The 121896-nt window shown below is 48.1% G+C and overlaps 1 protein-coding gene across 2 annotated transcripts; it reads left to right on the top strand.

The window, feature by feature from the left end:
• Positions 1-13335: 13335 nt before the first annotated feature.
• LOC147717808 (transmembrane protein 268-like) lies at positions 13336-121299 on the top strand. Of its 2 annotated transcripts, XR_015296098.1 has the most exons (10): positions 13336-13454; positions 48800-48994; positions 64804-64913; positions 74436-74543; positions 82690-82851; positions 84173-84283; positions 113237-113326; positions 114694-114900; positions 116952-119356; positions 119418-121299. XR_015296098.1 is itself a non-coding variant. In XM_086924597.1 (9 exons), exons 2-9 carry the CDS (start codon positions 48895-48897, stop codon positions 117114-117116), a joined length of 1053 nt encoding a protein of 350 aa, XP_086780723.1. In that variant the 5' UTR covers positions 13336-13454; positions 48800-48894; the 3' UTR covers positions 117117-121299. The 2 variants fall into 2 exon arrangements, 1 of the variants encoding a protein (XP_086780723.1); XM_086924597.1 differs by having other exon boundaries at positions 116952-121299.
• The last annotated feature ends 597 nt before the right edge of the window (positions 121300-121896 follow it).

Genomic DNA, 121896 nt, shown 5'->3' on the forward strand with positions numbered 1-121896 from the left:
CACAAGGAAGCGCTGTCCCCGAGTGCTGCTGCCCGACCTTCCTGCAACGCCTCGCGGCCCCCGCTTCGCGGGTGCCGCTCGTAGGCGAGACTTCCTTGGGAGAATCACTTTTCTCAAACTCTACTTGTGCATTGTGCACCAACGCGCCCTGTGGACTCTAACAGCCTGCTGACAAGGGTAGAGGCGGGACTGCGAGGACCAGCGTTCCGAGCGGCGGGGATCGGCCGCAGCTGGTCCTCTTCCCGCCCCCTCCTCCTCCCTTCAAAATCTCTGTGGAGCGAGTGTGCCCTGTGAGCCCTCACACAAGGAAGCGCTGTCCCCGAGTGCTGCTGCCCGACCTTCCTGCAACGCCTCGCGGCCCCCGCTTCGCGGGGGCCGCTCGTAGGCGAGACTTCCTTGGGAGAATCACTTTTCTCAAACTCTACTTGTGCATTGTGCACCAACGCGCCCTGTGGACTCTAACAGCCTGCTGACAAGGGTAGAGGTGGGACTGCGAGGACCAGCGTTCCGAGCGGCGGGGATCGGCCGCAGCTGGTCCTCTTCCCGCCCCCTCCTCCTCCCTTCAAAATCTCTGTGGAGCGAGTGTGCCCTGTGAGCCCTCACACAAGGAAGCGCTGTCCCCGAGTGCTGCTGCCCGACCTTCCTGCAACGCCTCGCGGCCCCCGCTTCGCGGGGGCCGCTCGTAGGCGAGACTTCCTTGGGAGAATCACTTTTCTCAAACTCTACTTGTGCATTGTGCACCAACGCGCCCTGTGGACTCTAACAGCCTGCTGACAAGGGTAGAGGCGGGACTGCGAGGACCAGCGTTCCGAGCGGCGGGGATCGGCCGCAGCTGGTCCTCTTCCCGCCCCCTCCTCCTCCCTTCAAAATCTCTGTGGAGCGAGTGTGCCCTGTGAGCCCTCACACAAGGAAGCGCTGTCCCCGAGTGCTGCTGCCCGACCTTCCTGCAACGCCTCGCGGCCCCCGCTTCGCGGGGGCCGCTCGTAGGCGAGACTTCCTTGGGAGAATCACTTTTCTCAAACTCTACTTGTGCATTGTGCACCAACGCGCCCTGTGGACTCTAACAGCCTGCTGACAAGGGTAGAGGCGGGACTGCGAGGACCAGCGTTCCGAGCGGCGGGGATCGGCCGCAGCTGGTCCTCTTCCCGCCCCCTCCTCCTCCCTTCAAAATCTCTGTGGAGCGAGTGTGCCCTGTGAGCCCTCACACAAGGAAGCGCTGTCCCCGAGTGCTGCTGCCCGACCTTCCTGCAACGCCTCGCGGCCCCCGCTTCGCGGGGCCCGCTCGTAGGCGAGACTTCCTTGGGAGAATCACTTTTCTCAAACTCTACTTGTGCATTGTGCACCAACGCTCCCTGTGGACTCTAACAGCCTGCTGACAAGGGTAGAGGCGGGACTGCGAGGACCAGCGTTCCGAGCGGCGGGGATCGGCCGCAGCTGGTCCTCTTCCCGCCCCCTTCTCCTGCCCTGCCTTCATAACTTGCGTGGGTAACGCGCACGCGGGACCCGCGCGGGGCAACGGCCGGGGCGAAGACCGGGCAAAGAGCGGGCCGTTTAAGGCCGTTCAAGGACGGCAGAGGACGGCCCAGGCCCTGAAACCCTGTCTCATCGCCCTGAAACCACCATCCAGGTAGGCCGATTGCCGCTTAGCCCTTCGAGGCCATAGCCTCTCAACACCTGGTTTAGCACTTTTCATCGCCAACGCCAAGCATGCGGCACAAAACAAGAAGCTGTACCAAAAAAGCTACGGAGGTAGCACAAGTGACTGGTCCTATTGACCTTTTCATCTCACGAGTAAATGAGACAATTGATAAGAGCATTGTACTCCTAGAGAAAAGAGTCTCCTTGGACCTTATGAACGCTAAGCGCTCCTCCCTGGGCTCCCTTGCAAATGCAAATTCACCCTCTCAGCAAGCTTCGAATAATTGCTCTTTGCCCTTGCCCTTGACCACTATAGGCACTGTTACAGTACCGAGTGCTGTTGACTTGTCGGTTACCTGTTCGGAGTCGGACCCGTCCTTTGTGGATCTGGAGGCGACCCCAGACCTAGAAGCCTGTCGGACACCCAGAGAGACGGAGCCGGGCCTGGATGGGCTAACTGCCAAGTCGACTCCTCATGTGCCTAGTGATTCCAGGGGAAAGGTCACTTTTATTCCAACAAAAGCAGTGACCAAACCCAAAACTAAGGAGTCTAAACCTAAGGAGAAGATTAAAGCTAAAGTTAGTAACCACAATCTGATAACACCTACTCCACACACAGCGCCTGGTATTCCATGTTGGGTCGAAAACATGGTCACTGATCTCAAGCATGATCTTGAAGCCACAATAGCGGCCCAAATTAAACCCTTGATTTCTAAACTTGATAGGCTAACATCGCTCATTAATACTAAATGGTCCACCAAGTCTAATGAGCCTGGGCCTGTCCAGCAACAAGGGCACGGGGAATTACTGTCCAACCCCCAACCGCCAGCCAAGGTCATCAAGCCTATAACTGGTAAAACGAACCTTTTGTCATCTTCCAAGGACCAAGCTGCATTACATTCTCCCCATTCAGGGAACAACCTAGCTCAGCCGCCACATATCCCCAATACAAAAGCGGTGAGCAATCCTTCATCTGTGCAGCAAACAGCCGTTGGTACCAAATCCAATACCTCCCAAACTACGGGTCCCAAAGGGAAACCTACGAATATCCTAGCCTCTCACTCTACTAGTAACTCTGAAACCCCTAAGCCAAGGCAGACTCGCTACAAGTCTATTAGTCTGCCACCAGAAGTTTCTCCTTTTGTGATTGTGTTGACTGCTGTCCCCCCACTGAAGGAAGGAGTTAAAGAGACCTATGTAGAGTTAAGAAATAAATGTGCACAGTGGCTCCAAATACACAAACCACTACCTAGTAGCATGAGTGGGGAAATTCTCACTGTACGTAGAGGGGATTGGGTGGGTAGGGGCAAGAAAACAATACCAGGGGATGTAATTACTGTTAATTTCAGGGATGTGGGGGCTGCGACTTTTATTTGTAATGCACCTAACAGCGGTCCTGCCACCCAGATCAAACCACTTCCCTTGTCCTACTTCCTCCCCAACTCGACAAGACCCAACTTCCACCGGCCAATCATTCCAAGCAATCAAGAGCCTCTACGTCCCCCCCGATATGCCCCTAACCACTGGCAGCAGTTGCCCTACTTTCCACCTTTTGTCCCGCACCATGTGGGCCCCCAGTGGCAACAACCTTTCCACCCCTTACCACCTTTTTTCCAACCTACCCAGCAGTGGCAACAACCGCCTCAGCCACCACCTACTGCCAATCATCATCAATGGCAACAGCCACGGCAGGATCCATTTTCATCTCTGTCCCTTAACCCCTCCTATACACAGTTTGCCCACCCAAATAGATACTGTGTACTCGATGAGGTTGATTGACTTTCTTCTAAGGGAGGCTCAGACACTGACCTCCCTCATGCTAATATCGTCATGAAGGACGCAGTGCTGGATACATCTCTCCCTACAATCTTAGAGGTGTCATCACCTACACCAACCAGGGATAGTGTAGTTTCATTCAACCGCCATTGTACTGTGATTCCAGACGGAGACTCAGCACATGGCGAGTTGAAAATTCTTAGTTGGAACCTTGCTGGGATCTCAAGGAAACTAGGCCTCCCAGAGTGGAACGCTCGGGTTGATGCCCACAAAATCTGTATATTTCAAGAGACATGGGCCACTGAACCACTGCACCGGGTGGGGTTTGTCACCTTTTTCACACCAGCAATAAAATCTAAGGCAGGGAAGGGGCGGCCATCGGGGGGGCTAATTATTTGGATAAGTACCCTGCTTAATTGCAGGATAACCACCAAGAAGGCAGGAACTCCGGATATCCTTGGTGTCTCCCTACTGGGCCTACGGGGAAGTATAGCTGTTGACCTTTACAATGTTTACATCAGGGGAACAAAAAATGGGAGCATTTCACCCACAATGATGGAGCTTGAGGCTCAGCTGGGAGAGCAGAGTGGATATGGTCATATCCTAGTAGCTGGGGATTTTAATTGTACATATGAACCGCTCCCCCTAGAAGGAATACCAGACCTAGGAGAAGAGGATAGTAGATGGGGTATCCCTACCCTCTCTATCCCACCCATTAAGCGCAGGACTCGCAGTGCAATCCATCTAAATGCACTCACACTGGAGTTTGGATTAAGAGCTGCTAATGGTCGCACTCGATCTGACCCCCTGGGTGCTCCCACATTCAACAGAGTTGGCCAATGCACACGGATTGACTATATTCTGCTGGCTAGGGGCCTCTGGAGCCATGTTAACGACATGGTTATTACCAATACCATAGAGAGCGACCATAACCCACTCTCCTTATCCCTAAAAAATCCTTGGCACATTGAAGTACTGCCAGCCTTTCTAAGCCGCCCACAGGGGATTACTGTTGCCACTTGTGGCAGGCGTCTAAAGTGGAGTAAGTTTATGTGTAACACCGACAAACTATCCACAATAGACGAAGTGGTTAAGGGCACGCAGGCTGAAATTAGCTCTATTGATCTTACCATAGCAGCAGACAAGGCTACCGCTATTTTTGAAGCTGCTGTAAAAACTATTGGGGACCTCTTTTGGGTACAACTGCCATCAGGGAAACAGAAACCTAAACCCAAAGGCAAATATGATTGGTATTCGGCAACATGCAGGAAGGCCAAATCATGCCTAATAGAGGCAGTCAAAGGGAAGTCGCCCCTAACAATCCAAATTGCCAGAAGAGACCATAAAAAGGCCCTACAGGTAGCTAAAAGAGAGTGGGAGGATGCCTACTGGCTAATCCTTAAGGAAGCCAGTATGAAAAAAGACTCTAAATCCTTCTGGGAAACCATTAGGGCACGAAATAGGCCGGATAGCGCCCTTATAACCTGCTGTATTTTGAGCGAGGTATGGGAGGCTCATTTTTCCAAACTTTATTCCTGCCATAATGATCTGAATGGAAGAGGGTCTCTCCATTCCTCTCCCTTCACTAATTATATTAATCTCCCTGGTGACCCTGATTTTACCTTGAAGGAAGTAGAATATGCCATTAACTCCATCATTCCACAAAAAGCTGCAGGACCAGATGGCATCCCCGGGGACCTGCTAAAATCTGATGGTGTTAATTGGGGCAAATTAATACACTCCCTCCTTCTTGCCATCTGCAGGGGTGCCCCAATTCCCGTGTCTTGGAAGGGGGCAGAGGTGGTTCCCATCCACAAGAAAGGCCCTAGGGATGACCCGTCCAACTATAGGCCAATTAGCTTACTAGATGTAAGCCAAAACGTTGTCGGTAAAGTTATTCTACTCAGGATACTCAACTGGGTAGATGAAAACAAAATACTTACCGACTTCCAGGCCGGTTTTAGAGTAGGCACCGGAACGATAGAGCAGGCCTTTAGGCTTATGATGATTTACTGGAAGGTGGTAGTCATAGGCAAGGGCAGTCTTTATCTCGCATTTATCGACTTAAAGACTGCCTTTGACCTTGTCCCCAGGGATTTGTTGTGGAAGGTGTTGGCCAACATGGGGCTTCCAGAGTATCTTTTATCCCTACTGGTCAGGCTCCATCAGGACAGTTTTGCCCAAATTAGGTGGGGCTCTGGAGGGGAGAAAACGGGCTGTATTCCGGTCGAGAGAGGGGTACGCCAGGGATGTGTTCTGGCTCCCACCCTTTTCTCCTTGTACATCAATGGGGTGGTTGAGCACCTACTTAAATCACCATCCGACGAACCATCCCTGGCGGGGGTACGTATACCGACCCTCCTCTTCGCGGACGACACGCTCCTAATCTCCAAGACCCCAATGGGACTGCAGAAACTCTTGGATAACTTCCAAACCTTTTGTACTGACCGGGGCTTGGTTATAAATACCAATAAAACAAAATACCTCGTCCTTAATCCCCCTAAACAACAAGTGCGTCCCCCTATCCTAAATAAGGAGTTCTTGGAAAGGGTTAAAGCATTTGATTATTTAGGGATACGTATCTCAGACAAAATGGATTGGACCCTCCATCTAGATAAGATGCTGCTGAACCATAAAAGGATCACAGGTGCCCTATTGAGGGAGCAACGTTCCAGTTCGTTCAAACCAATAGGAACAGTCCTAGAGATCTACGCTGCCAAGGGTGTCAGCTCTGCACTATATGGAGCTGAACTTTGGGGCTTTGCATCTTCCCAAGCTTTACAAAAATCTGAGAACAATTTCTGCAGACAAATAATGTCCCTCCCTCAAAGTACCCCACTTCTACCCTTATTTATGGACCTTGGCTGCACCCAGATTGGTGAAATTGCGAAATTCCGACCTCTCTTATTATGGGCTCGTATTTGGCGGGTAGAGGAACTCAATGCCTACGCCAGAGGCCTGGAAGAAATAATGGCGTCACCTCACTGGGCCAGAGTCAAATGGTTAGTAGACATGAAAATCTTATTGTCGAACTTGGACCTATTGGACTTCTGGTCAAGCAGAACCTCTCCTCCTAAACAAGTACTCAAAAACCTTTACCGGGATTGGATTCGCTCCCAAAGGCACTCTAGCACATCCATTGGTAGGCTCACAGAGGATTTTTTAATGTTTAAAGACTGTCCCAGACGAGAACCCTACCTAGATATAATCGGGAAACCGTTTGCCCGCTCTTTGTATTTCAAATTTAGAACGGGCACCTTGCCATTGAATACTTTTACCAAATCATGGAAATCCTGCACAGATAAAACTGATTTGTGCCCATCATGTTTAGCCCACCCAGAGACATTAGCCCACTTCTTATTTGTCTGCAAGGAATATGCCAATCCAAGAAGGGCGTGGCTGAAGAACTTGTGCCGGCAATTGGGAACCAGGAGCCATGATGTGGCAATTAGGATTCTTGTTTCGGACAGCTATGTACCCTACGCCTGTGCCCTAGCAAAATTTTTATCTTGGGCTTGGGCTATTCGAGCCAGAAAGCTTAAATACTCTGTTTAATCTCTTTTTAACAATATTAATTCTTGTAAAATGTCATACTTTTTTGCTATTAACTGGAAATGTGCTGCCAAATTTATTATTAACTACAAATTTTTTTTAACAAAAACTTGCTTTTATGATAATGGAATTTTATCGAAATAAAGCTTTTTTGACTTTTGACTTTTGGATTAGAAAATTCGAGCAGTAAATGCGCGCCACGGATGTAACAGAGGCCTAATAAATGGATCTGTTTCTAAATCTGATAGGCGATGAAGTAGACGACCTACTAGTAACATTACCAGCAGAAGACATGTCGACATACAAAGGGCTAATAAAGTGTCTCTCAAGCAAATTCGATCCACAAAGAAACATTGACTTTGAGAGATACACTTTCACAATAGCATTTTAGCACGCGGATGAATCGCTCGATGATTTCGCAACACGGCTGCGCAAGCTGGTGACACACTGTGAATTCGACAAGTTTGACAATGAACAAGTGATTCGCCTGCGCATCATTGAAGGATGTCGTGACACGGAATTCCGCGCGTGGATTCTGAAGGAACCAACCTCCCTGGAGAAAATCTTGTCGTTGGCAAGGGCTGAGGCAAGGGCAACGGTGCAAGCGAAGCAGATGGAGAGGGTCACGGAACGGGGAATAGAACAAGCACACTGCATGGCGGAGACCAACCGCACAAACACCTGGAAGAAAGGGTACAATGAACAGACGGCAAGGAAGCAACCACAAATGACTTGCTACAGATAGGGACTTGAATTCCCACACAAAAGCGCGTGCCCGGCAATGGGCCAGACATGCAGAAAATGCAACAGGAGCAATCACTTTGCCAGTGCATGTCTGGGACTCAGGTAAAGAAGTGAGAGAGGAAGACCGGGAAGACCGCGGATGACGACGAGCTGGCATACCAGGCACATGGAAACGACAAACAGAAGCTCATCGGCTGAATCAGGGGAAGAAGAGGAAGAAGAAAAGGTAGAATGCCTATACCTCATGTCCAATGCTGCTGCCGTGTCCACCGAAGAAGACACGAGTCAAGAAAGCATCTACCTGATGAAAAAATGAAGTAAAGAAAACAGAGACCGTGACCATAGACGTGGGGCCACACAAAACACAGTTCGTGCTAGACAGCAGAGCAACATGCAACATCATGTGTGTATCCGAATATGAGAAGATGGAAGTAAAGCCAGTGTTGATGCCATCCAGAGTTGATGTATTCACGTGGGGATCAAGAAAACCAGTGATGAACATGGAAAAGTTTACAGACAACTTGACGTATAAAGGCCAAACCATCAAGGAAGACATACACGCACTGAAGGGTGACATTCCGGCACCGTGCCTATTGAGCAATGTCACGGCGCAGGTGATGGGCCTCCTCAAAATGACATACCACATGTCAGAGAAGAAAAGCATCCTGCGAGAGTATCCCGGACTCCTACAGGGACTAGGGAAGCTAAAAGGACAACAAATAACACTTCACATCAATGAAGCAGTAAAACCGGTGGCTCAACATCACAGGCGAGTACCGATACACCTACAACCACAAGTAGAGTAAGAAATTGAAGCGCTGCTAAGTCAGGACATCATAGAGCCAGCGGAGGGACCGACGCCATGGGTGTCGCCAATAGTGGCAGTGCCCAAGAAGAACACATCCAAAATTTGCATCTGTGTTGACATGAGAATACCGAACACAGCAACTGGACGCGAAAGACACCCTGGACCGCACCTCGACAACATGATCAGCTGCCTGACAGGTACACAACGCTTCTCAAAGTTGGACGTGTGCAAAGGATATCATCTGCTAGAACTTGACCCTCAGTCCAGATACATCACAACATTCTCCACGCACATGGGTCTTTTTTGATACAAGCGTTTGAGTTTTGGAATCTCATCGGCTGCTGAAATATTCCAAGAGACAATACGGCAAGTATAAAAAACAGTCTGAACTACAGTTACGATATTCTGGTGTTCGGCAAATCAGATGATGAACATGACAAAGCACTGCAGGATGTATACTCCCAGCTAGAACAAGCAGGGCTGATGCTAAACGAGGACAAGTGCGAAATTGGGCGAGACGAATTGGTGTTCTTTGGACACATTTTCTCCCAAAAAGGGATGCGACCAGATCACAGCAAAGTGGACACACTAGAAAAAGCAAAACATCCAAGCGACGTTGCAGAGGTCAGGTCATTCCTCGGGCTTGCTAGCTACTGTGCAAGATACATAAAAGACTTTGCCACAGTGAGCACGCCACTGAGAGAACTGACCAAACAAGGCCAGACTTTCATGTGGACAGAAGACTGCAACAAACCATTTGAAGCAATCAGACAAGCAGTGATAGCAGTAGACCACCTTGCATACTTTGATCCCTTGCTATGCACAGAATTGAAGGTAGACGCCAGCCCGGTGGGGTTGGGAGCGATACTGGCACAACACAGGCCAGGCAAAGACTCACCAAGGTGCATAGTAGCATACGGGAGCAAGAGCCTGTCCGACATCGAGAGGGCATTCTCTCAGCCGGAGAAAGAGAGTCTGGCAGTAGTATGGGCATGTGAGCACTATCACATATATGCGAAACCATTCACCATCATATCGGATCACCAGGCACTGGTAGCGATCTATGGAAACCCTAATACGAAAATACCGCCCTGAATAGAGAGGTGGGGAATAAGACTCATGGACTACAACTTCAAGATCATACACAAACCAGGAAAAGAGCACAACCTGGCAGACTACATGTCAAGGCACCCTCTACCGCTCGCACCTGAGGCAGCATCAGTGGCGGAGGAGTACCTGAACTATGTACAAAAACATAATTCTCCGGCATCGATCAAGATGGAAGAATTGGAAAAAGAAACAGAGCGGGATCCAACAATGCAAGCAATCAAACCGGTGACAAGACAGCAGAGGTGGAGGCATGTCAACAACAACAGCATCATGGAAAAAGGCGTGATCAAAGAAGAAATGTTGGCATTCAAAAAGATCAATGAAGAGCTCTCCGAGACCAACAATGGAATAATGACGAGAGGAACGAGAATAGTAATGCCAGGAGCGCTGAGGAGTCAGACGGTGGACTTAGCACACGAATCACATAGAGGCATGGTAGCAACAAAGAAAATGTTACTGGAAAAGGTGTGGTTCCCAGGATTAGACAACATGGTAGAAGCCGCAGTCGCACACTGCCATCTCTGTCAAGTGACAGGACAGCAGACAAAACCGGAACCACTACAGATGTCAGAGCTCCCGAAGGCAGTTTGGACCGAGTTGGCAGCCGATTTCTATTGGCCCCTGGAAACAGGAAACTACCTGCTTGTGATAATTGATGAATTCTCCAGATTTCCCATTGTGCGGCAAGTGGCGTCAACATCAGCAAGCGCGACGCTGCCGGCTATGGACAACGTTTTTTCGCGGCACGGGGCTCCCCAGAAACGCTAACGACTGACAATGGTCCACCCTTCTCAGGGGAGTAGTTCGGAAAATTCATGGACTACCTAGGAATCCGCCACCGGAAAATAACGCTGTTGTGGCCACAGGTAAATGGCATGGCAGAAAGGTTAATGGGAACGATAAAGAAGGCTGTACAACGAGCTAAGCTGACACAAATATCGATAGGGCCAAATACTAAGGGACTATAGAAACACTCCTCACAGCTCCACAGGACGGTGCCCCGCTGAGCTAGTGCTAGGCCGTTTGAGCAAGACGAGGATACCACAGATGGAGGCGGTAGCAAAGCAAGAGCGAGGCAGCATTGCCACCAAGGATCAAGAAGCAAAAGCAAAAATGAAGACATACGCAGACGCGAGGAGGCATGCCACTCTGGTGCAACTAAAGCAAGGAGACAAAGTGGTAGTGCGGCAAAGACAGCTGAGGAAGTCAGACAGCCCGTTCTCGAAGGAGCTGTTGACGGTGACTGAAGTGAAAGGGCCCATGATAACAGCATCAGCAGGGCGCTACCACACCACAAGAAATAGCTCACACTTCAAGGAATTGAAGGTCGAGGAAGAAGACAGACAGGCAACTACTCTGGGGGATACCAGACAGGATGAAGGCGCGCAGTTGGACAAAGGAGAGACATGGCAGAGAAGAGAATGCAAAAGGCCAAAGAGACTGATTAAAGAGATGTGATGTGAAGAGGTTCATCTCTCTCTCTCTCTCTCTCTCTCTCTCTCTCTCTCTCTCTCTCTCTCTATCTCTCTCTCTCTCTCAGTGACAACAGGTAGTGTCACAACTATGTTTGTTTTGCAACAAGGGTGGAGATGTTGTGCCCTGGACATAGGGCACTAGGACCCTGAACTACGAGTGGCGGGAGGGGGCAGGAAACCAGACACCAGTTCCGGTCACGACGCACACACACACACAGACACACCGGAACTGACCAAGGAGCAGGACGTGAATGAGCGAGCTACATAGAAGCAAAATAAAGATACCTGATTGCAATCCTTGGTCTCTGTCGTGATTGGGGCGTGCAGACACGACAACCAGCTTTGTTTCATTTGAAGTGGCAGCTTGTTCTAAATCCTGTGTACCTCTACCCCCTCCTGAGATCTTGAGTTTGTGTTTAGTTATGTTTTTGGCACGTTTACTTTCAGGCAGTGCTTCAAGTGGAATGAAAAAGGTGTGGGGTCTCGAGAAGGGTCTGCTCGCTCTGCGAGGCATGCTGTATTAGGGTATGCAGTGGAAGCCCTGCCCACTCTGCACCCATATTTGTCATTGGCTTGTGTCAGTGTCCTCCCTAAATACTGGTTTCTGATTTAAATATTGGCGTATTAGTCCCGCCTTGTTACTGCCTTGTCTCAGTTCGTTACCACCCACAAGGACTGTACCTTTTACTTGGCTTGTTACACAGTTTGCATTTTTTTTGTTGGTTTTGTCGACTACCCTCTATCGGTATGCCTGTTCCATGAATAATATATGGGTTCCGGAGTAGCGTGCTACTCGCCAGAAAAGCGATTCAACACCCATCAAGGGTAACAGGTGATATATGAATGCAAACCTTTCTTCCCTTTCGATCCCTCCGCTATCCTTCTCACTCCAAATAACTGACTAATATCCACCACTCAAATTACTCTTATATTTCACCATACTAATTCACCACTAATCCTTTATGGGTTTCCGGAGTAGCATGCTTTAACACCCCATCAGGGGTAACACCCGCTATATAAATACAAACCTTTTTTCCTCTTCTATCCGTCAGCTATCCTTCCGAATCCAAATAACTGACTAACCTATCATTATCCACCACTTAAAATGTACTTGCATGTTTCACTATTCTAATTCAACACTAATCCTCTATGGGTCGCGAGTAGCGTGCTACTCGCCGAAAAAGCGCTTAGACGCCTCATCAGGGGTAGTAAGCGCTATACAAACGCAATTACAATACAATAAAAGGGTGAGCACTATTTTGTTTATTGAAAGTGATGGGGACAATGGCGAGCGATTTTCTCATACAGCGCTATGTGCTCTAAATTGTATGATGAGCTCTGCGTCCGCTTTAGCAACACCCACGCTCATTTTACATTTCTTTTTATTAAACTTTGATGAGCGCGATGCCTGCTTCAGAGCCTGCTTCAGAGCCACTGCGCTCTGTTTATTTTTTATTTTGTAAAACTTTAATACTTAGCTCAGCACCTGCGTCAGGGACACCGCTCTTGGTTTCTTTTGGTTTTTTCCTCCTTAAAACAAGCATTTGCAATGCAATAGGTGTCACATTTATGCGAGTCTAACCCCTTAGCTGCGGCGCGATTTTCATAGCTGTGTGAATTTTGCCGAGGAGAGGGGTGCCCGTGGCGCGCGGTGCTCATGACGGCTCCCGGCTGTCAGGAGTCACAGTAGGCATGTGCTCATGACAGCCGGGAACCGTCCGAACCCCGCCCACTAATTAATTTGCCCGCACAGGTAGGGAATTAATCGCGCGTGAGCGGAGCGGCAACGTTCGGATTGCTCCCGGCCGTCATGAGCACACGCCTACCGTGACTCATGACGGCTGGGAGCTGTCATGAGCACGGAACGAGTTAAGCTATTGGCATTGCAAATGACAATGCCTTCTATTTATGTTTAAAAACCTAAACATAAATAAAAGGCCTTGTTATTTACAATGCCAATAGCGCAAACTCACGAAAATGCGAGACCTAGTGCATTGCAAATGCTTGTTTTAGTTTGCCCGGGCCGATTTCTAATCCCAATCCAACCCTGGCCCAGGAGCCTCGAGGGCATCTCGGTGCCATGCCCAGGAGAACCTGTAATATCCCGGTGCTGTGCCAACACTACATCTGCCGGAAAAGTCGGGAAATTCCGGTCTGCGTGCAGGGACAGGGAGCCAGTGACAGCGCAGCCCTGGGCAGCCTCCCAGGCTGGCCTCCACAGCAGGTGACAGCGCTCCAGTGCGCATGCTCCAGGTCTGGGAGCGCAGCCAGGGACATCATGTGATGCGCCTCGGCTTCAGCAGCAGGAAGGAGGGGGTGCAGTGACAGCCGAGGGGTCCGTGCTCTGACAGGTAAGAGACAGGTGAGGGGAGGGTGCGTCCCGTGCAAGGGAGGAGGGGGAGAGAAGGCGAAGACGCGAGGGGAGGGTGGAGAATGGGACGAAGAGACAGGTCTGAAGAAGGGGAGAGGGTTCCAAGAAGAGAACCGGAGAGGGGGTGAGGGCAGACAGCAGAAATAAAAGTTACAGGGGGGCAAGAGGGGGGACACGAGCTACATGGAGAGAGCTGCAAGGGGAGCGAGAAAAAGTAATATGGAAACAGAAGGAGGGAGAAGATAACGGAGGTGGGGCAGGATTATCAAGAACAGCCCCCGGGAGAGGCTGCAGTGCAGAGGGAGAGAGTGAAACAGGAGCGAGACACCTGACAGAGACCTAGTCCTGCGGGGGAAAGAAAGTGAAAGTAAGGGACACATTGACAGCTTCTTTGAAGGACAAGGCACCAGGCCCTCTTAGACTCCGTTCATGGACGAAAATAGGTCTGTGCATAGATGCCCCGGCTGCAGTGATCTTGCATTCAAACCACACTTCTCGTCTTCTGGACTATCGCTCAGGAGATTACTGCACATATACTGGTATGTGTAACCTGTTGGTCACGGGCTCAGATCCTGTTTGATAGCTTTTTGTTTGTATTTTGTTTGCAGTTTTATATAGCGGGAGCTCGATCCGAAGGTATAGGAGCAGCAGTTACGTCACACAAGGATACGTTCATTTTTTTGGGTAGGCACGGGGAGATTGATTTGCCCAGAACCAGAGGATGTTTAGCCGACACCGAGAGTCGACCTGGTTGGCTAGCTAGAAGGTCTGTAGCTCTAACCGTTACGCCACATCCCCTCACATAGTGCGAGTCATTATTGCATGCAGCAGTGATGTGTGATTTGTATAGCACACTAATCACCCGAGAGGGTATACAGGCGCTTCGGCATGGTGTGACTCCCCGGAGGTCGCAGGTTTGAATCTCGAAGGAGGCAATTCATTGTCTTGTCTCTTAGAGTACTGAGGAATAAAACATACCTTGATCTCGAATGACGTCACGTTAGGGTTGCAATGCCTTGAAAGTCTTTCGTCAGTTGGTGCCGAAGCATTATTAACTTCCCAATAATGAAACTAGGCGTACACTTGGGTGTGGCGGACGCCATAGGAACCGCTGCTATACCTAGAACATTTTAAATTGCTCATGATTATATCTTTATTATTGCAATTTCAAGTGTGTTTGAAGTCAATGATTAACCTGCAGTTTCTTGCACGGAGCACTGGTGCCATCTGGTGGTGTCAATCATTAGGGCACTTAGAAAGTTGCAGACGTCCAGGACCCCTGGCTATTTCCAGGTCTCAAAACAGCCACTGGCTCAGTACAGCAGCGAGTCAGTGGCATTATGGTATTTGTTGCTATAATTAATATATTAGTACATCAAAGCGCAAAAAATGATCAATCCGAAGGATGCACAAAATCCTACAACATTAATAGACACAAACCTGGACTCTGTTTGCAAAGTTACTTAAAGGGCTGGCTGCAAATGCAAGTATGGTGGCCTGCGAAGGACAGCAGCTCTCCATCCCATAATTCACACTCATTTCATTTCATGAAGCTTTATTCGGTACATATTATACAAATGACCATAAAAGCATACAGGCAAAAAAAAAACAATTACATAATAATATACAGGTAAAAAAGAACGGAATTAAAACATCATACTTTTCCGATAATATGTCCGGCGAGTTCACATTGTAAATCAATTTTATGGCCTCATCAACGCTGTAGATTCCATATTTTATAAAAATTGGTTTAAGATAGACCAATCTGAGGTTCAAGAATAAGGTACAAATTAACATAAAGTGCAGTGTGCTTTGTTTTGAATGCCCGTCACATGGGCAGGGGCCAACAGGATGTTTCTTGGGTTGAGAAAAGGCCACCAAAACGTGAGCCAGTCCAAATCTAAGTCTTGTAAGAACAAACCTGTGGGCCGGTCTAGAAACCTGGCTTTGGTACGACTGCGAACCTTCGCAGTCAATGTATTTATTATAAAGATTGACAGAAGTCAGGTGGCCATAATTGACTAGGCGCCTCTCCGCTTGATATGACATCAATTTATTTTTTAATTCCTGTTTAGGGATATCTCCTGCAGCACATAGATTCTCTATTATGTCCAGACCATAGATAGCCTGAAAAATATCTACGGTATATTTTAACCAAGGAATCTTGTTATAGTTAACTAGATTAAGAGAATCCCTAATGACATGTTGATTAAAAAGTGTCTCTTCCTTGTGCCAAATGGCACGCCAGATCATTAAGGGCCTAAATGAAACAAGATCACACAAATAGTCGACCCCCAGTTTCCTATGGATCAGATCAGTTGGGGCCGAGGCGGGTAAGCAGAGGAGTTTTTTGAGGAAGATATTTTCTTCCATTTGTAGACTGCCGAAATTGGAATAACCCCACATCCCTGCCCCGTATAAAGCAGTCAAGACACTTCTTGCCTAATAAATCTGCATCATGTCATTAGTTCGTCTGTCGCCAATTTTAGAGGCAAATTTGAATATTCCATAGGCACTTTTTGACATTTTGGACCTTATGCTAGCAAGCTCTTTGGACCAACTACCATCACTAGAGAAGGTCACACCCAGGTAACAAAACTTTTCAACTTGCTGCACTTTCACCCCTTCTATATAAAATGTATGTTTTTTATTGGTCCTAGCACCGCAAGTCATTGTATGGGTTTTGCTTTTATTAATTAATAGTTTCCTTTCATTAATAAAAGCAGAAAATCTATCCATCAAGCTCTGGAGTCCTATGGGGGTCCGTGACAGAAGCACAGCGTCATCTGCATAAAGCAGTACTGGCACTCCAGACCCATTTACCTGAGGTGCGTCAGCTTTAACTGTTTTTAAAATCTTGTCAACAGCATTTATAAAGAGTGTGAATAGCAGGGGGGCGAGAACACAACCTTGTCTTATTCCTCACTTGACATTAAAATTAGGGGTGCACTCCCCGCTTACCCCATATCGCACACAGGCTTGCATCTTTCCATATAAGCGAGCTAAAAAGAAAATAATTCCTTCTGGTGCACCAAGGCCTAACAAGACGGGCCATAGAATGGAATGGTCAACCAGATCGAATGCGCTGCTCAAATCAGCGAAGCAAAGATACAGGGTGCTGCGCTTGGCCTTGGTGTATTTGCCAATTAATAATTCTAGATTTAAGCATTGATCCAATGTACCACGGCCTTTCTAAAACCATACTGGGAGGTAAATGTGTTTGTATTTATATAGCGCCTTCTACCCAGAGGTCTCGTACCACTGTATTCATACCGCTGTGGAACCCTTCCTGGCTTTCCTGTGAGATGTCCACTCCTAGGCACCCCCAAGGTGAAACCAGGCATCCAAGCACTGCTGGGGCCATTTTGGAGATTAAGCAAGCTATTGCCCAGAGTCACAGAGTGGGACCCATGATTAGACTAGGCATCAAGGCGAGAATTATCAGGTTCGGGGAGATTGAGTCCAAGAGCCGCCGAGGCGGGAATTGAACCTTGGTCCCGGGCCAGACCTCTGCATCAGGGTCTGCCGCTCTAACCATTGAGCCACGCTTCTCCACTATCCCCTTCACCAGTATCCCCTCTTCGTTAGCCCACTCTTCCAACCTGGTCAGCAGCACTCTGCTCATAATTTTCACAGATGAGTCGAGTAAGCTGATTGGGCGATAGTTGCATGCTGCAGGCTTGTCCCCCTTCTTATAGATTGGGAAAATAATAGAGCCACCCCATGTTGGCGGAATCATGGTAGTTACAGCGGCATTAAGAACCAAAGTAAGTATAGGGCCCCATAGCAATGGGAGAGTCCTATAAACATCAATGGGAACCCCGTCCGGTCCCTGGGCCTTACCTCCCTTGCTGGCCCCAATACTGCTTTCTACCTCAGCTAAGGTGATGTCCAAAGGGACTATAGGCCAAGATGTTAGATTTTCGCTGTTTTGGCCAACTGCCTGAAATATATTTGAGAAGTGAGTAACCCAAGCCTCACTACTGACATTGGACGCAAGATGGAGGGGCTTTATCATCCCTAAGAAAGGGGGAGTTGACTGTAGCCCCGAATAGGCAGCAATCGGAAGTATCCGCTGCCTGCACTAGATTGTCACAGGCTTCCAGCTGCAACTCTCTCTTCCTTTTGGAGAGAACCGTTTTGTACTCGTGTCTCAGTAATATTACCCTATCCGTATCTCTGGGTCTAAGGCCTAAAGCCTGTTTCAATTGGGAATGGAGGGCTGTACAAGCATGATCAAACCATCCATTTTTCCGGCGGTTTTCTCTTTACTGGTCCTAGTAAATATGGTGTCTACAGTCTTATTAATATTGATAAAATTATCTTCTATAAAAAAAGGGTCACTCCCAGGTGTCAGGATACCATTAATATCTGCCATTGATTTTGATACAATTAGGCTCATTACCTTCTCAGATTTTTCCCCGTTCCACATTAACCTTGTCCCGTTTAATCTATGCGGTTCAGTATTGTCTACAGTTCTTGAGATCTGTTGTGGGCTAAGTTTCCAGATCTCAGTTCGCATTATGATACAGTTGTGGTCGCTTGAGGGAGATTCATCAATAACCGGGGTCAGACAATATGGCACAATACTTGATGAAACCATAACATGGTCAATTTGAGAATTACTATTCCTGCCTGTGTAGGTCGGAATTATTTGGCCCTTAGCATCTTTTGCAGGCTGTAAGAACTCTAAATCATAATTTGACAACAGATTGTTTATTGCCTCCCGGTATATATTATGCGGGAAATGTGGTGTATTATCACCGCTATGATTTTTTTATCCACACACCCTGGAAGATGACATTGGACAGATCGGAGAATTAAAATCACCTAACCAAATAAAATCAAAAGTGGTTTTTGCCTGTGGTACAAGCTTCAATAAGGCATCTTCAAGTTCTTCAATTGCTTTGTGCCGTGTATTATCAAAACAATTATTATAAAAGTTAATTATAAGCACCTCTTTACCTTTCTTCTCTCGTAACCACAGGATTTGCGAATGTGCCCCGACAGTTAAATATTTAACAACAGTCAGCATTAGATTCAAAGACAATAGGATAAGCAAACCACCTTTGGCTCTACCATATCGCGACTTGGTTGCTTCTAGATGATAACTTACAAACCCATCAGGGCTCGGTTTTGTAGAGCACCAGGTCTCTTGCAAACAGAGGATGTCGTATGACCTAATCAAATCCGTCCACCCCAGCATTTTTTCCTTGGAAGCCCAGCCGGCTATATTCCAGCTAATGATTGATATCCCCCTCATGTTACAACAATTAGACTGATCTTGGGTATTAAAACAGTTAATACCATCACCTCTATACTGTATCTCATCTAAACCAGCACATACAGTTTCCACACCTGTTGGGCCTTGATCAGTTGCCAAGCTCTCAGTAATAAAAACAGTTTGGTCCCCTATATCAATCATACTTAAGTCACCCATCATAATTCGCTCCGGCTCAATGCATTTATCACCTAATTCATTTGCCTGATTATTAGGAATCACATACATAGGGAGCTCACAGTCCTGTATATGTCAATCGTTCATATCCAAGGAGCTCAGGGCTTGATACCTGTTCTGTACCGGAACCTCAAAAATTGGGGGCTGAGTGGGTATGAAAGTAGGAGTGAAAGGTCTACCTCTACCGTTAACATGTGGTGCTTTAATAAGATGGCTGTAGAAGTAGCCAAGTGGGCAAACGCATACACTGGTCTCGTCATATATCAGAGAGGCTGCTCTTAACAGGACAGTAGCGACATGTTGGGGATGTTTAAAATTGACGATAACACAGTCACCCCTGCAAGTCTTACTAGAATTACCAATCCAATTTTCCCTTCTGGTAGTGAGTATTTGATCAGAATAGGCAATTGGGAACCCACATTGCTTGTGCAGCCAAGAAACTGTTTTATTTTTAAGGGATTCATGCGTTTCTAGCTGAGGTTGGCTCGGGTTTAGGTCAGAGGGAAGTACGTTAGTTAAGACAACTACATATGGTGCACAATCAGGTGGGAGATTAATGAAACAACTTTTCTTTACCAAAGTTGCCCCCGTATTACATTCAGGTATTGTTAATACATGTTCTTTTTGACATATTATTGGCAGGGGATCAGACATAGTTTCTTTAGTTATGTTTAACCTCCCATTGGGTATCTTTTGTGCATCTATACTTACTTCGGGGACCTTGTCATCGCCCCTATAACTTTCGCCCTTGCTTTTATGGGCATCCAGAAGCCCAACCAATCTTACCACCTCTGCTGACATCTGGTCAAGCTTAGCTACTAAGGGTTTGATGATCTTGTCAAGCTTATCCTCTACGATGCTGGTTAAAAGATTGAATTGCTCTACATTCAAATTAACTGTATCCTTTTTATCAATTGAATCCACATCAGGGATGGTACTTTTTTGGGCTATTTCATTTTTTCTCTTATTATGGTTCCCCCCTCGTTTGAGTTGAACTTTCCTGCAAGTCCTCAGCGCTCTAGGAGCTGGGGAGCACTGTGTTGGAATGTCATTAGATGTATCAAGTATGTCCTGAGCAGGTGCAGGAATAGATGGCACATCTGTTGTAGTATCAACAAGGTCACACCTGTCTTCCACTGATAAGCCCTCGCCACAATTCCACGCATCCAAAGATCCACCATGGGGGGAAGATCCTTCTCCTACTTAGCGGTCAAAACCTGGAATTCTCTCTGCACCCACCTCCGCCTTACACAGAACCACCTCTCCTTCAGAAAACAACTAAAAACTTGGATATTCGATAAGTAAAATACCCCCCCTCCCTCAAGCGCCTTGAGACCCTCTGGGTGAGTAGTGCGCTATACAAATTTTAAACTTGAACTTGAACTTATAATGCTGGCGATGGTGAGGTGGGTGTAAAGGATAAAGAAGGAGGACTCCCTCTACCTAGCGATTTTCGTCGCTCGTCATTGATGTTGTTAACTACTTTCACCAAGTAGTTATCCAGTGTGGCCTTTTGCTTGGACATGATGGCTCTACCAAAAGAACTCAATGTTACAGAGGGCTAGAAACACTGAGCACTGAGAACAATACAGGTAAAGTTTATGTCACCTTTGAAGGTCTGTCAATGGTGCTAATCTGTTATATAAAAAAGAATAAAATATGAACAGAGTTTAAAAAGAAACTAAGATCTCACTTGGCTCTTGTAGTAGATCTATGTAGCAACGGCCAGGGTTTATGGCCCAGCCCAGCCTCGTACTGCCCCGGACTGCCACAGACTGTCCCGCCCTTGTCCCGGGCTTCTTCCGGGATGCTCCCGCACGCTCCCGCGACGCGGAGGAAGATGGTGTTTTTAAAGTGCCTCCTGGTGCGTTCCTGGCGTTGACGGCTTCCGGCTGAGTTGCAGGCTGGAGCCTGTAGTCCCTGGTGACAGCGCTGTCCCCCGCACAGCGGCCGCAGAGCGAGATGAAGGTCAGCTGCGGCAGCAGGAGGAGAGCAGGGAGATACGGGCCAGGTCATGTAGCCCAGAGCAGGAAAGACACGACCTCCGGGTAAGGAGGCTCCCCCGCAAGGCAGGTGAATGACAGCAAGGCAACCAACGTTGCCAACAGGGTCCCCAGCTCCACTGAGGAAGATGGTGTTTTTAAAGCGCCTCCTGGCGCGTTCCTGGCGTTGGCGGCTTCCGGCTGCGTTGCAGGCTGGAGCCTGTAGTCCCTGGTGACAGCGCTCTCGCCCGCACAGGGGCCGCAGAGCGAGATGAAGGTCAGCTGCGGCAGCGGGAGGAGAGCAGGGAGATACGGGCCAGGTCAAGCAGCCCAAAGCAGGAAAGACACGAGCTCCGGGTAAGGAGGCCCCCCGCAAGGCAGGTGAATGACAGCAAGGCAACCGACGTTGCCAACAGGGTCCCACACTCACGCAGTGCCCTTTTTAGGTCTCGCCTACACAGAGCGCATGCACTGCATAGGAGGGTCTTTAGCCGTTGCTCTTTACTTTTTCAAGCACTGCACTCGTGATTGTGGCGGCATCCACCTTGTGGGAGAGCGCAGCGGCGTGCCACAATCTCGAGTGCAGTGCTTGAAAAATTGAAGACTGCTCTTGCATCCTGTTTTACTTTGCACGCACTTAATGGCCGGTCTGAGTGCCTTCACCTTGCTTCAAAGCTCCTCCCCCTCCTCCACCACTTATGCTCTTTTGAAAGATGGGAAATTACAGGTTTTCAGAACATGCAGATTCAAGTCTTCACTATAATTATTTCTTGTATTTGGTCTGCATGTATTAATTTGCATATATTAATGTAGTATCCTCAGAGCATTACGAATAGCCACAAATCGTGAAACTCTGCAGGGTTTTATATTCGAACCATTGTCACAATGAAAGTTGATCTTTAGAGTACTCACCCTAACTGCAAATGCCTTGCATTAATGGCTGACTCACTCTCACTGACTATCACACTCTCACTGACGCTCTCACCGACTTTCACTCTCTCACACTCTCACTGACACTCTCACAGACTCTCACTGACACTGATACTCACTCACACTCTCACTCACACTAACTCTCACCGACTTTCACTCTATCACACTCTCACTGACACTCTCACAGACTCTCACTGACACTCTCACTGACACTCACTCACACTGACTCTCACTCACACTGACTCACTGTTTCTCTCACTCACACAGACTCTCTCGCTCTCACTGACTGACTCTCCCACTCTCACTGACTGACTCTCCCACCTTCTCACTCACTCACTCACTCACTCACTCACTCACTCACTCACTCACTCACTCACTCACTCACTCACTCACTCACTCACTCTCTACCACTGACAGACTCTCACTGACAGACTCTTACTGACAGACTGACTCACTCACTCTCACTGACAGACTCTCACTGACAGACTGACTCACTCTCACTGACTGACAGGATCACTGACACTGACAGACTCTCACTCTCTCTCACTGACTGACAGACTCACTCGCACTGACAGCCTTTCCCACTCTCTCTCACTCTCATCCACTGACTGACAGACTCACACTGACTGACAGACTCTCCCACTTGCTCTCACTGACTGACTCACTCTCTCTCACTGACTGACAGACTCTCTCTCACAGACTGACAGACTCTCTCTCAGACTGACAGACTCTCACACAGACTGTCTCACTCTCACTGACTGACAGACTCACTCTCACTGACAGACTCTCACTGAGAGACTCTCCCACTCTCTCTCACTGACTGACAGACTCACTCTCACTGACAGACTCTCACTGACAGACTCTCCCACTCTCTCACTGACTGACTCTCTCTCGCTCACTGACTGACTCTCTCTCTCTCACTGACTGACTCTCACTCTTACTGACTGACAGACTCACTCTCACTGACAGACTCTCACTGAGAGACTCTCCCACTCTCTCTCACTGACTGACAGACTCACTCTCACTGACAGACTCTCACTGACAGACTCTCCCACTCTCTCACTGACTGACTCTCTCTCGCTCACTGACAGACTCACTCTCTCTCACTGACTGACTCTCACTGACTGACTCACTTACTCTCTCTCACTGACTAACAGACACACTCTAACAGACTCCCTCTCACTGACTGGCAGACTCACTCTCTCACTCTCACCGACAGACTCGCTCTCACTCCATTACTAACAGAGTCTCTCACTAACAGACTCACTCACTCGCTGACTGACAGACTCACTCTCACTGACTGACAGGCTCACTCTCTCTTAATGACTGACTTACTCACTCTCACTGACTGACTGACTCACTCACTCTCACTGACTGGCATACTTACTCTCATTGAATGACAAACTCTCTCACTGACTGACAGTCTCACTCTCACTCACTGACAGACCCACTCTCACTGACAAACTCTCACTGACAGACTCGCTCTCACTGACAGACTGACTGACTCACCCACTCTCACTGACAGACTCTCTCATTCTCTCACTGACAGATTCTCCCACTCTCTCTCACTGACAGACTCTCATTGACAGACTCACTCACTGACAGACTCACTTTATCACTGACTGACTCTCCTACTCTCTCACTGATTGACTGACTCACTCACTCTCACTGACAGACTCTCACTCTCACTGACAGACTCTCACTGACTGACTCACTCTCACTGACAGTCTCTCACTGACTCACTCATTCTCACTGACAGACTCTCTTTCACTGGCTGACAGACCCTCACTGATGGACTGACTCACTTTCACTGACAGACACTCTCACTGACTGACAGACTCTCTCTCACAGACTGACAGACTCTCTCTCAGACTGACAGACTCTCACACAGACTGGCTCACTCTCACTGACTGACAGACTCACTCTCACTGACAGACTCTCACTGAGAGACTCTCCCACTCTCTCTCACTGACTGACTCACTCTCACTGACAGACTCTCACTGACAGACTCTCCCACTCTCTTACTGACTGACTCTCTCTCGCTCACTGACTGACTCTCTCTCTCTCACTGACTGACTCTCTCTCTCACTGACTGATTCTCACTCACTGACAGACTCACTCTCTCTCACTGACTGATTCTCACTGACTGACTCACTTACTCTCTTTCACTGACTAACAGACACACTCTAACAGACTCCCTCTCACTGACTGGCAGACTCACTCTCTCACTCTCACCGACAGACTCGCTCTCACTCCATTACTAACAGAGTCTCTCACTAACAGACTCACTCACTCACTCGCTGACTGACAGACTCACTCTCACTGACTGCGAGACTCTCACTGACAGACTCTCCCACTCTCTCTCAATGACTGACTGACAGACTCACTCTCACTGACTGACAGGCTCACTCTCTCTTAATGACTGACTTACTCACTCTCACTGACTGACTGACTGACTCACTCTCACTGACTGACATACTTACTCTCACTGAATGACAAACTCTCGCACAGACTGACAGTCTCACTCTCACTGACTGACAGACTCACTCTCACTGACAAACTCTCACTGACAGACTCACTCTCACTGACAGACTGACTGACTCACCCACTCTCACTGACAGACTCTCTCATTCTCTCACTGACAGATTCTCCCACTCTCTCTCACTGACAGACTCTCATTGACAGACTCACTCACTGACAGACTCACTTTATCACTGACTGACTCTCCCACTCTCTCACTGATTGACTGACTCACTCACTCTCACTGACAGACTCTCACTGACTGACTCACTCTCACTGACAGTCTCTCACTGACTCACTCACTCTCACTGACAGACTCTCTTTCACTGGCTGACAGACCCTCACTGATGGACTGACTCACTTTCACTGACAGACACTCTCACTGACTGACAGATTCTCTCACTGACTGACTGACTCACTCTCACTGACTGACAGACTCAGTGCCACTATAGACTCTCACTGACATACTCTCTCTCTCACTCTCTCTCACTGACTGACTCACTCTCTCTCTCACAGACTGACAGACTCTCTCACAGACTGGCTCAGTCTCACTGACTGACAGACTCACTCTAACTGACAGACTCTCACTGAGAGACTCTCCCACTTCCTCTCACTGACTGACAGACTCACTCTCAATGACGGACTCTCCCACTCTCTGACTGACTGACTCTCTCTCTCACTGACTGACTCTCACTCTCACTGACTGACTCACTCTCACTGACTGACTCACTCACTTTCACTGACTGACTCACTCACTCTCACTGACTGACTCACTCACTCTCACTGACTGACTGACTCACTCTCTCTCACTGACTGACTCACTCTCATTGATTGACTCATTCACTCTCTCTCACTGACTGACTCACTCACTCTCACTGACTGACAGACTCACTCTCTCACTCTCACGGACAGACTCACTCTCACTGACAGACTCACTCTCACTCTCTCACTAACAGACTCTCTCACTGACAGACTCACCCACTCACTGACTGATAGACTCACTCTCACTGACTGGCTCAGTCTCACTGACTGACAGACTCACTCTAACTGACAGACTCTCACTGAGAGACTCTCCCACTTCCTCTCACTGACTGACAGACTCACTCTCAATGACGGACTCTCCCACTCTCTGACTGACTGACTCTCTCTCTCACTGACTGACTCTCACTCTCACTGACTGACTCACTCTCACTGACTGACTCACTCACTTTCACTGACTGACTCACTCACTCTCACTGACTGACTCACTCACTCTCACTGACTGACTGACTCACTCTCTCTCACTGACTGACTCACTCTCATTGATTGACTCACTCACTCTCTCTCACTGACTGACTCACTCACTCTCACTGACTGACAGACTCACTCTCTCACTCTCACGGACAGACTCACTCTCACTGACAGACTCACTCTCACTCTCTCACTAACAGACTCTCTCACTGACAGACTCACCCACTCACTGACTGATAGACTCACTCTCACTGACTGACAGCCTCTCACTGAAAGACTCTGCCACTCTCTCTCTGACTGACTGAGAGACTCACTCTCACTGACTGACTGGCTCACTCTCTCTCACTGACTGACTCACTCACTCTCACTGACTGACTGACTCACTCTTGCTGACTGACAGACTCCCTCTCTCACTCTCACTGATGGACTCACTCTCACTGACAGACTCACTCTCACTCTCTCACTGACAGACTATCTCACTTACAGACTGACTCACTCACTCACTGACAGACTCCCTCTCACTGACAGACTCACTGACAGACTCTCACTGACAGACTCTCTCACTCTCCCACTAACAGACTCTCTCACTCACTCTCACTGACGGACTGACTGACTGACTGACTCACTCTCACTGACAGATTCACTGACTCACTCTCACTGACAGACTCACTGACAGACTCTCTCACCGACAGACACTCCCACACTCTCTCTCACTGACAGACTGACTGACTCACTCTCACTGACAGACTCTCACTGACAGACTCTCACTGACAGACTCACTCACTGAGAGGCTCACTCTTACTGACAGACTCTCCCACTCTCTCTCACTGACAGACTGACTGACTCACTTTCACTGACTCACTCTCACAAACAGACGCTCACTGACAGTCTCTCACAGACAGACTTAGTCTTGCTTACATTAATGAAAAGGCCATGGTCCTTGCAGAATACATCGAAACGTTCAATGGCCTTCTGAAGGCCTTGCTGCGTTTTAGAAATTAACAAAGTATCATCTGCAAACATCAACAGAGGGATCAGTTTTCCATCCAACTTGTGGGCATCAGTTGGATGGTTCTCAAAATACTGAATCACCCTGTTGATGTAAAGAGAGAAGAGAGTTGGTGCTAGTACGCATCCTTGGCGTACCCCCCTTGATATCGAAAACCTGTCTGTTACCTTCCCTTGTTGATTCCAGCGAACTTGGGCAAAATTATTCTCATGTAGTTTAATAAGGAAGGCCAGAATATCCAGTGGCATGCCCTGACCTGCAAAAACATTCCACATCTTGGCTCCCAGCACTAGGTCAAAAGCCGAGTTAAGGTCGACAAATGCCGCATATAGTGTGCCTCCACCTAATTTTTAATAATGTTGCTGAATTCTTTCACCAGAAAGTAAACACTATCTACTCAGCCTTTCCCCCCAAAAATCTCACCCCCTTAGCCCCACCTCTGGATCCCATAATCTCCCCCTCCGGTCAACACCTACCCACTCTGACTCACTTCCCTCCTTTGGATCTCGCTACCCTCGAATCCTTAGCACGGAAAGTAAAAACCGGATCCCCTGATGACCCAGCCCTGCCAGACATAATAATGGCAGCCTCTCAGGCCACTCTGCCCACAATCAGGGATGTTTTAAACGCTTCCATCTCCTCTGGCACTGTTCCGACCGTTTGGAAGCAGGCCATGGTCAGATCATTATTGAACAAGCATTTACAATGCAATGGTTTTGCCTTTGTTAAAGTTAGAGCTATTGGCATTGCTCTTAACATTATTTTTATTTATGTTTTTTTTAACACAAATAAATGGCATTGTCATTTACAATGCCAATAGCTTAATCTCTCGCAAATGCCACACACAAACACCCACAGAGAGCCCCCCACACACACGCACAGAGCCCTCCACAGACACACCCACACAGAGCCCCCCACACACACAGCCACACAGAGCCCCCCCCACACACCCACACAGAGCCCCCCACACACTGCGAGCCCCCCCACACACTGCGAGCCCCCCCCCACACACTGCGAGCCCCACACACACAGAATGTGTCCTGGGATAGTGCACTCCTCTCGGGGCACGGCGGCGTCACAACAGCACTTGTGCAATGTGTGCCCGCCCCACTGCACGCACATTTTTTCACACTCAGGCGGACACACACACACAATACACACTCTCACACTGATACTCAACACGTAGACACATATGCAGAGACTGAGAGACATGCAGACGGACGAGCTGACACGCACAGTCACACTCACTCAGCCACACAATGCGCAGACAGACGTACACACATGAAGAAACCCGCACAGACACACGCACAAACACACAGGCGCATACACATAGTACATACACACATAAGTATGTACACACATGTATTCGTACGCTCAAAAGTGTATACACAAACACCATTATTCACGGTGCATTCGTAGGTGGCTGGAGGGGTGGTCGGCACGAACCTATCCTGACCTGCTTGCAATAAATAAATAAAAAAAAATAAAAAAATGTAAAGTCAACTATTGGATTAAAATTTGATTGAGGTGGACTAGCAAATCTGTAATCTCTGAACGCCTTAAAGACCACTCAATTGACAAATGCAGAATGTGATGTGGAAGTTATTGTAGAATTTTGGCAATCTGATGTTTAGACTGGGCATGCAGGCGGGACAAGGTGATCAAAGAAGCGACAGAAGAGCATCTGGACATACAAATTAGTTGGATGAAAATTCACTGGACATATTTTGAATATACCACACATGTAAGGAATGTTATATTTAAATACATAAAAAGGGATTAGATTGGGTATCTGAAACTAGTCCTTCACAAGCTCTTAGTGGCATGAACACAGTATGAGGTGACATGGATCCCCACTTGCTTCATTTCCTTCATGCCATTCAAAGCATCCCGAAGGCCATCATTCTCAAATCTTGGGCGGAGATGTCAGAATTGTAGTATTTAAATATTATCAGCTTTCGATCCTGGGGTGCACAATGATTTCTGCAGCATCTACATTACTTACTCAGGTTCCTCCGATTAACATTAATAAAAAGCAACATACATACGTTAGGAAATCACAATCCCTCTCTCTCTCTCACTCCTACATCATCATCTCTCTCCCCAGTCTGTCACCTTTGAAGTCCTTTTTACACCTGTTGGTTACCTATGCGGTTCATCTCTAACAACAGTGTATAACTTGCACAGGGGGCTCGCAGTGTGTGGGGGGCTCTGTGTGGGTGTGTGGGGGGCTCTGTGTGGGTGTTTGGGGGGCTCTGTGTGGGTGTGTGGGGGGCTCTGTGTGGGTGTGTGGGGGGCTCTGTGGGGGGGGCTCTGTGTGGGTGTGTGGAGGGCTCTGTGTGTGTGTGTGTGTGTGTGTGAGAGGCTCGCAGTGTGTGGGGGGGCTCTGTGTGGGTGCGTGGGGGGGCTCTGTGTGGGTGTGTGGAGGGCTCTGTGTGGTTGTGTGGGGGGCTCTGTGTGGTTGTGTGGTGGGCTCTGTGTGGGTATGTGGAGAGCTCTGTGTGGGTGTGTGGGGGGCTCTGTGAGGATGTGTGGGGGGCTCTGTGAGGGTGTGTGGGGGGCTCTGTGAGGGTGTGTGGGGGGCTCTGTGTGGGTGTGGGGGGGGCTCTGTGTGGGTGTGTGGGGGGGCTTTGTGTGGGTGAGCTCTGTGTGGGTGAGCTCTGTGTGGGTGTGTGGGGGGCTCTGAGTTTGAGGGGAGGCTCTGTGTGGGTGTGTGGGGGGCTCGCAGTGTGTGTGGGGGCTCTGTGTGGGTGTGTGTGGGGGGCTCTGTGGGTGTGTGTGTGGGGGGCTCTGTGTGGGTGTGTGTGCGTGGGGGCTCTGTGTGGGGGTGCTCTCTGTGGGTGGGTGTGTGTGCCATTTGCGAGAGATTAAGGTATTGGCATTGTAAATGACAATGCCATTTATTTATCGGTTTTCAAAACGAAGACATAAATAAAAAAATTGTCATTTACAATGCTAATAGCTCTAACTTTTCCAAAGGCCAAACCGTTGCATTGTAAATGCTTGTTATACTTTAGCCTTTGCCACATCTTTATACACGGGGAGAACCATCAACCATATTTAAAGTAATCCCTGTAACCTTTTGGCATCTGGGAAGATGTCTGCATGGTATAGTACCTCTCACCGTTCTTTTCTGGACTTCATGCTGGCTGGCTGCTGCCTCTAGCCTGTTCAGATCTATCACTTTACTACTTTTAAGACAGAAGGTTTCGTGGTCGAGGCTCGGATACTTATTTTGAGGCTAGAGTAGTGGTTGGTTTCCAATATTAATATTTAGGTTTCCAAATCTGAGAGCATTTAGTAGGTGCACCTTAAGAGTCCCTTATCTTTGGCCTCTATTGGAGTATTCCATGCAAACCAGTTCTAATAGCTACTTCATTTGTGTCTCAAATTCCAGCCATTGGAGGCACTGCACATGCCACAACACAAGTTGTGACTTGTGTACTAAGTCATTGTTTATTTCCAAAAATGTGGCTTGAAGCAGCCCCCCCCGAACTTGCATTGGGTACCCATGGTCTACTATTTCACAAATGGTGATCAGAAGTGTTCACGTCAGGGTTGTGTCTGGCGCTAGATGTGGTGTTTGTGTATTCCGCTGTTGGTCTTGTATAAGGAGTATGTTGTGCAGAACATTGTTCATGAGCCCTTCCTGCTCACTTGTCGCACACAGGTCCGTCATTGGTGTTTGAAGCTTCTGCTCATCCATGTTTGACCACAAGTTGCTGCTTCCTCTGAAATTGTGCAACTCCTCCTGCCAGAACCCTTGCCCCGTGCAGTGTAGGACGGGCAGATTCTTTAAGTCATATTAGAGTAAAGTGAAGAGTGTGCAGGACCCGGGGAGACCGCAATGCAGGAACCAGGAGGTGACAGGAGAGTAAAGTGAAGAGTGTGCAGGACCCGGGGAGACCGCAATGCAGGAACCAGGAGGTGACAGGAGAGTAAAGTGAAGAGTGTGCAGGACCCGGGGAGACCGCAATGCAGGAACCAGGAGGTGACAGGAGCTTGGAGAGTGAAGTGAAGAGTGCGCAGGACCCGTAGAGACTGCAATGCAGGAACCAGGAGGTGACAGGAGATTGAAGTGAAGAGTGTACAAACAGGACCCGAGGAGACCGCAATGCAGGAACCAGGAGGTGACAGGAGAATAAAGTGAAGAGTGCGCAGGACCCGTGGAGACCGCAATGCAGGAACCAGGAGGTGACAGGAGAGTAAAATGAAGAGTGTGCAGGACCTGTGGAGACTGAAATGCAGGAACCAGGAGGTGACAGGAGCCTGGAGAGTGACGTGAAGAGTGTGCAGGACCCGTGGAGACCGCAACGCAGGAACCAGGAGGTGACATGAGCTTAGAGAGTGAAGTGGAGAGTGTGCAGGACCCGTGGAGACCGCAACGCAGGAATCAGGAGGTGACAGGAGCCTGGAGAGTGAAGTGAAGAGTGCGCAGGACCCGTGGAGACCGCAATGCAGGAACCAGGAGGTGGCAGGAGTTGGAGAGTGAAGTGAAAAGTGCGCAGGACCCGTGGAGACCGCAATGCAGGAACCAGGAGGTGGCAGGAGCTTGGAGAGTGAAGTGAAGAGTGTGCAGAACCCGTGGAGACCGCAATGCAGGAACCAGGAGGTGACAGAAGAGTGAAGTGAACAGTGCGCAGGACTCGTGGAGACCGCAATGCAGGAACCAGGAGGTGACAGGAGCTTGCAGAGTGAAGTGAAGAGTGCGCAGGACCCGTGGAGACCGCAATGCAGGAACCAGGAGGTGGCAGGAGTTTGGAGAGTGAAGTGAAGAGTGTGCAGGACCCGTGGAGAAAGCAAAGCAAGAACCAGGAGGTGACAGGAGCTTGGAGAGTGAAGTGGAGAGTGTGCAGGACCCGTGGAGACCACAACGCAGGAACCAGGAGGTGACAGGAGTTTGGAGAGTGAAGTGAAGAGTGCGCAGGACCCGTGGAGACCGCAATGCAGGAACCAGGAGGTGACAGGAGAGTAAAGTGAAGAGTGCGCAGGACCCGGGGAGACCACAACGCAGGAACCAGGAGGTGACAGGAGCTTGGAGAGTGAAGTGAAGAGTGCGCAGGACCCCTGGAGACCGCAATGCAGGAACCAGGAGGTGACAGGAGAGTGAAGTGAAGAGTGCGCAGGACATGAGGGACTGCAATGCAGGAACCAGAAGGTGACAGGAGCCTGGGGAGTGAAGTGAAGAGTGTGCAGGACCCGTGGAGACCGCAATGCAGGAACCAGGAGGTGACAGGAGAGTAAAGTGAAGAGTGTCCAGGACCCGAGGAGACCGCAATGCAGGAACCAGGAGGTGACAGGAGAGTAAAGTGAAGAGTGTGCAGGACCCGGGGAGACCGCAATGCAGTAACCAGGAGGTAACAGGAGAGTAAAGTGAAGAGTGTGCAGGACCCGGGGAGACCGCAATGCAGGAACCAGGAGGTGACAGGAGCTTGGAGAGTGAAGTGAAGAGTGCGCTGGACCCGTAGAGACTGCAATGCAGGAACCAGGAGGTGACAGGAGATTGAAGTGAAGAGTGTGCAGGACCCGAGGAGACCGCAATGCAGGAACCAGGAGGTGACAGGAGAGTAAAGTGAAGAGTGCGCAGGACCCGTGGAGACCGCAATGCAGGAACCAGGAGGTGACAGGAGAGTAAAATGAAGAGTGTGCAGGACCCGTGGAGACTGAAATGCAGGAACCAGGAGGTGACAGGAGCCTGGAGAGTGACGTGAAGAGTGTGCAGGACCCGTGGAGACCGCAACGCAGGAACCAGGAGGTGACATGAGCTTAGAGAGTGAAGTGGAGAGTGTGCAGGACCCGTGGAGACCGCAACGCAGGAATCAGGAGGTGACAGGAGCCTGGAGAATGAAGTGAAGAGTGCGCAGGACCCGTGGAGACCGCAATGCAGGAACCAGGAGGTGGCAGGAGTTGGAGAATGAAGTGAAAAGTGCGCAGGACCCGTGGAGACCGCAATGCAGGAACCAGGAGGTGGCAGGAGCTTGGAGAGTGAAGTGAAGAGTGTGCAGGACCCGTGGAGACCGCAATGCAGGAACCAGGAGGTGACAGGAGAGTGAAGTGAACAGTGCGCAGGACTCGTGGAGACCGCAATGCAGGAACCAGGAGGTGACAGGAGCTTGCAGAGTGAAGTGAAGAGTGCGCAGGACCCGTGGAGACCGCAATGCAGGAACCAGGAGGTGGCAGGAGTTTGGAGAGTGAAGTGAAGAGTGTGCAGGACCCGTGGAGAAAGCAAAGCAAGAACCAGGAGGTGACAGGAGCTTGGAGAGTGAAGTGGAGAGTGTGCAGGACCCGTGGAGACCACAACGCAGGAACCAGGAGGTGACAGGAGTTTGGAGAGTGAAGTGAAGAGTGCGCAGGACCCGTGGAGACCGCAATGCAGGAACCAGGAGGTGACAGGAGAGTAAAGTGAAGAGTGCGCAGGACCCGGGGAGACCACAACGCAGGAACCAGGAGGTGACAGGAGCTTGGAGAGTGAAGTGAAGAGTGCGCAGGACCCCTGGAGACCGCAATGCAGGAACCAGGAGGTGACAGGAGAGTGAAGTGAAGAGTGCGCAGGACATGAGGGACTGCAATGCAGGAACCAGAAGGTGACAGGAGCCTGGGGAGTGAAGTGAAGAGTGCGCAGGACCCGTGGAGACCGCAATGCAGGAACCAGGAGGTGACAGGAGAGTAAAGTGAAGAGTGTCCAGGACCCGAGGAGACCGCAATGCAGGAACCAGGAGGTGACAGGAGAGTAAAGTGAAGAGTGTGCAGGACCCGGGGAGACCGCAATGCAGTAACCAGGAGGTAACAGGAGAGTAAAGTGAAGAGTGTGCAGGACCCGGGGAGACCGCAATGCAGGAACCAGGAGGTGACAGGAGCTTGGAGAGTGAAGTGAAGAGTGCGCTGGACCCGTAGAGACTGCAATGCAGGAACCAGGAGGTGACAGGAGATTGAAGTGAAGAGTGTGCAGGACCCGAGGAGACCGCAATGCAGGAACCAGGAGGTGACAGGAGAGTAAAGTGAAGAGTGTGCAGGACCCGGGGAGACCGCAATGCAGGAACCAGTACGGATAGAGACACGTGCTTCTTGTCTGATGCAGAACACTCAGCCACAGCCCAGGTGACAAGGGGCGAAATCGCGCATTTTACAGTGTCCTGCCTGGATGAATGATTCACGGTTCACAATCTGCATTTCAGACTTCGATGCTTATTTGTAAACAGGCATTTAACAAGCATATACACCTACAAATTCCCCGGCTTTATGCTAAACCATTACTTATGCTGTTCCTTTGAATGTTCAACCTTCTTGTCGCACTCTGATTTCGATTTGTCAAACTGACTGCAGCCGTGCCCATTACCTGAGCCCTAAACATTTTATAATTTTAAATACATTATTGCAGCATTAAAATGTCGATAACTAGCAACTTGCAGCGTCACAGCATTGTATATGTGGCGAAAGAGGGCCTGATATGAGAAATATATTTGGTCATAAAACAGAAAATAGTCTTTAGATTGAGTTCTACAGGTAGCTGCAATGCCAGTCTCTGGTTGGACAGCTGCCTCTGAAGTGGGCTGGGTCGCATTTCTGGTAGAAGGTTAAAAGAGGCAAAGAAACGCGGGTCTGAAAATGTTTTTTTCCACTTCAGAACATGTTGTAAACCGGTATAAAAGACTTCCTGAAAGATTACAGTTTAATATAAGCAGGAATTTAAATTAGTAACCCCGTCTGCAGACGGCTTCTTTCGGGGGGAGGGGGGGCAGACTTCATCCCCTCCAGCCCCAGTGAATCCACTCCCACACAGCCTCAGCCCTGGGCTGCCGGGTCCCCTGCATCGCTGCCCCGTGGGCGCCGGTGCTAGGGCGCGGACAGGTCTGCGTGGCGCTGGGAGAGCCAGGCTCGGGGCCCTTTGTTATGCTGAGCTCGGCACAGACACATTCACACCTGGTTCTCATCCTCAGCCCTGGGCTGTCGGGTCCCCTTGCATCGCTTCCTGCTGTGGGCGCCGGTGCCAGGGCGTGGATAGGTCTGCGTGGAGCTGGGAGAGCCAGGCTCTGGGCCCTTTGTTATGCTGAGCTCTGGACACATTCACACCTGGTTCACAGAGGCGGACAGCGCCTCTCCCCCTCAGCTCAGCAGGACAGCGCCTTTCCCCCTCAGCTCAGCAGGAGTCTGTGGGGGTGGGGCGCCTCAAAGGGCCGGGCCCTGCGGGGTTTCTTATCTTCAGAGGATGAAAGGTCGGGGCCATGTTACACTCTCACCCACAGCTCTACATCACCCACGGCTGGGAGTAGGTAAAGTCAGGAACCTGCTAACGTCCCTCCGGAGCGCCTGCAGGCAGCCAGCATCTTTCTGTTTGGCGGGATCCACGTTTCACACATTTTTCTTGACATTCATTCACATGACGGCTTAGCGGTACAGAGACCTTTGCATCATTTACCACTTGCCTCCCCGTGTTCTGATCTGCTTTAAATATTGTACTCTTTATCTTTCAATACTGATACTTTCTGACTCACCGAGTTACCCGCCTTATAGACACACATTCTGTACAGCATCCTTTGCTTTCATTTTGTGTTTTACTGTTATCTTCATTCTCCCTTTGTCAAAGATCCTAGACTCGTAGTGCCTTGAAGGTTAGTTGCTCGCCTCATCCGCAGCGTCTGACATTCCCAGGCGACGGGCGACAATGTGCCTCGTGCAGAGTTTTAGTGGCACGAGACCCTCATGCTCAGCTTCAGTGCTGAGTGCACACTCCTGCACAGCAGAAGTGCCAAGCAGTGCCATGTTCAGAGCAGAACATGCATAAAAAACCGCACGGGCACCAGCGGGAGGGGGGCGGGAACGGGGCCAGAGACACGGAGAGCGAGGCAGCGGTAGGGGGGCGGGATTCTGACTCACCGAGTTACCCGCCTTATAGACACACATTCTGTACAGCATCCTTTGCTTTCATTTTGTGTTTTACTGTTATCTTCATTCTCCCTTTGTCAAAGATCTGAGACTCGTAGTGCCTTGAAGGTTAGTTGCTCGCCTCATCCGCAGCGTCTGACATTCCCAGGCGACGGGTGACAATGTGCCTCGTGCAGAGTTTTAGTGGCATGAGACCCTCATGCTCAGCTTCAGTGCTGAGTGCACACTCCTGCACAGCAGAAGTGCCAAGCAGTGCCATGTTCTGAGCAGAACATGCATAAAAAAACGCACGGGCACCAGCGGGAGGGGGGCGGGAACGGGGCCAGAGACACGGAGAGCGAGGCAGCGGTAGGGGGGCGGGATTCTGACTCACCGAGTTACCCGCCTTATAGACACACATTCTGTACAGCATCCTTTGCTTTCATTTTGTGTTTTACTGTTATCTTCATTCTCCCTTTGTCAAAGATCTGAGACTCGTAGTGCCTTGAAGGTTAGTTGCTCGCCTCATCCGCAGCGTCTGACATTCCCAGGCGACGGGTGACAATGTGCCTCGTGCAGAGTTTTAGTGGCATGAGACCCTCATGCTCAGCTTCAGTGCTGAGTGCACACTCCTGCACAGCAGAAGTGCCAAGCAGTGCCATGTTCAGAGCAGAACATGCATAAAAAACCGCACAGGCACCAGCGGGAGGGGGGCGGGACCCGGGCCAGAGACACGGAGAGCGAGGCAGTGGTAGGGGGGCTGGAACGGGGCCAGAGACACGGAGAGCGAGGCAGCGGTAGGGGGGCGGGAACGGGGCCAGAGACACGGAGAGCGAGGCAGCGGTAGGGGGGCGGGAACGGGGTCCGGAGACAAGGAGAGCGGGAGAGGGGGTGGGAACGGGCAAAAAAAAAAAAGCAAGCACTCACCTGGACTTCTTCCGGGTGCCGTCAATGCCGGACCAGATTCGGGGGTGTTCCCGAGGGCTTTTGGCTGACGTAGCGTGACGTCGCCAAAAGCCAAAAATTCCTGGGAACGCCCCCGAATCTGGTCCAGCATTGACGGACAGACGTGTCTTCCAATGGCTAGCCTCCATTTATGGAGCTAGCCAATGGAAGACGGGGCGGATTCCCAGCCCCCATACTATACTCATTAGGTTTTTCCTAGCGCATGCGTACTTCGTACGCATTGGCTAGGCAAAACCTAAAAAGCCTAATTTAGACTCTACTGACCTGTGTAACTATCGACCCATCTCCCTGCTCCCATGGGCGAGCAAGATCCTGGAAAAATATATAAATCAACAGCTGGTAAACTTCTTAGTAGACCACCACTTACTGGATCCCACCCAGACGGGTTTCAGACCGAAACACGGGACTGAGACCGCCCTCCTCATGGTTACCGAGGAAGCCAGAAAAATCCTGGATCAGGGAGGATCAGTGGCAGTGATCCTCCTTGATCTCAGCGCGGCTTTTGACACGGTCAGCCACGACACTTTGCTGTGCTGTATGTCCCGGGCCGGGATCAAGGACAAAGCCTGGTCATGGTTAAAGTCCTTCTTAGAGGACAGATCCTTCCGAGTGTTCGAGGGCGAGTCTGTGTCCACAAGCAGACCGCTGAAATGCGGAGTTCCCCAGGGCTCCTCTCTAAGCCCTGCACTTTTTAACCTGTACATGAGGCCACTGGCTGATGTCGTCCGCCCATTTGGGGTTAAGATCATCTCTTATGCGGACGACACGCAGCTGGTGGTCTCACTGGCGCAGGAAGCCAACCTGCCGGCACCAGGCGGGCTTAGAGAGTGCCTAGAGGAGGTGAAGACCTGGATGTCCTTATCGTCCCTAAAACTGAATGGGGACAAAACCGAGCTGATGCTTCTCGGCCCCCCAGATCTCAGCCTTCCCGTGTCTCTGTGGCCGCCTTGTTTGGGTTCCCCTCCAACTCAAAAAAACAATATTAAGAGTCTCGGAGTCTGGTTGGACAGATCTCTGTCCTTTAACGTACAAGCCACAAAACTCTCAGCCACCTGTTTTGGCATCATGAGATGTTAAAGAAAATTCTCCCCCTTCTCCCCATGGAAGCCAAACAGGTGGCCATACAGGGGTTAATACAGTCACGCCTTGACTTCAACAATGTGCTCTATCTTTGCGCCCCAGAATACACTCTGAGAAGGCTCCAGATAGTGCAGAACTGCGCTGCACGCATCTTGCTCGATCTCCCCCGCAGACAATCAGTGAGGGCCGAGCTGGTAAGCCTCCACTGGCTACCGGTGCGCCAGAGAGTTATATTCAAGGCAATGTGTATAGCACACCAGGCCTTCTGGAACACTGGCCAAAGGATTACTCGTGACCTAATCACCCACTATACTCCTAGCAGAAGCCTCCACTCCAGTCAGACCTTCCTCGCAATAGCCCCCAGAATAAAAAAGTCCAGATCTGGAGGCAGGACGTTTTCCTATAATGCAGCCAGGTCCTGGAACGCCCTTCCACTGCATCTCAGAGCCAACCCCAATCTTTCTGCGTTTCGCAAACAGCTGAAAACCTTTCTATTCATCCTGCCCAACTAAATCTAACCTAGCCTCCCCTTTAGGCTCTCTTGCGGGTTCCTGGTCCTCTTAGCGCTTGGACGCCTCCGGGCAGCAATTCGCGCTGTATAAATTCACATCCTAAAAAATTCACATCCTAACAATACCACTCGCCAGTATATTAAAACAAATCTAAAAACTTGATCAATTGTGCTTGTATGACTACGGAACCCAGCCTGGAGAGGTGACAGTATTGTTTCCTCCTCGATCCACCCTTGGATTCTCTGCAGAACAAGCCTTGCTATCACCTTCTGAATGCAATCTATTAGACTTATCGGCCTATAATTTCCTGGATCGGAGCGCTCCCCCTTTTTGAATATTGGAATAATCTCAGCTCCTTTCCAGGTGTTGGGTATGGGTGAGCCATTGGCAATACCATTGGCAAGTAATTGAATATACGGTGCCCATACCTCCGTGTCGTGCATAAACAGATCAGCTGGTACTTGATCCAGCCCAGGGGCTCTTCCCTTTGGGATGGCTTTCAATATTCTTTCAACCTCGGTTCTATTAAAGTGTAACGGGGTAGTGCCATTTGGAATTATCACAGGATCTGTATCCGTCACACTATCCGAGTCCGGGGGGGCAAACTGTGTTGCAAAATGCGAAACCCAGAGATCAGGTGGAACATAATTACTGGGCTCTCCCCTTGGTATCCCCCTTCCCCATTTAACCAGATCCCAGAATGTTCCCATAGTCCTTTCTCTACTGGTGCAATATAACTCCCTCCAGTACTCCTCATCCCAAGCCCGTTTAGCATCATATTGGGCTTTCTTGTATGAGGCACGGGCATCCTTAATTTCATCCCTATCCTTCAATTTTATTGCCTTCGCCAAGGCTTTATAGTCATACCCTACATAATTTACCATACCATTGATCCTCCCTATTAACAGAAATTTTCTGCGGATTGGATACTTTCTTAGTAAAATAGTCCTTAAGATGATTAAAAAGTTTTCTGCGGATTACGTTAGCTACCACATCCTCCGATGTGATGCACTTCTGGAGGTCGGTTGTTGCCTCTAGAGTCAATTCCCTCAACACCGCTAAGGTGTCCTCTTTCAACAGGCAATTTGCCCATTTAATCCTCCTTGTAAGAAGAATATCTGATCCTCTATGCAAGCTTCAGGAAAATTAGATGCAGACAGCTTAAGGGTTAGGACTAGCGGGTCATGATCGCCTTCTACTCTATCGACCACTATCATGTCCTTAACAGAAGACCAATTATCCCTTAATAAGGATATAATCTATGCGGCTCCTGCATAATCCATTGTTGAATGTAGACGCCCCCATATTATCTGAGGCCGTTCTTCCATTCGCTGCCCTTAACCCATGTTCGATGCATAACATTTTAAGCTGAAGTGCAGCTTCTGTGCACTTTTTAAGGGCGCCATGGACAGTTGCGGAATATTCCATGTAATATCTTCTTCCATGGTGAGATCTACATCATTACTATCGAGGGGTTCGAAGCAACAATTAAAATCTCCCCGACCAAAATATTCCCCTTTCCATTATAAAAAGCAACAAGCGAATCAAGCTGAGCAATAGTGCCCAATGCTTTACCCCAGGGAATGCCTCTTGCATGAATGTTAAAGATATAAAGGTCCTTAAACTCTGGACTTTGGATTTTTATTAGTAAAATATCATTACATTTAGAGTCCAGTTGTTTGACTATATAACTACTATCCTGTCTTACCCATGTTATTAGACCCCCCTTTGGTCTCCCCCGCTGACTTGGAATTGCTGGATTAGAAAAGTTTAAATAACCCAGTCTGTACTCTGTGTCAATCAGCCATGTCTCCTGGAACAATACAAGATTGTTACTATCTATAAAAGACAGCCAATCTTGGGATGTAACGTTACTTCTTAACCCAGCAATGTTCCATGAAACCAGGGATGTTACGCTAGAACCAGAATTGGGAGTTAGATATTCTAGATATTCGCTATCATCTGACCCCCTATCTTTTGCTGTTCTTCCTATTTTGTGATGTACATCGGGCAAGCTAGTGGCTATATTTAAGTTATTATCAACCACCAAGCCCATTACCATGTTATTGATGAGGGTACTGCCTAATAGGGCATCCTTTGCAGTAACTATAGATTTTTCTATGTTGATATTTGGTCCCAGGTCCATGGATTCTCTAAGAATTAATGCTGGGCTAATTTTAGTAAGTTGCCCATCAGTTCTAGATGACAGTCAGTCATTGCGTCTAATGCGCTCAGGGCCTCATATCTATTATTCAATGATATCAGACCATTTGTAGGACCTTCCTGACTTATTTGATGTCTGCCTACATTACCCCCATAGGGGATATGTGGTTGGTAGAAGTAGCCCAGAGGTAAGACGTTAATACCCTCAGACCTGATCCTAAACGTACCCGCCTGTCGCAGAATGCGCCCCACAAACTCTGGGCACCTAAAACTTAGGACTACACAGTCTCCTGCCATACCCTTTGTCGAATTACCAACCCATTCGACCCTTCTCACCATCTTGAATTCTTTAAACAGATGATCACCGAGCCCTGTTCCCCCATTTAGGAAATTAAGTGCTTTATTTTTAAGAGAGGACCAATGCTCCTCTTCGTAATCCAAAATTTTGGGGACATTAGTTAGAATAACAGTATAGGGACTTGCCTCCGGGGGAAGATGGAGAAACGCACCTGGGGGCATACGATTTCCCACTCCCTGTAATCTGCCAGTGTAGCCCCGTGTCCCTAACCTGGCACTTGGGTCAATGCATGTTACAGGGGCTTGTTGGGGTGCTATTGGGGTTGCTAGTCGAGATATCGAGCCTGTTGTAGGGAATCTGGCAATACCAGAACACCGCTCCCCAATAACTCGTTCAGCACTGGGTGGAATCCCGGAGGGGGTAGTATGCTCTTTGAGTAGATATTTTTCTAATTTGCTTAACCTTAGGTCAATTGCTTCCAGTTTCGCCATGACTGGATTAATTAATACTAGTAGCTTTTCCTCCAGCTGCTTTAAAAAGTCATTGTTATCACTAGAGGAACTAGGGCCTACTGTAGGTGCGGAGAGTTTATTTTCACCCTTAGCCCTATTGTTTTCCGGGTCCACAACTGTTTCCTTTTGTACTCCAGGCCCGTATGCGGGATTTTTGTTTGTAGCCTGTTTTGAATTCTGGTGGCTTCCTTTGGGTGCACTACGTGCTTTCCTTTTCATAGGTTGATCTCTTCCCCTAATAGCTTGTGGGGCCTTTGACTGCCTAGTTCGTGTAGAGGTAGCCGAAGTAGATGTGGATGTACAGGGAGTAATAGCCATCTGTAGGGATGAAATAGAACCCTGCTGCACGGGCGATATTATCACGTGCGGGGTTAATGGGCAAGCTTGTATTGCTACAGATAGCTCCGGTGCAGATACGGGGTTTACAAGCGGGTGAAGGAGATCTATTGAGAGCCTCCTCTCTGTGAGCTCAATCTCTTTCATTAGCACCGATTCTGCCCGTAATAAGAAAGCATCTAAGCGCCCCACAACCCCTGCTCCTGCCCCGTGCCCCCCTCACACCAGGTCAACAGATCTGGGTTTAATCCATCTCCGTTCTTTAGCCCACTCTGCCACCCCAGGTCAGACATGGCCATATGCAAATCAGTCTGACCCTGTGCCTCCTGGGAACAGTCCAGCCCGAACTGCCATGCTATGCCTTCCCTGGACCGGAAAGAAGCTTCCTAGGACCGGTTTCTGGCATTACAGCCGTCTTCAGCCAGGCTTGCTTGAATCCAGTGGCAAAGTGAGCAAGGGACTCACGTCTGAGCATACCCGCCAACTTATGGCGAACAAAACGGTACAAAAGGGGGTGGTGATGGACGGAGCATCTGAACCAATTAAACACTCACACCCAGTCAACAGATCTGGGTTTCTTCCATCACAGTTCTTTAGCCCACTCTGCCACCCCAGTTCAGACATGGCCATATGCAAATCAGTCTGACCCTGTGCCTCATGGGAAAAGTCCAGCCCGAACTGCCAAGTTATGCCTTACCTGGACCGGAAACAAGCTTCCTAGGACCGGTTTCTGGCAATACAGCCTTCTTCAGCCAGGCTTGCTTGAATCCAGTGGCAAAGTGAGCAAGGGACTCACGTCCGAGCATACCCTGCCAACTTATGGCGAACAAAGCGGTACAAAAGGGGGTGGTGATGGATGGAGCATCTGAACCAATCAAACACTCACACTCAGTCAACAGATCTGGGTTTAATCCATCACCCTTCTTTAGCCCACTCTGGAACCCCAGTTCAGACATGGCCATATGCAAATCAGTCTGACCCTGTACCTCATGGGAACAGTCCAGCCCGAACTGCCAAGCTATGCCTTCCTTCGACCGGAAACAAGCTTCCTAGGATCGGTTTCTGGCATTACAGCCGTCTTCAGCCAGGCTTGCTTGATTCCAGTAGCAAAGTGAGCAAGGGACTCACGTCTGAGCATACCCTGCCAACTTATGGCGAACAAAGCGGTACAAAAGGGGGTGGTGATGGATGGAGCATCTGAACCAATCAAACACTCACACCCAGTCAACAGATCTGGGTTTAATCCATCACCGTTCTTTAGCCTACTCTGCCACCCCAGTTCAGACATGGCCATATGCAAATCAGTCTGACCCTGTGCCTCATGGGAACAGTCCAGCCCGAACTGCCAAGCTATGCCTTTTCTAGATCGGAAACAAGCTTCCTAGGCCCGGTTTCTGGCATTACAGCCGATTTCAGCCAGGCTTGCTTGAATTCAGTGACAAAGTGAGCAAGGGACTCACGTCTGAGCATACCCTGCCAACTTATGGCGAACAAAGCAGTACAAAAGGGGGTGGTGATGGACGGAGCATCTGAACCAATCAAACACTCACACCCAGTCAACAGATCTGGGTTTAATCCATCAAGTTCTTTAGCCCACTCTGCCACCCCAGTTCAGACATGGCCATATGCAAATCAGTCTGACCCTGTGCCTCATGGCAACAGTCCATGGGAATAGCGCAATCTAAGATCCAAGAGTCTAACACCCGGATCTAAGTTTCAGGGGCTAGCATACCGCAGCATGTTTTGATATAAACAATTCAGCCCAAGTTCTGCCTGTGTTTTATAACTAGTTTCAGAAATATTGCTACCAGTCTGGCAAAAGGTTTAGGGTCTAGGAATTGCAGTGCCAAATAAGCTGGGCGGCACCTACGTAAGCCCATGACTTTGAGGCTAGGCAAAAGCCAATAGTGCCTCAGTTCCTTGTAAAACTTACAGAACAGTATGATATGAATTGTCGTTTGGGGTGAGCTGTCATCACAAGGACAAGTCTGAAGAGATTTTTTCCAAATGTTGGTCTTAGGAAAGGTGACTAGGTGGTGGAAGATGTCCAGTCTAAACCTGGTTAACAAGAATCTCTCATAGCCCGTAAAGTTGTAGGTTAGATAAGGCTGGACCTTAAAAGATGTTTGTATCTAAAGTGAGTGCTGGACCGTGACTTTTGAGACCTCACTAACAAGTCGAAGAGATTCTAAGTGGGCCAGGCAGATCTTTTTAAACTTCTTTCTCGGGATGACAGCTATTGAGGTGGGTGAAAGGTAGTACTGAATCAAACCAAAGTCGGTAAAGAATTTTCGAACATAAGCGATCCAGCCAATCTTTAGAACCATTTCTAAGGAAAGACAATCCTCTATGATTCCCCGGCAAAGAGTGGTCTCACATGCCGTCCAAATGCGGTGCCACAAAAGAAGAGGCTGGATCAGAATCAGGTCTACTACATAGGACATGCCTACTTCCACTGCCTAACTCTCCCACTCTCTCTCACTGACTGACTTTTTCACTCTCACTGACTGATGGACTCTCTCTCACTGACTCTCTCTTACTGACTCTCTCACTGACTGACTGACGCTCTCTCACTGACTGACTGACTCTCTGACTGACTGATTCACTTTCACTGACTGATGGACTATCTCTCACTGACTCTCTCTTACTGACTCTCTCACTGACTGACTGACGCTCTCTTACTGACTGACTCTCGCTAAAAGACTGACTGACTCTCGCTAAAAGACTGACTGACTCTCGCTGAAAGACTGACTCACTCTCGCAAAAAGACTGACTTACTCTCTCTTTCACTCACTGACAAACTGACTCACTCTCTCACTCTCATTCACTCCCACTGACTGACTCTCACTCTGTCACTGACTCTCTCACTCTCACTGACTCACTCTCTCTCAATGACGAACTCTCTCACTCTCACTGACTGACTCTCTCACTAACTGACTGACTCTCACTCACTCCCTCACTGACTGACTCTCTCTCTCTCACTGACTATCGCTCTCTCACTGACTCTCACTCTCACTGACTGACTGACTCTCCCTCTCTCACTGACTGACTGACTGACTCACTCACTCACTCTCTTACTGACTGACATTCTCACTAACTGACTCTCTCACTCACTCTCACTAACTGACTGACTGACTGACCTTCACCCTCCTGTTATTTATGCCCACCCCATAACAAAAAAAACACAACAAGCAACCATTTGGACAGGCAGATACAAGTTGCCAGCATTGAAAGGACAAAAAAAACTCAAGACATTATTTTTAATACTTTTTTAATATGGTCGTTCATTTGTACATAATGCTTTTTTGGTCATATCTAAGGTAACAAAAATGCTTCTGACGCTTCTTTATTATAACTTTTCAGCATGCTGCAGACTTCTGTACAGCTCAGCTTAAAGACATAGGTAAAGACAATATCTCTGGCTAAACACTTATAAGTTCCCAAAGGCGCGACCTATTGGCTATGCCAATGCTTGTTGTTCTAGTCCTTGCCCCTTTAGGCGACAGGGGCTACAATGACAATGACTGGACACAAAGTGCCAATGGGGTCCCAGAGCTGACTGTAACCGGAACCAGAGGGAGTGTCTGGTGGTGTACTTCCACGTGAGAGCCAGGAGCCTAAGAGAGAGCACAGTGATGTGTTAACACCTGAGTGTACTAGAGTGCTGCATGCAGGCCCCAATGTTGCACCATCTTCCGAGAGTGCTAGAAGCCTCAAGGAGTGTCTGATGCTGCGACATCGACTGAGATTGCCAGAAGCCTCAGGGAGCCCCTGATGCTGTGACATCACTTGAGAGTGCCAGAAACCTCAGGGAGCGTCGATGCTGTGACATCGACTGAGGGTGCTGGAAGCCTCAGGGTGTGTCTGATGCTGTGACATCGACTGAGATTGCCAGAAGCCTCAGGGAGCCCCTGATGCTGTGACATCACTTGAGAGTGCCAGAAACCTCAGGGAGCGTCGATGCTGTGACATCGACTGAGGGTGCTGGAAGCCTCAGGGAGTGTCTGATGCTGTGACATCGACTGAGGGTGCTGGAAGCCTCAGGGAGTGTCTGATGCTGTGACATCGACTGAGGGTGCTGGAAGCCTCAGGGAGTGTCTGATGCTGTGACATCGACTGAGGGTGCTGGAAGCCTCAGGGAGCGTCTGATGCTGTGACATCGACTGAGGGTGCTGGAAGCCTCAGGGAGTGTCTGCTGCTGAGACATCACCTGGGACTGCCAGAAGCCTCAGGGAGTGTCTGATGATGTGACATCGACTGAGGGTGCTGGAAACCTCAGGGAGTGTCTGATGCTGTGACATCACTTGAGAGTGCCAGAAACCTCAGGGAGCGTCGATGCTGTGACATCGACTGAGGGTGCTGGAAGCCTCATGGAGTGTCTGATGCTGTGACATCGACTGAGGGTGCTGGAAGCCTCAGGGAGTGTCTGATGCTGTGACATCGACTGAGGGTGCTGGAAACCTCAGGGAGTGTCTGATGCTGTGACATCGACTGAGGGTGCTGGAAGCCTCAGGGAGCGTCTGATGCTGTGACATCGACTGAGGGTGCTGGAAGCCTCAGGGAGTGTCTGCTGCTGGGACATCACCTGGGACTGCCAGAAGCCTCAGGGAATGGCTGATGCTGTGCCATCGCCTGAGAGTGCCAGAAGCCCCAGGGAGTGTTCAGTGCTATGCTGTCACCTGAGATTTCCAGATACCTCGAAGCGTCATGCTGTGCTACAACCTGACAGAGCTTGAAGCTTTGGGGAGTGTCCGATGCTGTAGCATCACCTGAGAGTGCCAGAACCCTCAGGGAGTGCCTCATGCTTTGCCATCGCCTGAAAGTGCTAGAAGCCTCAGGGAGTTCCCAATGCTGTGACATCACCTGAGAGTGGCAGAATCCTCAGGGAGTGCCTTATGCTGTGCCATCGCCTGAGAGTTCCAGAACACTCAGGGAGCACCCGATTCTGCACCATCTTCTGAGAGGGCCAGGAGCCTCATGGAGTGCATGATGCTGTGCCATCTCCTGAGAGTTCCAGAACCCTCAGGGAGCACCGATTCTGCACCATCTTCTGAGAGGGCCAGAAGCCTCAGGGAGTGCCTGATGCTGTGCCATCACCTGAGAGTGCCAGAAGCCTCAGTGGGAGCCCGATGCTGTGCCATCGCCTGAGAATGTGGGAAGCCTCAGGAAGTGCCTGATGCTGTGACATCGCCTGAGAGTGCCAGATGCCTCAGAGAGAGCCTGATGCTGTGCTATTGCCTGAGAGTGTCGGAAGCCTCAGGGAGTGCCTGATGCTGTGACATTGCCTGAGAGTGCCAGAAGCCTCAGGGAGTGCCTGATGCTGTGACATCGCCTGAGAGTGCCAGAAGCCCCAGGGAGTGTTCAGTGCTACGCTATCACCTGAGATTTCCAGATACCTCAAAGCGTCATGCTGTGCTACAACCTGACAGAGCTTGAAGCTTTGGGGAGTGCCCGATGCTGTGGCATCACCTGAGAGTGCCAGAACCCTCAGGGAGTGCCTCATGCTTTGCCATCGCCTGAGAGTTCCAGAACCCTCAGGGAGAGCCTGATGCTGTGCCATTGCCTGAGAGTGTCGGAAGCCTCAGGGAGTGCCTGATGCTGTGACATCACCTGAGAGTGCCAGAAGCCTCAGGGAGTGCCTGATACTGTGACATCGCCTGAGAGTGCCAGAAGCCCCAGGGAGTGTTCAGTGCTATGCTATCACCTGAGATTTCCAGATACCTCGAAGCGTCATGCTCTGCTACAACCTGATAGAGCTTGAAGCTTTGGGGAGTGCCCGATGCTGTGGCATCACCTGAGAGTGCCAGTACCCTCAGGGAATACCTCATGCTTTGCCATCGCCTGAAAGTGCTAGAAGCCTCAGGGAGTGCCCAATGCTGTGGCATTACCTGAGAGTTCCAGAATCCTCAGGGAGTGCCTTATGCTGCGCCATCGCCTGAGAGTTCCAGAACCCTCAGGGAGCACCCGATTCTGCACCATCTTCTGAGAGGGCCAGAAGCCTCAGGAAGTGCCATCTCCTGAGAGTTCCAGAACCCTCAGGGAGCACCGATTCTGCACCATCTTCTGAGAGGGCCAGAAGCCTCAGGGAGTTCCTGATGCTGTGCCATCACCTGAGAGTGCCAGAAGCCTCAGGGAGTGCTGGTGCTGTGCCATTGCCTGAGAGTGTCGGAAGCCTCAGGGAGTGTCTGATGCTGTGACATCGCCTGAAAATGTGAAAAGCCTCAGGAAGTGCCTGATGCTGTGACATCGCCTGAGAGTGCCAGATGCCTCAGAGAGAGCCTGATGCTGTGCCATTGCCTGAGAGTGTCGGAAGCCTCAGGGAGTGCCTGATGCTGTGACATCGCCTGAGAGTGCCAGAAGTCTCAGAGAGTGTCTGATGCTGTGACATCGCCTGAGAGTGCCAGAAGCCTCAGGGAGTGTCTGATGCTGTGACATTGCCTGAGACTGCCAGAAGCCTCAGGGAGTGCCTGATGCTGTGCCATCACCTGAGAGTGCCAGAAACCTCAGGGAGTGCTGGTGCTGTGCCATCGTCTGAGAGTGCCAGAAGCCTCAGTGAGAGCCCAATGCTGTGTCATTGCCTGAGAATGTGGGAAGCCTCAGGAAGTGCCTGATGCTGTGACATCGCCTGGGAGTGCCAGATGCCTCAGGGAGAGCCTGATGCTGTGAGATCGCCTGAGAGTGCCAGAAGCTTCAGGGAGTGTCTGATGCTGTGCCTTCACATGAGAATGTCAGAATCCTCAGGGAGTGTCTATTGCTGTACCATCACCTTACAGTGCTAGAAGCCTCAGGGAGGGTCCTAGGAGATCTGTGACCAGTAACCTTGCAGCTTAGGGGTTTGAAGTAAAAATCCTGAGCTGCATGTGACTGTGAGAATCGCAGGCTTTGCACCTGCAAAACCCATAATGCATCATGCTGTAGGCTTGTTTGGGATCTTATTTATTACTTGATGATATCGGAAGTGACATCAAATTACTTAAGACGCTATCAGTGACATTATCCTGCACATCATCATTGGTGACATCAGCGCTATCATAAAATATGGCATCGCTGATGACACTGGTGAAGGACATTTGGCGGACGTAAGAAGGTAGCACAGTATACACGCGCTTCCTGACTAGTGATTGATGGTGCTTTGTGTCTACATTTCCCCTTCCTTTCCCATGCCACATATTCCTTTTCTTTGAGGCTGCAGTGGTAGTGATTTGCATGTGTCAGTCTTCAGGACTCCCAGGAGTGATCATGATGGAAGTACATTGTTGACTACAAACATTCAGTGATTTCAGTTCTCGTAGTCATGTCATTCTCTCTTCCTGGCCCTTCAGGCACAGGATGAGGTTTCCCATGCTGCGGTGCCCTGTGTGGCTGGTTCAGCTGTGAAGGGCGCTTGACTCAACCGAGTGGTAGATCTTGGCTCATTTTTACACTCTTTTCCTCACTTCCCCCTCATGTTTATCTTTCTTTCGCCAGGGCCACCTTGGAAAGGTGAAGACCTGCTGAGGATGCTGGCGGTGCCCAATAGATCTCTATTAGAGTCGAGCGAAGCGCCACCTTAACAAGCCATCATGGCGAGAAGCACTGAAGGCGACATGTCCAGCGGGGATGAGGTTGTCACAGAGGCCACCCCGTGCATGGAAGAGGAAGGCATGAGTGGTGGCCCTCCAGGTGAGAGTATGCTCTTGGATGACTATGACATGCTCTAGTCCTGCAGGGAAGGAGGAGGTGTTTGCATGTGCTAGCAGGGGTAGCCTAAGACTCAGCCATGGGCTAAGGGCTCTAGATCTGGCTCCTGGGGGGACAGGACATACAGGAAATATGGAGTCCATGGTTCTCGTCTTGGCTGTTGTGTGAGACCTAAGATAGCAGAGAAGACTCATACATGAAGTGAGGAGTCCAGGCTGAGCTGGAGTAGGCGTGGGGTAGAGGTCAGTGTCCAGGCACGAAGCATCAACGGTGAGGTTAGGGCTGGTGCTGAGTGGTCATGCATGTATAAGAACAACAGGAGAGAACCCATAGACCACGTTGGGATGGGTGTGTCGTGTAAACAGAAACAATTCCCAACAGGTATCATGTAAGCGCAATTTAAACAGTGTATGCAGTTTGCATTACAAAAATAAGGAACAAGGAGTCACTGGAATTTTTTGAAAAAAAGGCTGTATTATTCACCAATAGACACAGGGAGAGGTCTTTCACATGGCAATATAGTTAAACAGCACTGTACAGAACAGATCATGTGACAACCCAGTGGCACTTGGTGCGTGGTGCTGTATACAGTTGGTGATTGTGAAGGTGCAAGTGCTAAAGTGAACAGCGTGATCGGCGCATAAACCCAAGTTTGTACAACAATAATGGCTCCACAAGAACAAGTTGTAATCACTTAAAACAAGATTGCATAAATGTAAACAGGAGCACAAAGCGTGATATGCGTCATATAGTTTATGCTGTAGAGTCGACGGCGTTTCGATCCCCGTTAGTCGGGATTGTCATCAGGACAGGGTTGTTGATGGCGTCAGTGAGTGACACCCAGGCGGGGAAGCGTGGGTGGCTGAGGTCCATGCGGTCGCTTAGAAGTCGAGGGTTGATCGTCGATTGAATCTGATCAGCGGGCGGGACGTACGCGCCTGTGTGAATCAGGGCGGCGGAAGGCAATTGGGGCTCTTCTGGTTGTGGACTGCTAGAAATTAATGCTGGAGTGGTCATGCATGTCAGGAGTCTATGGTCCTTCTTCAGGCTGCAAATCTGATAATTTGCCTGAGGAGAGAGGTCAGAGCTCAGCCTGGAGTTTATGAACTCTAGACGTGGCGGAGACAGGGGAGGCATGGGTTAGTAGTGACAGCTCTTTCATCAACCTGGTTCTAGTCTGTGTTGTGTGGAGGGGAGGCATGCTGAGAGCTCAGGCATCACCCCAGGGTCTGTTTGTTCCAGGTATGACTCAGGTGGAGGAGGTCTGGGCTAGTGATGAGGGTTTAGCCATGAAGTCCAGAGTCTTTGGTTCAAGTCTTGGCTGTGGAGTTAGGCGAGCGCTAGTGCTGAAGGCTCATTCTCAATTTGGCACCTATAGGTTCTGGTGCTGGCTGCTGGGGTGGGAGGTGTGGGTTGGGGGTGAGAGCTGAGGCATCAAGTCAGAACTTAAGTCCATAGTTCGATCTTTGGGAACTTAGAAGCTTAAGTGGTTTGAGGATGGAGTTACTGGCCCAGTCAAAGTTTAATGGTTCAATGGGCTCTAGACCTCGTTGAGAGGGAGGTGGGGCCTAGTGATAAGAGGTCAGACACAACACTAGGAGTCTACGGTCTAGTACTGGTTTAGAGCTAGTCCATAAGGTCTAGTTGTGGTTGTGAAAAAGGAGTTGTGGGCTAGAGATGAGAACTCAAAGCTGGAGTAGGACAAAATGGATTTCAGTCCTCGAAATCAGGGAAGAGATGCTGACTAGTACTGAGATTTGAGAGTGAGAGTCAGAGCCTGTGCCTTCTAGCTGTGGTTGTGAGGGAGGCAGCGTAGGCTAGTAATTAGAGGTCTAAGCTGGTTAAAAGGCTGGGTGGTAGGACAACTCAGGGCTGGCAGAAAATATGTGCTGGAAATAAGATTCCTAGGCAGGCAGAAAAGGCGGGCTAGTGATGAGAGCTCAGGGCTGGCATAACATGTGAGCTAGTAAAGAGAGCTATGGGCTGGCAGAAAATGTGGGCTAGTAATGAGAGTTCACGCCTGGCAGAAAATGTAGGCTAGTAATGAGAGTTCACACCTGGCGGAAAATGCTGGCTAGTAATGAGCGCACCAGTCTAGGAGAAAATGTTGGCTAGTAATAAGAGTCCTGAGCTGACTAAAATGTGGGCTAGAAATGAGAGCTCAGGGCTGGCAGAAAATGCGGTCTAGTCATGAGAACTCAGGGCTGGCAGAAAATGCGGTCTAGTCATGAGAGCTCAGGGCGAGCAGAAAATGCGGTCTAGTCATGAGAGCTCACAGCTGGCAGAAAATGTGGGCTAATAATGAGAGCTCAGGGCGAGCAGAAAATGGACTAGTAATGAGAGCTCAGGGCTGGCAGAAGATGTGGGCTAGTAATGAGACAAACCCATAGCGTGTATTTGTAAAGCGCACATTCACCCAGAAGGGTATCTTGGTGTTGAAAAAAGATGTTTATTATTACCCAATGGTTCTCATTTTATCAACCTTAGAAGGATGAAAGGCTGAGTGGACCTGCCAAGATTTGAACCTATGAATATGAGGTCAAACACAGGTCGCTAAAGTGGACGCATTAGTCGACTAAGCAACCAGAGCCAGCAATGAGAGCTCAGATCTAGGAAAAATTGTGAGCTAGAGATCAGGGCTGAGAGAAGGTGTGGCATGGTGGAGGTAGAACATGGCTTATTCAGGGGTCTATGGTTTTACTCCTGACTGTTAGTAACTTAGTAACTGGAGATCACACATGGCTCGAAAGGAGGAATCACAGACCTTTGGACTGGAGGCAGAAGTCTAAGGGTTCCACTTCTACTGTGAGGATGCGGTTGACAATTTCTGAACATAAGACTGGAGCCAGGAGTTAAGGTGATTTACTCCTGACTACAGGTGAAGCTTTAAGTTAGTTCTCAATTCTTAGGCCCTTAATTCCTGGCTATGAGGGATGATGGGTGCCTCGAGGTGAGAGACCAGGGCTTCACTGAGGATTTTATAGCATACTGTAGGCTGAAATTTTGCAGAGATGTGTGAACCAGGGCTGACTTCTCAGCCAGAGGCTCACTGCCTGTATATTTAACGTGCATCGAGCTATGTCACAATCAAGTGCGCTTTCCCCTTTTCCTTGTATGATACTGTTACACTAGTAGGTTATTGGGACCGCCCGCCATGAGGGCAGGGGTCCCGTGGGGGTATTAGGATGCGCCCGCCAAAGTGACCGGCGCATCCTGCATTTTTAGCATTGTAGCGGGCGGTGCTCTTATTACCGCCCGCCACAATGCTAAAAATGCACGTATGCATTTGCATAAACAAAGCGGCAGGCACCGTGCAAATGCAGGGGGGTATACCACAGGTACCCCCATGTACCACCCCGTACCTCTCCTTCACTCTGGGGGCCCACAGGGGTTCCCCAAAGTGAAGACCTTTCCGTGGCGGCATCGGGAGCGGAAAAGCGGTGGACGGTCTTTCCGTCCGCCGCGGTCCCCCCACCATCTTAATATTTAGTTAAGGATGGCGGGCGGATTGCCCCCGTCAGGCCGGCGGTGACTCCCACCAGCCTGGCGGGGGCAATCCGCCCGCCATCCTAATGAGCCCCTTATTAAAGTCCAAAAAACAGAAATCGTGTCCACAGAGTAGATAATATCCCCCACAAAAAAATGCTCACAGGTCTCAGCCAAGATGTTACATGAAAAGTGAGTGGAGAAGCCAGACAGGATTGGAAAATTGGTGTTTATTGTGTTTCGAGAACTAAGGGGTAATGAGTGAGCGCATAGAAATGCACCTTCTCAGATGATCCGTCCTCTGTTTGGCGGCTACCATGGTAAGAACCATGTGGACTCCCTCTTTAGGTCTTGGTACGAACAGTAGTGAACTCCCTCTTCAGGTCTTCATTCCACGCGCACCAGTAGGGGAAGAGAGGGAAACTATGGAACCTTCTAGCTCCATTCCACGTCACCTTCACGAGCTCCGCGCCACCGTAGCTCACCCTTAGGAACACCCTAATCTGATTATCTGATATATAATATGTTTGATTTATGAAAATAGATTTATACAACTTACAAATTGTGTGCATTTCTTTCCTTTTTTATTTTTTCTCATTAATTGGGTAATAAGAGGACTACTAGTAATAATTCATTGTTTTGAATTATTTCCCGACTGAATCATCATACGATATATATACTCCAGGTAAGGCCCAGCAGTTCCTGGAACCTCCTCGAAGACGCACATGAATGAGGCTTGTAGAATACATGGATCAATTTTCCATACATTGGGCAGGATCCAGAATTCATGGCAGTGACTGGGCCCCGCCAACCAGCCTGCCCGAAGACAGAAGCAGGCCAGCCTACTCCTCCATCACAGAAATAGCGCATTGATGCCACAGATGAGGCACTTCCCTTATGGGCTCCTAAGCTCCCCTCATGATGGACAAAGTCGAGGGAGGAATCTAACAGATGCAGGCTTCCTTTAGGGACTGTAAGTGGGGTAAAAGGAGGAATTCATGGATATATGTATATGGTATTTCTATCACGCAAACGCAAACCTAACAAAAAGGCAGGAGAGCACTGTAAAGGGTCAAAGACAAGTGTAAAGTCAATGAGTGATGGGAGGCGTAGCTGGATTGTGGAAGGATTATTTTATTATTTTTACAGCTCATGCAAAGTGTTCTGACCATGATTTCAACTGGGATGTTAGTCCAAAAGAAAGCTGTGAGAGGGAAGCTGTGAAGATGTGTCAATTGGTGGCCTAGTGCTACCAGTTCACCTTTGTGTCCTTTCAGTTGAAGGTTAAGATATGGTAGACTTTGTGATGCCCATGTCTGATTGTTGGCGATTGAGTTGGAATGGATACCAATAGCCAGCATTAGGTAAATAATAGGCCACAGGGGATAATCCTCATTAGGGAGCCTGGAGCAGCTGGTAATTCAGCCCTGACCATCACAAGAGTAGATCCCTTTCCATGCTTAGCTAATACCGAAGCTAGCTTGTGTCTAGGCGGCCAGGAAGGGTGAGTCCATGTTGACCTCCCATTGCTGAAGTTTATCAGTAACTACTTTCTACAGAATTTTAAAGCTCCATTTTAGTCCTGTAATGGAGTTTAGTGTGCAAGAGATCTATTGATGCTTTTATGGGATAAGATAGCATAAAGTGGAAGAGGCTGAGTAAGCCAGTAATCAGTAGTACAAGGAGGTCAGTTTATCATGATGACACACTGGGGTCTTATTCATGGCCTGAAGTGGTGCATAGAGTGGTGAGCAGTCTAAATATCAGAAAAAAATATCGACCTACACTAATATCGATGTCACAATATCGAAGTGACAGAATATCGATGGACAGAATATCGATGGACAGAATATCGACCCTAAGGTAAGTAATATCGATTTTTTTTATATCGATGACAGTAATATCGAAGTTAGTAATATCGATATCAAATATATCGATGTTACTAATATCGATGTTACTAATATCGATATTTATAGTATTGTTATGTATTTTATTATGTATTTAATATGTATGTGTTATATGTGTTTTGTTAAGTTTTCTACTTGTTTCAAAATATATGTATACAATTTTTATATGTTAATAACGTTTTTTAAAGTTATTTTTGTTTTTTAGTACCGTAGCAGGTTGTGGGTTTATAGGGGAATAGAGTGGGAAGTAATTTAATTATACTAAATTAATTATACATTTTTAGGAATTATAAATTAATTTTAATTATTTTTTTTGTTTAAGTTCTGTAGTGGGTTGAGGGTTTATAGGGGAATAGGGTGGGAAGTAATTTAATTATACTAAATTAATTATACATTTTTAGGAATTATTAATTCATTTTAATTAATTTTTGCGTTTAAGTTCTGTAGCGGGTTGAGGGTTTATAGGGGAATAGGGTGGGAAGTAATTTAATTGTAATTAAGTAAGAATTTATTTTAAATAATTGGTATGGGTAATTATATAATTGGTAATGAATTAATAATTGGTAATTAATTGATATTAATTGGTAATTAATTGATATTAATGGATTAATTGATAATTATGTTAAGTGTATTATTTTATTATTGGAGTGTGTTGTATGTTTACAGGAAAATAGTTTTTGAAGTAATTGAAATGTAATTAAATAATTTTTTGGGATATTGATAATTTATTGGACATTAATTATTAATTGGTAATTATTATAATTTATAAATTTTTGGTTACGAAAATTAATTTATTGTGTCATCATTAATTGGGAATTAAATATTATTAAATATTATTTATTGATAAAGGCTATTAATATATTAATAAGTAATTATGAATTAGTGATTACTGTTTAATAATTTTAGTTTTTGTTATTAAAAATATTTTATTCATCAATATTTATTATTTGGTAATTAATATATATTCATTATTATTTATTGGTATTTATTATTATTTTCTTGTCAATTATTCATTGGTAATTAGGTTTTTATTAATTATTTATTGCTATTTGTAAATAGTTTAGAGTTATTTAATAATTAATTCATTAATTAATTAAAAAAGTTATTTTATTTATAAGTATGTTATTTTTTACTTCTACGCTATCCAACACTTTCCCTACTGTTGCACTCTCTGGAGTTGGAATAGTAATTTTTACCCCTACGTTATCCAACACTTTCCCTACTGTTGCACTCTCTGGAGTGGGAATAGTAATTTTTACGCTTACGCTATCCAACGCTTTCTGTACTGTTGCACTCACTAGAGTGGGAATAGTCATTTTTACCCTCCCGCTACCCAACGCTTTCCCTACTGTTGCACTCTCTGGAGTGGGAATAGTACTTTATACCCCTACGCTATCCAACACTTTCCCTACTGTTGCACTCTCTGGAGTGGGAATTGTAATTTTAACCTCTACTCTATCCAACACTTTCCACACTGTTGCACTGTGGAGTGGGAATAGTAATTTATACTCCTACGCTATCCAACGCTTTCCCTACTGTTGCACTCCCTGTAGTGGGAATAGTAATTTTTACCCCTACGCTATCCAACGCTTTCCCTACTGTTGCACTCTCTGGAATGGAATTGAATGGAATGAGGATTTGTAAAGCGCGATGGCTACCCAGGGGCGTCCCAGCGCTGTAGAAAAAGAATGAGTTGTGCCGGAGGGTTGGGGGGAGAGGCTGAGTGAAGAGTTAATTAGAAGTTTTACTGAAAAGCCAGGTTTTTAACAGTTTGCGGAAAGTGAGAAGGTTGGGTTCAGATCTGATGTGGAGGGGAAGGGAGTTCCACATCTTGGCTAGGTTATAAGAGAGCATGCGGCCTCCACATCTGGCCTTCCTGATTGTTGGCACTGGGGCGAGGTGGGAGGTCGCGGATCAGAGTGGGCGAGAGGTTAGGTAGGCTTCCACCAGGGGGGAATTGATAGAGGGGCCTGTTCCCCATTAGGAGCGGTGTGCGATGCACATGCTCTTGAACTCGATCCTGGATCTTACAGGGAGCCAGTGGAGGTCTCTCAGTCGGGCTCTAACTGGAGTTCGGTGGGGAATGTCCAGGAGAATTTTTGCTGCACAATTTTGGATGACCTGGAGTCTGTTAAGTGTAGATTGTGGGGCCCCAAGATATAGGGCGTTTCCACAATCTAGACGGGAAAGGATCAGTCCTTGAACCATAATCCGTCTTGAGTGGAACGGAAGGAGAGGGAGAATTTTACAAAGTAGCCTCATCAGCCCAAAGCAGGTGGCGGCAAGCTTGGTGGCTTGATAATTGAAGGTTAGGGTGTGTTCGAGCCAGATGCCTAGGCTCTTGATTTGCTCCTTGGGATGCAGGGGATTTCCTAAAAAGAGGGACCAGATAGAATCGATGGGTTTCGCGATGTTATTTCCAAGGAGCATTATCTCTGTTTTGTCCCCGTTAAGTTTAAGACCAGAGCCAGACATCCAGGCAGCGACAGCTTCAAGGCATGTGTGTAGACTGTGATGAGAGTCCAGGGGGGTGTCCAGTGCTACCACTAGCTGCGTGTCGTCCGCATAAGTAACGATCTTCACCCCGAAAGGGCGGACAACATCAGCTAGGGGGTATAGGTAGACATTAAAAAGGGTGGGGCTCAGGGAGGAGCCCTGAGGCACTCCACACCGAAGGGGTCTACTGGCAGAGGTGAAGTCCCTCTCAAAGACTTGGAAAGACCTGTCTGAGAGGAAAGACCTCAGCCAATTGAGTGCTATGCCCGACACTCCTATTTCCTCAAGACGATGGAGTAGAATATTATGATTGACAGTGTCGAAGGCGGCACTTAGGTCGAGTAGGACGATGGCCGTGGACCTGCCATCATCCAAGATCTTCCTGGCCTCCTCCGTCACTGCAATCAGTGCAGTCTCCGTACCGTGACAGGGCCTGAAGCCAGTCTGAGAGAGGTCTAGTATGTTATTGGCTTCCAGGAAGTCAGTGAGGGCGATGTTAACATGCTTCTCTAGGAGTTAGCTAAGCCATGGCAGGAGAGAGATGGGTCGATAGTTAGCGGGGTTGGATTGGTCGAGACTAGGTTTTTTTAATAAAGCTTTTACCATTGCTCTCTTCCATGGAGTTGGAACGATACCAGTCTGGAGGGAGGAGTTGAGAAGATCTTGGATGGTGGGTGAGATCAGATGGAATATCTGGGTGAGAGTGCTGGGAGAAGCTGGGTCAGTAGGTGATCCAGATTTAACCTGGCTCATGAGTTTTTCCAGGTTAATAAGTTCTAAGGAGGGGAAGCTATTAAGAACACAAGGGGGAGCTGTCGTGCAGCCTGTGTTGACAGAGTCTGTGGACAGAGTGGCAGTGGGGGGAAAAGAAGAGTTGATGGTTTCTATCTCCTGGTAGAAGAACTCCGCTATTTCCTCGCAGTGGGTCTGGGTGTTATTGTGAAGTTTTGGGGCGTCCGGAAGCTGCAGAAGGGATTTGGCTATCTGATATATCTCCCTGGGTTTGGAGGCTGCCTTCTCGATCTTGAGTTCGAAGTATTTGGCCTGAGCTAGATGGATATTTAGTTTGTAGTTTTTTATTGCCATTCGATAGCTCACTTTGTCTGCTGGGAGGTAGCTGAGGCGCCATTTCCTTTCAAGTCGTTTACAGATACGTTTGGCCTCTCGTAGATCATTTGTATACCACGGGGCTGTGAGATTGCCCCGTTTGGGATGGAGGTTTTTTAGTGGTAGTACAACGCGGGATCGCGCAGCGGGCGTGTCCTCGCGTGGCCGGAGTCGTGCCAGAGTCCTGCCCGTCTGCGCCCGTCCGCGCTACGGATGCGCTGGACGTCGCGGGATTCCGGGTAACGGCTATTTTTCCATCTTAGCGTCGCCATGCTGACATACTCGCGGGAGTGCCTGTTTGCCATCGGTCAGGTAAGCCGCTGTTGTACCCTTCCATCGGTACATCCATTGCGAGGCCCGTACCATTGCCCCTGTAATGGGTGGGCTCTTGACTCTGTCACTTTCATTGTTTCAACTTGACTTCTTGACTCTCCGAGTCCTCTCCCAAGGACTACTTCTCCGGTGACCCGCCGTATTACAGACTTTCCTTCCTCCTTGCGGATCCTGAACCTGAATGTCAGGTCTGCGCTGAAACACTATCAGAACATCTTTGACCTCATTGAGGAGGAAGCTCCAGACATCTTTGCCATGACTGAAACATGGCTACAGGATGCGGATACCGCTATTACAAATCTATCCTGCCCACCCGGTTATTCTATGTACACCTTGAACAGGTTGTCTAGAGGTGGGGGTATAGCTTTAGTGGTAAGGTCCTCCTATTCCTGTGTCTGGAGTGCCCTAAACATCTCTGGGTGTGAAAGTGCCTTGTTCAAGGTCTCTGTCAGCCCTGAGTTTACGCTGTCCGGGATGGTCGTTTATCGCCCGCCCGGCAGCGATGTGGCGTTTAGAAATGCTTTTCCCGACATTGTTGGCCCTTTGGTCGCAGACTGTGCCAACTTTTCCATCATGGGTGATTTGAACCTGCATTTCGACACCCTCTCAGGCCTGACAGTGCGCTCCATCTCCTCTGACCTAGAGGCCTTTCAACTTCCCCAGATGGTCTCCCAGCCTACCCATTCGGGGGGGCATATTCTGGATCCCCTGTTTACCAATCTGCCGGGGATTACAATCACCTCTATCTCGCCGGTGGACTGGACTGACCACTTTTTGGTGTCCATCCTATGCCCGGTCTTAGCCACTCCTTCCATCTCCTCGGCTAGACGGGTTCAGAAGAGGGCCTGGAAGAAGCTTAGGTTAGAAGACTTCCATCGTCTTCTATTAGAGGAGCCGCTGGGCCCGTTGACGGAGGTAGAAAAGGGGTATGACCTCTTCTGTTCCTGGATTACTAGGGCCTTGGACTCTCTGATACCTATTGTATCTACTAAAATCAACTCCAGAGAGTCGAGCCCCTGGTACGATAGTGCCCTTCGGGCCCTAAAGGGTGCCTGTAGACGGGCTGAGAGGGCCTGGAGGAAAACCTATGGAGCTGATCTAAAAGCTGCATACGCCAGGTCCGTCAAGCTCTACCATCGGGCTATCTGTCGAGCTCGAGCGGCTTTTTATGCCGCGGAATTCCGGAACAGTACTAATCCGTCGAAAGCCATCTTTAAGGCCGTAAAAGATCTTATGTCAAAGCGGACTACCTCTACGACCGTAAGCTCTCTTTCCCACTGTGAATCCCTTGCTTCCTATTTTCTGGGGAAAGTCCAAGCTATTTATCGGACATTCCCTAGCATAGGGTCCGGTCGGGAAAGTATCAATGGGACCCACCATCAGTCTACTCTGCTTGTCTTCCCCCCCCTTACCTTGGACGGGTTTGATAAACTTGCGTTGCAAGTCAAATCTGGATCTCCATCCGATCCAGTAAGGCCTGCTCTCTTTCGAGATCAGGCTTTTATGGGACGTGCAGCTGTATGTTCCCTCGTCAACCTTTCCTTGGAAATGGGAGTAGTTCCAGCTAAGTGGAAGCAAGCTGTGGTGTCCCCAATTATCAAAAAGCCCTCCCTGGACCCGGCCAAGCCTGAAAGCTATCGCCCCATTTCGTTGCTACCTTGGCCAGCCAAGATCACTGAGGCCCATGTCAACTTGGCCCTGTCTGAACATCTTGTACGGACCAATGCCCTCGACCCCACACAAAACGGATTCCGTGCCGGCCACAGCACGGAAACCGCGTTACTTGTGATGGTGGAACATCTCCGTGCAAGGTTGGATGCTGGTCAAACGGCGGCGCTTATATTGTTAGACCTTAGCGCCGCCTTTGACACGGTAGACCACAGCATCCTCCTGCATCGGCTTGAGGAGACCGGCATTGGCGGTCAGGTGTTGCAATGGTTCCACTCCTTTCTAGATAACCGCTCCTTCTGTGTTGCCATCCCTCCCTTCAAGTCCAATTTCCAACCGCTGGCCATGGGGGTTCCGCAAGGGTCCTCGCTGAGTCCCACGTTGTTCAATCTTTACGTGAGACCGCTGGCTGATGTCGCTAGGCAGTGGGGCCTAACTTTGGTCTCATATGCCGACGACACACAGCTGGCGGTTACTCTCAGCGGGGATGCGGAGACTGAGGCCCCCAGGTTTCAGTCTGGACTGAAGGCGGTGGCTAGCTGGTTGACAGGCAACTGCCTTCAGCTAAGTGCCACAAAAACGGAGGTGATGGTTGTCGGTAAGGGAGTGGAGCTGTGGGGTGACCAATGGTGGCCCTCTGAGCTGGGACCCACTCCGACCCCGGTATCTGAGATGAAAAACCTGGGGGTCTGGCTGGATGCGGGCCTCTCCTTTGTAGGGCATACTAAAAAAACTGCGGCCTGTTGTTTCGGTCTCCTAAGGGGCTTGAGACCTGTTCTCAAGTTCTTTGACGCCCCGACCAGGCAGCTGGTGATCCAGGCAACTATCATCTCCCGCCTGGATTATGCCAGCTCTCTTCTGGCTGGGGCTAACCAGGCCGAGCTAACCCGTCTGCAGCGGGTTCAGAATGCTGCGGCGAGGGCGATTGTCGGCCTGCCCAGATACAGCTCGGTGGCAACTGTCCTTCGTACCCTACATTGGCTCCCTGTCAGGAAGCGCATCCTTTTTAAGGTCTTGTGTCTCGCTTTTAAGATTCTGAGAGGTATTGGCCCGGAAATCCTATCCAGTTGTCTTTCCTTTTATGTTCCCACCCGCACCCTCCGTTCCCAGGGTTTGGCCCTTGCGGTGGTCCCCAGATTTAGGCTTAGTCGCATGGGTGGCCGCTCGTTTAGTGTAAAGGCCGCGTCAGCATGGAACTCCCTTCCTGTTGAAATTCGTCTGATGGAGGACCTCTTGACTTTCCGGAGGGCTTTAAAAACTTTCCTGTTTTAGCTGCTTTCATGTTTTTAGTTTCCTGTTGTGTTATGTTCTACCTTGTCTCTGCGCCGGGACGCCCCTTGGCTGGGGTATCTGTGCGCATAATAAATCAATATAACATAACATAACATCTAAGGAACTGGTGATCCACTCGTTATAGTTCTCATTATCTTGGGTGGGAGTGGTTAGGCTAGTGGGTTTGGTGGTCTGTAGGAGATCCTGCCACTCAGATAGAGGGAGTTTGGACCAGTTGCGGGAGCGGTGGGTTGTCGAGGGTTTGGGGGGGAGGTGAAGGGGCAAGGTCCAAGTGAACGGGATGAGGGAGTGGTCAGACCATGGAAGGGGGGAAGGGATTTCCAACTTGAAGGTTTTTGCAGTTGCTAAAGATAGGATCTAGAAGGTGGCCTTTCTGGTGGGTTGCCCAGAGACATGTTGGCGTAATTCGAGGGCAATTAAGCTAGAGGAGAGTTCTCTGGCTGTAGAGTCATTAGGGTCATCTAGGTGGATGTTAAGGTCGCCTAAGATTGTAAAATTGGCAGAGCTCACTGCGAGACTTGCCGCTATCGAGGCAAGATCCGGAACAAATTGCCCATGTGGTCCTGGCGGGCGATAAATGAGCATTCCCGAAAAGTGGAAATAGTAATTTATAACCCTACGCTATCCAACACTAACCTACTACTGCACTCTCTGGAGTGGGAATAGTAATTTAACCTCTACTCTATCCAACACTTTCCCTACTGTTGCACTCTCTGGAGTGGGAGTAGTAAGTTATACTCCTACGCTATCTAATGCTTTCCCTACTGTTGCACTCCTTGGAGTGGGAATAGTAATTTTTACCCTCCCGCTATCCAACGTTTTCGGTGTACAGACAAAATATCGACTCCAAAATATCGACTGGACATAATATCGAGTTTTAAATATAGACTGGACAAAATATCGACTGGACATAATATCGACTACAAAAATATCGTTTTTCAGGTAAGTGAAGTAATATCGACTGTATAAAATATAGATAGCAAAAATATCGAATTTTTAATAATATATAATATTTTATAGTGTATTTTTATGTAATAATATGTGTGAATAGTGTGTATTAATGTTATAAAATATTTTATTAAATGAATTTTGTTTTTATAATAATTGCGTAATGTAATTCTGTAGCGGGTTGTGGGTTTATAGGGGAATAGGGTGGGAAGTAATTTAATAATAATTAATTAATTAATATGTGTTTGTTAATATTTTTAATTAATAATTAATTGATAATTAATTAATATTAATTAGTTAATTAATTAATATAATTTTGAACATATTTTGTATTAGTAATTAATTGTTAATTAATTATTTGTAATTAGTTAATTACATTAATTAGAGTAAATTTTTAATATATATAATTTTGTGTTATTTTTAAGTAATTAATTTGGAAAAAATTATATTAATTGTTAAAATAATTACAGCTAATGTTCTAATATATTTACTTTATTGTTATTGTTAATTAATAATTAATTGGTAATTAAATAATATTGATACATTTTGGGTAAAGGAGCATTTTTAGGGTTCAGGGTCAGTTTTCAGTTTTAGGGTAAAGGGGTTTTTTTGGAGTTCAGGGTCAGTTTTCAGTTTTTGGGTAAAGGGGCATTTTTAGGGTTCAGGGTCAGTTTTCAGTTCATGGGTAAAGGGGTATTTTTAGGGTTCAGGGTCAGTTTTCAGTTCTTGGGTAAAGGGGTATTTTTAGGGTTCAGGGTCAGTTTTCAGTTTTTGGGTAAAGGGGCATTTTTAGGGTTCAGGGTCAGTTTTCAGTTTTTGGGTAAAGGGGTATTTTTAGGGTTCAGGGTCAGTTTTGGGTTTTTGGGTAAAGGGGTATTTTTAGGGTTCAGGGTCAGTTTGGGGTTTTTGGGTAAAGGGGTATTTTTAGGGTTCAGGGTCAACTAATAAGATTGTAAAAAATTATTTTTATTATTTTCATTTATTATTTAATTATTATAATTTAATTTAAGTAGTTTTAAGTATATTTTAGTAATTTAAATTTAATATTAATTTAATTTAACACTGTTTTTAATAAAGTCGATATTTTTTACATCTATATTATTGTTAACGATATTTTGTACTCGATATTTTTGTACTTACCTGTTTGTAGATACAAACTTGATATTTTGACTGTCGATATTTTGTCCGCGATATTTTGGCAAGTCGATATTTTGTCCGTCGATATTATTTCAGTGATCCAACGTTTTCCCTACTGTTGCACTCTTTGGAGTCGGAATAGTAATTTATACCCCTACGCTATCCAACACTTTCCCTACTGTTGCACTCTCTGGAGTGGGAATAGTAATTTTAACCTCTACTCTATCCAACACTTTCCCTACTGTTGCACTCTCTGGAGTGGGAATAGTAAGTTATACTCCTACGCTATCTAATGCTTTCCCTACTGTTGCACTCCTTGGAGTGGGAATAGTAATTTTTACCCTCCCGCTATCCAACGTTTTCCCTACTGTTGCACTCTTTGCAGTCGTGAATAGTAATTTATACCCCTACGCTATCCAACGCTTTCCCTATTGTTGCACACCCTTGTCTTTTTTGGAGTTGGAATATTACTTTTATTCCATCTGCTATATAATATTTTTTGTATTATTTTAGTTATTGTAGTATATAATTAATGTAAAAATTTTGAAAAGTAAATTAATTTGTTTAAATTTGTTATACATAATTATTTCATTTTTATTTATGTTATTGTTTTATGTGTTTAGATGTATTTGGAATTTATAATATTTTTAAATAATGTATAAGTTATTAAAATAATTATTAAAACTGATTATTAAATACGTTTATATAATATGTATTATATGTATATGTTTAATTAATGTTGCATTAAATTTGATATATTACTTATTATTTTAAACATGAAATATTTTTAATTATGTTTCTTTTATTTATAAGTATTATTTAGTTTATTTTACATATTTATTTTAACAAAAAAACGATATTTTTAACAACTATATTTTTGACATCGATATTTTTGACATCAATATTTTTGTACTTACCATGTTGTAGATATGATGTTGATATTCTTGATATCGATATTTTTGCTTCGATTATTTTGTACGTCGATTCTTTGACCTTCGATATTTTGTCAGTGATCCCAAGGCACGGTTAGGAGTGCAAACATTTTACTAATGAAAACGGATAAAGAAGGTCAATGGAAAATGAGAATGGCAATGGATAGACAGTATATTAAACTGTTAATGAATTGGTAGTTGTGCGTGTAAATTCACCAAATATGTTAATAATTGGGACACTAGCTATAGCACCTAGATGCAGTGTTAAATGACTTGGCAAATGGTTGAGAAACATAGGTTCAGGAGTGAAGCGAGAAGGGAATGCATGGGTCGATGGATGAATGAGTGAAAGACAAGTGAATGAGTGGTATAATAAAGAGATGTATGGATGACTGGATGTGTACGTGACTTGATGAAGGAATAGCTCTTTATGCCCCATCGTAGCTTTTGCCTCCTACAATAGCATTATTCCTGCTCTCCGTAGGTCTATACAATGGACACCTCGTCCTGACGGTAAGCACAGAGTCGGCGTGGTGGGACCCCCGGTTTGAATATGATCACTGCAGGGAAATGCTGGCTCAACATGGATTTCAGGTCAGTGCTGCCTCATGTGTTTGAGTGCTGGGGTTGGGGGAGGGACATCTTGTATAAGGGTGTGGGGTTCAGAAAGAAAACAAGTTGGAGAGGACCCTGGAGAGATAATCATAGATCTCTAGATTTTTTGCTTTTGGATGCCATTTTTAATCCAGGAATGGGAAAATTACATAGAAGGAGACCAAGACTGAGGGAGGCAACTTAAAGTCTGGGAAAGAGGGTGAGAAAAGGCTTCTTGATGCAGAACATCAAGACGTAGGGAGCCATCTTCAGTTCCAGGAGGAGAAAAGGATTCTCAATAAATGGGGTCTAAGAGTGAGACCACCGAACGCAGCAGAGAGGAAAGCCCCCTTAGTCGATGGGATCATCCTTAGTGCAGACGATGGAGAAGTTATCAGTAGGCTGCTTATTAATACTACATGTATGAATGCATGTGGTATTCTTATTGTGGAAACCTAACCAAAAGGCAGCAAGAAGTTGTACAGGGTCAGAGGCAGCACATCATTAAATAAGTAATTGGGTTCTGGGGTGAGAGGTTAACTGCTACAGTACCAGGAGGTAGTATAAGTTTTTTAAGAGGTGCTTTTCAGGTCTTATCTAAATTGGAGCAGGTTTGGTGCAGTCCTGGTGGGTAGAGGAGTGTTCTAGATTCTCGGTGCCAAAATGCAGAAGGCCTGTTGCCTTGTTTTACCTGGCTTTGGGTGTGCTCAGAGCCACTCGGGTTGGTGACCTTGTCAGCCAGACAGTCGGGACAGGCCTACTGTTGGCTTTGTAGATGATGCAGGTAAATGATGCAGCTGGGTTTGAAAATGTAGCAGGCCAGCAATAGGAGTGAGGGTTGTCAAAAGGTTGAGGATGATATGGTCATGTTTCTTCAGGCCCTGGCAAGGTGTGAGGCGGCATGTAGGATTTGTTGGTGTAGGGTATGGGAGACTTGGATCTTCCGACCATCTATATGCAATTACGAGGGCTTGAACAGCAGTTCAAGTAACTTTTTATCAAGAACTTATTCACTTTTTTGGCACACATACTTTAAGAAAATTTGGTCCACATACACGGTGGTGGAATCCACCCACCTCTCTGGCAATCGTTAGCCTTGGCTCCACAGCTGATGTATACCTTCACCTGAAACCCCGGAAATCAGACTCTTGCAACTTTGGTTTTCAGATTAAAATAACTTTTCAAAATGTATCCTTAAGGTATTGCTATAAATATTTCCAGTTTGATATGGCTGAATTCAAGTCACTGTGTATGAACCTTCGGGTCAAGTCCAAGTCACTGTGTATGACCTTAGAGTCACGTTCAAGTCACTGTGTATGAACTTTGGATCAAGTTCAAGTCTCTGTGCATGACCTTTGGATCAAGTGCACGTCACCGTGTATGACCTATGGATCAAGTTCAAGTTACTCTGCATGACCTTCAGCTCAAGTTCAAGTCACTGTGCACGACCTTCGGGTCAAGTTTGTCACTGTGCATGACCTTCGGCTCAAGTGCAAGTCAATGTGTATGACCTTTGGGTCAAGTTCAAGTTACTCTGCATGACCTTAGGCTCAAGTTCAAGTCACGGTGCACAACCTTCGGTTCAAGTTCAAGCCATTGTGTATGGCCTTCGAGTCACGTTCAAGTCACTGTGTATGGCCCCCTCGGATAAAGTTCAAATCACTGTGTATGACCTTCGGGTCAAGTTCACGTCACTGTGTATGACACCTCATGGCAAGTTCAAGCCACGTGTATGACCTTTGGATCAAATTCAAGTCACTGTATATGACCTTCGAGGCACGTTCAAGTCACTGTGCATGACCTTCGGATCAAGTTCAAGTCACTGTGTATGACCTTCGGGTCAAGTTCATGTCACTGTGGATGACCCCTCGTGTCAAGTTCACGCCACGGTATATGACCTTCGAGTCACGCTCAAGTCATTGTTCATGACCTTTGGGTCAAGTTCAAGTCGCTGTTTATGACCTTTGGGTCAAGTTCAAGACACTGTGTGTCACTCATCAGGTGAAATAAAGTCTTTGAAATGGCATCACATCGCAGGAGATCAAGACTATTCAAGTAGAGTTTCAATTAATGATTTCCAAAGTCACCTCCAGTTGTGTTTGTTTGTTTTATTATATTTGTGTAGAAGATTCACAATGGTTGCGTTATCGGATCTGACACAGCTGACACGTGTTTTGCTCTGTAAGCAAGAACTTTATCAAGGAAAGTTTGAAGTCAAGTTTATAGGGATATGTTTTCTTCATTTCAACATCCTGTGATGATTTCTCTGGTGTCTGTCAGTGTTCATACAGCACTTTGATACTCATTTTAGTAATGTAGGTGCCCCTAAAACTTTTCTTATAAGGATTTACATGCAGTTTAGGTGGCAAGAAGCCCTGTGTCCTGTAGAAATATTTTTGATCTAACTTAACACAACATGTCTTCTACAGCGCTCAGCACATCTCTTCTGGTATTGGTACGCATTATCTTCCAGCATATTTGAGTGTGCCTTCCAATGTCAGCCACTCTGTGGTTAATATGGATTGGGGACTCCAGTGACCTTTTCCAGGCACTACCATCAGGTAGTAACCTCCCCCCTGGAGCAGGGAATTGAAGGCGCTTGAAATGTAAAAATAGCAGTGCAGGCATCCTGTACCATAGTTTCTGCTTGTTTCTAAGAAGTGCCGGTACTCTCCAATTAAAAGTATTATGTCACTCTTGAGAAGTGCAGGTACGCAAAATAAGCTGTACTGGCCCATATAAAGCACTGGGAATTTTGCAAAGAAATGGCATATCGGATACTTCTAGTCAAAACTGTCTTTCTCCAGCGCAGCTTTCGCTCAACCTGAGGGCTACGGTGGCCCAGATGGGCTCTTTCTCTGTGCTGAGTGTTCCATCACAGACAGTATGGCACAGGAGAGGAAGAGAATTGAATCTCACCCACAAAAGTCAAGCCGCTAGTTCTTAATTAATAAAAACTTAAGTGCCAGGGCCCTCGACAGGTGGCACCTGCAGATTGTACCACACATTGCCCCTGCGAGTGCTGCCAATGATAGAAAGAAAAGAACTACTAACCATCACACTCCTACAAGTGTGACAATGCCGCCTACTCTAGGCCCCCCAAAGCTATAAGAATAGCTTGAGTGGCAGGTAATAGTCATTTGTGATGTATATTGAATTTATAATTTAATGTTTTTTTAGGTCTTCTCTAAATTAGCCAGACAGCGCCACCTACTGCAGACTGTCACAAGCTCTGGTGTTAACAATTAAGTGCCAGTGCCAAGCACCAGACACCACAGGTTCAAATTAAGCACTAAGGGCCAGATGTAGGTAAAATCACATTTGCGAGTCCTTAATAGTGAATTTTACCGATTCGTTATTAGGGACTCGCAAAATTGAATGTAGGTAGGAATTGCTAAAATATTAGCAATTCCTTAATATTCCTTAATAACGAATCGGAAATTGCGATTCGTTAATAAGGAATACCTACCCATTCATTCCTATGGGCTAGGAGGCCCATAGGAATGAATGGGAAGATATTCACTATTTGCGATTCGGTATTAAAGAATCGCAACTAGCGGGAGCTATTTCAAGGGTGTCAAAAGGACAGCCTGTTGCACCCCTGAAATGTGCATGTGGCACACATACATGCCCTAAGGGCATAAATGTGTGCCACATGACACTTTAAAAAAAGCAAAAAAGTGCTTTTTTAAAGGAAATCGCTAATTACCACCAACTTGAAGTTGGTTGTAATTAGCGATTCCTTAAGGCTGAAGTACACTTTTTTTTGTGCTACTTACATTGCATTTAAGGAATCGCAATTTGCTATTCCTTAAATGCGAGAGCAAAATAAGGAACCACAATTTTGCGATTTCTTATTTTGCTAGTAGGTTTAAACTCATCTACATTGCTCTCAGCCAAATAACGATCGCAATTGCGAATTTCAGCGTTAGCGATAGGTATTTGGTCACCTACATCCGGCCCTAAATTATCCCAAGGTCATTGCTGTCACCTGCTCAGAACCCTGACTACCCTGGAGAAACAGCTGCACAAACCATGAGGGTATCAGGCCCCAAACACTTCTAGGGCGATGCCTCACTCCAGGCTGACAGGTAGAGCAGAGAAGCCATGGAGCACCTCATGGGGCTCAGGTGACGGGCGGGGGATTATGGTGTTATTTTAAGTACCAAAACAGAGATAGATTTTATGTGGTGGGTCACAAGCTTCAGATCAAACTGCTGTGCATTTCCCGCTCAATCTTTTTACTGCAGTCTGATACCCCACTTCTTACCACACCTTAGATTCATTTTATCACCATCCGGCTTTGTAATTGTTTCTAAGGATACTTTTCTCTCTCCAGTTGTGCTTTCTGTTTCTTTTTATATCTCTCTGGCTCCACTTTTAATTTTTTTAGTCTTCCGTTTCCTCTCGTTATCCCCCTTTTCATTGCTGAATGTTTGATTACATTGTGTTCACTCACGTTCCTACTTTGTTTTTCTTTCGTGCTGTTGTCTTTTTTCTTCCTCTGTGCATGTCTCCTGTTAGGTCTCGCCTGAGACAGCACATGCGCTGTCTCTTCGAGGCATTTATTAAGTGGCTTTTAAAAGTGCCACGAGAGGCTTTTGCTGGCCTACAGCTTGCGTTCATGAGATCGTGCAAGTGCACAGCTGCTATCTGTGTATTTATTGCTGTAATCAGGCTCCTCTGCTTGCACTACCCCCTCCCTTTCCCCCTCCCCCCTGTTCAGCTTCATTTGTGTCTTCTAGGTGTGAATCGTGCTCCTCTGTTCGCACTCCCCTCCCTTCTCCCCCTCCTCTTCGTCAGTTTCATTTGTTTCTTCTATCACTGTGAATGCTTCTGCTTCCACCAGGCACACCATCAGTCGTCAGTGCACACTTTCACCAGGCACACACACCACCAGCCGTCAGTGCACGCTTCCACCAGGCACACACACCAACAGCCGTTAGTGCACGCTTCCACCAGGCACACACACCACCAGCCGTCAGTGCATGCTTCCACCAGGCACACACACCACCAGCCGTCAGTGCATGCTTCCACCAGGCACACACACCACCAGCCGTCAGTGCACACTTTCACCAGACACACACACTACCAGCCGTCGGAGCACGATTCCACCAGGCACACACCACCAGCCGTCGGTGCACGCTTTCACCAAGCACACACACACTACCAGCCGTCGGGGCCTGCTATTACTGGGCACATGCACCACCAACCCTCAGTAAACGCTTTCATCAGGCACACACACCACCTGCCGTCAGTGCACGCTTCGACAAGGCACACACCCCACCAGCCATCAGTGCACACTTCCACCAGGCACACACACCACCAGCCATCAGTGCATGCTGCCACCTAGCATACACACCACCAGCCTTCAGTTCACGTTACCAGCAGGCACACACCCAGCCATCAGTGCATTCTTCCACCAGTCACACACACCACCAGCCATCAGTGCATGCTTCCACCAGGCACCCACACCACCAGCCATCAGTGCATGCTTCCACCAGCCACACACGCCACCAGCCATCAGTTCACGCTTTCACCAGGCACACACACCACCGGCCATCGGTGCACGCTTTCACCGGGCACACACACCACCAGCCGTCAGTGCACGTTTCCACCAGGCACACACACCACCAGCCATCAGTGCACGTTTCCACCAGGCACACACACCACCAGCCATCAGTGCATACTTTCACCAGGCACCCACACTACCAGGCGTCACACACTACTAGCTGTCGGTGTATGCTTCCACCAGGCACACACACCACCAGCCATCAGTGCAATTCAATTCAATTCAATTCAATTAATTTATATAGCGCGCTACATACCCAGAGGGTCCCAAGGCGCTTGGAGAAGGGTGGGGGATTACTTGTCGAATATCCAGGTTTTAAGTTGCTTTCTGAATGCTAGGTGGTTCTGAGTGAGGCGAAGGTGAATGGGAAGTGAGTTCCAGGTTTTAGCCGCCAGGTAGGAGAAGGATCTTCCTCCCATGGTGGTTTTGTTGATACGAGGTACAGCAGCAAGGGCTTGGTTGGAGGAACGTAGCTGGCGGGAGGGGGTGTAGAAGGAAAGTCGTGTGTTGAGGCATTCGGGTCCAAGTTCGTAAAGTGCTTTGTGTGCGTGGGTTAGGAGACGGAATGTTATCCTCTTGTTGACGGGGAGCCAGTGGAGGTTTTTCAGGTGACCAGAAATGTGGTTGTTACGCGGGATGTCTAGTATGAGTCTGGCTGATGCGTTCTGGATGCGTTGGAGTTTTTTCTGAAGTTTTGCGGTGGTACCGGCGTATAGGGTGTTTCCGTAGTCCAGGCGACTTGTAACCAGTGCGTGGGTGACCGTTTTTCTAGTTTCGAAGGGGATCCAGCGAAATTTTTTTTGAGCATGCGAAGAATGTTGAAGCAAGATGATGAAACGGCGTTGACTTGTCTGGTCACCGAGAGTGAGGAGTCCAGGATGACGCCAAGGTTCCGTGCGTGGTCCGTCGGGATGGGTGCTTTTCCAAGGGCCTCTGGCCACCAAGAGTCGTCCCAGGCGGAGGGGGAGGTACCTAAGATAAGGACTTCTGTTTTGTCTGGATTCAGTTTCAGACGGCTGTGCTTCATCCACTCGGCTACTTCTTTCATTCCTTCATGTAGGTTGGTTTTGGCGGTGTTAGGGTCTTTGGTGAGGGAGAGGATAAGTTGAGTGTCATCAGCGTAGGAGATGATGTTGAGGTTGTGTTGGCGTGCGATGGCCGCGAGGGGGCTCATGTATACGTTGAAGAGGGTGGGACTGAGTGAGGATCCTTGTGGCACGCCGCAAATGACTTCAGTGGCCTCTGACTTGAATGGTGGGAGGCGGCCTCTCTGGGGTCTTCCGGCAAGGCACGAGGTGATCCATTCCAGTGCTTTTCCTTGGATTCCGATGTTTCTGAGGCGTTGTAACAGGGTGTTATGACAGACAGTGTCGAAGGCTGCGGAGAGGTCGAGGAGGATGAGGGCACTGTGTCTCCATTGTCCAGTAGAGTTCGAATGTCGTCTGTTGCTGCGATGAGTGCGGTCTCAGTGCTGTGTTTGGTTCGGAAGCCGGACTGTGAGGAGTCGAGGGATTTGTTGGTTTTGAGGAAGGCAGCGAGTTGGTTGTTGACAGCTTTCTCGATAACTTTGGCCGGGAATGGAAGGAGCGAGATGGGGCGGTAGTTTTTGAGTTCGGTGGGGTCAGCTGTGGGTTTTTTCAGAAGGGCGCTGAGTTCGGCGTGTTTCCAGCTATCCGGGAAGGTGGCGAAGTTGAGGGAGCAGTTGATGACGTCTCGGAGCTGTGGTGCTATGATGGAATCTGCTTTGTTGAAGATGTGGTGAGGGCATGGGTCTGTGGGGGATCCTGAATGGATGGAGTTCATCAGGCGGATGGTGTCCTCAGTGGAGATTGGGTTCCATTCATTAAGGATGTTCAAGGGGGGTGAAGGTACGGCAGAAGGTTGGGTGGGTAGGTCTCCGGGTTGATTGTCGAAGCTGTTGTGGATGTCTGCGATTTTGTCGTGGAAGAACGAAGCTAGGGAGTCGCAAAGGGTTTGAGAGGGAGTGATGTCGTTGGAGTTGGCAGTGGGGTTGGTAAACTCTTTGACAATGTTGAATAATTCCTTGCTGTTGTGGGCGTTGTTGTCTAGTCGGTCTTTGAATGCGGCTTTCTTGGCAGTCCGGATCAGTTGGTGGTGTAGGCGGGTGGCGTTTTTGAAGGCGTCCCTAGTGCTGGTGTTTGGGTCTTTTTTCCAGGCCTTCTCAAGGGAGCGACAGAGTTTCTTGGATTTCTTGAGATCATCGTTGAACCAGGGGGCCTTTTTGTTGCCTAGTTTGATTTGACGTTTTTTCAGGGCTGCTAGGTTGTCGGCGCTGTTGGTTAGCCATTGGGTGAGGTTAATGGCTGCTTGGTTGGGGTTCGAAGAGTGGGCAGGGGGGTTTTGAAGAAGCGATGAGGAGATCTAGTCGATGGTGATTTTGTTCGCAGAGTAGGTTGGGGATGGATGTGTGTTGCGGTCTTATTGTAGATAAAGTGAACGCAGCTGTTGTCCGTCCAATGGAGAGCTGTGGTGTGACTGAAGGAGATATGTTTGCTGGAGGTGAAGATAGGCAGTGCATGCTTCCACCAGGCACACACACACCACCAGCCGTCAGTGCACGCTTCCATCCGGCACACACACCACCAGCCATCAGTGCACGCTTTCGCCAGGCACACACACCACCAGCCTTCAGTGCAGGCTTTCACCAGGCACTCACACCACCAGCCGTCAGTGCACTCTTCCACCAGGCACACCACCAGACGTCAGTGCACGCTTTCACCAGGCACACACACCACCAGCCGTCAGTTCACGCTTCCACCAGGCACACACACCACCAGTCGTCAGTGCACGCTTCCACCAGACACACACACCACCAGCCGTCAGTGCACGCTTCCACCAGGCACACACACCACCAGCCATCAGTGCACGCTTTCACCAGGCACACACACCGCCAGCCTTCAGTGCAGGCTTTCACCAGGCACACACACCACCAGCCGTCAGTGCAGCAGGCAGGCTCTTCTCAGAGTTTCTTGGTAAATATGTGTTCGATGCCTTGGAGGGAGTGGTTCGAGTTTCATTAAACCATGCTGAGTATGCAGGTGCAGTGCATGAACTCCTGTGTGAGTGAGTCATGCTGATTGGGGCCCACTCACTCCACACTTGTAAATTGCGCCTGCACCAGGCTTTTTCTCATTTGCAAAGTTCGGCGCATGCGCACAGCTAGGCAGCCCCCACACCCCTGGGAATGACTGCTTCCTACAAACAGAATGGAAAGAACATTCAGAGCAATGAAAACAAGTTAATTTGATGCAAAGAACTGTTAACAAAAATCATGTTGTAGATCTGGCAACTTAAACAAAACAGCAACAAAAAACAAACAAGCATTGGCATAGCCAATAGGTCTATCTTTTTGGACCCCTTAAGTATTTAGTTATGCAGCAAAATATCCTTGGTGCAACATCACCGACTGTTGCATGGCTGAACACTTTTAAGGTCCCAAATGCAAGACCTATTGGCTATGCCAATGCTTGTTCCATTTTATCACTATGTTCCTGCTGCTACTGCTTTCTCCCCCTTGCTAGCCCCTTCCTCCTTCTCTCTTCCTATCTCATTCTCTGGCTTTCATTCCTCATTCTTTCTTCTGCTCATTCGTCCCCTCTCTTCGACTTTCTTTTCTGCTTGTCATTCCCTGGCCTCTTTTCTCCATCCATTCATCCATCCTTCTCATCTTCCTTCCACTTCTTTATCTCTCCCTTTCTTCACCTCTCCATGGCTGCCTTCATGTCCTGTCCCTTTCTCTCTTCTCCTTTCTTTGCTGCACTCTCATTCGGAGGGATCCTTTCCTCATCCTTCTTTCTCCAGGGGCTGTGCCCTGCCTCCCCCCTCCTTCCTTGCTCTGTACCTTTCTTTGCAGCCCCTCACCCTCACCCTCCGCCCTTCATCCCTCTCTCACTCTATTTTCTTCCTCCCTCCACCTGCACACGTCACAGGTGCCGCCCGAGGACCTGGAGTTGCCCTTGCGCCGAGCCTTGGACTCCCCAGATGTCAGGAGGTTCCTCTTCTTCAACTCCGCACTCTTCCTCACGCTCCTGGCCCCTGTGAGTACGTCTGAGGGTCCGGGGGGGGGGCGATGGGGTAGTCTGTGCCCAAGGATCCGCGGGGAGGTGTGCTGTGCGTGAGGGCCTGGAGAGGGTGTGGTTACTGTATCAGTGGGTGCAGAGGGAGGGGGTTGCTGCGCCTGAGGATCCATGAGTGGGGATAATTAATGGTCCAGGCGGGGACGGGTAGTTATGGTGCTTGTGGGTTCAGGGGGAGTGGGTTTACTGTTCCTGGTGGTTTGGGTGGGCAGGCGGGGACAAGGTGAAGGGTTACTGTACCTGAGGGTCCAGATGGAGGGGTTACAGTGCCTGAGGGTGCAGTGGCAGGGTGGTTACAGTGCCTCAGGGTGTTGGGGAGTGAGGTATTACTGTGCCTGAGGGTCCAGGAAGAGGGGTTACTCTACCTGAGGGTGCATGGGGAGAGAGTTTTACTGTCCCGGATGGTCTGGGCGAGGTTTGGTTACTGTTTGTGAGGTTCCATTTGGCGGTGCCTGTTGTATTATTTTGGGGATCACTGTTGGTGAGGTTTCAGTTGGGGGTGACTGGCCTTGCTGCATTATTTTGGGGAACACTGTGAGGTGTCAGGTGAGGATGAGGGTGACTGTTCAATTTTTGGCATCACTGTTAGTGAGTTCAAGTTAGGGTGACCCATTGGGTAGTATCTAAAAGTGTCAAAAAAGAGGGGGAGACCAGGAGCTAGTTAATGGTCCAGTGCCTGTGCTCCATACTAACTATGAAGTCAACAAAGGGGGGACACTGTTCCAAGGTGAGTAGTGCAAAAAGTCACTGCCTCACAGCATATAAAGTGAGAAAAACAGGGAGGAATAAGAAGTGTCCTAGGTCTAGGACTCAGTGGGGAAGAGCAAGTCTTGTCTCTTGTTTCCCTCACACACCCCAAAGGATGTCATACTTCATCATTGGGCCGGTGCTGTAATGCTCTCCGGGTTCCCCGAAGGGTCACTTTTTTGGAGATTTTTTGAGAACTGCAGTTTGGTGCATATGGGTGTGTGATTTGAGTCATAAGTGAGGCAGTGACTTTTTGCACTACTCACCTTGGAATATAAAGTTACGCGATGTTCTCGTTTGCTTTACTTTGCATCTACGGGGCATCCATGGGTGGTGTATGGACCTTTTCATGAAACCACCCTGGGGGTTTGACGCAAATTCCTATCTACAAACAATGGCAGTAGGGAGTTGTGCCAAAATATTACGCCTCCTCGAGGCAGGTTTAAAAGAGAGAAAGGTATTCCTTTCTCCGCTTTTTTACCTTGTAGCATGTGTGCTTCATGGTACAGAATGCATATAAAGTGTTAATAACCTTAAACATGTTTTAGTACTGGAAAGGACACCTTCCAGTACGCTTCAGAAAACGCACACACCCTTGCATTATGGCACAGGGGTGTGTGATTTCGTGGATGGCTGCCATAGTGCACCAGTGCTGGGACAGAGAAAAATGCACCAGCTATCACACATTTTTTCTCTCTCTCTTCTTCAAGGCAGAGCAGCAACTTAGGTTTGCTGTGGCCTCGTGCCAAAGAATAATAAATCTGGACCAAGGAGTACTGTGTCACCACGTACTATAAGGAATAAAGTACAACTTGCCCTACATTACAAGGATATTGCAAGTCACCCCAGAGTTCTAGGACCATATAAAGAAAACCGGTCTTTGGCCTGGTTCGTCACGATTTCCTCAGTGACTTCAATATGACAAGGCGGTACTTTATCTGATTGATATATATTACCTACAGGCGGTCGCTAGTAGGTAGTTATAGATGGGACCTAGTTTCAATAGGAATAGCGTTTTTTGATTTGCTAATATCTTTGGCTGCGTTTGACGAATCTTTGCAACATTTTCAAAACTAATAGGGTGGTCCAGTCAACTCCTGTCTTTAACATTTCAGGGTGATTCGTCAAACGGGGGCCTAGAAAAAAGGGGGGTCCCAAAACGCGTTTTCTCAATTTTAATATCCATAGGAAACGTTTGTTGCGGCTACAGCCCGAACTGCTGAACGAAAATACACCAAATTTGGCAGAGAGGTAGCTCTTGATCCAGAGTGCACTCTTTGTTTTAAATGTTGTAAATCCGTTCAGTAGTTCCTGAGAAATTCATAAAATAAAAAATATCGATATCTGGTGACTGCGGTGGATCCGCGAACCCTCCCGAGCACGAGCTTGATTCTGATTGGCTGCCAACACTTCAAACCAGGAAGTGTTGTCAGCCATCTTGTGACCCGAGTCACAAGAAAAAAGGTGAAAAAAAAGAAAAGCGGGCAGGATATAAACACCCTGATCCCCTAGGCCTGGCCAGGGGGTCCCCTGAGGGAACCCTGAGGCCAAAAAATGCATAAAAAAAGAAAATCATCGAAGAAAAGGAAGAGCAGGCTCCCACGCTTCGTTTTAATGAGCCCCCGGGTGGGCCAGGTCCTGGGGGCAATGCGCATAATACATGCAGAGGCCACTTGACCCCCGCAGCCCCAGGGACCGTCAGCTCGCCGGAGAAATAATTATTAATGTGGGGGGCACACAGCCCGCCCGCAGCCACGGGGACTGCCACCTCCCCGGGACTTGTTTTAGCTCCCGCCCTGTCATTGCAAACACTGCTTTGCTTAGTGGAAGCGAAAGCAGGAAACCTGCTCTCGTTTCCACGAAGCAAAGCCACTCGGACCCCTCTCTTTTAATTTTTTACTTTTTTTTTAAAAAAATGGAAGGCCGGCCCAGGGGAATTGGGTCCCAGGGTACAGCAGTGGCCCAGGGAAGGGGGGGCCATGCGGCCCCTCCTCCCGTAATTAAAAAAAAAAAAAAAAAAGGAGGCCATGCCCCGGGGGATCAGTTCCCAGTGGAATAAAGTGGCCATAATAAAAAAAATTGAAATGCCCGAAATCAGCCTCAGGAGGGGGGCTGCGCGGCCCCCTTCCCGTTTTTCAATTATATTTTTTTTAAATGTGTCAGGTCCATGTCCCTTTTTACACCACTCTGCAAACACTCCTCTTGGTACATTGCTGGTGAAGCGAAGAGGTCAAACAAAGAAAAACCAAAGGAAATGATGGACGGAGCGTTGACAATACAAGCACTCACCCCCAGTCAACTGATCTAGGTTTAATCCATCACTGTTATTTAGCCCACTCTGCCACCCCAGTTCAGACATGGCCATATGCAAATCAGTCTGACCCTGTGCCTCATGGGAACAGTCCAGCCCGAACTGCCAAGCCATGCCTTCCCTGGACCGGAAACAAGCTACTGAGGACCGGTTTCTGGCATTTCAGCCTTCTTCAGCTCGGCTTGCTTAAATCCAGTGGGAAAGTGAGCAAGGAACTCACGTCTGAGCATACCCTGCCAACTTAGGGTGAACAAAGAAAAACCAAAGGAAATGATGGACGGAGCGTTGACAATACAAGCACTCACCCCCAGTCAACTGATCTGGGTTTAATCCATCACCGTTCTTTAGCCCACTCTGCCACCCCAGTTCAGACATGGCCATATGAAAATCAGTCTGACCCTGTGCCTCATGGGAACAGTCCAGCCCGAACTGCCAAGCCATGCCTTCCCTGGACCGGAAACAAGCTACGGAGGACCGGTTTCTGGCATTTCAGCCTTCTTCAGCCCGGCTTGCTTGAATCCAGTGGCAAAGTGAGTAAGGGACTCACGTCTGAGCATACCTTGCCAACTTAGGGCGAACAAAGAAAAACCAAAGGGAATGATGGACGGAGCGTTGACAATACAAGCACTCACCCCAGTCAACTGATCTGGGTTTAATCCATCACCGTTCTTTAGCCCACTCTGCCACCCCAGTTCAGACATGGCCATATGAAAATCAGTCTGACCCTGTGCCTCATGGGAACAGTCCAGCCCGAACTGCCAAGCCATGCCTTCCCTGGACCGGAAACAAGCTACCGAGGACCGGTTTCTGGCATTTCAGCCTTCTTCAGCCCGGCTTGCTTGAATCCAGTGGCAAAGTGAGTAAGGGACTCACGTCTGAGCATACCTTGCCAACTTAGGGCGAACAAAGAAAAACCAAAGGAAATGATGGACGGAGCGTTGACAATACAAGCACGCACCCCAAGTCAACTGATCTGGGTTTAATCCATCAACGTTCTTTAGCCCACTCTGCCACCCCAGTTCAGACATGGCCATATGCAAATCAGTCTGACCCTGTGCCTCATGGGAACAGTCCAGCCCGAACTGCCAAGCCATGCCTTTCCTGGACCGGAAACAAGCTACCGAGGACCAGTTTCTGGCATTTCAGCCTTCTTCAGCCCGGCTTGCTTGAATCCAGTGGCAAAGTGAGTAAGGGACTCACGTCTGAGCATACCTTGCCAACTTAGGGCGAACAAAGAAAAACCAAAGGAAATGATGGACGGAGCGTTGACAATACAAGCACGCACCCCAAGTCAACTGATCTGGGTTTAATCCATCACCGTTCTTTAGCGCACTCTGCCACCCCAGTTCAGACATGGCCATATGCAAATCAGTCTGACCCTGTGCCTCATGGGAACAGTCCAGCCCGAACTGCCAAGCCATGCCTTTCCTGGACCGGAAACAAGCTACCGAGGACCAGTTTCTGGCATTTCAGCCTTCTTCAGCCCGGCTTGCTTGAATCCAGTGGCAAAGTGAGCAAGGGACTCACGTCTGAGCATACCCTGCCAACTTAGGGCGAACAAAGAAAAACCAAAGGGAATGATGGACGGAGCGTTGACAATACAAGCACTCACCCCCAGTCAACTGATCTGGGTTTAATCCATCACCGTTCTTTAGCCCACTCTGCCACCCCAGTTCAGACATGGCCATATGCGAAGAGGTCCTCTTGTGTTCTAAGGACCTCAGGACTAAAGTGGACTTCATACCCCGGGCAGCAGTTTGCCAGGAGGTGCATTTGCAGAGTGGTGTAAAAAGAGTGCGTGGCCTCAGATCACTCTCAGCAATCCAGCTGTGTGGGGCTTACTGGAGGTACTTGGTGGTTTAGTTGGCCCCCAGGAGCCCTCCGGATTCATGGGGACTTGACCCCCCAAACCCAGAACGCGCCAGGAGGTGCGTTTGCAGAGTGGTGGAGAAAGGGGGCGTGGCCTGTGTCCACCTGTCAGCAATCCCACTATGTGGGACATACTGGAGGTATTCGGTAGGCTAGTTGGCCCATAAAGACTCAGCAGCGACTAGGCACTTTAATCCCCATCCAAGAGCACGCCAGGAAGTGCATTTGCAGAGTGGTGGGGAAAGGGGGTGTGGCCTGCTATGAGAACTTAGATATCATGCTGTGTGGGACTTACTGGAGTTAGTAGGGGGTGTAGTTGGCCCTCAAAGTTGTCCTTGGGGGCCAACTACCCCTCCTGCTACATTCAGTTAGTCCCACACAGTGGGATTGCTACAAGGACTTCGGAGGCCACGCTCACCTTAGTCCACTACTCTGCAAACGCGCCTCCTGGCACCGTACTGGTTGGGGGATGAAGTCCACTTTACTCCTGAGGGACTTTGGTGGCCAAGTAGCCCTCCTGGTACCTCCTGTAAGTCCTACGCAGCGGAATTCCTGAGCGCTGGTCGGAGGTCCAGACCCCCTTCTGCACCACTCTGCAAACACGACTACTATATATAGTTAGAAATTAGCATTTAAAAAACCTTAGAAATTCACTGAAAAAAACATAGGTTTCAGGGACGTTTATAGTTCGCAATTAGCATTTTAAAAACCTTAGAAATTCACTGAAAAAAACATAGGTTTCAGGGAAGCTATAGTTAGAAATTAGCATTTAAAAAACTTTGGAAATTCACAGAAAGAAGCACAGGTTTCAAGGACTTTAGAGTTAGATATGAGCATTTAAAAAACCTTTGATATTCACTGAAAAAACCACAGGTTTCAGGGACTTTGTAGTTAGTTGGACATTTCACTCTTTCAAAACCAGAGAAATTTGGCTGTTATAGTTAGTTAAGCTAACTAGAACTCGCGACCCGCAATGCACTGCTGATGACGTCACAGATTACATCACTCATGACATTGTCAGTGACATCACTGATGACATCTCAAATGACATCACTGATTAATAACTGATGCACCTCCTCACACCCTAATATAGCCTTTCATACACCCACTCTAAAATACAGACTTCCATTCTCAAAACCATAGACACACGAATACCAATTAGCGCATACCCATTCACTGATTCATATGTCTACACACACATCTACTCACTCACCCATACATTCACTCATACACGCAGTCACTCATGAATACAGCCTCTGATATATATGCACTCATATACCCATACAGACACTAACACACCAACACTCACCCAAAACATGTCTCACACACCTAGTCAGTCACCCAAAGACTGAATCACACTGCCATGTACTCACCTATTCAGTTATAGACACACCACCTCATTTATTCATACAGATACTAACATGTTCTTACTCTCTTATACAATCACCGACACAAGCACAGACTCATCAGCCACTCTCACAATCACTCAAATTCACATATAGTCTTTTATATACTCCAACACTCACATATACTGCCTTTCACATATATACTCACACATATATCACTGAGACATCCATTCACTCACCAACACAGCCATACCCACACTCACTCATCCATACAGCCACTCACAGATGCACTCATGAGCCCATATACCCAGTTAATCACCCACTGACACATTCATACAGGGAGTCACACACCTCCCACCCACCAACACAGACAATCAGGCACCCATACAGGTACTCAGACAACAAATCTTTAACCCATATAGACACTTATGTTGCTACACACCAACCCATGCAACCACTTACACACCAACTGACAGACTGATACAGACTTTCACGCAGAGTAATCCTTCATCCAGGCATTCAATAAGACACATTTAATCACACACTTACACAGTCAGTCACGCACCCAGTGAATCATCCATTCATACACTCATAAACCCACGCATTCTTCAATTCACCTTGGCGTATATAACATTCTTAAAAAACATTCTTAAAAAACACTCAATCACTGGATGATGTCATCAGCGATGTCATCAGTGATGTCATTTGAGATGTCATCTGTGATGTCACTGACCATGTCATGAGTGATGTAAGATGCGAGTCATCAGCTGTGCTTTGTGGGGGCACGAGTTATAGGTAGCTCAACTAACTATAACTGCCAAATTTCTCTGGTTTTGTATGAGTGAAATATCCAACTAACTATAATCAGTGAGAAAAAAACATAAATAAATAAATATATATATATATATAAATATATAAATAAATATATACACACACACATATATATATATATATATATAAATATATACACACACATATATATATATATATATATATATATATATATATATATATATATATATATATATATATATATATATATATATATATATATATATATATATATATATATATATATATATATATATATATATATATATATATATATATATATATATTTATTTCAAAGTGCTAACCAGAGACCACTTCAGAGAATGCTATGAGTCACTATCACATTCATATATTTCTTGGAAAATGATTTACAAGATTATGTCAGTCTCTTCCAGCTAGCCTTTTAGAATAAAGCTGGTGTTTCCTATTGGTGCAAACATGTATTCACTGCATGGCAGCAAAATGTTCACTGAGTTAATAAGCTGTGATAAGCTAGTTCGGTGTTCCACAAGCATTAGCCAATAATGTCTAAGATAACATAATCACAAGATTTAAAAAGAAAATCTCATGGGCTCTCACCATTAAGAACAAAGCTAAGCAAGGATTATCAAAATTCAGATCGAGGGAGTGAATGTTGATGTATGGACGGCCGGCACTGGTGATCTTGAGTGAATGTATATCTATAAATATGTGGAGCGTGGGCTAGGGCAAGGTAATGTTCAAAAAGAGAGAGGAAAGATGACTAGTTTGCGGACTGGTGCTTTCTGTGCAAGAGTGATGGGTTATTTAGGAGGGTACCCAAGTGTCCTGTAAAGATTGGGATTAAGTATAAGCCGGTCTTGAAATAGCTCAGATCTTTCTCTAGTCTGTATCTGTCTTTGGGTGCACTTTGCAAACAGGTCTTAATTGGGGGCTGGGGCTAATAACAGGGAACTAACACTCCTTTCCCGCAGAAGATTTACCTCTCTGTGCCATGCGGGCACGCAACCCTCTCTTCACTCAGGCGCTCTACCTCGTGATCTGGTGCTGCCTCTACTCCTCCTTCCACGTGTTGGGCACACCGTTCTCACAGACCTATTTTGCTGCCTTCTGCTTGGTGCTCAGTGCTGCCGCCGTCATGGTCACAGGAGCCATCATCCTAGTGCTGAATCACTACCATGGCAAGGTAAGGCAGAAGGGGTATGTCTGGGCCGACCTAAATAACACCACGGACTTCAATTGAGCTAACCTCAAGCAATGCCCTCATAATAAAATGTCACCTAATGACCTTTAATGACTCTATATAGAGTTCACAACATAAATAAGGTCTCGCCATGGTGCGGCAATGGCAATACAATCCTTAAGTCAGATTTACCAAGCAATGCAAGGCCACCTTGCGTGTCTCCGTGTTGTTTGGTAAATCAGGAGTCCATGCCTTGCTTTACTCTGTGCTAGGAAGGAGTTCCATTCTAAGTGTGCTTCACATCGTTAATGTTTGTTTTTGTGCAAGTAGGTGTCCCTTCCTGCACAAAAAACAATCCTGACTGCAATGCGGGCACCCTTTCAGCATTACTCAAGGGTGCCTGCGTTGGTGCTAGGCTGCACTGAGTGCGCCAACATAAGGAGAGAGAAGTAATGCACCATACCTAGATAGATATTGTGCATTCCTGCCATCTCCATTTGACACAGTGCAGCAGGTTCTCTTTCTGGCCCAGCGTCTCCCTCTCAAATATTCCAATTGATTCCATAGACTTCAATGGGACAGCAATATTTATGAGACAATATTCTAGTGTTTTAATGTCCTAGTTAGTATAACATTGAAGGACTTAGGGCTCTTTAAACCTTGAGATTCCTGGTAAGTGGAAACCCCAGGTAGGCTGGGGTAGACTGAACAGCCTATGTATGGTAGGGAGATTGTGAGGGAACAGGCATAGAGAAGGGATCAACACAGTAGCCGAGGAAAAGGAAGACATTGAGAAATTTAAGATGCACTCTGGCAAAGAATATAGGAATCTGACCAGGTTCACGTAAGCTTATCATCACAGAAAGAGATAGTGACCCTGTAATGAGCCAGGAAGACGGTTGTGGGAAACAAGGGACATAAAAGACAGTACAGGAGAAGAAATAAGGCCAGAAGGAGCTGGGTTGGTGGTGTTCAGATGCAGAAATGATGGGTTGGGGATAACATTGAAGGAGAGAAATGTGAAGGTTATCAAACTTAAGGGGTTTCGAAGGATCCAGATCTATATATGGTATAATGTGAAGGTCTCAACATGACCATCGAATCACGTTTTCTGCCTGTTCCCTACATGAAACTGAAGCAATGCAGGTTGACAAACATGGGAGGACTAGTAGTATAGCTATTCTGCTAATATTTGAAATGAAGGACTGATCCAGCACATTACAGAATGGAATACTGGAAGGAGACAAGAATGGTATTAATATATGCAGCTGCAGACTGCCCATTCTAAGCTGAGCTTGTGACTTCTCTGCTTCTCGCCCCACAGATCTCTGTGAATATGGAAGTCCGTCTAACTCAGGCAAATGAGCTGCTGAGAAAGCATAATCTACTGGTGGGGCTGTCTGACCGAATGAAGAACTGCACAAGCCAGCTTTTTGTATCCTTTGCTTGGCTCTTTGCCAACCAGGTCAGCAAGCCATTTCTGTCACCGCTATTAATATCATGAAATAATGGTCTAAAGAAATGCTTCGAATTTAAATGGCTTCTCTTAGGTTCACACAAACATGTAGGTCCATCTCTTGCTCAAGAGTTTCCTTGTCTCTGTTGTTCTTTATTTTATTCGCAAGAATCATTTCTTCAGATTCTTCCAGAGCTGGAGCATTAGAATATCAGTCTTATCCAGTATTGGGGTATCTTTCATAGATTCACATACCTGAATCATTCCCCGTCGTCGGGATGGGAGTCCCCGGTACATAAATAAAGTAATGTCTCATAGACACATATACATAGTAATAGGCCAAGGGCCTCTCATTAGTAACATATCTCTTTCCGTTTGTAAAAAGGACCAAACTTCAGAGAAGAGCCAATCAGCTATCACCACCCTCTGGAACCTTCCTGGAAGGAGCTCTAGTCCCTCAGATTTTCTACCGCACGTTGTGCTAAGGAAGCCTCCACTGAGCTCTGCTCAGCTTTCCTTGGCTTCTGGAATTCCAGTGCTTTTTTCTACAAAATTCCTTAATCTGTATGGAGTTCTCAGGTTCTTCATGGCTGATACTCCTAAGAAAGGCCTTTTAAGGTCCTGTGCTTCCTGTGGTAAAAAGTGACTTCATGTATATGATAAACACAAGGACTGTCTCTACTGCCTTTACCCAGATCATTCTTCAAAGGACTGTACGGAATGTCGTACCTTTTCTTCAAAAACCCACAAAGACAGGGAGGGACGCCTCTTAATTTGGCTGCAGAGGCTTAAAGATAAAGACCAAGCTGTGTCTTCTGAGGAGAGTGAATGTTCCTCCAAGTCTTCACAATCCTCTCAAAAGAGATCTAGGGTGGCCTCTCCAAGTCCTTCATCACAGCCACCTCAAAAGAAGACGCACAAAAAGTCTTCAGAGGTACATTCTAAGGCTTTGCCAGCAAACGTTTCTCATCAGGAAACTGTTCACACCTTTAAGAAGCCTGTTTCCACCTAGTCGACGATGGCTTCATCGATGAGGAAATCTCTATCTACGACTTTGACTGTCACCTCGTCGATGACGACAGTATCAACTTCTGTGGCGTCCTCGACCTTATCCACGTCGACGTCGACCACTTCATCGTCGACGGCTGGTGGGTCTATCTCGTCGACTATAAAAATAAAGAAATCGTTGTCGACGTTAAAGCCATCGACGACTCTACGATTGCCTACTTCGACGACGGCTACCACGTCGACATAATCCCCGTTGTCAACGAGGGCTCTGTCGGCGACGACGAAGACACCGCAGACGCCAACACCATTGACGCCAACACTGTTGACGCCAACGCCGTCGACGCCAAGACTGTCGACGAGAGCACTGTCGACGTTACCACCGAAGGTGCCCGTCGGCGTCTCACCGTTGACGACCACCCCGTCGACGCGGTTGTCGACGACAACTGAACCTAACCTGCAAAGTGCGTATGTACACCTTAAGATGACAAAATGCATGCTGACACCGGTCTTGACTTCTCCAAGCAGGGACCAGCCTTTGCCACCTGCCCACCTCCTGGAGGAGGGAGACTCTGATGATGGCAGTATGTTCAGAACTGCTACAAGCCCATCTGAACTTCACGCCAAATATCACGACAGCTCGGACTATGATGATCAGGAAGGCCAGGTGGATTACCATGAGTGCCATCCCCCTCAACCTCCTATGGTTTGCCTACCAGCGTCGCTGGTTTACGACCTCCAATTCCTAATAACTGATTATAAACAGAGGTTTCCAACTTCGGCTATGCCGCCACCTCCTCCAGTGGCCTCTCCGCCGCCAAGACCTCGGCCTTCGCCTCTGACTTTACAACTTGGCCCTTCCACTTCACAACCTCCACCTTCCTCGGATGATGAAGAGGAGGAGCAACATGGGGAAGGGGAACTTCAAGATTCCCAATCGACACATGACGAGTGGGATGATTATGTAATTACCTGTCTAGCATCCCCGGTGCCTACTCAGGCTGACTCACCTCCTGAGGATACCGGGGGTTTCCATAACATCCTTGAGAGAGCGGCACATCGTTTCCAAATACCTATGCCTTCCCACCAACAGGATTGCTTCCTTTATGACTTTAAAGAACCTTTCCAAAAGTCTGTCAGGTCGATACATATTATCGACTACATATGGGACCAGGGTGTAAAGACTATGCAAAACCCTTCGTCTCTACCCCCGGTGCTACCTAGACTGGACAAAAAATACAGGGCCCCGGACACCGCTCCAGCTTGCCTGACCTGAGACCTCAAACCTGACTCTGTTATCACACAGGCCGCTCAGCGGAAATCTAAAAATCCTTCTGCACCACTAACTGCCCCTCCAGATAAGGATGGTAGGCGGCTGGATAACATTGTGATTTTTTTTTCGTCCATGTCGGCATTAACAGTGTGCACTTCCAACTCTTTGACACTGTTGGGACGTTATAATCGACAAATGTGGGCAGACATTGCCCCATATCTCGGGGCCTTGCCGGAAGAGTCAAAAGAAAGAAGCAGGAGGGCGAATGCTCAGTGTCCGAGATTATCGATTGCGCAATGGATATCGCATCTACTGGTTTTCGCCAACTGGCGGGTGCTGCGGTACTACGACGCCAAGTTTGGCTAAAGGCAACGGATTTCCGTCCGGAGATACAGACTAAAGTCCCTGACATGCCCTATGACGGCCAGCTTCTCTTCGGCACACATCGATGGTGCTCTTCAGGGCATAAAAAAGGATTCCGATACGGCTAGGGCTTTGGGTACCCTTCAGTTCAAAAACCCTCCTTTTAGTGGCTCAAGTGGAAGGAGACAGTCTTCTACGAGAATAGACTAATAGCACTACCATTCTTCCTACTCTTCAAATCAACAATATCGGCCACAATATCAGCAGCATCAACAGCAACAACAGTCGTCTTACACTAAGTCCTCCTTTCGAGGAAAAGGGGGGCAAAAGAAAGACGCCGCTTGACGACAACGACTTTTCACTGCCACAGGTCTCCACTTCCTTTCCACCCTCCAGAGTTGGAGGAAGAATTTCTCATTTCCTGCACAATTGGAAAAAGATAACAACAGATCGCTGGGTCCTCCAACTAGTTCAGTTTGGACACTCACTGGAGTTCTCAAAAATTCCTCCTCAAACCCCTTCTCATCCTATGCTCCACAAGAACTTACGTCTTCTACTCTTAGAGCTTTCACTGATGCTCCGGAAGGGAGCGATAGAAAAAGTTCCTCCTGGTCAACGGTGGAAGGGGTTCTACTCCCGCTTTTTCCTGGTGCGGAAATAGGAGAAGAAATTGAGACCTATACTAGACTTGAGAAGTCTCAACAAATTTATAAAGAAACAGTTGTTTCGCATGGTTTCTATTCAAGAGGTGCTACAACTTCTCAACGCAAATAACTACATGGTGTCCTTAGACCTTCAGGACGTCTATTTTCACGTCCCAATCCACCGGAATCACAAGAAGTTCCTGAGGTTCGCTGTGGCAGGCAGACACTACCAATTTCGGGTCCTGCCCTTCGGACTCAAATCAGCGCCACGCATTTTCATGAAATGCCTGTCTCCAGTGGCCGCATATCTCAGACAGCAACACCATCAAGTCTTTCCGTATCTAAACGTCTGGCTCGTCAAAGCACCCTCTCTAGAAGGCGTGACCAAGTCTTCCAATGCCTGTCTTCAGCTTTTCGACTGCTTGGGACTCACTCTCAATCAGGACAAGTCCACCCTCCAACCTTCCCAGCATATAACTTTCCTGGGCGCTATTCTCGACACAACCCAGAAGAAAGCTTTTCCCTCACAAGAGCGGCGAGACAGGCATGTTTCCTTGGCAAATCGCATAAAATCCAAAAAGTCTCTCACAATGCGCCTCTTCAAACCTCTGCTTGGGATGATGTCTTCCTGCATCCTACTGGTTCCGCACTGTCACCTTCACATGCGCCTCTCCAAGAAGCGCTTTCAGCTCAATGGGTCAAATGTACAGGGTCATTTGACGATGTCATCTGAATAACCTCTCACATGGTCAAGGCTCTACAGTGGTAGATTCGACCTTAAAACCTTTTGCAAGGCTTGCCTTTCTTGCTTCCAGCTTCTCCGCATACCATCACAACAGATGCCTCCCTGGAAGGTTGGGGAGCTTTCTTCCAAGAGCTCCCGATAAGCGGACGGTGGTCCCTTCCCAGTGGAAGCTTCACATTAATCTCCTCGAGCTGCGAGCTGTCTACCTAGCTCTCCTGGCATTCCTCCCACGGATTAAAAATTCTCTAGTGCTTGTGCGGACGGACAATACCACGACAATGCATTATCTAAACAAACAGGGTGGAACCTGTTCTCTGACACTGTCTCATGAATCGCAGAAAATCTGGAAAAGGTTGCTTCTTCAACAACATTTCCCTTTCGGCAGAGTACATCCCAGGAACAGACAATGTCCTCGCTGACTTACTAAGCAGACAACGGACAATGTGCCACGAGTGGGAGTTGAATCATCGGACTCTCAACCGCATTTTCTCCCTATGGGGCACCCTTCACCTGGACCTATTCGCTACCAAGCAGAACTCCAAATGCCAACACTTCGCAAGCTAGCGTCCCCAAAAGGGATCTCTAGGGAATGCCTCTTCGATTGCATGGTTCAACGTCCCTGCGTACGTCTTTCCTCCATTTCCCCTGATTACCAGGGTTCTCAGGAAGTTGAAAGCAGAACATTGCACTCTCATCTTGATTTCTCCAGCATGGCCGCGCCAGCGCTGGTTCACGGAGCTTCATCTGCTGTCCCTGGAACCACCGATACCATTGAAGCCGTTTCCCTCTCTTCTCACAATGAACCAGCAACAAGTCCAACATCCAGATCCAGCATCACTCAAATTATCGGCTTGGCTCCTGAGTTCAGAGAATTCCATGGCCTAGACATTCCTCTGGACTGTAGGGCAGTTCTAGCTCAGGCTCGAGCTGACAGTACCAACAAAACATATTCCCTAAAATGGAAGAGGTTCTGCATCTGGTGCAAGTCAAAAAAGATACACCCTCTTTCATCTTCTCTCGAACAAATATTGCCTTACTTTCTCCATCTGGCGAATTCAGGTCTTGCACATGCTTCCATTAAAGTCCACCTGGTAGCCATATCCTGTTTCAGGAGATCCTCTGCAGGCCCTTCTCTTTGGTCTAGTAGGTTAATTAAACAGTTTCTTAAAGGCCTATTCAGGATGTTCCCTCTTGTGAAGACTTTACCTCCTACTTGGCAACTTAGCACGGATCTTGCTCAGCTTATGAAACACCTGATACAGAGAGCTGATCTTAAGTATCTTTCCTGGAAAACAGCACTTCTTCTGGCTCTTACCTCGGCGAGGCGAGTAAGTGAGCTTCAGGCATTCTCAATTCAGGACATTTTCCTTCAATTCAAACACAACAGGGGGATACTGAGGACAAATCCTAAGTTTGTACGCAAGGTCCCGTCGGACTTTAACCTCAATGAGCACATAGTCTTGCGCTCCTTCGTTCCAAATCCTCAAACGGCAGCAGAGAGGACTCTCCATTCTCTGGATCTTAAAAGCTGCCTTAAATTCTACGTTGACAAAACAAAGACATTTCGCAAAACAAACCAACTCTTCGTGGCTTTCAGTCGTCCTAGGAAAGGTCTTCCACTAACTAAACAGAGTATTTCTTGATGGATCTCTGCAGCTATTACCTTCTGTCACCAGCAAACAGGACAACCCCTGCATTCCAAGGTTCAAGCCGATTCCACTAGGGCAATCTCGACCTCCATGGCGCTCTTTGAGGGAGTGCCCATTACAGACATCTGCAGAGTGGCAACATGGAAGACGCTGCATACGTTTACCAAGCATTACTGTTTGGATACAGAACTCATGAAGGATGCAGCAGTTGTCCAAGCAGTGCGCCGTCATCTATTTCATTAGAGGTGAGCCTTTCTCTTCATCCCGCCATCCTTTTGTATGCACGCACATTTTTCTCTGATATTCATTTCTATTATCCATAATTGCATTTTGGTACCTTCTATGTTTCACATTGATATGTTATTATCTGGTGATTTTCATACTGTACCATCCGAAATGTGCTTATCATTGCTTACTACTCTGACTCAGGCATGTGAATCTATGAAAGAATCCCTAATACTGGATAAGGAATGTGTTACTTACCTGTAACTGCAGTTATCCAGTATTGGTATCTTTCATGGATTCACATGTAACCCACCTACCTCTGGAATGGCTCACTTTAGTCCTCTCGGTAATATAACTACTTAGCACTGTGCTTACGAAAATCGGAGGGACTAGAGCTCCTTCCAGGATTGTTCCAGAGGGTGGTGATAGCTGATTGGCTCTTCTCCGAAGTTTGGTCCTTTTGACAAAAGGACATGGATATGTTACTAATGAGAGGCCCTTGACTTATTACAATGTATATATATGTCTATGAGACATTACTTTATTTATGTACCGGGGACTCCCATCCCGACGACGGGGAATGATTCAGGAATGTGAATCCATGAAAGATACCAATACTGGATAACTGCAGTTACAGGTAAGTAAAGCATTCCTTTTTACACCAACTACAAAACTATTTATTGCAGCATATTGACTACCACTATACTGTTTTACTGTATTTTATCTGGTCTTATGGGTTGATACCCACAACAAATGTCTATGACTAATTAAATTGTTACGTATATATAGGTAAGTATAGAACTCTATCTAACTTCACATCTACTTACCATGATAACACATCTTCAAGCTACGTTGATGTGTGGTTAAGAACAGTCATCATATAATTCCTTATTTATAGTTACGTTGATAATACATTGGCAGATAATATCCTGCACTTGATGTTTTAGGGCAACATTTTCCCGCTCGATATTGTGACGTACACCAGTGCAAAGGTGCTGTGCATGGTAAGCGCTGACTTCAAGAAGCTAATGTTGTGTTCATCCTGTAACTTCCCTTAATGCGACAGTGACAGCAGCTGCAGAATGGTGAAACAGCTCTGGAACCTGTGTTTATTGGGAATAATCATACTCTAATTATCCATAGCAACCCATCGCCAAGTTACAACTGCCCATTTCTCTCAATCTTGTACATTAAATTCATTTTAAAAGTAAAAATTAATTGAGGACCACTTTCCATCATGCACACGTTAGAAACACAAAAAATAAATAAATCACTTACAAATATTTTGGAATGTGATTAGCTCAAGATTTGTTAATAAACGTTAAAGTAAAAACCATTTATTAAATTAATCTGATTACAAAAAAAAATTGTAACATAACAATTTATTGATTTAGGGTTAACTTATTAAAGTAATTATAATGTAATTAGGTTTCGCATCACTAACTATTTCCTATTCAATGAAGTACCCCTTTTAACTTAAAATATGTAATCCAGCTTTTAATATCTGTGAGACTTAGCCATCCACAGTTTTAATTTAATTTAATGTAAGATATTATATTAATATAAATATGACAAAAATTAAGATGCTTTACTATTAGGAGGATCCACTATTTATGTAATTAAATCTAACAACATCTAATTAGTATTTCTATAATTACATTGACATTTGTTTGGGATCATTTTAGATTTGTGATTAGGGTTAATATTAATGTGTAGGAGAGTAGGGTCTGCAATCCTATGATCACCCAGATTTTTTGCTTTTGTTTCACTGGTTTACGACTTTCTCTGGCTGTGGGCCTGCTAATCAGACCCACAGCCTGGCTGTTCTCTTTCTAAATTACGATATGTACCCTAGGTGCATTTACCAATTGGTACTGGGCCACCTTATCAGACCCCGTAACGCAGGGCATAGGTGTACCCAGGGCCGCCAGGGGCTGCAGCATGTATTATGCCACCCCTGGCTGGCCTCTTAAATTTGACACAATTGGCTGCATGACAGCTGGGGCGAGGTCGTGTAGTCACACTTTGCTTTAGATATGGTAGCCCTATATCTAACCATACAATGGACACTCGAGTTCCTATCAGTCACTCCTATGGCAGGCCTTGACAATCCTGAAGGCAGAGTGCATGGGCTCGTGTGAACTAGGCTCTGGCCCGAGCCGAGCCCGGTTGCAGCTTGCGGAATCAAGACCCAATGGCTGTTCCATGATAACGCGTACCACATCGGTAACTTCGGTGTCGCGTTATCAAGACATGTCGAGTAAGGTGTCATACGAATCGGGATGCTGCCCTCTCACCAACTCTGGCGACGAGGTTAGCATTCCGCCCTTCTAGAGGGACACGACATGTACGTAACTGTGAACCCCGGTTAACGTTAACGAAAGCCTCAGCTCCACAAAATGGATGCTGCCACCACAGACACGAGTCTGACCTCCTGCTGCTGGGAGTCCTTCCAGCGAGGAGCGCTTGGACAAAGGGTTTCCTGTCGAGGGCGGTGTTCGCACCGTCCCAGACAGGGTTTGTGTATTCTGGGTAGGTAGGGCTTTTGCGAGAAGGTGACTGCGGAGTGGCACCCCGGTGCTCACTACGCATCTGCCGGTTAGAACCAGTTCCAGGGGCGACAGCCCTGGCCTGGGGAAAGTCCGGCAGGGGAGAGGGGTGTAACTACCCCCCTTCCTGGTCCCACCCTTAGGGCAGGACCTAGTCATGTACCCACCCCTTTCTTTAGGATAAAGGCCGGAGCGGGGACCCTTCCAAATTAGATCATCTTTGAATCAAGAACTACTTTCTACGAAAGGACACTCAAGACTCTTCTCAAGATTTCTCCCTTGTGACTAAGGAGTAGTCACCCTGCATCAGCGGGCACCATCTAAGAACTCTGCGGTTTGCTGCAAGTCCTTCCTCAAGGATCCGACGGCCCAGCTCGACGAGAACCGGCTTCCCTGGCACCTCTGACCTCTACCCACGTCATCAGCTCAGCTGTGATCTGTGGGTGCGACGAGACCTCGAGGGACCGGCCATCATCAGAACCTGCACGCTCTTAAAAACCAGCACGACCATCGAGGTAACTCTCTGGTGAGTGCTCTGGGGTCCGAGAAGCCCCGACCCTGAGCCGCTCTAGCACCGAAGTGCAGTCTCCCAGCATCTCCACGATCTGCGTGGGGCCCTTCTGCTCGCTGCTCAGCACGTTGTCTGGTCACTCGCCGCTGGCTTGTGCCCTCCTGTGACGACATCCGAGAATCATCACTGCTGGTCTGGTTGCTCCAGACTGGCCCTTGCTTCCATCTTTGCGAGAAGCACCCCGGACCCTCCTGGTCCACTCAAGACGCCATCTTAGGCCCACCACGTGGCCCTGAGATCTGCCAAGGCTTGTTGCCCCATCCTGGGCCCAGCGACGCCGACAGCATCATCCTTCGTGGGACAGCTCGCACCTCCACCGTGGTCGCCGACAACGCCTCCTGGTCCGTGAGACTGCAGAGCCTAGCGTCGCCCACTCACCTAGTCGAGGTGACGGCCAACCGGTGCCTTCCTGGTGCCCTCTGACTACTGGCTAGTAGTACGAACTTGGTCCCCTCTGCTTTCAGGTTTCATCAAACTCCGATCCAGGCTTGGATCTCTACGAACTATTCAGCACTGGTCGCCGGCCAGCAACTCCTTTCTTCCGGCTCCTGGCTCGTCAGCGAAGACCCCGACGCCTGTAAGACTTGTGCAGCCGCAGCCCTCGTGGCTAGGTAACTCGGCATTCCGGTGCCTGCATAGCCTCCTTACTCTAGGGTCCCGAGTCCCTCGCTTCCGACTTGCCTTATCGGGTCCGCCCGAGACCTTAACCTTTCCGTGTCCTCGGACACTTGTTTTAATTGTGCACTTGAAGTATTTGCTAAAGAGATTTGGTTTGTGCTTAGTACCCTGTCCTCATAAAGAGTACAGGGCTGTTGTGATTCTTAATAAATATACTGTTTATTTTCATAACACTTGTGTGGTGTCCTTTCACTGGGTGTTCAAGGGGTACATGTGTGGTAAACAGCTGGCTTAACACGCCCTCTCGAGTCTTTAGCCTTAGACTGCTCGTATCCACGCTACTAGGATAGCTGGTCTATAGGTTGACTTACAACCAAACGCCATAAGGGTCGTTGGAACGATACATAGCGGTCGCTAGAATAGCGAACGTTGCATATCGGGCCAACTTCTCACATTATGTTAGGGCTAAGATTAGTATACAAGTGAGGAACTAAAGTAAAAGCTACTTGAAAGAAAAGGGTGGAGGAACAGGGGTGAAGTAATGTGATAGATGGACAATACTGCATGGAAGTGAAATGGAGATGTATTCTTTTAAGAGAAACACCCACGAACTGAGCCGTCCAGCTGCAAAGAATCCAGCACATACTATGGCTTTGCTAAGAGACTCACAACAGCTGTTCGACCAAGCTCGTGGAACAGCCCTTAAACAGTAACAAGGTACAAAGAATGCATGCAGTGACAAGGATAATGCACTCGCGAGGAAAGATATGGCTACACACCATATGGCTAAGTACTACAAGTAATGATAGGTCAATGCGAGGGATTTAAGTCTATCCAATGGTAGGACAAAGTGATGGGGTATGAATAAGATTTGATGAAGTCATGGCAGAGGAAATTAAGGGATTATAATGTTAGGGATAGGGGTTGAGGTGTCAGAGTACCTAGAATTAATGGTAGACCTAAGAACTGTTATACATTCTTGTCAGGCACCATATATCCCTGACATCATCTCACATGCAAGTTTTACTGTCTATAGTTGTTGGTACAGGGATGCTACCTGCATGGGATACAGTAATATCCCCTGCCCTAAGTGACCCACTGGATGTATATCCGGTATTCTTTTTTTTCATAACCAATTTTATTATGAGTTCAAGCAAAGCATAACACAGCCCTCCACAGTCAGGAGGAACTGTCAACGACAGATAGAAAGAGACACATCATTAGTGCAGCATCGAACCCAGCGTTATATAGTGAATGACATCGAACTACCCCACCCACCCAACCCCAAAAACACCAACCAGCCCCACCCGCAGCTACCCACCCCTTATCCCACCCCAACCCCGTGCACGTGATCACAGTCCAGCAACATGAGACAACTTACAAAGGTGGAGCCGGCCAGCAGCCTAGAGTGCGGGATCCACATCCAGCTGTAATGCATCATCAATGTCTACGGGGGGGGTCAAGGAGCAGGCCCCGGTAATCCGCCCACCGTTTCCAGATTTTGTAATGTTTGCGGGGACATCCCCGGGCTTCAAAAACAGGCTGCTCTAGTCCCATGAGGAAGTCCAGGCCCGCCCTCCACGCCCCGAGTGGGGGGGCGCGCTCGCTCTTCCAGGCCTGCGCCAGGTCCCTCTTTGCCACCACCAGCCCCAGCAACAGCAAATGGCGTTTGTAAATATTGCCCCCAACGTGCTCTAGAACATGAAGAAGGCCCAACCTGGGGGTACGGGGCAGGTCCCAACCCAACACCTCTGACAGGCAGTCCCAAACCCCAGCCCAGAATCGAGTCAGTCTCTCACAGGACCATACTGTATGAAACAGGGTGCCCTCTTCAGAACCACACCTCAGGCACTCCGGAGTCGCGATAAGACCTGCCCGCCATAGGCGATGTCTAGTATAATAAGCCCGGTGGAGGTATTTGAACTGGATGAAGCGAAGGCGGATGGCTATAGCAGCACCACGGGGAGATTCCAAGGCCTCACGCCAGTCGTCATCATCCAATGGACCAACATCACCCTCCCAAGAGGCCTTCAGCGCCGCGAGTGAAGGGGAACAGTGAGTGACCAGAGAGCGATATATCTGCGAGACCTTCTTGTCACCTAGGTCTCCCATAAACAGTTTAGCCTCGATAGGGCTAAAATCAGGGAGCTGTTCCAGGCCCACCAGACTAGGAGTAAGAGCGTGGCGAAATTGAAGGTAGCGGAAAAACTGGGTCTTGGGCATGCTAAATTCGGAGCTAAGTTCCCGAAAGGACTTTAGGGTAGTACCAGAGAGGACATGACCTAGGGACGAGATTCCAATCGCATCCCAGCCGTCAAAGCCAGACAGAGACGCCAGCGCCGGTAACAGGCCATTGTGCCACAACGGGGTTTCAGCTGTAAGCCGGCCCCACCAGCCCATCCGGTGCAGGGCCCGCCGCCAGACAGCAAAGACCACTTGGGTGACCTGTGGAAGCAGTCGCCTCCGCCTAGCCGAGTACAGCAGGGTGTGAAGGGAGGCGCCACCCATCAGTGAATGCTCAAGGGCATAAGCCGGATCACTACGGTCACCATACCACCATTCGTTAAGCACAAGGAGATGGGAGGCGTGATAGTAAGATAAAATATCCGCGGCCGCCAAGCCGCCGCAGTAAGTAGAGAGGAAGCATGTGCGCAGCGCTACCCTGGCGGCACCGCCAGCCCACAGAAACCGGCCCAGCACAGAATCAACAGTACGGAACCACTGCGGGTCAACCTGGAAGGGATGATTCTGCAGTTGATATAGCAGACGGGGCAAAGCCACCATCTTGAAGATGGCCGACCGGCCGTAGATATTAAGAGGCATGCGCGTCCAGGTCTTGACGTCTAGTTGGACCCGATCCCATACCGGCAGGATGTTCCGGTCCCATGCCAGTGCAGGCGAGGCAGAGAGGAAGACACCCAGGTACTTCACACCCTCCACAGCTATCTGAAGGGATGCAGCCCAAGGGCAGGCCACTGCGGCACCCCCCAGCACCCACAAGGTCGATTTACGCGGGTTAAGGAAGAGCCCCGATGCCCGACCAAACTCCTGCATCAGCTCCAGGACACGAGGGCCCGTACGCTGCTGGTCAGTCATGAAAAATAGCACATCATCCGCATATAAAGCTATGCGGTCGGAATGATCCGCACCCCAGACGAAGCCACGGTAGAGCTCATCGCGGCGCACCCTGGCGGCCAGCGGCTCCATGGCCAGCGCGAAGAGGTAAGGGGAGAGCGGACACCCCTGACGCGTGCCCCTGGACACCGGAAAACGAGCCGACACCGTTCCCGAGATACGCACCGAGGCCGTGATCTCAGTGTAGAGCAGCCTGACATAGGAGAGGAAAATCGGGCCGAGGTTCAGCAGCGGCAACAGAGCAAATAGAAAGGTCCAGCTGACCGAGTCGAAGGCACTATCAATATCAGCCAGCAGGAGCGCCGCCGGGTCCTCCGACGACTCAATCGCTTGTATCGCGGCCTGCGCCCGTCGTATATTGTGTCTCGTTGCCCTGCGCGGCATAAAACCCGCCTGATCCGGGTGGACAAGGGCCGAAATGTGTGGAAGTAAGAGGTTCGCTAGCGCCTTTGCCAGGAGCTTGGCCTCGAAGTTGATGAGGGATATAGGGCGATAAGAGTCATGGCGATCAGGGGGCCTACCTGGCTTCAAAAACACCACTATTTCGGCATGACGCCAGTCCGGTGGGAGGCGGCCATGCTCTCGTGCCTGCTCCAGGGCCCGCAAGTAGTGCGGCCCGAGCTGCAGATGGAACCTCTTATAAAATTCGCTGGGGAAACCGCTCGGCCCCGGCGCCTTGCCTACATTTAACTGACCCAATGCATCACCCAGCTCCTCAGCCGACAGAGGAAGGTCCAGGGCCTCGCGCACCTCATCAGATACAGCAGATGGGGGAACCGACGCAATATAATCCACGATAATGGCAGGGGAGAGAGTCTCCCGAGAGGCATACTGGTGTCCATAATAGCGCGCAAAACTCGCTGCAAGAGTTGCCGGATCTGTGATTGCCACTCCGGCACTATCAACAAGGCCCGGTAGCATAAGAGGCTGTAGGTTCTGTTGGCACAGACTATGAAGCATGGTGCAAGACTTGTCGCCCCACTGATAGACCCGACTACGGGTGGCCAGCCACGCCTGACGAGCCTCATCCAACAGGACCGAGGAATAAGACTGTTGCGCCTGCAGGAGTAGCCGCAGTGCCAAATCATCGGGAGCCTCGCTGTGTCGAGCCTCGAGCTCCTCCACCCGCTCTGCGGCCGCAGCAATGTCTCCCAGCCGAGTCCGGCGAGCAGACGCACACCAAGCAATATCTATGCCCCGCAGGGTGGGTTTCATAGCCTCCCAGACTGTCACCGCATCCATCCCTCCGGTAAGGTTGTCCTGCCAATAATGGGCAATCGCGCTACGCAGATGCTGGGAATAATCAGGGCGCTGCAGATGCCACGCGGACATTCTCCATCTGAAAGGGGAGCGCGCTTTGCACAAGTCAATTTGTACCGCCACTGGGGAATGATCAGAGAGCCCGCGAGGCCGAATCGCTGCCCCCTTCACCCTGTCAAGGAAGGCCCTCGGGACAAACACACAGTCCAAACGCGAAAGGGAACCATGGACAGCCGAGACAAAGGTGTACTCTCGCCGCTCCGCATGCAGATGTCTCCACACATCCACCCAGCCCAGACCATCAACCATAGCCCCCAACCGTGTAGGGGAGGATACAAGTGCCACCCCAGGCCTCCTCTGCCGGTCCAAAGCCACATCCATCACATCATTCCAGTCTCCGCCAATCACAGCCATGGAGCGGGGGAACTCAGCCCACAAGGCAAACAGACGTTCAGCTAAGGCCCACTGCAGGGGGGGGGGGCATACACACAGCCAAACACGACCGGCTCCACACCGACCTTCCCCTGTACAAAGACAAATCGTCCCTGGGGGTCAAGCCACTGACGCTCATGTACATATGCCAGCCGTCTATGAATAAGAATGGCCACACCCCTGGAGCCCCTGGTAAATCCGGCATGGAACACTTGATGAAAGCCAAAGCGCTGCAAACTCAGGGCTTTCGTACCTAGCATGTGCGTCTCTTGAAGAAGGAGCACATCTGCCAAGTCCCTCTTAGCCCAGCGAAGCACCGCTCCCCGTTTAATCTTGTCCAATAGTCCCCGTACATTCCAGCTAAGAACACGCATGGAAGCGCCATTGGGCGCTAAGTGAGGAACATCAACCATGATCACAATGCTCCCAGCCCCACACTCCCCGACCCCCGGCCCAGGCCCCAGACCCCACAGTTGCAAAATACACAGAGACCACGTGCACCCCCAGAACCAGAACCCCAAACCCCACAGATCCCGAAGCCCCAAACCCCACTACCCCTCCAACCCCGACCCAACCCACATACAACCAAACACCCCAGGACCCCCCACCCCCATCCCCATACCTCAAGGAACAATGAAGTATCTGTCGCGGTATACGGTACTTCAGGCCCAAAACACAGCGCCCAAAGCCAGCCATACCAATGGATCCCAACTAGTCCCCCCCCGAACTAATCAGACACACTCCCAGAACCACCCCCCAGTCCCAACAGGAGGAGGCAGCCCAAAGTACGTGCCCCGAACCCCAACAAACATACAGTAGAGTCAGAAGCAAAGCACCACAAGAAAGTTACAGACCACGAAGGCCCGGCATTCGCCAAGAGGAAGTCAATACTGCACCAGCCAATGTATGTCCCACCGTCCACAGCTCAGCCTCCGCCAGATATAGTCACATATAGATGGCAATCAGCAGACAGTCCCCATGAAGGGCGATCAGGAGCCTCTATCAGAATGATCCGTATCAGGCTGTGTGTCCCCCAGGAGGGGGTCCTGGGACAGGGACCTCCGCCGGGAGCGGGACTTGCGATGACGTTTCCCTTTGCCAGACGGGTTGCTCCTGTTCTGAGACGAACCACGCGACGATCCAGAGTGCAGCCCCGGCTGGACGTGAGGTCAGACTCTGACTGTCTCATCGGTCCAGTTGAAGACGGCCTCCGGCGTATCAAAGAAGAGGGTCTTGGAGTTGAAGATCACCCGGAGGCGGGCCGGGTAGAGCAGCGAGTACTGAATTTTCAGGCCACGCAGCTTGGCCTTGGCAGCCAGGAAGGAGTGCCTCTGCTGGTGGACCAGTTTGGTATAGTCCGGGAAGATCATTATTTTATGATTGTCATATAGCAGGGTGTCCTTCAGCCGCGCTTCCCGGAGAATGACGTCCCTGTCGTGGAAGTTGAGGAGCCTGGCAATGATCGGGCGAGGCCGCTCCCCGGCCGGCGGCTTCTGTGTCAGGGCGCGGTGGGCACGCTCCACTTTGAAGCATCGCGACAAGGAGTCCGGTGGTAGCCAGCTCTCCAGCCACCGGGACAGAAATGCGTCCATAGGCCCATTCTCGCAGTCCTCCGGAAAGCCAATGAAGCGCAGGTTGTTCCGCCTCGCCCGCCCCTCTGCATCCTCCACACGAAGCGCCAGGCCCCGCTGGATCTGTTCCATGTCGGCAATCTTCTTCTTAAGGGTACCAACATCTCCCTCCACTGCCGTGACCCTGGTCTCAGTTTCAGTAATGCGGGCGACTGCATTGCGAAGATCCTGACGCAGCAGCATCACATCGGCCCCCACCGCGCCAATCTTCGCATCCAGCATGTCGCGTGACTGTGTAATGGCTGCCATCAACGCCGCGTTGTCAGGTCCAGCAGGATGACCCCCACCAGCCGCCCCGGCTCCTCCACCATGACCAGTGAACTTGTCAATGGGTCCTGTCTTGGTGGCGGCCGAGCCCCTCGTCATGGCGGCCGCTCAGACAGTAGAGCAGTGACACGCACCTGTAACAGGGCCGCTTCTCGCAATAGTCCACCAGCTTGGCACGGCGCAGATGTGGCCACTCTAGTTCAAGCCACAGGGTCTCCAACCACCGCCCCAGGTACCATAGGAGCAGGATAGGGCAATTATCCGGGCCCGGCGCCTGTTAGACCCCTCAGTTCCCGGGGGGCCCCGCTGTGTCCACTCACCAGGGCAATGGATCCGGGCTGATGACTCCGGGCGGGGACCACCAAGCTAGAGGTCCCGGCTTCACCAAGGCCAGGTAGGCCGCAGATCTTCCGAAACCCCCTCCAGTCGCAGACCCCCCCGCAAATATGGTGAGGAAAGGCAGGGGATCCCACTGTAGGTCGTCAGGAGCAGGCCGCCCCGGATCGTGGCCAGCCCAGGCTGCGAAAGTCAAGGTCCCGGCTGCGCCCGGGCCACCAGGCCGCCCCTGCCGCTCCGGTCCTTTCGCCGCGTCTACACCACCTGCAGGTCCAGCCAAGCCCCGGGAGGATAATCTCTGGTCAAATGTCCAATGTCTGCAGCAACCCCCTTTGGCACAGCTCCTCGCAGCAGCCCCCACAGCACTAAGCAACAAGAATGAAGGATGCAGCTCTCACCGGCATTGGAGCGCCGCCGCCAGTCCCAGCGGAGGGTAATGCGCCTGCCAGCGGTGGGGGGCGCCGCGCCCCCGGGAGGCAGAGGGCAGCAGCAGCAGAGCGTCCGATCACCTGCGTGAATGTCCTCGGGGCGGGGGCCGCCAAACTCGAGGCCCCGGCTCCGGCAAGGCCAGGTAGGCCGCAGCCCCTCCGAGGCCCCCCACCGGCCAAGGCCCCCACCACCGGCAATGTGAAGGTAGGCAGGGCGCTCCGCTGTGGGCCGCCGACAGCAGGCAGCTCCGGAACGCGGCCAGGGAGCGGCAGCGCCGGCTCTGGGTCAGGTCCCCCGGTCGGGGACGCCAAAATTGAGGTCCCGGCTCATCCGGCGGGCACCAGGCCGCCCGCTGCACTTACTCGCCCCACCGCCGCAGATGGGCTCGGCGCGTCGTCCCCGACACCGGACGATTCCCGGTGTCCTCCGCCAACACCACCTAGGACGCGGTGCACTTTTCGGGGTTCAGGGCCAGGATAATTCTAGGATAATCGGCGGGCCGGCAGGAGCTCTTAGGCAGCCACGTCCGCCATGATCGCCCGCTAAGCCACGCCCCGTATATCCGGTATTCTGATGCTTATTTCATCCTTGGTGCCACGAAAATGTAAGCCTGTGTGCAGCAACTTCAGACGTTCCATGACTATGTGAGGCCAAGGACTTTTCCTGCAACCAGGAGGGGCGCCTCTACATGCCATCATTGTGGGCTATACATTATCCCTAGTTCATCACCTAAAAGGGTGATGGCAGCATACCATGTGTTTAGAAAGATAAGTAGTCTGATCTGGCCATTTTACCTGTGTCACTGGGAGTGAGGCCTACTGGCCACATGTGTGTAAATGTTCACTGTTATATGTATGCCTTCCTTGTGTTGGCTCCTTTCTGTATACTAGATGTGTGCACATGTGTAGTGATTGTAACATTTGTGGTGCTAAGGTGTGTGTATGTGTGAGCCTGAGAAATATGGGCTGTGAAGTCCACTTTTGATGCCCCTGACCTGGCATAGCGCAAGATGGAATGGGAGGGCTGAGTTCCCAAACAGTGGAAGTGTATTGCCTGCATTCCCGTAGCTGGAGGGAATAGAAACGGGCAATTAATTAGGGTGAATGGACACAGGGCAAACTTTAGAAATGTATTGATGACATTAGTAAGCAAGGAGCTGCTAATTAGTGCTCCTGAGAACTGCCATTTGGTGGCTTGCGGGGGTGAGAGTTTGAACTGAAGTTTATGATGTGTGAGGTGGGAAGTTTCTAGGTGAGGCCTGTCATTTTGTCTGTTCTTGGTTGGACCTTCAGTTGAACCGATGACAGCTAGGTGCAGAAACCTCACACCTCATTGTGCCTGCGTTCTGGGTGATCCAGGGCGGTGACAGTCCCAATGTTACCTGCTGCTGTGTCTGGATAGCATTCTGAGGACACTTGAAACAAGAACTACTCCAATCCAGTTCTGCAGTTTTAGACAGTTGATCCGCGTCCCCTGTCTAGACGCTGTGTATAAAAATGGGATCTAAACCACATTATGAGCACAAAAGGGAGTGCTTCACGGAGTATTCAAAGGATTGCTTGCCTACCAGGGCTGGTGTTGGCCGGACAACCAGTTTCCCAGAGGTGAGGACACATCACCTAAAGTCTTCACGTTCTGCAGTAGGAGCTGGGGATCTGCAAAATGCACTTAGACGTCTGTGCGCCTAATGAGAGTCTGCCTGGCACTGCAGGGGGAGAGACTGTACAGGAGGAAAGAGGCTCAGCATTTCCCCAAGTGGCAGAGGGCCATCCAGAGAGCTATTACTGCCCAGGAATAGGCTGGGGGAACCCTTGATAACAGGGGAATCCTCTTAATCTACTACAACTGTATGATCATCATAGGCCCGGAGAGAGCTGCAACATCTATTTTCATCGTAGTTCCAGAGAGGGCCGCAACTTCTGTGATCATCATAGACCCTGAGAGAGCTGCAATGTCTGTTTTCATCATTGTTCCCGAGTGGACTGCAACTTCTGTGATCATCGTAGGCCCTGTGAGGGCTGCAACTCCTGTGATAATCTTAGGCCCGGAGAGGGCTGCAACTTCTGTGATCATCGTAGGCCCTGTGAGGGCTGCAACTCCTGTGATAATCTTAGGCCCGGAGAGGGCTGCAACTTCTGTGATCATCTTAGGCCCGGAGAGGGCTGCAACTTCTGTGATCATCGTAGGTCCAGAGAGGGCTGCAACTTCTGTGATCATCGTAGGTCCAGAGAGGGCAGCCACTTTATTGATCATCGTAGGTCAGGAGAGGGCTGCCACTTCTGTGATCGTCTTAGGGTCGGAGAGGGTGCAACTTCTGTGATCAATGTAGGTCTAGAGAGGGCTGCAGCTTCTTTTATCATTGTAGGTTCAGAGAGGGCTGCCACTTCTGTGATCGTCTTAGGCCCAGAGAGGGCTGCAACTTCTGTGATCATCGTAGGTCCAGAGAGGGCTGCAACTTCTGTGATCATCTTAGGCCTGGAGAGGGCTGAAACTTCTGTGATCATCGTAGGTCCTGAGAGGGTGCAACTTCTGTGATCAATGTAGGTCCAGAGAGGGCTGCAACTTCATTGATCATCATAGGTCCAGAGAGGGTTGCCACTTCTGTGATCATCTTAGGCCCGGAGAGGGCTGCAACTTCTGTGATCATCGTAGGCCCTGTGAGGGCTGCAACTTCTGTGATCATCTTGGGCCCGGAGAGGGCTGCCACTTCTGTGATCGTCTTAGGCCGAGAGAGGGCTGCCACTTCTGTGATCATCGTAGGCCCTGTGAGGGCTGCAACTTCTGTGATCATCGTAGGTCCAGAGAGGGCTGCAACTTCTGTGATCATCGTAGGTCCGGAGAGGGCTGCAACTTCTGTGATCATCTTAGGCCTAGGGAGGGCTGCAACTTCTGTGATCATCGAGGGTCCAGCGAGGGCTGCCACTTCTGTGACCATTTAGGTTTGGAGAGGGCTACAACTTCTGTGATCATCGTAGGTCCAGAGAGGGCAGCCACTTCATTGATCATCGTAGGTCAGGAGAGGGCTGCCACTTCTGTGATCGTCTTAGGGTCGGAGAGGGTGCAACTTCTGTGATCAATGTAGGTCTAGAGAGGGCTGCAACTTCTGTGATCATCGTGGGTTCAGAGAGGGCTGCCACTTCTGTGATCGTCTTAGGCCCAGAGAGGGCTGCAACTTCTGTGATCATCGTAGGTCCAGAGAGGGCTGCAACTTCTGTGATCATCTTAGGCCTGGAGAGGGCTGAAACTTCTGTGATCATCGTAGGTCCAGAGAGGGTGCAACTTCTGTGATCAATGTAGGTCCAGAGAGGGCTGCAACTTCATTGATCATCATAGGTCCAGAGAGGGTTGCCACTTCTGTGATCATCTTAGGCCCGGAGAGGGCTGCAACTTCTGTGATCATCGTAGGCCCTGTGAGGGCTGCAACTTCTGTGATCATCTTGGGCCCGGAGAGGGCTGCCACTTCTGTGATCGTCTTAGGCCGAGAGAGGGCTGCCACTTCTGTGATCATCGTAGGCCCTGTGAGGGCTGCAACTTCTGTGATCATCTTAGGCCCGGAGATGGCTGCAACTTCTATGATCATCTTAGGCCCGGAGAGGGCCGCAACTTCTGTGATCATCGTTGGTTCGGAGAGGGCTGCAACTTCTGTGATCATCTTAGGCCCGGAGAGGGCTGCAGCTTCTGTGATCATCTTAGGCCCGGAGAGGGCTGCAACTTCTATGATCATCTTAGGCCCGGAGAGGGCCGCAACTTCTGTGATCATCGTTGGTTCGGAGAGGGCTGCAACTTCTGTGATCATCTTAGGCCCGGAGAGGGCTGCAGCTTCTGTGATCATCTTAGGCCCGGAGAGGGCTGCAACTTCTGTGATCATTGTAGGTTCAGAGAGGGCTGCAACTTCTGTGATCATCTTAGGCCCGGAGAGGGCTGCAACTTCTGTGATCATCATAGGTCCGGAGAGGGCTGCAACTTCTGTGATCATCTTAGGCCCAGGGAGGGCTGCAACTTCTGTGATCATCGTGGGTCCAGAGAGGGCTGCCACTTCTGTGACCATCTTAGGTGTGGAGAGGGTGCAACTTCTGTGATCAATGTAGGTCCAGAGAGAGCTGCATTTTTTGTGATCATCTTAGGCTCAGAGAGGGCTGTAACTTCTGTGATCAATGTAGGTCCAGAGAGGGCTGCAACTTCTGTGATCATCTTAGGCTCAGAGAGGGCTGCAACTTCATTGATCGTCGTAGGTCCGGAGAGGGCCGCCACTTCTGTGATTGTCAGACTTAGATGGTATTACCTACTTCTTCACAATATATTTCATACTGGGCTGGTAAACTGAAAAAGCAATAACAATTTACAACATAATCATTTCAACTTTTTTATTTATTTTTACTAAATCTTGATTCGTTGATTTAATTCATTTATCATCTTTATAAAAATACATATTCATCTATCTATATATATAAAAACAAAAGTATGTCTGTTTGTCCTTTATGCATTACTACACCATTCATCCGATCGCCATGAAACTTTGGGAAGTTGTTGAGTACACTCCCACATGGTCCCTGTGGCTTGGAATTATCGCGGCATGAACTGTAATTGTCCAGTTTTTTACCATTCAAATATTTACCTCCAACTTATGAGCATTATATTGCCTGCTTACGATTGTCGAATCAAGACCAATATAATTTTGTTTTTCCTTGAAATTTTACAGAAATATACAAATGACCATACTTACAGGTCCGTGTGTGTTTTTAGCCTTGGCAATAGTCATCCCCCAAAGGTGGGAGGCACGGCACTCAGTAACCTGTTACATGCCGATGACCTTGTTCTTTTCAGCCTCACCAGGGTCGGGCTACAAAGGCTCCTTGACACTCTGCTTCGTTACACAATAGCGAATCAATTAGAAGTCAATTTAAAGAAAACTCAAGTAGTCCCCTTTGGGAAGAAACGACATGTCGGCGGTGGGTGGTCCTTTAACAACATAAGCCTCGCGATAGGTCAATCGTATAAATATCTTGGTGTCCACCTGGACTCAAGGGGCAACCTTTTAAAACAGCGCCATGAGATTGCAGTTAAAGCCATGACTCTTGCAGTATCTTTAACCAAGCTTTCGAAAAACCTCTCAGGTCCAACTCTTTCGCCCATCTTGGAAGTCCTGAGAGCGAAAATCGGCCCCACCCTATAATATGGGATAGAGTCATTCAAGGGTAAATTGAATACGGCCCTAAACCAATATACCACCAAAATCTATAAAAAGGTTCTCCAGTTGCCAACTTCTGCATCTGCTGCACAGATAAGACTGAAGATGGGGCTACCAAACTATGAGGTTTTCAATATTGGTGCATACTTAAACCTCTGTCACAAGCTGAGACAGGCTGACCCAGGCTCATTAGAATCCCTAGTCTGGCTAGAAATCTCCCAGAAAAATCCAGGAGGAACGTTTGGTCGCCTTTTTAAGGACTACATCCAACAAATGTCAGCAGGTGACCTATGGGCTCTTAACCCCAGTCAGACAGCGTTTAAAATCGCCATCAAAAAATGTGTAAGAATGAGATCACTTATCACAGACAAAGCGCTCTTCTCAAAATGCAGCCATTCTTGGGCCCTTGTAAATTCTTACAGTCGGCTACTCCCCACCGCTTACCTTTCCTGCACATATTCACTGTATTTAAAACGTAGCCTTATAGCCATTAGAATGGGTGAGCGAGAGTAAAGAAAATGGGGTGAAGTTCCCTGCATATTAGATTTTAACTTTTGTATTACTTTTTCTCCTAGTTTTTCTCCTTCTTTTAAAAAATGTTTTTTAGGGATCTAGGAGGCTGAGGATGCGGAAGACCCTTATTCTTATTATGGCTGGCTAATCGACTGTTTTGCTGTTTTCATTTTTAATGAGTTGTATATAATGTGAATTATGTAATCCTCTTTTAAAGATATCTGTGTTATATCTAAATAAAGAAATTTCAACAGCCTTGGCAGCATTGTGAGCAACACGAAGCTCTGTCACATAACCTCTGGTGGTTTAAATGAGTTAGGGAGTTTAAGGTTCGGTTTTGCACTCTTAGATTTAAGATTCCACCAATGTGTGATTCACTGGTGCTCTTCAGTATAGGAGTAATCACATATACTGATTATGCTTGGACACATAACAGACATACATCTAATGAGTGTAACTGTAACAGTCTGTATTGTTGCACTGCATGTATTTCTTATACGTCCTGAAAACAATGCAAGTTTTACTTTTTTGGACAAACTAAGGCCGACACTGGGTGTTTTTACCGCTGGGGCGCCCATTTGTCAGCAATGACTCATCGTTTTGTACATTCAATTTCTAAGAATTAGTTGAAATTCTGACAATGTATCACAAATGTTTTAACCTAGCCGTGAACAAGTCGCAGGTTCTAATGTGTACAAGAAGCGACGAAACACGTGTTGACTTGGCTTGAAAAACATGGACCCCGAACTTCGGGATGTCTGATTAAACAGGAAGAAAAGAAAGAAACAGATCCATCAATTGTCCTGTGTTTTACTTCTGTCTGAATAAGATTGTATTGAATTATTTTGTGTGCTAGGGTACCTGAATTGTGTTCAATAAAAATGACACAATGTAAATTGAATGTTATCATAACAAGTTTCCTTAAATTTCTTTTCTTCTGAGATCGCAGCAACGCGCGACGGGTAAGCTAGTATTATATACAATAGAGACATTTCTACAAACATAATCTATTCATCCCAAGGTAGAGAACAACCCACACATACCACTCATACACATATATACATTCCATTCATAACACATCCAAAGCGCCACACGATTGTCCCAAATTGTGCGTTTAGTTGTTTCTAGTCTCAATGGCCCTGTATTGGTCTACTGCTCATGAGTAGGTTTGAAAAAGGACATGGTCAACGCGTTTCGGTGGCATAAGGAGATAATTAGGCCGCCTTCATCAGGACCCGCAGATTATCACACCAATAAGTTCTCAACACCCTGGGAAAACCTGAAAAAAAACATGTATGGAGAAGTCTATCAGTTACTAGCCCAAAATAACACAAATCCTTTATATGCAGACATTGATTGGACCGAGCACATGTAAACATTAACTGTACATAAATCAAGTATATACAATACATACTTGCCACCTTATACCCAGAAAAGATAGTTTAATCAAGCCTCATGGTCATCCTAATTTGTTCATCCTATAAAGCTTACTCAAGCAGCAAAAAAACCACAGATTATTAGTCTATGCCACCATACTCCCCAGAATTGTAAGGTACCCTTTATGTCCTCAGATACTTACTGTAATATATTGTATCTCGAAGGGCACACCGCACATCACTTTAAGGTTAGTGTGTCTCCAACACTCTGTAGACGTACAAAAGGTCTGCCTGGTTCCTAGCAGGTCAGATAATTTTAAAGCAAAAAGACCTTACAACCCATCTCACTCTTCAAACGACAGCTTTCTTACCACAAATATTATATTTCTTTTCCCATAGTTTCTTTGAAATAACTTTGGCTCCTACGGAACTCCCTGTCGTGCCATCAGGTTTCCACCTGGAAAACGACAATTTTTTCCAAGGATTTTGTAGGACTAAGGCATCCTGAGAGGGCTGCAACTTCTGTGATTATTGTAGGGCCAGAGAGGGCTGCCACTTTTGTGATTGTCTTAGGCCCAGAGAAGGCTGCACTTCCGTGATCATCACAGGACCAATCAGCTGCACCTACCTCAGGCTCGATCAGGGTTGCAAATGCCATGACCACCATGGGACTGGGACTGTCATTGGCCATTGGGGGTCCCCTTACCGCAACTGGCAGTTTTCGCTCAAGCCAGATCTGCACCTGTGTCACAGGCTTGGGAAACAGAATCTGCCCAGGTGCTTATTCAAACTTGGCCCACACCTGGCTGCCCTGGCATCCTTGCAAACTTACTGCTCATGTATCCCTCATAGCAAGAACCAGGGAGGGGTTGCTCAAGCAACAAGAAAGGAGCACAGGTGTAACACTTGAATTAAGTCAAAGTCAAAGTCAAAAAGCTTTATTTCGATAAAACAATTATCATAAAAGCAACACAACAAATCACATGGTACAATTAAAAGCAGATATAAGTTTAAAATAAAAATAATTTTTTGGCCTGTCTACTTAACAATAAAAAGGACAGTAGATTCTGTAATAATTATTTGCACAAATAAAACTAGCCTATTAATTGATTAAGTTTTTGCAGATTAGCGAATCAGGACAAAAGGACAATCCATTGAGTTAAGACATTTATAAAATAGAATTAAACAGTTAATTTTAGCCTTTTGGCTCGAATGGACCAAGCCCATGATAAAAATTTAGCTAAGGCACAAGCATAGGACACACGGCTATCAGATATAAGTATCCTAATTGCCGCCTCATGGCTCCTAGTACCCAACTGGCGACATAAGTTTTTAAGCCAGACCCTCCTTGGTGTTGCATACTCGCTGCACTCAAACATAAAATGTGCCAATGTCTCCGGTTTGGCGAGACATGCTGGGCATAGCTCTGACATTTCCATATGAGATTTCCATCGTGAGGTGAAAGAGTTAAGAGGAAGGGTTCCTGTTCTGAATCTAAAATAAAAGGCCATATCAAAAGGTTTTCCAATAACATCAAGATACAATTCCCGTCTAGGACGATCTTTAAACCTCAGGAAATCCTTCGTGAGCCTACCCAAGGTGGTACTAGTATTCCTCTGCGAGAGGATCCAGTCCCAGTAGAGCTTTTTAAGGACTAGCTTCGGGGGTGAAGTTCTATTCGACCATGATTCAATTAGGCCCAGTTTTGTTAGCAAGATCTTCATGTCTCTCAGCCATTTGATTTTGTGCCAACTTGGTGATGACATGATTTCTGCTAGACCTTTGGCATATCCACTTAGTTCTTCCACCCGCCAGATGCATGCCCATAACAGTAATGGACGAAATTTTGCAACATCATCAATCTGGCAACAGCCTAGGTCCAGCATTAGAGGGAGTGTAGGGGTGCCCTGCGGAAGGGACATAATTGCTCTACAAAATTTGTTTTCAGATCTCGGCAGAGCGTCAGTAATGGATGAACCCCAAAGTTCGGCCCCATAGAGGGCAGAGCTAACACCTTTAGCTGAGTAAATCTCGAGGACTGTAGCTATAGGTCTTATTGTGCAGGATCGTTGCTCTTTCAAAAGGGCTCCTGTAATCCTCTTGTGGGTCATCAACATTTTATCCAGGTGTGGGGTCCCTTCCATTTTGTGCGATAGTCGTATCCCAAGATAGTCAAAGACCTCTACCCTTTCCAAGAGCTCGGCATTCAGGGTGGGAGAGCGAACTTGTTGTTTAGGAGGATTCAGCACAAGGTGCTTAGTTTTACTTGTATTTATTACCAGACCTCGTTTGGTGCAAAAGGATTGAAAATTGTCCAAAAGTCTCTGGAGGCCCATTGGGGATTTAGAGATTAAAAGCGTATCATCCGCGAAGAGGAGGGTCGGTATACGTTCACCAGCCAGGGATGGTTCATCTGAGGGATGTTTCTGAAGGTGCTCAACCACCCCATTGATGTAAAGAGAGAAAAGGGTGGGAGCTAGGACACATCCCTGGCGGACACCTCTCTCAACCGGGATACTACCCGTTTCTGCCCCCCAGGGCCCCACCTGACTTGGGCAAAGCTATTTTGGTGCAACCTGACTAATAGGGACAGCAAATAATGGGGCAGCCCCATATCGGCGAGTACTTTCCACAAAGATTCCCTAGGTACAAGGTCAAAGGCAGTCTTTAAATCGATAAACGCGAGATAAAGACTGCCTTTGCCTATGACCACTACCTTCCAGTAGACCATCATGAGCCTAAAAGCTTGCTCGATCGTCCCAGTGCCCACTCTTAAACCTGCCTGATAGTCAGAAAGAATTTTATTTTCTTCTACCCAATTTAAAATTCTGTCCAACAGGACTTTGCCGACTACTTTTTGGCCAATGTCTAACAAGCTGATCGGCCTGTAGTTGGATGGATCGTCCCTCGATCCTTTTTTGTAAATAGGGACCACCTCGGCCCCTTTCACGATGAGGGAATAGGGGCACCTTTACAGATGGCAGCAAGGAGAGAGTAAATCAGTTTACCCCATTTTGCGCTGTCAGACTTTAAGAGGTCGCCAGGAATGCCATCGGGACCAGCCGCTTTTTGTGGAATAATAGTGCTTATTGCATATTCCACTTCCTTGATCGTGAAGTCAAAGTCAGTAGGCATAATAACATCATTTGGAGTGAACAATGGTAGAACCACCCCGCCCTCATCAGAATCACCATGACAGGTGTAAAGTTTGGAAACATGTTTGACCCACGCCTGGCTTGGGATATTGCAGGTTATCAGATCGCTATCTGGCCTATTATGGGCTCTTATGGTATCCCAAAACCATTTCGAGTCTTTTTTAGAACTAGCTTCTTTGAGAGCTGACCAGTAGGCATCTTCCCACTCCCTTTTTGCTAGCTCCAATGCTCTTTTATGTTCTTGCCTAGCCATCTGTATTAGGGGTTGGGACTTGCCCTTGACCGCCTCAATTAGGCGTGTCTTGGCTTTCCTACATAATGCAGAGTACCAGTCATGTCTCCCTTTAGTTTTGTTCTGGGGCATGGTTTTCCCTGCGGTCCCTTTTACCCAAAAAACTTCCCCTATTGTTTTTACGGCTGCTTCATATATAGATGTTACCCTATTTACTGCCATAAGTGGGTCTATAGAACTGATCTCTACTTGTGAAACTTTAAGCACTTCTTCAATAGTGGAGAGTTTATCAACATTGCTCGAGATTTTGTTCCACTTAAGGCGTCTTCCACAGGAGGAGACAGTAACCCCATGTGGACAATTAGATGGTACTAACGACACTCCGGAGGACCAGGGATTCATTATAGATAAAGAAAGTGAATTATGGTCACTCTCTATGGTCGGTATAATAGCCATATCAATGACCGAACTCCAGAGCCCCCGGTCCAACAGAATATAGTCAATCCTCGAGGAATGGCCAACTCTGTTGAATGTTGGGGCACCCATCCGGTCAGAAGATGTGCGGCCATTAGCTGCTCTTAGTCCAAACTCCAGAGTCAATGCGTTTAACTGTATTGCACTACAAGTCCAGCGCTTGATAGGAGGGATAGAGAGTGTGGGAATACCCCATCTACTATCTTCTTCTCCTAGATCAGGGATTCCATCCAGGGGAAGTGGCTCATATGTGCAGTTAAAATCTCCTGCTCACTTTAATTAAGTGCATATTTGACTGCGTGACAACAAAAGGCTGCATGTGCTCTTGATTCACGCTATAATGAGTCCAAAGGGGTAGACCCAGAAGATAGAGGGTCACCCAGTAGGGACCAATAAGGGGGATCTGTGTGAGTTTAGTGCTTTAGAATCACACTCTGGGACACAAATGTGTATCAGATTGTACAGTATTTAGTGCAACTCAGTGATTAAAGTACTTTTTTTTCTCCAAAATGCAAACTCTGGGATCTACATTGGAATTATTGTGTCTGTTGGTTGATTGTTGAGTACTGAGACAGAATGGCCCCACACTACACCCGAGCAGCCTATGACTGCTGCTCGCCCCGCTACTCTGAGAGTCAAGTGTGGAAAGGGTTGAACTTGACCTGGTTTCAGGGACACCACTGAGAAACAACCTCAGTCACCATGGTTGAACCCCACTAGCCCCAACCTGCCCTTTCAACCCAGAATGGGCACTGATGGTAGCAAAATCTTGGGGGATAAGTATACATGCTAAGTGTGCTGAGCGCTGTTTACCATGCACCCTGCATCCCAATCACTATTGTTTCCTTAGCTTTCCTCGTAGCTCATCTTTTGCTATTTCGGCGTCTCCGAATGTCTGAAGCGGTTGACGGATATGCTGGACAGAGAGCACAAGAGCACCCAAGATCTGCAGGTAAGAATGAAGACTTCTTCATCTCTGAAGACTGCCCCAAGGTGCCTTTATTTACATAATCCCACACTTCCAATAGGGCGAGAACTGGTGTCTTCAAAGGAATCAAGCAAATAAGGGAAATAGTGCAGCAAACACTTAACTGGTAGATGAAAGACCAACATGCATGTTAGTGATAATTCTAAAGCGCATCCTCTGTATTAATTACATTGGCTTGTCAAATTTGAAAAGGTGCTCGCTGTTGGGCGCCATCCATGATCTGAAGCCAAATGTTGAAGGTCAGTGGTCTACTTTGGGTGGGAAATTGATTTTGGACCAATTACTGTCTCCTTTTCTATTACCAACCGGTTGAGGTGTCAAACTGAACATTTTAGGCATTTCGGCAAAACATACATGGTACTCAATTATTGTGTAATTGCTTAGTGCACGAAGAGTAGTGTGCCTGTGAAAAGCAAGAGCGCCCTCCATAGTTTATGATCACATTTTTATCTTTATGACCAAGTGCTTTTAGAGGGGCCACTGCCTGAAGTCTGCACTTGTCCTCTGTGTCACAGCTCACTGCCCGCTCCAAGGCCAGGCAATCTATGGTTCCTCTTATCACCTGGACGGTTCCACCAAAAATCCATCAGGTACACATAGCCTTTGTGTGTGTGTGTGTACCAGTCAATTTGGGTGACACCACGTACTTCAGGGTGAGCATAAGAAATCTGATTGCCTAACTCAGGCATGGCTGGCACCTACTGTCACTTTCCCCTAGTACTGTCTCCAACTCTGACTCACTAAGGGTCAATTCCTGGTAGCGACGGCCACTTTGACTCCTATGGACTATCCCAAGGGCCATATCTCTGGCTATCTGTTGGATGTGGGATTAATTGCAACTATGTCTCCAATTTCACATAATGATTTCCCAATAGACTGGTGCCCATGAAAGGGCATTTGGACCTCACGTGAGGCATCACATTGCATGCTACTGGCATGATGCCTTAGCTTGCAGACCCCAGGGTTTAGTTTAGTTTAGTTTTTAGAATGTGTATTGCGCAACAGCTACCCAAAAAGGGTTTTCCAGGGTCTGCTACTGCTGCAATAATGGTACAGTTTCAGTAGACATGCACATTTTTCTAAGGCTGGAATGTGAATTTAGGGCTGGCTGCCAAGTAACCATTGAGGATAGTCTCCTGAGAGATCAAAGGTGCTGAAGTGTGTGTGGTGTTTCTTTACAGTGTTTATGGCCTACTGGAGCTTCAAGTTCAGTCTTCATGTTGTTTTGTGCCCCAAGTCTTGGCATTGAGGCAATTGGAAGTTGTCCTGAGTGAGATTTTTACTACAATTTTTCTGACTTGTCGTTCTCTCTTTTCATGATCCATGGGCAGAGGAAGATGAAGCGGAAATTTGGGAGTATCTGCGTGGTGGTGATCCAGGACAGTGGCCGCCCTCGGCTTTGTGGCAGCAGAAACGAGTGTGTGCATTCAGAGGAAACACCACTACTAGAGGCTGAGAGAGAGGCAGAGCCTGGGAGGCCGCTTACAGGGACCACCTCCAGCTGGGCATGCTGCATGGCACCTGTGGGACCTCCGCAGGTAATTTGCTCCCCCACTCAAACATGTCTTTGAGCTGCCATCCAAATTGGGACCAGTAAATGCACCTGATCAGGCCACCCAATTGTGGGATTAGACTGTAATTTAGGAGGTTATCTTTTTGCAGTGGGAAAATCAGGACCACATGTAGGGGTCCACCTTACAGGGTAAATAATGACTATTCCATTCTGTGCCAAGCCAACAGTTTGACCTGGATAAGGAGTATGAAAATGCCCTGTTGGCGCTATATACAATGGTCCTGTGATAGCCTGTGTGGATAGAGGTAAGTGCAGTATCCACTGGTATCCGGAGGGTGGAGGAGACACTGTCTGGAGGAGGAGAGGTTGGTGAATGTGAATGTTGTTGGCTGGATTACTAGGGGGAGTGACTGATAGCTTCCTGGTCTCAAGGTGTTCCGGAAGGATTAACTGAGCATGTAGAGGGCTGATTTGAGTTTGCAGGGTATAAACTGTCATTGCATATGCTGTATTAGCTTCACCAGGGGTGTTATAACTGAGTAGGCGGTATGGGGCCTGAGAGGGCTTCCTAGGTTAGGCACAGGATCTATGGAGAAAAGTCCAAGCCTGTCAGAGGAACAGAAGTTTCTTCCCAGACACTGGATATTCCCTTGGTGAGGCCTAATCCCCCGACTGTGCCAGCCTCAGACCTGTTAAAGCAACACTAGGCAGGAGATTCTTAAAGAGGAACAGTAAGCGGGGGACAGGTTCATACATGCCAACTTTTACAGCAGGGAAGTGGAAGATTTTGAATATAAATTGGAGGAATGGATTTTCCCCATCGATTTCTGTTGAAGCAGAGACAATTTCTGGCTGGAAACAGATAAAAGCAACCCAATTTGGCTTAAAATTCAGGAGTCTCCCATTTTAATTGGCTTTCTGGGGATGTATGCATGTTTGGGGCACTAGCTGGGGCTGACACCCTGTGGGTCGGCCTCTTACCACCTTAGCAGCTTTGGAACGTCCAGCTCCAGTGCTGAACGTTCCATTGCATAGCAGTACTGTGTGGGATAACTGCATGTATCTCCTAGTGACAAGCGGGTGGTCGAGTGACTGCATGAGATGTCCTTGCTTGCAGCATCGATAATGTGATGGCAAATGGCTTGGTGGCCGAGGTCGTGTACCTGCGGTCTGATTGTTCTGAGAGTGTTGTTGAAGGTTGAGTTATATTTGAACTCAACCGGTGAGAGACTGCAGGTCCCCGTGAGCAGCGGACGGCAGGTCTGCACAACAGAGAGATGAAAAAAAGGGAAAGTAAGTGTGCAACATGTTTCAATAACAACACATGGCTACAAACGTTGTCGATGACTTAGACTAGACAGCCCCAAGTTCTAGTCCCTATATCATGGCTCCTGCCAACCCCATTTAGTTGGATGCACCCTCTGTGAAAGCTGAGAGGGAGAGAGACATTCTTCTATTAGGTAACCCATAGGCCCATGCATTGTGGCTAAGGCTCCCCTGCTGCCTTTAATGGTGAGACCTATAGGTAGAGGCTTCATAGCACTCTTGGGTTTAGTGCTTTGTAATGGGAGTCCTAGAGTGCACACCCTGACAATGGTGAAGTGCCATGTACAGCCAGGGAGAGTGCACAGCAGGATAAACCCACAGAGGCCTCTTCAAAGGCCTGTGATCTGGACTTATCTCCCTAAAATGAACCCCCTATCTCTGTGGTGCACATCGCCAGTGGTCTCCAACTGGCAGGTTTCTCAACAGTGAAGCATTGTGGGTACTCAGACATTCAGTGTGGGGTCATTGGGTCTTTGTTATCCTTATTCAACATTGAGGCACCATGTATGCTCACATGGAGAGGACCTGTGAGGCTACATACATAGCACACAATAAGTACACACAATTTCTGCCACTAGAAGGCAGGTCACAACCTCTCACTAGTGGGCTGATGGCCACACACACAAGTGGTTTTCACTACGACTAGCGATCGGACTGTGAAGGGGGTCACAAAACTTATAATGCTGAAGATATTTTATATGATGATTCATCTGAGGGGGCTCTTGTTCTGTTTTTTTCCCTCATCTGCAGGCAGCAGCATCTCAGCTTGTATCTTTGCACAGCGCTCTCTATGTGAAACTGCTCCTAACACACAGACTACCCCAGACCAGCTTCTCGCTGCATGCCAAGGAGGCAGGGGTCCCCTGCCTTTGTCAGTTCATAGAGTCCACACTGACCAACATCTGCAGCCTCTGACCTTTAAAACCATTGTGAGTGAAAACACTGTGTGCTGTGAAAGCATTAGAACCCAAACCTGTCAACGCTCCACAGGGATGTAGTTCACTTCACTTTCTGTCGCTGGTGTGGTAGCAGAATTCTGTTTTGAGAATATCACCTGAAATCTTGTCCTCAATATCGTTTACCAAAATATCACCTCATTGGAGTTAATCAGAGAAAATGACTTGAGGAGGCATGCTTGCCTGCTGCTGGGCAGTAAATTCAGAATTAGTAGCACATAGCTGGAGCGAAGAGTGAAAATTCACCTCTGTCGGTCCTGCTATGAGGTCAACGAAGAGGGTTGCCTGCTCAAGCGAAGCATCTCCTGGAAATCATTCAGATCTTGCCTTCCAACATAAAGGAGTTGTCTCGAGAGTGAATATGGGATGCACCAATCTCCAGATGCATAATCAATTACTTGTAGGATCTGGACATGAAAAGTGTGAGCTGAAAACAATTTATCTCATGGGAAGTATCCTTCCATGAACGCATGTGTTGTGTCATCTTGGCATTCTACCTCACTGCCTGCTTTATTCTAGCAATTGCCAACTCTTCATTGAAAGTCTATTTAGTCTATGGTTAAGTCTAAGATGTGAGTTCTATAGTAAAGAACCCTCAGTTGGATTTCCAAGTATGATGTTGGAGTATGTCAACGCAGGGAGTATATTGGGGCAAAATTACAGGTCGACCCCACAAATATTTCCCACCTGCGCCATGCACTGCTTATCACCTTACACATGGCTGCACAAATTAGATCATTGATGACATCACTGCCAACATCACATATGTCATCAGCAAAAGCCACATCTTTTGACTGAAGAACACAGCAAGCTGTCCACTGGGCAGAAGGACTCAGCGTGGGAATGGCCATTGTTTGTGTAACATCAACTCAGATTTTATTTTGTGACATTGTTCAGCTGCTTCAAATTTAAGGTATTTTTCCAGTGAAAACACGAACGCAGAAAAGAACAAACAAACACACTGTTGGAACCAGCACTTTCTGGTTGGCTGAAAGGATGCCCCGGCCAGTTAGAACCTACGGCTCCCATCAAGGGCGGGTGATTACACTTGCTGTATAAGCTTTGCTCACCTTTGGGTAGCTTGGCACTGAGCGGTCAGTATGATCTCAGAGGCAATGTGTAAAGCAAAGGCACAGCAGGCACTCACGATAAATGCACTGATCGTCACAAAAGAGACTTCACACATGATGTATGTAAATAATGTTTATATTCAAGACACTTATTCAGTCATTTTAAAATGAACATCATCTACTTTTGAGCATAAAAGACATTTGGAAATATTACTAGCTGTACTAGGCCCACTTGTATTGTTATGATATTAATAGACACTGTTGACAGTTCCTAATCTAACCCCACCCCCCTCACAGGGAGAGAGAGCACCCTAATGCAGTGCAATATGCTGGCCAGCCCAGGCCCACCCTAGCAATCCTGATAATACAATTCCACAAAGGCATAAGATGCTCTCCGGGTTACAACAATAGCAGAGTATGTATACACAAGAAACTAAAACATGTTTTAGCACCACCACGCGTCAGAGCCATGTGAGTAAACCCACAGACCGTAGGAGAGGCAGTTCATGCACTCCGAAAGTAATCCAGCGTTTCAAATATTCCTTTGTAAACTGAATCAAAGTAATGCAGCCAGCGAGGTATCGCTCACTAACTGAAGAGCGATTTTTAAATATTTTTTTAACTCTTTATCTGCATAATATATCACAGTATACAATTGTGCCTTCCAACAGGATGCAGTCTTTTGTCTTTTCTCCCACAATAGACTTAACCAGACTTAGGTGAGAACTATTTCACAATACTGCTTCTGCAATATTTCGGAGATCACTGAATTATAATCAGTATATAGAAAGTGCGACAATCAGTTATGAGGTGATCAGTCCACTGTACCGCATCATGTAACATCCAAGGTGTATAGCATCAAGCCTAGGAAAGCTAAGTCTCAACAATTTCCCATCCCTCCCAACTCCCCCCACCCCATCTCGCACGTCTCCTGGTCTCTCTGTGTAAAGGGCAACATTTCCTGGCGCACTAATCGAAGAGCGACGGTAAAAACGTATGATAAGCGTATGATAAGCTGCACAGAGAGGGGGCTAGTAAATGGAGTATTCCAAATTTAATCAATGTTAGAAGACATTAGTCAGTTCTCAAAGATGCATTTATTACATCTTTGGAATCGCTGCAAGGAAACGTATCATGTTTGGTGTCAAACACCTTGGAATCATACCTCCACGCCAGTACTGGTGGCGGAGGTATGATTCCACCCTCCTAGAGGGAGAAACGTGACTACACCAGTACACCGGGTACTAGCTTAACAGAACCCTGGCATTACAAAATGGATGCTGCAGCCACAGACACGAGTCTGGCCTCCTGCTGCTGGATGATACTCCGGCAGGGGAGACCAGGACAATATTCTACCTGTCACAGGGAAGTGTAACCACCTCCCAGACAGGCTTTAGTGTATTGGGGCTGGGTGGGTGCACTCCATGGGTGCTTTGAAGTCGGCACTGAGGGAACATTTGGTGTCCCTGTGCATAGCCCAGTTCAAACCGGTTGCAGGGGCTACCAGCCCCTGCTCTGGCAAGAAACTGGACAAAAGAAATGGGTATAGCCACCCCGCTTTCCAAACCCTCCCTTAGGTGGGCCCCAGAGTTTGTCCCACCCCTTCTTTGGGTATAAAGTAGGAACCCCTGACAACAGGATTTTAGATTTACCTGGACGAAATTCTGATACATAATCCTGGAACTTCAACGATCTATAAGGTTCTAGATGACTGTTGAATCTCCCTTTGAGTGAAGGAGTTACTCCCGTGCGTGGCAGGCACCAAAGACGCATCTGACCGGTTTGCATCTCCGAAGCTACCTCCGGACTCTGAAGAATTTGCAACACAGGAGGTAGATTCCCAGACTTCCCAGAGGCTGACCCGAGCTCCCAGCAAAGCTGAGACCCGTAGCCCTTGTGGGGACCGTGGAACCGGAACCCCTGGACACCGTGCACATTTGCAAGTGCATATGCTTCTTGACGATCCTTGAGACGGTGCTTTGGGTTACTTGTAGCCCAGACCCCGAGCAGCAATCCAACTGAAGATTGCCGGCCTACACTCCACGAGTGTTCCGTGAGCCGGCCCTTTGTGTTTTTCTCTTGAGGTACCTTCGTGATCCCTGGTCCGTCGACCTGTGGATCCCTGAGAAGGCAACTTTAACTTTCCTTGGGCTTCCCTGGTCGCTCCAGACGTGCCCTGACTCTCCATCGCTTGGGGAGTCCCCTGGACCTTGCTGGTCCTCACCGAAGCATCTTTTCCTGCTTGGGTTGCTGTTGCCAAGGCTTGATGTGTTCAATCCGAGCACCGATGCCGCAGCACTCGACATCCTTCGTGGGACAGCTCAAATCCAGCTCCTGGTGATTGTCGACACCTCCTTGTCTTCGTTCCTGCAGAGTTCAGCTTCGCCTCTTCGCACCAGAAGCACCCGACATCGGTGGGCATTCGTCTATCGTGCCCCTGGTCACTGGCTAGTGACCCAGACTCTGTCCCCTCTCCTTTCAGGTTCTTCATATCTTCAATCCAGGCTTAGATCACACCGGACACTTTTCTCCTTCACTGCAGCAGCACTTTACAGCAGGTCGCCCTTGAAAACAACGATGATTCCCGAAACCATTTGACACCTATGCACCCGGCTTCTCTGGGTGAGGTAACTTGAGTACTCCGGTGCTCCCGTGGTTGTTGGCCCTAGAACCCCCCTAAGTCTGAAGGGGTTTGCTCAAAGTCCTCTCCTAAGTGTCCTTAAACTTTAAAATTCCAACTGCGACTTTCCCCATAGAAGCTAAAGAAGCTAACAGCTCTAACGGCTGTGTTCTCACACTGCACGCCCGCCCCCCCCCCGTGGGTCCCCTGTGTCACTACCTTGGGTGATTCCTTGTGGTTCCCAGTGATTCTACGTGCTCTAAGCACAGTATCTAGTCAAGTTGCGGTTCTTATACCACTTTCTTAATATATGGTTTGGTCTCCCCCTGGGGCCTATTGTATATTGTGCTATTTTGTGAAGTTCTGTTGTGTTGATATTGTGTATCTGGCTATGTAATCTCATAAAGAGATTACTAGAGAGTGTTTAGTAATACATACATATATTTTATATATACCTTGTGTGGTTCTCCTTTCATTTAGACATTCAAGAGGTGATAATCTGGTAAACCAAGCTGCTTTACACTCCTTCAAGACTTAGCCAGAAGGCTGCATTCCATAGCTACCATTAGGATTGCTTTCAATAAAGGTTGTCTTAAACCTGTCATCAATAAGGGTTGTTTGGACTGATGAAAGGTGCCTACTATAACTAGTGGACAGAATATGCCAGGCTAACTTCCCACAATCTTCATCAGGGGAATTATTATCTAAAGTAATGAACAGAGAAAGCACGTGTCACGACAAAAGTGGCTAAATAAATTGTAATGTAAAAATGGTAAGTCATGCGTTCAGTGCGAGACCAAATGAGGGAAATACATAGGTTTTGAAAAAAGTGTAACCAAGTATAGATTCCAGTGATCGTCAAATCAGAAGATTGTGACTACAAGAAAGATTGATGTCAATAATATGTCTCAGATAGATGCAATATCTAGTTTTTGCCCATGCAATGCGTTTTACAAGTGAAATTAAACAGAACTGTGCTCGCCTTGAAAGGATGTTTAAAAGTGCTCTGTTAATTAAATGCACAGTGTGTATTTATACTACTATTATAA

This window comes from Lissotriton vulgaris, chromosome 5, assembly GCF_964263255.1.
Source record: "Lissotriton vulgaris chromosome 5, aLisVul1.2, whole genome shotgun sequence".
Classification (NCBI taxonomy): domain Eukaryota; kingdom Metazoa; phylum Chordata; class Amphibia; order Caudata; family Salamandridae; genus Lissotriton; species Lissotriton vulgaris.

Coding starts and splice junctions, on each gene's coding strand:
- LOC147717808 (XM_086924597.1), top strand. CDS start 48,895: ATGGCGAGAAGCACTGAAGGCGACATGTCCAGCGGGGATGAGGTTGTC. Junction 64,914..74,435: donor TGGCTCAACATGGATTTCAG/GTCAGTGCTGCC, acceptor CACACGTCACAG/GTGCCGCCCGAGGACCTGGA. Junction 84,284..113,236: donor ACTGCACAAGCCAGCTTTTT/GTATCCTTTGCT, acceptor CTTTCCTCGTAG/CTCATCTTTTGCTATTTCGG.